General features: G+C 32.6%; 8 protein-coding genes across 10 annotated transcripts; 4 read left to right on the top strand and 4 right to left on the bottom strand.

Moving 5' to 3' along the window:
• Nucleotides 1-52,709: 52,709 nt before the first annotated feature.
• Nucleotides 52,710-57,158, bottom strand: LOC128182957 (piggyBac transposable element-derived protein 4-like). Its single transcript, XM_052851737.1, has 6 exons — nt 55,992-57,158; nt 55,401-55,515; nt 54,831-54,993; nt 54,057-54,211; nt 53,398-53,584; nt 52,710-53,308 (listed from the first exon to the last, which is right to left on the bottom strand). Exons 1-6 carry the CDS (start codon nt 56,194-56,196, stop codon nt 52,742-52,744), a joined length of 1,392 nt encoding a protein of 463 aa, XP_052707697.1. The 5' UTR covers nt 56,197-57,158; the 3' UTR covers nt 52,710-52,741.
• A 24,709-nt stretch (nt 57,159-81,867) lies between these two features.
• Nucleotides 81,868-82,878, bottom strand: LOC128185431 (ankyrin-1-like). Its single transcript, XM_052855025.1, has one exon. It carries the CDS (start codon nt 82,876-82,878, stop codon nt 81,868-81,870), a length of 1,011 nt encoding a protein of 336 aa, XP_052710985.1.
• A 139-nt stretch (nt 82,879-83,017) lies between these two features.
• LOC128185878 (uncharacterized) lies at nt 83,018-89,245 on the top strand. 2 transcript variants are annotated; one of them, XM_052855562.1, is made up of 6 exons: nt 83,018-83,036; nt 83,137-83,180; nt 84,704-84,904; nt 85,674-85,757; nt 86,900-87,013; nt 88,207-89,245. In XM_052855562.1, exons 2-6 carry the CDS (start codon nt 83,166-83,168, stop codon nt 88,399-88,401), a joined length of 609 nt encoding a protein of 202 aa, XP_052711522.1. In that variant the 5' UTR covers nt 83,018-83,036; nt 83,137-83,165; the 3' UTR covers nt 88,402-89,245. The 2 variants fall into 2 exon arrangements, with proteins under 2 accessions (XP_052711522.1, XP_052711523.1); XM_052855563.1 differs by lacking the exon at nt 83,018-83,036 and having other exon boundaries at nt 83,045-83,180.
• An 806-nt stretch (nt 89,246-90,051) lies between these two features.
• On the bottom strand, nt 90,052-102,722 carry LOC128184369 (PRKC apoptosis WT1 regulator protein-like). Its single transcript, XM_052853812.1, has 6 exons — nt 102,178-102,722; nt 97,442-97,552; nt 97,111-97,154; nt 96,286-96,829; nt 95,854-95,958; nt 90,052-94,159 (listed from the first exon to the last, which is right to left on the bottom strand). Exons 1-6 carry the CDS (start codon nt 102,499-102,501, stop codon nt 94,067-94,069), a joined length of 1,221 nt encoding a protein of 406 aa, XP_052709772.1. The 5' UTR covers nt 102,502-102,722; the 3' UTR covers nt 90,052-94,066.
• A 2,496-nt stretch (nt 102,723-105,218) lies between these two features.
• On the top strand, nt 105,219-109,582 carry LOC128184906 (placenta-specific gene 8 protein-like). Of its 2 annotated transcripts, none has more exons than XM_052854546.1 (4): nt 105,219-105,373; nt 107,936-108,084; nt 108,754-108,893; nt 109,318-109,582. In XM_052854546.1, exons 2-4 carry the CDS (start codon nt 107,955-107,957, stop codon nt 109,411-109,413), a joined length of 366 nt encoding a protein of 121 aa, XP_052710506.1. In that variant the 5' UTR covers nt 105,219-105,373; nt 107,936-107,954; the 3' UTR covers nt 109,414-109,582. The 2 variants fall into 2 exon arrangements, with proteins under 2 accessions (XP_052710506.1, XP_052710505.1); XM_052854545.1 differs by having other exon boundaries at nt 105,220-105,378.
• Nucleotides 109,583-118,626: 9,044 nt separating this feature from the next.
• On the top strand, nt 118,627-129,708 carry LOC128184905 (protein claret segregational-like). The gene is made up of 16 exons (XM_052854544.1): nt 118,627-118,789; nt 119,295-119,499; nt 121,899-122,015; nt 122,183-122,312; nt 122,634-122,779; nt 123,270-123,305; nt 123,428-123,499; nt 123,624-123,775; nt 123,994-124,095; nt 124,252-124,332; nt 124,556-124,735; nt 125,020-125,181; nt 125,360-125,507; nt 127,730-127,866; nt 127,997-128,143; nt 128,238-129,708. Exons 1-16 carry the CDS (start codon nt 118,715-118,717, stop codon nt 128,280-128,282), a joined length of 1,935 nt encoding a protein of 644 aa, XP_052710504.1. The 5' UTR covers nt 118,627-118,714; the 3' UTR covers nt 128,283-129,708.
• A 1,718-nt stretch (nt 129,709-131,426) lies between these two features.
• On the top strand, nt 131,427-136,342 carry LOC128185595 (platelet endothelial aggregation receptor 1-like). Its single transcript, XM_052855183.1, has 4 exons — nt 131,427-131,514; nt 131,642-131,700; nt 134,697-134,837; nt 135,890-136,342. The coding sequence occupies exons 2-4, from the start codon at nt 131,649-131,651 to the stop codon at nt 136,174-136,176; spliced, it is 480 nt and encodes a 159-aa protein (XP_052711143.1). The 5' UTR covers nt 131,427-131,514; nt 131,642-131,648; the 3' UTR covers nt 136,177-136,342.
• A 2,855-nt stretch (nt 136,343-139,197) lies between these two features.
• On the bottom strand, nt 139,198-140,884 carry LOC128182714 (scavenger receptor class F member 1-like). Its single transcript, XM_052851444.1, has 4 exons — nt 140,742-140,884; nt 140,586-140,647; nt 139,932-140,063; nt 139,198-139,725 (listed from the first exon to the last, which is right to left on the bottom strand). Exons 1-4 carry the CDS (start codon nt 140,837-140,839, stop codon nt 139,466-139,468), a joined length of 552 nt encoding a protein of 183 aa, XP_052707404.1. The 5' UTR covers nt 140,840-140,884; the 3' UTR covers nt 139,198-139,465.
• Nucleotides 140,885-144,179: the final 3,295 nt, after the last annotated feature.

The following is a 144,179-nucleotide window of genomic DNA, read 5'->3' as shown; positions in this document are numbered from 1 at the left end:
TTCGAAGTTGTGAAAGAAAAGTGAGACAGTAACAGAGGAAATCAAACAATTACAACGTTATTGGTCAAACAATGTTTAGAAATCAACGTACATGTATTTTGTATAATCATTTGTTGTTCGGTATCATATAAAACGTTTATTGCATTAATGTTCAGAGAATATGAAGATTTATTCCCCCAGAAAAACAAATTTTCCCTCGGGAAATTTGATTTTTCTTAGAGAAATAAATCTTCATATTTCCCTCACCATCATGCAATAAATGTATATTATTTCATTGTGGTCTGAAACATAGATGCTAATACAGGGTATATATACTAGTTGCAAATCATTGCATATTGAAGCTGATAAGTCGAGCAAGGATAGTAAGACGTTGCAAGATAACATGAGACATGTTGAGCAACAGTCTCATGGTCGCACAATGCGCGCATAAGCAACTGCGATTCATCTTACGACCTTTTAAAATCGTGCATCACTCTTGCGAGTACACAAAACGTTGCAAAACGTTCGTACTAATGTTCGTGCGTTGCACTGCGATGATTTGAATCGCATTCAGTCGCGTCTGAGTAGTGTACATGTCCACTATTATGATGTCCACTACTACTTGATGCGAGCACTAAAACGCATGCAGCGAATGCGAGAGCTCGTGCGAATCTAATATATTCCGATCGCAAAGTGCTGTAAAGTGCTCATGCACTAATTGTGAAAGGGGTTTCAGATTTAGCATATTGTTAAAGTACATAAATACTATTATCAAAGTATACAAAATAGTTATAAAGTAACAATTCTACGTAAACATTGTAAAAATTGTGAAACAGTAATTGATTTCATTGTAAAAGTATAAGGAGGGCAATTGTGTTCAAAAATCCAGCAGGCATGTTCACGAAGATATCTTAGGACTATGTTGTGTCCTAAGTACATCTTAGGATACGTCTTAGTCTTAAGTCTGTTTCTCGAAGCTCTGCTAAATTTAGGAACCGCCATAACTTTGTCCTAACTTTAAGACATCACCTACCTTGTCCTAAGACCATCCTAAAGCTATAAAATCACGTTTTTAGGGATATTAGGATGTTGTGAAGCCTTTTCTTAAGACTGGTAGAATAGGGCAATATTTTCCACAGTTCCAGCATTTTCGACAAACATCAGATTCCTAATCCGGGAGGGGGGGGGGCATAGTTAATTATTCTATCATGTATGTTCATTTTAACAAAATGATGTGGAGGGGGACCCCAAACTCTCACCAATTCCCCGTTGCTAAATGCCTGCCTTGGAGCTGACAAATTAAGATTTTTTTTTCGCAAATACTATCTCTGTTGGACGAATAAAAGTTATTCATTTATTTTTTATGTACATTGTACACTAAATGAGTTACATTTATTGTTTTGATAATAATTTTTGATAACAATTATTTAAATGTTCTTTGCTATAAAAAGTAAATTTACATCGGGTTTCATATACCATGCGTGATCATTCCTAATTTTTATCACTTTATTCTGAAAAAAATAATCTTTAAAAAATTTGTAATGTTGAATGAACTGTATCTATATATTTTCGAGATATATTACAACTTATTTCTTATTTAACATGTTCGTGTATTCTATATATTGCAGATTAAAGGGAACTGGTTGTGTTTGTACGAGTACAACTACATGTGTTTTCTCATGTAACGTTTCAAATTCTATGAAAATCGCGTGTTTATGTATTACATATACTTGAATGACAAGATTCTCAAATGTTAATTATGAAATGACAATACACACGTGTTGTTTACATAAGTATCTGCCTGTAAGCCAATTATGTCCTGATAAATATTTTCTTTTTTTAAAAAGAACAGTTATTTGAATTTTTTGGGCTTGTAATATTTTTTATTTCAATTCTTTTTTTGGGGGAGGTGGTGTTCATTTAAAGAAAAACAAACTAAATTGTTATTGGTAACTGATATATATTTAGGTAAATGTAAAATTATTAAAATGCATATTACATTAAAATTACTGGTTTTAGGCCTTTTGTGTTATTTACCGAGACGTACAATTTTCTCTGGCAAAATGTTTAATGATTCATCCCTACACAAGTCTCTCAAATTCGATCAGAATGAATAATTGTGAAAAATAAGAATGGTTGTAGAAGGTTAGGATATCCTAACTTAAGATGTTCCTAAGTAACCGTCGAGCTACATCTTAAGACGTGTCCTAAGTTGATCTTACGATGTTCCTAACTTTTTTCCTAAGTCATATCTTAGGAACACACTTAGGTCATATCTTAGGAAAGTTTCGTGAACATGCCTGCTGACCTCTAAACTTGTAAATCCGAATATACAATCGTGTTGGTGTGTGAGACTGAGCCTAAAATTCTGTTTGTTATATGTATGTAGCCCGCCACTATAATGCATACTTTCCACATGTAGTCTCTGCATGTGCATTTCCTTTTTATGAAATAGCACGGCTGACATGTTACAAATCGACAAATGTAAAGTCTACAAGTTTTTCGAATTTTGACATGACCATATATGGAAAGAGTGACGTCACCGATAGAAAAGGCTAGTTGCAGGTAAAGTCATGCTGTAATCGCTGGAATGGAGACGGAATAATTAATATATTATCTCTGAACAACAACGTCAACATTTCTTAGGAAGTATTATTTTTTGGAAACAAATTATGAGCTTGGTTTACATTTTATCAAGAGAATGTATAAAAGATGCGAATGAAGAATTCGATCGGCTTCCGATATCTTAGAACTGGGAAAAATTACACATAATGACTTTGTTTGAATATACATGTATATTGATACATGTATACATGCATTTTTATTTGAGCGCATGCAAAAAATTGTTAAAGTATAGAACTCGGCTGAATAAAGAAAATATTTCTAAAAGCATCCTTATCGCTACCACAAAGCACAAAGTTGGGACAAGAACCAACCCCCCCCCCGCGAAAAATTACGCAATGTTGGCAAGCTTGTCAATTAAAGAACTGAGTTGCAAATTATCAATAAGAAAAACAAACTATTTTAAGATACAGGTTTTGAGATTTTGATTAGTATTAGACATAAGAAGGGACACCCCCTTTTTGAACAAAAATTAAAAATTCCAAAGATAAGGTTAACTATCGTGAATTTAAAATGTGTAGGAATTATTTTCAAAAATGTTTCATTTTGTATTGTCGGCAATAATAAAAAAAAAAAAGCTTATCATGCAGGTGATAATTGACATTTTTTTTAAATTTCAAGCAATTATTACGGGATTATGGGGTCCTGAATGTCGGTTAAATACAGACTCACTTAGTGAAGTTGGTTAATCAACATTTTCTGGGGAGCTATTATAATACAGCTTTAGGGCCACTTGTAAACATGGAATGTTTATCATAAAGCAGCTACTTAATTTTGTAAAATTATCGTCAATACAGAATATATTTCAAAATATTTTATAATTAAAACTCTACCAGTTCATATACAATTAAATTCATCTGACCCACCCCGTTCCTAAATTTCAGAAATCCAATTTCTGAAGAAAAAACATAATTACAAAACATAAAATACTAATATACCCTCTTATTTTGCACTTGCACAACAAAATCGTTTTGATATTTTAAAAATATATATATATACATCTGTAAATACATGAATAGTTACATGTATATATATTCTACCGCGAAAAATTACCAAATCTTTGCAAGTCGTTTAATTCTACCTAATTCAGAAAAATAACAAGAATTTATTAAAATGATCTCAGTTGCATTCACATCATGAAAATTTAAAGAATAAACCAAAAAAAAATGTTGAATTGACACAAGAAGACAAACAAAATATGAACAATTTTAAAACATATTTGGTCATTTGTTGTAATTTTTCTGGAAGCTTTCGGGTTTAATCTGCTCTTGATTTTGCAAGAGAGTCTTGTTCTAGATAACGACCGTTTTATGAATTAATTCAATTTTAAAAGAAAGGTGGAATAAAATTCATAAGACGATACTGATCAAACTGAAATGTGTGGACATTAATTGTTGACAAGTCATATCGTAATTTTACCTAACGAATCTTGCCATGTCAACATCATCGATCACAGGTGTAAAGTATTTTGACCATACATTAACTTTCACGGCCAAATTATGAGTGTCTTTTATGGGAAAAGACATACATGACATACAAGTCTTAAGAAATTTAAATCACGTGACCCGCAATTTAAACATGTGAAACGGGAAGTCAAAAAATGAGCAAAATCAATTGGATACTCCTTTGCTTCGATAATTTATATATAGATTCAGTGAGGTTCACTTAATGAATATAACAAATAACTATAACTTTATATTAAAATCAAAATATAAAAAAAATGTACTTAACAATGCTGATTTGGGCATTTTTGTGTGTGTGAAAACTACAGTAGCAAGTCTCTTGATTTTCTTTTACCATCTGATTATTTTAGGGGCCTTTCAAAAACACAGATAAATGTATCATAGGAATATGTAGGAAATTTTTGTTTTCCGCACTTCAAAGCAGATTTAAAAAAGACATTACAATATCGATTTCCTTATATTTTATTAGGTGATTAGTAACAATACCAAAAATACCAAATTCTACCGTCCGACTTTCGGGGGGGAGGGGGGGGGTTCTCACAACATATAAAAATCTACCATATTTTCCAATACATTTGGAGTATTACAAATGCAGATTAGTACAATGGATTAATTCATAAATAATAATAACTGACCCGAAGGATAGCATTATTCTGTATGTCAAATTTCAAAGACATACATTTTTTTTTTTACTTTTTCCTTAATGTTATTTATGAAACTACTACAACAAAGCTACATTTTATCATAAAATGGCAAAAGACGCGTAAAATACCCTTAGAACACCCGGGCAATCGTTTAAAAACTGAAGATTGGCTTATTTTATCTTGATATTTTTATCTGTATTTTGTTTATTATATTCAATTCAATAAATTGTTAAGAGACAAATTCATAAAAGATGTAAAAGCAATGTGTTTTACTAAAATGCGCAAAAACATGCACAATGAAAATTAAAGTCGGTCTCCTTATTTCACTCGTGGTGGCTTTTAATATAGGATTGGGCTGAAAGATACGAAAGCCGAGAAGGATCATTCGAGATTCGAGATTCGAAATACGAGATTCGAAATACGAGATTCGAGATTCGAATTTCGAGATTCAATATCTAAATTAACCAATCAAATCAAGGATCTGAAAATATGTATCCTAGCGACATCAAACTGTTCTAAATAAAAATCATACGTACATGATCTTATATACAAATAAATGCTATGTTCACTTCTCCCTACCTAACTAAATAATTATTTGTATTTACTTTTACACAGAATATCTAAGTAGACTTGTCATAATGCAGTGTGCTTCGCGGATCTAAGTGATTTTGTTTGCCCTGGTGCATTTCCACCTGATGCGTTTGAACCCTAAGGTATTTCACCACCAGTAATAGTTTAAAACCCGGGTTTATTCACCCCTTTTGTGTAAAAATGCCGTTATGGTAGAGAACTTCATAAGCGTAGCTAATTTTTTCTGTAGGGGGTCCTAGGCCAATTTTAAAAAAATTTACTATGTAAATTTAATAAGCTCCAATTTTCCCGAGGAGGGGGTCCAGATCCCCTGACCCCCTCCTTTCTAGATCCCCGCATGAAGATTAGTACATGTATCTAAGTAATCTAAATATAAATAATCTGTCCTGTTTCACTAATAAATATAAGCATTACTTATCGTTTTTATGTATGCATACAGTGATACACTAGTACTATGGTTATAAACAAATCATTGAGATATTATCACATCATACGGAATTATTGATAAATACAATTTTTTTTTCCTTTTCCTCAGTAAACAACTTATTATGAGTCTTACTTTTGGAATTGTTTTCAATATAGAAGGATACCTACTCTCTACAATTAAAGGTAGGGATGATAGGGTGCCAATTTGTTCACATTGCCGATTTCTTGTGCAGAGAACAGTAAAACCCTTTATTTGATTGTGCATGAATATTTCAAAATTAATTGTTGTACATATATTTTGTTATAATTCATTCATTGATATATCAACAAGAAAGAATAAAAGCATATGTTTCACAGCCAAGTTAAGTTTCTCTGTAGTTTTCTACCCCCCTACCCCCCACCGCACCAAAATTGACAATAATTACATATAAGTCATACAAATGTTTACTTTTTTTGTAAGTTAATCTCTAAAGATGTAAATAAGCACTGCAAACAAAGATGTGTGTATTTAATATACTACTACATTACACTTAGCCAGATAAAATGTAATCAGGGTGAAGCTACAAGGGGTGAGTGGTGCAAATTTACCAATTTGTCGCCATACACACAGACCACCAAATAAAGAAACTGTGAGTGGTGTGTGGAATGTATTACGGGGCGCTCTCTCCCGTACTGGACTAATACTGGGCCAACCGTGAGCTTATTCTCTTGTTGTTGGACCCAGCCTCATGAAACCTCTAACAAGCCAACACGCGTTTTAGTTTTCAGACTTTTATATAGACTTTACATGAAATATACTTTTACATGAGTTTGGTATGCATCAGCACCGAAGGTCTGATTCCAACTGACTATAATTAACAATTCCGAATAACATATAATGAGCAATGGAATAACACAATGAAGGATTAACATAATAAGTACAGATGTAAGTAAATCAATTATCATACAGCTATTGAGTAACTCTGGACATTTTAGCAGCATGTACATAAAAGGATTAATAAGATGAAAGAAGCTTAAGTGTCAATAAACATACACAGAAGTCAATTAAAAGATTAGCTGTCCATTACTGATTGTGCCTCAGGTGGGATTAATGCTGCGCGGAATTTATAACGTTTATAAAACAGTTGTCGAAATAGATTTAAAGTTTTTGTAGCAATTAACACAAAGTCCGAAAAAGTTAATTTACACAATAATTAAATATAGTCCGAAAGATTGAATTTCACACCGTGACAAATGCATAAAAGATGGCGGCAAATTATCTCAAATAATCAGTGCAAAAACCCACAAATAGGCTGTTATTTGTTACATATCCTGCAAAAACATTGATAAAAAATGTTATCGTCCCATAACATAGCCGATTAAGTTAATGTGTACATATGGTCAACGTACATGTAATTCTAATATACAAGAAGGCGGACTTATCAGGCGGGGATCCAGAAAATTAAATTTCAAAAATGATCGGTTGAATTACATTAAATGCTTTGAAAATTGTTTTAAACTATCGCACGGGTCAAAATGCGTGATAGAAGCTATGTACAGTGTAATTGGAAACTTTCATTTTATATCAATATGTAGTATAACATGTACCTATTATAACAAATGAGAGTATAGCACAACTGCCACAAGCAATACATGTCCTTTACCGGCACCACCTCCCTCCCCATAAAAAAATGAAACAATTGTCGTTTTATTTGCTAAAATGTGTGTGGTTCAAGATTTTTCTAAAGGACATACCCGATTAGAATTGAAAAAAAGAGTCGTACGTTTAAAACTAATATTGTCAAAACTTTTAGATTCATTTGGTTATATTTTGGTCCATTTGGGTAAATATATGCACCAGCGCAGCTCTAATTTATATATAATCAGGCCATAAATTCAAAATATTTTCAAAAATTAATAGCTTTAAATCCAGTGGATGAAAGAAAAGGAAAGCAAGTCGAACTCGATGAGTGCTAATACCTGTGTTGAATGAATGGTACAGTAGGATATGCGCAAATGAGTCCCGTCTACTCTTTCCTACCCTATAATTATTGGAATATTAAATCCGATTATAAGAGTCAAATTAAAAATCAAGTACGGATATGTACCTGTTTATCAAAAGTAAAACTTCTCATAATTTATCTACAGTGCATCGTTATGGAGCTACACAGAAAGTTTTATATTAATTTGCCGAGCCAAATAAAAAAAACCTGGAAAACGAAGAGAAAACAAAGTGGGGACAGAATAACTGACAAATTAATTAGGACTATATAGCCGCCCCCCCCCCCCCCCCTCTTGAAATGTATATACTGAAAACAGATTATTGGCGTACAACATCCGCACACAATTTAAAGAAGATTTCATGGTGTTTGTTTTATCATTTTCGCTAGCTAATGTAAGACAAATACCCCAAGCCCCCTCACGGAAAAGGAAATGCTAGGTGATGAGAGAGAGAGAGAGAGAGAGAGAGAGTCGATGTAAATCACAGGTGCGCTATCACCGTTAAAATTAAAGCTTGCTAGTTGGTCTGCCCTACCCTAGCTACCTCCTCTCTTTTCTCGTTTTAGAGACTTAATTATTGTCTATATATGCTTGTAAAAAATCAAATCAATTTCAAATTCTAAATCAAACTGAATTTGACACTACAAAACTCTCTCTGTGTCTGTCTGTCTGTCTGTCTCTCTCTCTGTCTGTCTCTCTCTCTCTCCTCTCTCTCTCTCTCTCTCTCTCTCTCTCTCTCTCTCTCTGGATTTTTGTCTTTGAGGTTGTAAATCATTATATCTTCTATGGTTTAAAACTTTATTATAACCTATATTTTGACATGTCGATTATTTTTTTTGAGTTTCGTTACATAGCTAAAACATTTAGATTAAACAGATCTTTCTTCGCGAGCCGATTTTTACATAGTTGGGGCGAATACACTTCGGGTTAAAATTGTTCGGGGGGAAATACATACAAGGCAAACAAAACCACTTAGATTCGCAAAGCCAACAGTGTTATCACTAATTTAATTGTTTATACTGTGTGGGGTTAATTCATCAATGTTACTTTAACCATTTTATAACCACTATATAAGAGCTATTAAGACATTTATTTGTAGGAAAGAGCATGTACGAATGATCTTTATTTAGAACAGTTTGATGTTGCTAGGATACAGGTTTCAGATCCCTGATTTGATTGGTTAATTTAGATATTGAATCTCGAATTTCGAATCTCGAATCTCGTATTTCGAATCTCGTATTTCGAATCTCGAATCTCGAATGATCCTTCTCGGCTTTCGTAGAAAGAAGATGATATTTGTATATAAACATTGTAACTCATGAATGCATGTATTAAAAAGGGGGTATTTGAAAATGTAATCTATAACATTTTAATTATGCCAATTTACTTGGGTCGTGTCACATAGCATATTACTATGCACTCAAAATGATAAATAAAAGAATATGATAGTACGTCATTCTAATGATAAATAGGATGATTTAAAATTTAAAGACAAACAAATTAATCACCTTTCGTAATGGAAAGAAAAATTAAGAAGAATATGCACAAAATGACAAGCAAAATAAATCAAAAGAATAAGCACCAACAAGAACGTGTTAAACCAATAAGACTAATCGTGGATTTTGATTCCACAATTCTCAATTTTTACTTAGTTTATAAAAAAAAGAATTATTTTAAAATCATGAAAAAAACATGCTAAAACGTTACATCAGATGTAAAGGATACAATCCATTTAAGTGCCTTAATTTCATCGTTGGCTTCTTTGTCCAAGAACAATTTAAAAAAATGTTCTATTTTTATCAACTAAAATTTACTCACTATATCAAACATTTGATTCCCAAAATCTGTTTAGACATATTTTTAATTATTAGTTGAAAACTTTATTGAGTCTCAATACATTTCGATAAATTGCAGTGTCTTTAAAATGCTTATGACTTTTTCCCGAAAAGCTATTTCAGCGACTAGCTGCATTTAAAACATATAAATTGCTACGCTGCATGTATGTAATCACTAGGATTCTTTGAGCAAGTTTATTTTTGAATTTAAACCAAATTTAAACATCCCTTTGCTTAAGAAACACCTTTTTGTTCGTTTTTTTTTTTCACAATAACAACTTTGAGACACGTTGTATTTATTGTAGAGTGACAAGTAGAGAGATGGAAAAAGTCACTTATTTTTTTTTTAGTTTAACGAACCTGCATACATCACAGCTGATGATGACCCTCTTCATTCAGTTTTGTTCCGTCGTAGAGTTTTCTCAAGTCAAATTTTTCTTTTTATAAAATGTGGTAAAATTAAAGATTTTAGCATTTTGAATATTTTCTTTGAATTGTTGCCAAAAATTTCAGGTATATTAGTAAACATATACGGTATTTTTATACCGTCTTCGGAATAATCAGTTTTATTCTCTAAAGAAACTATCCATCTGAAACATTTTTGTCCGATTTTAAACAAATCCAGTTAAAAGATTTGTGTAAGAAATGAGCGAACGCCATGCTTTAAATTGTTTGCCGACCATCATTTTTCTTAAAGCTAATCAATATAGATTTAATGTTTAAGAATTTTTTTTCACCTTAAAGTCTTTTGACAACTTACGTGAAGTTCATTTTTTTCTTCCATATGTACAACAACAAAAACCCACTAATTGCATGCATTTAATTAATGCATCATACACAAAGTCAGTTATATTTATGACTTAATATTGCATAATAACCAGATGTACAATTGAATTGTATACCTGTTTGGCCATAGACATACCAGTGAGTGCATCTGATGAGACGAAATTAGGAAAATACATTTCATATCCTTTCTTCTAAAAAAGATCCAACACTCTTGTAATTATACTTTAATATTTTTTTCAAAGATGTTGATTTATAAAGGGCCAAAATTAACACATAGTTTTAAAGTAATTTAACGTAATTGTTCTTATTGTTTAATGTTCTAATGTGTATTGACTACAGTATTCTTCCAATTTGTAAGTCTTGTTTTTTTAAATTCAAACATACACACCCCTCCGAATGTGTTCGGAATGTTTTCTTTATAGTTGCTAAGAATGTAATAAATCCAGAGGTGCTCGAATGAAAGTTCACGAGACTTTACCGAGATTTGTTTAGTTCCTGTGAAATTTCCAGCGGAAGTGTAGGTGTTTGGATAATATTCTCAAAATACATTAGTACTGGTCGATTTTCATATCATATCCTACTTTGATTTATGTTAAAACATCAACATCTTTTAAGATGTATGTCTTATTTCACCATCTAGCGGTTTTTTAAATTGAACGATGATACTCGAAACAGAGTTATCGTTCGTGTTCAACCACGTGTAGAGTGCTTGACAATATAAACATTGGGTTGCTTAATAAAATCATAGCCATGTTTGATGCTTGTGGTGTGCAATACCATGTTTTTTACAAAAATAATGGGTGAATGTTTTGCATAAAAACTTAGTATATCGAGCCATTTTCATGGAACATTCTGCATAAAAAAGTACAGTCTGTTTCACTATTATAGTGTTATTACTAGGTCAGGCGCGGATCGAAAATTAATTCTTGGGGGGATGTCTACTACGCATGTTAATTGTCGCAACAGCAGAAAAAAAAACTATTTTTGTATTGTCACATTTATTTCTATGACCCATTTTACCCACCAATTAATGAAGATAAAGTTTAAATTCAATAAACCTCTGGAATTTATATTTGACTACGAGTACCTAGATTTTCTATAATAGACTATAAACACGAGGCACGATTTTTACTGCGAAACTGAAAGGGTCAAATAAAACCACGTGATTTAATATTTAAATGACAATAATTCGCAGGGGTGATACAGAATGAAATTTCAACCCTCAAAACTATTATTATTTAAAGAAACGCGCTTTTTCGAACAAACAGTCCAACAGACATTTTAATCATGAAATTTTGTATTATTTCAATTCATTCGTGTTAAAAACACACTTTTACATAAAAAGTTGATTTATTAAAAAGAATTCCCTAACTTTTCAAAACTATCTTTATGTGTAGATGTTTGGTCAGATTTCGGTGATTAATCTTTTACCTTTAATTGTTCAAAATGTTTCCCATAGAAATTTCTACAACCGAACTAAAACTATTGCTTGATTTTGTATCTGTCCTAAAAAGTACAAATCAGCCGTGAGGTAGAGTGGTACATGAAAATCAAAATGGTTATGGTATTGTCAAAATACTATTATTATAAAGCTTCATATAATGGTCCGTTTATGAATATGTTTAACAAAATAAAGATTGACTCAAAATGCCCATGTACATATCCAAATAATACAATGCGACGCAAAGATAAAATCTGAATAAATAAAACCATTTAAGCTTACCTTTCTTTGTTTCATTTATAGAGTATTACCATTCCATGATACAAATCTAAAGCCAACATGGTGTACATCTTCTTGTCACCGTAAGCTGTTCAATGTCAAAATGTTAAAATCTCATTGCTTTATATTGCACTTGTCACGTGCTCTAATAGTCCTATCGTTAGAGGACTGCTGGCGAAGTCAAAATGCGCATGTACAGGGTACAACTACACAAGTATTTGAGTAATATATAGTGCACAGGCCATTATGATGATTCATGGGTTTTCCAGGAATATTGTCGTCAATGAATAAAAAAATGCAATTATAAATCACAATATTTATGCCTATTTGTTGATTTTGCATATCACTAAATGACTTGTTGATTATGAGAAACAATGATAAGAATATTTTTATCTCTAAAAGGATGAAATCGAAATGGTTTCAATTATTCTAAATTGTTCTACTTCAAAAGTAAACAAAGACTTCCCTAACACAAACTGTAACGTGCAGTACAGACAGCCTTCAATTATATGACTTTGTGATCACGACTACGCATTAAAGTTTGAGTTATAATCAAACGTTAATCGTTAAAAAAAATCATCCCACCATTTTTAAATGCCAAGCTTTTTACACAGTTTTAACTCTAACCCACCGGAAAAAAGATCTCCCAAAAAAACTTTGTAACATTTAATTTCATGTCCTTAGAAGAATTGGAATTCACGTCTTGTTATTACATGTACAATAACATGCAAATTACAAAATAAAATGGCTCAATTAGCAAATCGATTTAACTTATGTAACTCGGTGCCACCCCCCCCCCCCCCCCCTCACCAAACAGATAAAGTATCTTAAAAGTTTGGTTAGTGTTATTTTTGCATCGAAATTGTTTAAATGACCTATTCAAGTTGCTAGTAGATTTTCTTTCGTCACAATCGGATTCGACGTAAGTAGTTTTGTAAATCAAATATTGTAGCGTGTATCAAAAAAATCAATGACGCGATTGATGAGTTGGAAAAAACACAGAAATGCAAAATACTTGAAAGTTGCTGTAAATCATAGAAATGCGCAACCAGTGAGAACTAATGCACCTGATCATTTATCGGTAAATGCGCTGGATCAAACACCACAGGCAGTTAGAACGGGAAGAGCAGTGTGAAGTAAATGCTGATGCAGAGAGCGGATTACCTCAGTGGATAGACCGCATTTTCATTGATAATTAAAAGAGAGACCATGATAATAGGAGCACGGACAAATGTTATATTAAGCCTGCAACGTTTGATGGGAGTCATTCGTTGTTAGGTTATAGATCCCATTTCGATGCATGCAAGGTTCTCGATACCTAAAATTATAAGGTAAAGGATTTGCACTTGCTAGCTCCGTCGTAAAGAGCGGCGCAAGGAATATTAGGAAACGGGTCAGCAGAAACTGGACAAAAGTACGACTTGATAATTAAGGTGCTTGAGAAGATGTTTGCGCCACCTTATCAAACAAAGTTAATAGTATTGATTATTTCTTTTATAGAAAATTGATTAAATCTTGATAGCTCAGGTAGAGCTGTCGAATCAAAAGAACTAAACAACGTTACAGCATTTAACTGTGAAAACGTGCATGCTGCTGTGTCATTGGATTGGCAATTTGCATACGGCCAACATTTCTTTGTTTGCAATGCAAAGGCATTTTAACCACCCGGACGAATTTTAAAACTATATTTTAAATAAAACTTCCTTCTGTAGATTGGCATATTGCCAGGATACACGCGCGGGTTTACATTGCAAGAACATTATACAATTGACAACAAATGGCACATGCAGCAAATTATCGCGTCGTCAAACGATTTAAAACAGATTAGTGACATAACATTTAAACAGTACTTAGAGAGACTCTTAACAGTGTCAATATTTGGGACTGTTCAAGGTTATGCATAATATTAACATTTTGATTATTTGGGACACCAAAGCGGGAAACTTCCTATAAGTAACATGTGTACCTTCTTTTATTCTTTTTTTGCGTGGATGAACAAAGAAAACTATTTCAAGCATTTTACCAAAAAAAAAATGTAACTTTGCTTTCGGAAAAGTTACAGTTTAATCTATTTGGTTTGATTATTTCGCAAATGGTTCGGGTTGTTTCGCCTTATTTATAAAAAAAAAAGGAAATTTTAAAAGATAGAACTTGTGATTCTGCAATAAAAAAAAAACACATTATGTAGACAAGAATAGAAAGACGTTAGGCTGAATGAATCTGATCTTGGGTTTTTTGCTCTTTAGGATGACTCAGTTTAAACAATTGATGGAGTTTTTTTTGTTAAATAGAATATGTTTCATTAAAACCATAAACTATAAAAACCTGTAAAACTGGGCTATATGTTTCACAAAATGTTCATAAGACTTTATGCCTGAGTATACTTTTTTTAATTCCGAATTTTAAACAATAAACTTGTTGTGCAGAAGTTTTTTTTTCTTAATGCTTATTTTTTTTCCCAATTTTTAAATAGTTTGTTACTTTTGTGTTACAAAAAAGTGTTCTGGTCTGAAGTAATAATTTATTTTACACCGACTGAAAATCTTTTTCGGTGGTGTTTTTTTTTTTGTTAATCTGTCTGCAACACTGTGTTGGATAATTATGTCAGTGCCAATGTAACAATTTTGCACCCGTCTAAGCTGCATGTATCGCAAAATTAAAAATGTCATGTAACCATTATCAGCAACATTGTTGTTAAGGTATTTCACCTGTCAGGTGAGAAAATTACCTTTAAAAATATAAATTTTAAAATAATATTAATTTTATAAAATTATAATAATTTCCTATTGGAAAAACAATTTTCCTATATGATGTTTAAAATTTCCTACCGGAAGAAAAAAATTTACTATGGGAATTTAAATTCTAATAGAATTTGAACAAAACTCCCATAGGATTTAGGGATTTTAAAATCCGGAAGGGAATTTCAATTTCCTATCAGAAAATGTACCTGTTTAAATAAAATTCTTTAACAAGAAATACTTTTCACCTACAGGACATATAACTCCTATAGGAGTTTGAGAAAATCATATAGCCTAGGGTTTTCAACAATATATATATATATATATATATATATATATATATATATATATATATATATATATATATATATATATATATATATATATATATATATAGATGCAAGCATTCATTTAGCTAGGGATACAATATCTTTTTTTTTAATCAAACTGTTATGTATAAAGTCATATCTTCTCATATAATTAGATTACAGTGCATACACATCATATATCCACCTCATATAGGATAGAGATATATATAGACACATTCACATACCGTAGATAAACATGCACATGGATACACTGACAAACAGACATATTACCATATATATATATATGTATATATATATATATATATATATATATATATATATATATATATATATATATATAACCGAGCAGTAAGGAATTCCAAAACACAGCCGTTTTGTTTAACAGATTTATTAAACGTATTAAAGCATTGACCTATAAACAAAGAAAAATACATTTGACAAAATACAATTTTACATGTACATTCAATATGTTTTAGTTTCGATAATTCGTTGATAAAAATGCAACCGTTACTTCAGTATTCATTTATATGGTAAAACATGTTTTGTAGCAATTTAATATTAGAACTTACTAACAAGTTTCAGAAATTACAATGGCAAGATTAAATGCAAAAATACGATAAAGTATAAACCTTGCAATTAAAATAATATGCCCTAATCACTATCATGGTAGTAAAGAAATATATAACTAAATATAATATCAACCTACCACAAGATGCAGTTGATATACACTGGATTGTCCGACGTCGTTAAAATGAAATACTGCCCAATTGAACTTAGGTTGAACGGTTACTTATACTAATAGAGAATCAAATTTATTGGATAATAATATGAACCAATGAAATTAAAGAATCATACGCGCGCAATAAAACTTTAGATGAATAATATTTAAGAATGTACTGCACAAAACGAAAATAGAAAATCCAAAAACGAATAAATACATATGAAATAGATAGTAATAATCTGTTCTACCACATACCCCCCGGCAAAATGTTAATTCGTCCTCGAATTAATATAATAAATACATATAAAATATATGGATATACCATTACAAATAATTTTGCATTACAAATATTTTCAGTCGAATATATATTCACATTTCACATATTGACTGGTTTTAATTCCAAACGATTCACAGTTTTCACAGAATCACTATTCACTGGCTTCACACTGTACACGGATTTATACGGTTTGTCTACGATAACATGAACCTCAGCTTTTCATTTGTCCTGAATTTTGTCTCTACCTTTCAATCCTCTGTTTCGAATAAAGACTTTGTCACCAATCTGTAGTTCTTTTTCCGATCTTCCTGCATCATGTCTCTGCTTCCTTGCTATTTCGTTTCTGTTGAGTTCTTCTCTGGCTCTGTTGTAAGCAAACGAAAGCTTTTCCGAATGTAGATCCACCCATCTGTCGATGTTGATTTCATCTGACGGTTTGGTACTTAAGCCTAGGAGAAAATCTATCGGAAGGTTTGGTTGTCGTCCATACATCAGGTAGTAGGGGGAATGACCAGTCGATGCGTTTGGTGTAATATTATAAGAAAACACTAACTCTTTAATGTACTCGGGCCACTTACGTTTTCTGGCTGGTGGTAAAGATCGAAGCAAGTCGTGTAACGTTCTGTTGAAGCGCTCGCATTGCCCGTTGCCCTGAGGATGATACGCTGTAGTTCTGGACTTCTTGATGTTGTAAAGGGAACAAAGGTGTTGGATTATTTCAGCTTCAAAGCACTTTCCTTGATCCGAGTGGATACGTTTACATACACCAAATGTACAAAAGAGTTGTCCTACTAGCACTTTCGCTACAGTTTGTGCGGTTTGGTCTCTGGTAGGAACTGCAATAGTCCATTTGCTAAACACATCCGTCAACACAAGTACATTTTCGAATCCTTGGGATTTCTCAAGAACCGTAAAGTCTATTGCGATATATTCCATTCTGATGCACTTAAATGTCCCATACTAGTGTGAACAGTTGGTGGCGGTGTTTTTGAAATTGCACATCTCTCACATTTTGGACAATAGGTCTTAATATCCTTGTACATGTTAGGCCAGTAACATCTTTGTCGGATTATGTTGAACGTTCTCTCGATTCCCTGATGTCCATTCTCATCATGTAAACTTTGTAGAACTATTTCTTTGAGACACTCCGAAAGTACAATCTGATCTAGGTCACCAAGCTTTGGGTCACTAATTCGTCTATGAATAACACTATCACGTAACTCCAAATGTTTAAGTTGTCGTAAAAGAATCTGCACTTTCTTACTCTGCTTTCGAATAAAACTAGGTTTAGGAACAGTTTTAGATACAACGAATTCCTTACATTTTCCAATAACCGAATCTTTGGTTTGTAAATCCTGGAGATCATCATTTGAATAACTAGGAAACGTGTCACAATAAGAAACATCTGTTGATTCGATATATATAACAGAACACTGAGCGGCCTTAATTTCCAGTGGAATGTTAGTTCCATCGATACACTGATTTAGAACATCACTGTCAGTTGCAAGTTTGGATAAAACATCAGCGTTGGTATTCTGTTTACCAGGACGATATCTAATCTCAAAATCAAAGTCCGCTAACTGAGATGCCCACTTCTGTTCGTACGCTCCCAGTTTCGCTGATGACAAATACTTCAACGGGTTGTTGTCTGTGAACACGACAAACTTATCTCCAAGAAGGTAGTCACGGAATTTTTCAGTCAAACTCCACTTAAGAGCATGAAGTTCCAGTTTCATACTGCTCATGGTCTTTGACGACTTTTCATTCGGTCTCAACGATCGGCTAGCGCAAGCGATGACGACAGTTCGTTCATTTTCACTTGGGATAATACAGCTCCAAGGCCTTGAGAACTAGCGTCCGTTTCTAATATAAAAGGAGACGTAAAATCAGCGTATCCTAATAACGGTGCTGATGACAATAAAGATTTCAGCTTCTGAAATGAATCTTGACATTCTGATGTCCATTTATCACCGAAAGTTGTCTTTGGATGCTTAGCATTCTTCTTGGCAATTTCTAGTAGAGGTTCCGCAATTTGTGAAAAATGTCTAATAAATCGACGGTAGTATCCCGCAAAACCAAGGAATGACTTCACTTCTTTCACATTTTCTGGTATCTTCCAATTAACAATACACTTAATTTTGTCCTCATCTGTACTTATCCCGTTTTCACTAACGACATGGCCAAGATATTTAACAGACGGCTTAAAAAATCGGCACTTTTTCATCTTCAATTTCAGTCCATGTTGACGAAGAATGGAAAACACTTTGTCGAGACGCTGAACATTTTCACTTAATGTTTTGGAAAAAACGATGATATCGTCAAGAAAAACAAGTAAAGTGTTGAAAACTTCTTCACGGAAACAATGTTGCATCAAACGTTGAAATGTGGCTGGAGCGTTTGTAAGACCGAATGGCATGCGGGTATATTCATAAAGTCCTAGGGGTGTAAGTGAAAGCAGTTTTCTGTATATCCTCTTCTGAAATTTCAATCTGATTGTAGCCGGAAGTGAGATCTAAAGTAGAAAATATGGAAGATCCATGCAACACGTCGAATGTTTCTTTAACTCTCGGTAGTGGAAACTTATCTTTGATAGTTTTCTCGTTGAGTTTACGGTAGTCAACACATAGCCGCAAAGAGTTGTTTTTCTTTCGAACAAGCACGATCGGAGATGCGAAGGGACTTGTACTCTCGCGAATTCTGTTGTCAAGCAGCTTCCAAATATGTTGTTTAACCTCTTCAAACTGAGATGGAGGGATTCGACGATACTGTTGAGAAACTGGTGCATTATCAGTAAGACGAATACGATGTTGAACTGTATCTGTGCATCCGATATCGTTGTCGTTTTTGGAAAAGACATCACTGTATTTCTGGAAAAGAGAGGTTATCAATGCTTTATCTTTTTCACTACAATCAAGCTGGTAAACATCCTCTGGTAACGTAAAATCATCATCACTGGAAGAAATCTCGTACACTTCACATTTCTGAACAAATACTTCTTCGACACTGCCGACACGATTAAATCCAATGCTTGAATTTTTATTCTCCACATCACATTTCGACACAGTTCCAATCATCGTGCGCAGTTTTAGATATATATCTTCATCACCGATGTTTGCAACTCTGGCCCACAATTTTCCTTTGCTAACGGTAACGCAGGTAGGTACAGTCCGGAAATTACGGTGTAGGTGCCCGCCGTTGGTCAAGGGATCAACAATCACGTCACCATCAATATGCGGTCCGGTACACTCAACAACAATAGCGGTATTGGCTGGAATGCGTACAGAGAAAGTCCCTTTCACTCGAGCGAATCCATGAATAGATCTAATATCGAACACACTGTTGTCTGCAAGCACTTCATTTAAATCTCCATCGACAGGAATCTCACATGTAGATAACATATCTCGACATTCGCTAATTATGTTCATGCCAATTACACCGGGTACAGCTTCCTTACGTTTCCGGGTAGAATCATCAGTCGAGTCTCCCGAAAATTTGACAATTTCTATTGTTCGTGTCGTTAGCCATTTTTAGTGCTTTATATATATATATATATATATATATATATATATATATATATATATATATATATATATATATATATATATATATATTAGATAGATAGATAGATAGATAGATAGATAGATAGATAGATATATATATATATATATATATATATATATATATATATATATATATATGTGTGTGTGTGTGTGTGTGTGTGTGTGTGTGTGTGTGTGTGTGTGTGCGTTTGCATAATCCCGATACTCACTACATGTACTAGGTTACACACGTGCGACTTACTACATTTTCAAAACTCACTACTTGCACCCGTGTAGTGAGTTTGAAAACGCCGTAAATCGGGATTTTTCGACGTGCTTTACCCAGAAAATATAAAACATAGCTTAGTGTGACTTTCCGGTTTACACATGATTTTTGTTACACACTTACCGTGTCAAAATGGGGTAGTTACACACTTTCCCCTGGATCTTATTCGCGCATGCGCGAATTCAACTTCCTCTCAAAACAAGGTCGGGTTGAAGGAAATGAAAATGTAAGTGTTTTTTGTTAAAAATGATGTGTTTTATTATTCTGTTGTCACTTTTGATAGGTTTTCAAACGTATTATTACTTGTGTTTATTATGAATATCTGTTAAAGCAATATATCCCTTTGGTATGTAAAGACAAAATGTTTTTGCTCAATCTGATCTTGAAATCTGTTGGTTGAGATGTAGATTCTTTTAGATTTTTACAAGGCTAAGCTTCGAGTAATCATACAGTGAGCGTTTTTATTAACGTTTGTGTTTTAATTAAACACTCATTTTGTTATAGTTTTGGTAGATCATTAAAATTTTAATAAAATCGCGAACAGTTAGAATTTCCTCTAAACTTTTCAACAAATTGCATGCAGCTCAATTAAAAAATACGTCTCCTTTAGAGTTTCTTGAACAATTTAAAGGATTTAATTGTACAATTTTTGTGTTGTATTCTTTAAATACTAGTATTTAAAGAAGAAATTAAACGAAATTAACATTAACTTTGATCAATACAAATCTAGACCATATGAATTAATCAAAAGCAAAAGAATACGGGCATACACAATATTTCTAAAGTAGGGCTTTAACTGCAAATTCTTTTAATTATACTCTCTTAATGCTTTACAAAGAACACCCCATCATTAAAAAATAAACACTTATTTGCTTATTTTCAAATTTACACCCTGCACAGTATGCGCTTTCATTTCATTTAAAATTGAGTATATATTTTTCGCGGTTTTCATTGTAGAGTAACTTTGTAATATTCAAAAAGAAATCAGCAAATTGTTTATCATATTGTTTATATAGTATGTACCTTTTCTTTATATTTCCCTAATTCTTTTATCAAAAGCTTAAATCCTTATTAGAAAATCCATAATTTTCAACTTATCAATAAAGCATTAGTATAGTAAATCACTTAGTATAAACCCCATACATGTTTTTGATTAATATTTAAACCCTCGTTTATTTATTCATTGCACAAAAAACAAAGAAAATATCAAAATTCATTCCGGGGGAAAATCCTAAAATTATGAAGTTTGACTCTCCTGAGTACACCCATAACTTTCATTTAATGTTATAAAATCAGTGTAGTTAAACACTTATGAAACTCCTAAATCTGTTAGGATCAATGTTTGCATCCTAATTCCTCCTTAATGACAGTATTACAATGATATAACAATCATTAGTTATAGGAAATCTTCATTAATAAAAAAATTACACCCCCACATGGAAACCCATAATTTTCATTTTAACGTTAAAAAGTCAGTATAGTAAATCACTCAAATAAATCTTAAATCTTTTTTGATTAATATTTGCACTCTAATTTATTCTTTCTTACATTATTGCAAAGAAAATGTCACCATTATTTAAAGAAAAAATCCTATAATTATGAAGTTTAACCCCCATGAGGAAACCCATAATTTGCATTTCAAAGTTACAAAATCAGTATAGTTAAACACTTATGAAACTCCTAAATCTTTTAGGATCAATGTTTGCATCCTAATTCCTTCTTAATGACAGTATTACAATGATATAACAATCATTAGTTATAGGAAATCTTCATTAATAAAAAATTTACACCCCCACGTGGAAACCCATAATTTTCATTTTAACGTTAAAAAGTCAGTATAGTAACTCACTGAAATAAACCTTTAATCTTTTTTGATTAATATTTTCACTCTAATTTATTCTTTCTTACATTACTGCAAAGGAAATGTCACCATTTATTTAAGAAAAAATCCTTTAATTATGATGTTTGACCATCATGAGGAAACCCATAATTTTCATTTCAAAGTTACAAAATCAGTTTAGTTAAACAGTTATGAAACTCCTAAATCTTCTAGAATCAATGTTTGCATCCTTATTCATCCTTAATGACAGTATTACAATGATATAACAATCATTAGTTATAGGAAATCTTCATTAATAGAATATTTACACCCCCACAAGGAAACCCATAATTTTCATTTTAAAGTTAAAATGTCAGTTTATTACTCACTTAAATAAACCTTTAATCTTTTTTGAATAATATTTACACTCTAATTTTATTCTTTCTTACATTATTGCAAAGGAAATGTCACCATTTATTAAAAAAAAAATCCTTTAATTATTAAGTTAGACCCCATGAGGAAACCCATAATTTTCATTTCAAAGTTACAAAATCAGTATACCGGTAGTTAATCACTTATGAAACTCCGAAATCTTTTAGGATCAATGTTTGCATCCTAATTCCTCCTTAATGACAGTATCACAATGATATAACAATCATTAGTTATAGGAAATCTTCATTAATAAAAAATTTACACCCCCACAAGTTAACCCATAATTTTCATTTTAACGTTAAAAAGTCAGTATAGTAACTCACTCAAATAAACCTTTAATCCTTTTTTTTATTAACATTTTCACTCTAATTTATTCTTTCTTACATTATTGCAAACGAAATGTCACCATTTATTAAAGAAAAAATCCTATGATTATGAAGTTTGACCCCCATGAGGAAACCCATAATTTTTATTTCAAAGTTACAAAATCAGTATTGTTAATCAGTTATGAAACTCCTAAATCTTTTAGGATCAATGTTTGCATCCTCATTCCTCCTTAATCACAGTATTACAATAATATAACAGTCATTAGTTATAGGAAATCTTCATTAATAAAAAATTTACACCCCCACAAGGAAACCCATAATTTTCATTTTAACGTTAAAATGTCAGTATAATAACTCACTGAAATAAATCTAAAATCTCTTTTGATTAATATTTGCACTCTAATTTATTCTTTCTTACATTATTGCAAAGGAAATGTCACCATTTATTAAAAAAAAAGAATCCTTTAATTATGAAGTTAGACCCCATGAGGAAACCCATAATTTTCATTTCATAGTTACAAAATCAGTATAGTTAATCACTTATGAAACTCCTAAATCTTTTAGGATCAATGTTTGCATCCTTATTCCTCCTTAATGACAGTATTACAATGATATAACAATCATTAGTTATAGGAAATCTTCATTAATGAAAAATTTACACCCCCACAAGTTAACCCATAATTTTCATTTTTACGTTAAAAGTCAGTATAGTAACTCACTCAAATAAACCTTTAATCTTTTTTGATTAATATTTTCACTCTAATTTATTCTTTCTTACATTACTGCAAAGGAAATGTCACCATTTATTTAAGAAAAAATCCTATAATTATGATGTTTGACCATCATGAGGAAACCCATAATTTTCATTTCAAAGTTACAAAATCAGTTTAGTTAAACAGTTATGAAACTCCTAAATCTTCTAGGATCAATGTTTGCATCCTTATTCCTCCTTAATGACAGTATTACAATGATATAACAATCATTAGTTATAGGAAATCTTCATTAATAAAATATTTACACCCCCACAAGGAAACCCATAATTTTCATTTTAACGTTAAAAAGTCAGTATAGTAACTCACTCAAATAAATCTAAAATCTTTTTTGATTAATATTTGCACTCTAATTTATTCTTTCTTACATTATTGTAAAGAAAATGTCACCATTATTTAAAAAAAATCCTATAATTATGATGTTTGACACCCATGAGGAAACCCATAATTTTCATTTCAAAGTTACAAAATCAGTATAGTTAAACACTTATGAAACTCCTAAAACTTTTAGGATCAATGTTTGCATCCTTATTCCTCCTTAACGACAGTATTACAATGATATAACAATCATTAGTTATAGGAAATCTTCATTAATAAAAAATTTACACCCCCACGTGGAAACCCATAATTTTCATTTTAACATTAAAAAGTCAGTATAGTAACTCACTGAAATAAACCTTTAATCTTTTTTGATTAATATTTGCACTCTAATTTATTCTTTCTTACATTATTGCAAACGAAATGTCACCATTTATTAAAGAAAAAATCTTTAATTATGAAGTTTGACCCCCATGAGGAAACCCATAATTTTTATTTCAAAGTTACAAAATCAGTATTGTTAATCAGTTATGAAACTCCTAAATCTTTTAGGATCAATGTTTGCATCCTTATTCATCCTTAATCACAGTATTACAATAATATAACAGTCATTAGTTATAGAAAATCTTCATTAATAAAAAATTTACACCCCCACAAGGAAACCCCTAATTTTCATTTTAACGTTAAAATGTCAGTATAATAACTCACTGAAATAAATCTAAAATCTCTTTTGATTAATATTTGCACTCTAATTTATTCTTTCTTACATTATTGCAAAGGAAATGTCACCATTTATTAAAAAAAAAGAATCCTTTAATTATGAAGTTAGACCCCATGAGGAAACCCATAATTTTCATTTCAAAGTTACAAAATCAGTATAGTTAATCACTTATGAAACTCCTAAATCTTTTAGGATCAATGTTTGCATCCTTATTCCTCCTTAATGACAGTATTACAATGATATAACAATCATTAGTTATGGGAAATCTTCATTAATAAAAAATTTACACCCCCACAAGTTAACCCATAATTTTCATTTTTACGTTAAAAGTCAGTATAGTAACTCACTCAAATAAACCTTTAATCTTTTTTGATTAATATTTTCACTCTAATTTATTCTTTCTTACATTACTGCAAAGGAAATGTCACCATTTATTTAAGAAAAAATCCTATAATTATGATGTTTGACCATCATGAGGAAACCCATAATTTTCATTTCAAAGTTACAAAATCAGTTTAGTTAAACAGTTATGAAACTCCTAAATCTTCTAGGATCAATCTTTGCATCCTTATTCCTCCTTAATGACAGTATTACAATGATATAACAATCATTAGTTATAGGAAATCTTCATTAATAAAATATTTACACCCCCACAAGGAAACCCATAATTTTCATTTTAACGTTAAAAAGTCAGTATAGTAACTCACTCAAATAAATCTAAAATCTTTTTTGATTAATATTTGCACTCTAATTTATTCTTTCTTACATTATTGTAAAGAAAATGTCACCATTATTTAAAAAAAATCCTATAATTATGATGTTTGACACCCATGAGGAAACCCATAATTTTCATTTCAAAGTTACAAAATCAGTATAGTTAAACACTTATGAAACTCCTAAAACTTTTAGGATCAATGTTTGCATCCTTATTCCTCCTTAACGACAGTATTACAATGATATAACAATCATTAGTTATAGGAAATCTTCATTAATAAAAAATTTACACCCCCATGTGGAAACCCATAATTTTCATTTTAACGTTAAAAAGTCAGTATAGTAACTCACTGAAATAAACCTTTAATCTTTTTTGATTAATATTTGCACTCTAATTTATTCTTTCTTACATTATTGCAAACGAAATGTCACCATTTATTAAAGAAAAAGAATCCTTTAATTATGAAGTTTGACCCCCATGAGGAAACCCATAATTTTTATTTCAAAGTTACAAAATCAGTATTGTTAATCAGTTATGAAACTCCTAAATCTTTTAGGATCAATGTTTGCATCCTTATTCATCCTTAATCACAGTATTACAATGATATAACAGTCATTAGTTATAGAAAATCTTCATTAATAAAAAATTTACACCCCCACAAGGAAACCCATAATTTTCATTTTAAAGTTAAAATGTCAGTTTATTACTCACTTAAATAAACCTTTAATCTTTTTTGAATAATATTTACACTCTAATTTTATTCTTTCTTACATTATTGCAAAGGAAATGTCACCATTTATTAAAAAAAAAATCCTTTAATTATTAAGTTAGACCCCATGAGGAAACCCATAATTTTCATTTCAAAGTTACAAAATCAGTATACCGGTAGTTAATCACTTATGAAACTCCGAAATCTTTTAGGATCAATGTTTGCATCCTAATTCCTCCTTAATGACAGTATCACAATGATATAACAATCATTAGTTATAGGAAATCTTCATTAATAAAAAATTTACACCCCCACAAGTTAACCCATAATTTTCATTTTAACGTTAAAAAGTCAGTATAGTAACTCACTCAAATAAACCTTTAATCCTTTTTTTTATTAACATTTTCACTCTAATTTATTCTTTCTTACATTATTGCAAACGAAATGTCACCATTTATTAAAGAAAAAATCCTATGATTATGAAGTTTGACCCCCATGAGGAAACCCATAATTTTTATTTCAAAGTTACAAAATCAGTATTGTTAATCAGTTATGAAACTCCTAAATCTTTTAGGATCAATGTTTGCATCCTCATTCCTCCTTAATCACAGTATTACAATGATATAACAATCATTAGTTATAGGAAATCTTCATTAATAAAAAATTTACACCCCAATGAGGAAACCCATAATTTTCATTTTTTACGTTTAAAAGTCAGTATAATAACACACTCAAATAAATCTTTAATCTTTTTTTAATAATATTTTCACTCTAATTTATTCTTTCTTACATTATTGAATATTATCACATTGCTTGTTTATAACGAATTCTTGACTATGCATGTGGGTTCGATTCCCACCCTAGGCATAATGGAACAGAAAGCTGGTGCAAAGTGGGCAGATAGCCTAGTGGCCCCGCATAGTCAGAAGGATAGAATTTTTTTTCCCTAAAACATTCAAAGTGCTTCTTGGAAAAATAAAATATCAATCACTGTTTTATTTAGATTAAGTCGTACGTATTTAATGATATATACATGTACGTTAAATTGGAAATAATAGATTAATATTATTATAATATATCTATGATAATTTTTAATATAGAAAACATGCATACGCAAAGAAATGTTCAAAATTCTGTCCCGCCTTGCTAATCTGGAATTTACTTACTATCATGCATATATAGTTCTCAACAATTTTGACAATAAATGCATATTGAGTATAACTTAAAAAATTGATGTACATAAGATTGGCCCAAAACAGGACTGAGGTGTATCAAGAGTATGCTCATGTATAGGAATATTTGCTGACGTGATTAAAGCTCTCAGTACACTAATTACACTTTTGCTATTTTAAGAAGTAGGACAAGTTGGTAGTTTATTAAGTTTATATCAGCTGCGTGTAGCATTTAACACACACAACAAAGGCAGTTAAAGTAAATACTTTTTCTTTATAATATGTATCAACAGTGTTGTGACTTGATGTCGGTATCAACAATGTAGTGACTTTGCTGTGTGCATCAACAATGTAGTGACTTTGCTGTGTGCATCAACAATGTAGTGACTATAGTGTGTGTCAACAACGTAGTGACTTTTTTGTGTGTATCAACAATGTAGTGACTATGATGTGTGTACATAAGCAATGTAGTGACATTGTTGTGTGTATCAGTAATGTAGTGACTATGCTGTGTGTATCAACAATGTAGTGACATTGCTGTGTGTACATAAACAATGTAGTGACATTGCTGTGTGTATCAGCAATGTAGTGACTATGTTGTGTGTGTCAACAATGTAGTATCAAAAGTGTATTGACTTGTTGTGGTGTGTGTCTAATAATGATACATATCTTTCTTTGTCTTGTTGCCTGCATGTCTGTTTTAACTCTCTCTCTCTCTCTCTCTCTCTCTCTCTCTCTCTCTCTCTCTCTCTCTCTCTCTCTCTCTCTTCCTTTGTTTAATGATGTTGTTTGTATACTGAAAAATAGCAAACATATACAACATTCCAATTTTGTTCAAGCAAAATTATAGTATTTTGATGAGCAGGACGTGATGAATCTCCAGGTCTGATCTGAATATATTAATTTTAATTGACAGGTGTAAATAACGTTGATTTATTTATCTATGTAAAGAAAAAAAATATTTGAAATGTAATAAAATGAAATTATGCGTCTCTCTCTCTCTCTCTCTCTCTCTCTCTCTCTCTCTCTCTCTCTCTCTCTCTCTCTCTGTGTGTGTTCAGTAATGGATGATTATTGTTTTAAAGGACAAGAGTGTACAATGCCCGACAAATCCCCCGCACCAAGAATGTTGAAATGGGATATATACAGTCATATAAAAAGAAATTTACATTTGAAAATGAACATAAGTACATGTATGGTATAAAACATCATTCTCTGACAAATTAACAAATATATATTTATACTTTGTACTTATCTTATTTGTTTTATTAGTTTACTTTCTGAACATGAATATCATGGTCTCACATCTGTGCTAGCGCTATTATTATGCGACATTGTGTGTACAGAACATGAACATTACGCATTTTTTTATCGTTATCTAGAGTGTATTAAATATTTTTTCAATAAATCTAATATTAAAAGAATGTCTTGTGTGAAACAACATAATTTTTTTTTAAAAAGTCGGCTAAGATTCGAACACCCTTATTCTACAAAAACTTATCCTTTAAAAGCACTTTTAGGATGGAGTCAAAATCCGTTCATACAGTATATGATCAATATTTTTGCATAAAACACCGTGCGGATTAATTTGGAAACCCATATTTGTCATGTTTACAGAATGAAAACATTTTTTTGACTCACACCATAACATTCATACTATAAACAATGCTTATAAGCCAAAAAATTATATTTTTACTGAAATTGAAAATCGTTCGTCTTTATTGCTCCACATGGGGGGGGGGGGGGGGGTTGTTGTTCTTATACAGCGCCTTTTACGCCCCTGTCCTTTCTTTTTTTGCATCCACAATCGGCAACATTATTAAATGTAGTGACTTTCAGGTAAATTGAGTTGATTTACACACTGTAGTGAATTTCCAGTGTGTAATCACAGTGAGTCATCTGACCTAATGTAGTGATTATAAGGTGTAAAATCATGAACTTATAGAGTTAGATTTTCCTTGTTTCAAGTAGCAGAATAGTACTGTGGTTTCATCAATATTCGCTGAGTACCAATTTTCGTGGATTTCGTTGTTAAGTTGATCCACGAAACTTAATGTTCATTGAAGTTCAATTTCAACTAACATTTTGTATAGATAGGATCATTGGCCACGAAATTACGTATCCTTGAAACTGTGGTTTTCAGAAAATCCACGAAATTTGATACCCACGAAAATTAATGAAACCACAGTAAATAGAATCCCTATTTTACACAAAAATGTAAATATATATTGAATAGCATAACTAGAACATGGTGTAGCGAATTTCAGGTGTAAAGTCTGGTGTAGTGAGTTTCGACATTATACAAGTATGTGTGTGTGTGTGTGTGTGTGTGTGTGTGTGTGTGTATTTATTTATTTATTTACATACACACACAAAAACAATGTCGATTATTTTCTTTTATCATTTCTTAAACCTTGGAAGTTTGACTATTTTCTTGTTAAGGGGAGGGGAGGGGGTTGGGGGTTGGAATTTGGGTTAAGAAAGAGAGGGGAACATTATTTATCAAAAAGTCATATATGCAACTGGATAAGACACGCCCATTTCTTTTGAAACGAGGTAAACAGTGTTCGGCACAATGCTTTCGGAACCGCCCCTCTCCTAAACAACACAAACAGGGATTTCACACACGTACATTGTACACAGTGACATACGTTCCCTCTCTCTCTCTCTCTTTCTCTTTCTCTCTCTCTTTCTTTCTTTATCTCTCTCTCTCTCTCTCTCTCTCTCTCTCTCTCTCTCTCTCTCTCTCTCTCTCTCTCTCTCTCTCTCTCTCTCTCTCTTCAGTTGTGACAAATTTCTTGTGTTTTATTTATTAGATAGTAAAATATAAAATTGGTTAAAGAAATATTATTACAATATTTTTAATATTTGAAGTTTACACCATTTAATACTATAAAGATGATTCAATAAACAACATAAAAGACATAATTTCATGTATACGGATATTTTAATATGCATAAATGGTATGTTTACGAAGAAGTAACAAGTACACAGTAATAACACGTACGTACGTTTATCAGTCAATAATTGTACAATCTATCAGTCTTTGGTTAAGCATTTAAATAACCTGTATTTGGGTAAAATCCCCTTATATCAATGGGCGAAATTTCTTTTAATGCATATATGATGGCGAGTTTAAAATTAACTTGTAGGTATGGAATAAATCTTTTTTGTGATAGCAGTTTCTTAAGTTTCAAAAAGCAGTTTTCTACAGGATTAAAATCCGGTGAGTACACTGGTAAAAATCCATACTGTACACCTTGTTGCGAAAAATATTGTCTAAGTATTCTTTCTGCAATATTTTTGTGAATGGGACAATTGTCCATTACTATGAATCACCCGGAAGCAAGACTTGTCTTCCATATTCATCCTGAGTTTGATTTGCTTCATGCCAAAAATTTAGAAACGTATTGGTATTTGAAGTACCACCAACAAAATTGTAATATAGTACACTGTCTAAACCAATAAGTAAATTTAAAGTCAAATTTCTATCAGCGACGTATTTGCCGACTTCTATACATGGTTTGCCTTTGTATGAATGCCCATACGTTCGTTTAGTATACGAAAGCTTAAACCCACTTGCGTCCATGAACTTAATTTGATGTGTTCATTTAGTTTGACAAAAGTCTATGTAAGCTTGACTGTAAAGCATATTTACATGGGTAAATCTCTCGCTATATGGACGTTTAATCCGTTTGTAGGTGAAGTTAAGATCTCTCGATATGGAGCGATTGACGGTTGACACAGACACATCTCCAGACACAGGAGAATATTTCTTTAATTTATCTTGTAGTTCTTTGCCAGACATAGAAGGCGTTTCTCGTTTTAACAATTCAATTAACTCTTTGTCGGGTTCGGTAATTTTTGGTCTTCCTTTTTTATGTCGCATTTGTGGAGTATATGTACCTTCTTAGAGGTATCCTTTCCATATTTTGCAGACAGTTTTAACACGCACTTTGACTTTTTTTGCAACACGGGAAAAAACTCCCCGTGACACTTTTCCGGTCACACAGTTGCTGCCATTCTCAATTAGTTCCTGAATTATCAAGGATCTTAAATCAACGCTCAAACCAATACCATGTTGATAAACCCTTCCAAGTATGTTCTTTTTTAAAGACATGTCAATGTAGTATCACTCAAATGTCTACCAATGTGAATGTAAACATGATTTTTCGTTTTACTATGCTTGAATGAGCGTGCGACAGTTTTGTTGATCATCATATTACTCGCTGATTGGCTGTTCTGATTCAATGAAATAAAAAGTTTTTTGCATATATTAAACACAGAACTAAAAATAGCGCTAAAACCGGTGTAGTACTGACCAATCGCAATGTTGCTGCGTGTTCGATCGATCACGTGCTGCTATTTGTTATGAATCGTCGCAGTACCAGAGGTATTGTTTGGATCAAAGTAGTTAAATTTTCATTAAAATTGAATTACCAATCAAAGAATAGAAGTAAGCTGTAATGCAGTTATTAAAACGATAATAATTATTCATTGAATTGTGCCCCCCCCCCCTTAAAAAAAAATAAAAAATATACAAAACGATAAGGTGTCAACCCCCCTCTGATAAATCCACTCCAAAATGAATGCGCTGATTGGTCAGTTTTGATTCTATTGTTGCAATGACAATAATCGTTCTTGAAACCGGGTCGTACATACAAAAATTTCGTGATTTGTGTTCTGGAAACATGGATGATAAAACAGAGTTGCAAATTCAAATAGAATATGCCCCAGGAAAAGTTAAGAAATTCAACATACCAGATGTTTCTTGTTCCTATGAAGATTTTATGTGTGATATTCAGTGCAGGATTCCTGCACTACGCAATCGTAATCTTGAGATAGAATATTTAGATGATGAGGATGTATGGGTAGTTCTGTTCAGTGATGCATGTGTGGTTGAGGCATTTAGATGTGCAAAACCGATACTCGGATCAAAAATGAGGCGTGTGAAGACCAGAGTTGTTGAGGATACAGGTGTACCGCAAGACCGTCCACAGGAGACAGAAAATGACCAAATAAATCCTAACCAAATATGCAATTCACCAAAATCTACACCACCACCAAATCTTAACACGAAAAAATTCCCAATTTATAGGTCTCCATTACAATTAATGATAGACGAATTGGAAGACTCAATTAATGTGAAAAAAGTAAAACTTGTAAGTGCGAAGGATTATCTAAAAAACCTTGAACTTTAGCAATCCTGGCATAAAACAAGACAAAACAAAGGGCCGGTGCAGCCAGTGTCACCTAAGGCTTGGCCACACCAAACAGCACTGCGACTATGGTCCCTGTGAAGGTCCACAGATGTGTGGAGACCTTGACAAACATGATAACGAGAAAAAAGAATTTACTGAGGCAACACAAAATGTTAAAGCAATAAACCGAGAACTTGAAAAACTCAAACAAAATTTATCAACAAAAAACCAAATTTTAGAAGAAAGCTGTTCGTCATTTTTTAGTAAAGTCCTGCCTCACTTAGTAAACACTAACGTTGATAAATATTATCTTGTAGGAATATACGGTCTCCGATCCTTGCGAATGGGTGCTATACATCCTGACCTTGCCATTCTCGAGACTCATTTCGGTGGACGAGTACCCCTAAACCTAGAAAAGGCTAGCAAAGAATTTCAGAATATTTTGAAAGAAAAAAAAATTGGTATTAAAATGGACCTAAAAAAGGATCCGGTGCGTTTACACATGGAGAAAAAAGGTGTCAAAGGACTATATATGATAAGGGCCTAAAATGGCCCCCTAAAATGAACATCATCATTTTACTGTAAATCTTTGTTTTCATGTACAGATATGTATGTGATGTTTACACGTTATGTTCATTTTGATTCAAGTGCCCACAATTTAGAAATATGGTATCATTAAGACAGTCTTTTCCCGCCATTTTTGCATTTTTAGCATAAAACAGCTTGTTTTCAAGCAGTTTTTCTTTCAAAAAACATAGAGCGCACGCTTGAACAAACAACATATTTTTATCAGAGATGTAACTAGCCAAGACTAATAACTGACAAAAAAAATTCCTTGTTCAAGCATGCGCTATATATTTCCCATTTGTTTAAAGGTTAGAAAAATGTCAATTTTTGACTGATTTTGATTGAATTATAGAAATAGCGTCACCTTTGACGTCATATACTGCAAGTGAGTGCAAATAAATCAAATGAATAGGTAAAAAATATATTTTATATCAACTCCTCTAAAAAATAACATAACAGTTTAATATTCTTGAAACACTTTAAAAATGGCGAATTATGGGGGCAAAATTCAACTCATATCATATATAGTTCTTTCCTAATTTAAATGTTTGTAATTCGATGCCAGAAAATCTTATTGTGCCCTTGGATCCCAGAAATGTGGAAACAACATGTATCCCAAAGTTTCCACCTTATATGTTTGCCTTGCCCTGCGCATGTCCTCAGTTCCCCCATGCTGCGAGCACAGCGACAAATTCAGAGGAAGATGAAGAAGAACGTAACCTACCCCTTAAAAAGAGAAAACTCTAAAGCGAAAAATTGAAACGTTATATATTTGTTGTTAATAAAACTTATATTATATGCAATAAATGAAACAGAAAGTTCTAAACACAAATAAATTTGTTACCAGAAATATTCTTGACTCTATATTTTGAACAAAATCACTATTTCTGAACATACAGTTAAGGAATAAGGAATTTTTTTTTTTTTTTATTATGAGGTGATAATTTTTGTCGGGGCGTGATCAAAGCGCATTAAGACAATAAAGCCCGAAGGGCTTTCTGATAGATTAAATGACGCCCGACCGAAATTATCAACTCATAATATTCAAAGAATGATTCCTTATAATTTATATTTATATAATTTTAAGCCACCGTACGATTAATTTTTTAAATATAAATAATTTAATTCTGGTTGTAACACGCTTTTTGATTGGTTAAGAAATTTATTTTATATCGTATACAGATGTTACATGTACCTACGTCATAGTAAGACTTACGTCAAAAACGTATCAATCCGCCTGACGTAACGTTTGCATTTTGTAAAATTGGATGTCATTTTATAGATCAAATGACTGTTTTTATCAACAATTGATAGCAGAAAAATTAAATTATAAGGAATTAATTCAATATTTATTAGTTTTATACGAAATAAAATGGCTTGGAACGGGTTACGCTCTTTTTATAAACTGCAAAGCGGTTTGTAAATCATAAACTGACCCAAACCATTTTATATTGTATAAAACTAAGAAATATTAAATTCATTCAATAAATAAGCAAACCCTGCGAGCGCCTCAATTTGGCGTAATTTAAAGTTACAGGTTACATAATACAAAATCGATACACAGTGTTATCACAGGAAAATTAAAGACACTAGCAAAAGTAAATATTTTGTAAGAAAGAAAGTGTGTGTGTGTATGTGTGTGTACAATGTAGGTGCGCGAAATTCCTGCTTGTGTTGTTTAGAAGAGGGGCGGTTCCGAAAGCATTGCGACGAATACTGTTTTCCTCGTGTCAAAAGAAATGGGCGTGTCTTATGTAGCAATTGACGTTCGATACAAAGTTTAGAACATTCCATTCGAACGACCAATTTTACCACTTCAATGCACTTCATTGTAAATTGTTTTACTGTAAGAATCTGTTTTGTAGTCTATACATATTTCTGTTTTTTAATTTACCAAAAAGTATATATTTTTTTTTTATCAAATATCATTAAAAAATTAAACTTGCTTCTTAACCATTCTTCAAAGTAGTGCCATATTTCTTTGACATGAAAACATGCAGCACATAAATGGTCTATAGTTTCTATATCTTGATTACAGAAAGAGCAAGCTGGCGAATCAATTATATTGTGTTTAAAAAGGTACTCATTCGTTGGCAAAATTCTATGTAAAAATTGGATTTGCACTATTGGAATTTGGATTCTTTTGAGGATTCAGATGAGAGTTCAACAATATTATTCCATTCTTTTTCTGTAAAATTTAATTCTGATTGTAACACCAAATTTGATTGGCTAGCTAGTTCTTATATATCGTCAGCAGCAGATATAGCAGTATAGAGGTGGAGGTTTAGGTGATGACGTAACTATTGGGGTCTCCTAGAGGATATTTTCAGAACAGTAAAATTATAGAGGTCGTGTTCTCATTGGAGGATTAAATATAGAGGTAATGACGTAGTTACACGTGAGGCCTTAGAGAGGGGGATTTTTAAAGAGGTCGTGCTCTTGTTGGAGGATTGAATATATAGGTGATGACATAGCTATTTATAGAAAAGGTTCTGTACAGAGCTATATCGTCATCGTTATATTGAGAGAAGTATCATTATAGAGTTCGCATATTAAACATATTCATTATAGAGTTGATTACTATCCAAGATAAAGAGCATGCGCGAAAAAAAGAGATTCTCAGTTTAAACAATTATTTCATTATAGATTGTCAAGGAGTACACTACAACTGGAAAATTATAGCCTGGAGTGCAGAAAAAAAGATGAGAAAACCCCCAAAACGTGGACATTGAATGAGAGTTGTTGGTTTGACAATAATAAAGCTGCTATAAAAGATTTTAGAGAAGCGACCCGAAACGGTTACGATTTTGCTGACAGCTGGGGAACTGACGAAATTTTTTTAAAGCGTAGAGTTATGCCCCAGTGAGCGCCTGCTATGAAACACGATGAATGCAATACAGACAAAGTTATCAATGAAAAAAGTTCAGTTTGACGATAATGTTCACAATCTGTTAGTTCCATACGAAGATAGGACAGGTTAATGGAGAAGAATTCAACAGACAGATATGCTACTGTTACCGATATTGAATAAGATAATAAAATTATCAAAATGCAACTGAACTTCGACGATAATCTGTTTGGTTTTTTAATGAGTGAAACATTTTAACGATTAAACCTAAGTTTTTGTATGCAAGTCAATGCTATTGTTCCTACATTGTACCAAGGATACTCAAGAGGGTGGAACCACCACCACGGCCTCTGCCACCATCAACCCTATGGAGACTACCCACTCCACAACCACCGCCGCCACACCAAGCACACCCGGAAGGGTAAAGCCACCGCTACAAATCCCATCAAGTACACCCGGGAGGGTGGCACCATCACCACCGCCACCACCAGTCCCACCAAGGACACCCGTGGAAGGTTAAATCACTGGAACCAATCCCACCAAGGACACCCGGGAGGGCAAACCCACCGCTACCAATCCCATCAATGACACCCGGGAGGGTTGCATCACCACCGCCACCATCAGTCCCATCAAGGACACCCAGGAGGGTGGCACCACCAACACCGCTACCAGACCCGTGTCTGAATCCTCTATTACGTTCGAGAGGTTGGGGAAAACACTTATACCTGATGTTGAAAAGGTTTGAGATCTACTAAAAGAGGTTGAGTTCGTTGAGGAAAGTCATCAAAATCAAATGGGCTTTTTGCAATGTTTTCGATGTTAAATCTGAACAGTTGGATGGGCTATTAGAATGTGATAGAAAAAGATAAGAGAAGATAACAATTGTGTTCACGAAAACACTTCATGTGCTCAATGATTTACTTTTTTAACTATGCTAAGTTTAAACATTGTTAGTGAATGCGTGTCAATGTTATCACAGGATGAATGACCATCTTTAAGTCCTCCTTAAAGATAGCTTAAAGGTGTTTAAAGGTAGCTTAAAGACGATCTTTAAGCCACCTTTAAGCTATATGTGTTGCTTAAAGGTGGCTTAAAGAAAGCGTAAAGATGGCTTAAAGGCAGCTTAAAGACTATCTTTAAGCCACCTTTAAGCCACCTTTAAGGACAACTTATAGGTCCTTAATGTCCAAACTTCTTTAAGCCACCTTTAAGCCACCTTTAAGCTACCTTTAAGCCACCTTTAAGCCATTAAAAAATTTTAATTCAATATTGTTCTTACTTTCCAACAAAATGTATTAACTTTATGAAAGAAAAGGTATTAAAACGGTTTTTGTTCTAGAAAGAAAAATGAAAACACAAAAAAAACCCGGCCACGGCGAGAATTGAACCTGGGACCCTTAGTTTACTAGCATCACCACACTTCCTCTGCGCCACGGCAACTTTCATATATATCCTATATCCTATATATCAGTGGATATTGAATCACTGTATTGAATGTGTTTACTTGAAAAGATTTTGACAAACCATTTTGTTTGTAACAATCAATTATATCTAATTTATAAATTACATGCATGCATGTATTTAGAATGAAATACGGAACTTGGTCTTCAGTGAACAAAAATATATTATACCTAAATGGAAACTGTTAGGTTCACTATAGTAGGCTTTCTTAGTTAATAAATTTAAACCGAGTAGATAAACGTTCATCTAATTTATAGCTATAAAAATGTAAGAAAGAAAATGAAATCATTTCTTTTATTAGATGCATTGATACTATTAGGGTATTTGTTCAATTTCCCGCAATTTCCCGGTTTTCATGATCGCGGCGCCGTTCCAATATGTTTAAATATTTACATGTAATTGTATGTACATGATTTTTAATCTATCAATTCTATAACAGTTAAACAAAATTACCAATTACCGGTGACGTATTTACTGCATGTGGCAATTGCAAATGACTTGTACATACAATTGTATGATGTGCCAGGCCGGGTATATTTGACATATTTACCCTTATACATATATTTAAATAATCAACCCCTATTTATGATCACCGGTACATTAATTAATTAGCCTCAAGATTTTACTCTTACATACATGTATCGTTAATTTGTAGACGTAACATTTTTGAAACCAAGAGCTAGGAAATAATACTTTGAAAATGAATTACAAATATAAATTAACTTTTATTCACTAGACTTATCGTATACTCGTACATACTAAGATTCAACGCCTTTAGAAACCCTGACGTGCACCTGGGCACACGACACACCTGCTGTGTATATCTTGTATATTCTGTGTTAGTTCCAGGGGTTTTCTTAAGTTGGACAAACAATAGACTTTAAATAGATATACACAAACGAACAAAACTATGTCTATAGACAAACAAAGCAGTAATATCCTGCCCGATATAACAAAGGCAGTTGAGAGTCTTTTCATCTTAAACATGTATCTAGCAGATCTAGAGTTAGAAATAATGAAAATTGAAAAAAAAATACAAACCTTAAACCGATTATCAAATTAAATCATGCATTTTTGGTTCATTATCTTTATTTTGTTTAATAACCGGATGGAGAGAGAGAGAGAGAGAGAGAGAGAGAGAGAGAGAGAGAGAGAGAGAGAGAGAGAGAGAGAGAGAGAGAGAGATAAAGAGAGATAAAGAAAGAAAGAGAAAGAGAGAGAAAGAGAGAGAGAGAGGGAACGTATGTCACTGTGTACAATGTACGTGTGTGAAATCCCTGTTTGTGTTGTTTAGGAGAGGGGCGGTTCCGAAAGCATTGTGCCGAACACTGTTTACCTCGTTTCAAAAGAAATGGGCGTGTCTTATCCAGTTGCATATATGACTTTTTGATAAATAATGTTCCCCTCTCTTTCTTAAGAGAGATTTTTTCACCGATTAATTTATAATAGGAAACAAACATACTTTGCACATATTAAGATACAGAGACTGCGCTCATCCCTACAATAATTTTGAAACCCCCCAAAAATTATAGAGAATTTTATAACGGCAATCTGTGTCCATCGGAGCGGTGCTGATGATAGCGATCTGTGTTTAATGGAGCGACGATTAAAACCGCCTGGAACACCCCCCCCCCCCCCTTCCCTGGAAATTAAATTATCGCTCGGATGACCCCCTCCCATCCCTATAAAAGAGCTTTTGCATTTAATATATGTTTTTATTGTTCAGCTTGATCAATATTGACTTATAGGCCACTTAAAGACAGTGTAAAGGCAGTGTAAAGAGAGCGTAAATGCCACTTAAAGATGCTTAAAGGTGGCTTAAAGGTGGCTTAGAGAAGTTTGGACATTAAGGACCTATAAGCACTTGCTTAAAGGTGACTTAAAGGCGGCTTAAAGATTGCATAGCCTTTAAGCCCCTTTAAGTCACCTTTAAGCCACCTTTAAGGACTTGCTTAAAGACGGTTTTTCGCCCTGTGTATGTAAAAAAAAAAGAAGAATTTGTCTTGATGCACAAAGCCATTTTTAATTCACATTTTTACTGTATATTGTAGATTTATTTTTAAGAAAATTATTGTTGTTGACTTTTTAAAAAATTCCATAGGTTATATAAAAGAAGAATGTATTACAAAGTCCTTACAAATTGTATCAAATTGTCAAAAAAGAAGGGAAGCATAACATAAGATTAAAAGGAATTAAAGATTTTTTGTCGAATTTAGAACCGTATTCACTTCAAAGAGAGTTCAGAGAAAGTTTCCCAGCTTTCACATCCTGACCGATTCTCTAGACACCATATGGGATGGTGATTTTCAAGACGTGCGAAACATGTCGAAGGAAAATGAAGGCGTTCAGTATGGGTACGCAGAAATGAAATATTGATGTCTCACTTCATCTATACAAGTGTGCACAAATTTCTAATATTGGTTAATACAAATTGATATGAAATAACAGAGAGAGAGAGAGAGAGAGAGAGAGAGAGAGAGAGAGAGAGAGAGAGAGAGTTTAAAGGTTGATAGACAAGTAGACATATTTACAAACAAAAAGAGTGCATGGTATCAATGAAGCTATGAAGCTAAATGTACCCTCATCGCAAAATGGAGTTCAAAACTTAAAAGGCTGAAACATGAATGTTTATTTTCTAAGGACGGGGGGGGGGGGGAGGGGGGGGGGGTTAGTAAAAAAAGCAATTGGGCCTTAACTCTACAACTAATCATAATATTATAAGGTCAACAAATGTATAAAATACAATAAAAATAGAACAAATTTGAAAATTTACAATGCTTATTAAATTTTGAGAAAATCTGCATTTGGAAGAGTGTGAAAGCTGCGTATGCATAAAGTCAATACAGTTTATTGATTCGGTATTATTTATGACAACAAATTTGGATTTATTGCGGCAAAGTTATTTTCCTTTAATCGTATATAAAATACATGTACATACTCATATAGAACACAATGCAAAAAACTAGACTCATGAGATGTTTTCTTAGAAGAATGAGTCTTATATTGTTCATATGATTAACTTAAATTAGATCTGATCTAATTGATTCTCAATAATTGGTTTATGCATGCACCTTTTGTCAACAATATGATAAACAGTAATCTTAGATTTATTGCTAAAAAACAGGCTGTCAATTGTTACAAAGAGAAAAACATATTTCAAATGATTAATCACATTTTTTAATACAAACTAGCCGAATAAATTCCGGGTTTAAACGAATATATTGTCACCGTGTGATAAAAAATACTTATTCCGAGTGATGTAATGTTTCTTGATTCAGTGCTAATTAGTTCTAATTAGACCTTCACCGCCGCACATTAAGATGTCATCTGTTATTGAACTAATAATAAATCTTGAGTAATCCTTTAAATTAAATAATATATGTGTCAAGAGTAACTCTACCGGTCTTATTGGTGGAGAATTCCTGAGGGATACCAGGGGCTGCTACATATACTTTGTAGTAGTTGGACCCCAGAACCTTCTCACAGCAACGAACAATCCCCAAACCATAGATTTCATTTCCCTGAGCCCTGCGCGGATGCATCTAGTCCGGCTGCGCTTCCCTCTACAACCGTGTGGACGCTGCAGATTAAGGCATGGGTGGAATATATGCAGCGCCATTTCATCTCAATGTTTTAAGTGCGGTAGAAAAGGACATTATGCGGGGATGTGCAGAACTACGAACTCCTGAGCTGCCATCAACGCCGCCTCTTATATCACAACTCGCACAATTAGAGCACAAACAGAAGACGTCGGGAAAAGAAAATCGGACAGAAAACGAACTAGGGATAGAGAACGCATTAACACAAATCAACACAGATCAAAGTGAAAGAAATACTTTACGCGAAATGCCATTTGGAACCGTAAATGTAAATGAAATTCATTGTTAAATGATCGAAACAGAAATCGAAAAATATAGGGAACAGGCGGCATCTAGGAAAGCAGAAGCGAACTATTTTAGAAACAAATGGAAACGTGATCGAAAAACCCTTGAACGTCAAGTATTAGAAAAAGATAATACGATTAAGAGAGACAAAGAGAAGAAGAGAATGCCCAATTAGACGATCTGGTGGAAATGAGGATTAGACAAGCAGAGCTCCAAGTCGCGTTGCAGGCATTACATGACACAGTTGAAACAATGCATTCGAAAGATGACCAAATTGCTTTCATCGAGAGACCCACATAGTGTGAGCAAAATCACAAAGATTTTCGAGCCACAGACTATTTCCTCAAATCTAACTTAAAATATTTATTGCGTGTGAAATAAATCTTGCAAATCATCATTTAACGAGGGATCCAAAAGCAGTTACCCTATTTGTAGGAAAATTCATGTACTGATTTACTTAAACCGGTTTGGTGTCCCTAGAATACATTTGCTTAAAACTTACATGTACATGTAAACTATGGATGTTGTGATTGCTCAAGCTAGACATCGAATCTTGAAATTGGAATCTCAGGACTCGCATTTTGAATTTCGTTATCTCTTATCTCCAATAAGTAATCTTGATTATTGTTAATTATGAGACACATAAAACAATCCAAACCAGTTCTTATGAGGATATCCTTTTTGAATTAAAACTGATAAATAATTATTTATATTGTCGTTGCTTAAGTTATTAAACATTTTTACTGGTTATTAGGAACCATATATTTCTCTTTATGTTTTTTTTTCAAGTGCAGAGACAAACACAAACTCAAACAGCAAGTCACAAAGTAGTTTTTCTCTATCATTCAAAACATAAAATACATCGTATAAAAGTAATTAATCTATAAATCATGAACAAAAGGCTGATAACGCATACTTGATTAACTTTCTTTCCTTGTATATGATTCAAATTTAACATTGTCAATATGACTTCAATTTATGAAAGATAGAAACACTTATGCATTCACGGCGTTTCCCTATTTAGTTACTATCAGCGTAAAATTATTCTTGCATTTATTTGACTTGATCAACTTTTTCTAAGGAACGGGAAAATGTATATCTGCTGAGCCCTTGTGGATTTATATTATTTTAATCATGCACGTAGCATCTTTTTTCTTGAAAGTGGTTAGGGTGGATTCATCTAAAATATCTCAATATGCAAAAAATAAAATAAAACTAGACTCTTGTTGCAAAAGCAACAAAAAGGTCTTCCGTTTTGATATACATGAATCAATTTAACCGAAGACATTGCTTCACTTACATAGAGTAAATAGTTGATATGATAATTATTGTAAAAGATATATTCAGACGTTACTTCCATGTAAAACAACGAGATTGAAAAAGAAATAAGTTTTTGAAGTACTCTCTGTGACGACCGGAAGTAATGCTGAACTAAACAAAACAGGTTAAAAATTTGTACAATCATAAGTCAATCTTTCCTCAAAGTTTGGTTGTTAACGTTTCTGCCAAGTCTGAAATCTCCTTGAAACAAAAGATTTTGTCTGGAGACGGGAAACGGACAAACGGAAGTGATTAATAAAAAAGCTGGTATTTTTCGTACATTTGCTTAGCGTACATTACTGTTTATCAGGCTAGATGAAACACCCAAGAAATTCAGTTAAACTGGTTAAAAATATGATTTATTTGAATCCGGTGAAAACCGGAAGTGGCAGTTGACAAAATAAAACCCGCTAAACATATCATCAATCAAATGTCTATCATTCATGAAAGCTTCGAGTCTCAATCACCTTAAGTGACAAAAATCTCGCGGGCATCACATTTGTAAAAAGGAAAGCTACATAGAGATATTGGAGATATCTCACCGGAAGTAACAGTTATTTGAAAATTTAACATTTTAAAGAGGATACATCTAAGATTGTATACTGATATATTCATTCCATGTAAAAGAAATAAATAAAGAAAAAACATATTATTTGTAGTGCTTCCGGTGACGACCGGAAGTTACGCCGAACAAAACAGAATAGTGTAAACACATGAACAAACATAGGTCTATCATCCCACAAAGTTTTATTCTTCAAGTCGTCACCGTTTTTGAGATCTCATCGAAATAAGGTTTTTTGTCTCGGGACAGGAAACGGACAAACGGAAGTGCTTAATTTAAATTTTATGAAATATTTTTTGTATACTTCCCTTTTGTACATTATTGTTCATCGAGCACACTACATATATCAAAGACAAAAAATTAAACTGATAAACAGCTCGATTTGTTTAAACTCTTCCTGTGTGGACCGGAAGTAACGGAAGACAAAATAAAACCAGTTAAACACATCCTCAATCAAATGTCTATCATCCATGAAAGTCTTGTGCTTTGATCTCTTATAGTCTCTGATATCTCGTTTGTACAAAATGTGTTTCAAAAAAGCTACCTGAGATATTTGAGATATCTCACCGGAAGTAGAATTTTGTTGTTGAGATAACATTGCATTGATAACGTGTGTATAGACTTATTCTTATATATCTATTCTATGGCTAAAGAATTTAATGCGTAAAAGTAGTTATTTTTGAAGTGCTTCCGGTGACGACCGGAAGTTACGCCGAACAAAACAGAATAGTGTAAACACATGTACAAACATAGGTCTATCATCCCACAAAGTTTTATTCTTCAAGTCGTCACCGTTTTTGAGATCTCATCGAAATAAGGTTTTTTGTCTCGGGACAGGAAACGGACAAACGGAAGTGCTTAATTTAAATTTTATGAAATATTTTTTGTATACTTGCCCTTTGTATTTTATTGTTCATGGAGCACACTACAAATATCAAAGACAAAAAGTAAAACTGATAAACGGATTGATTTGTTTAAACTCTTTCTGTGTGGACCGGAAGTGACGGAAGACCAAATGAAACAGGTTAAACACATCCTCAATCAAATGTCTATCATCCATGAAAGTCTTGTGCTTTGATCACTTATACTTTCTGAGATCTCGTTTGTACAAAATGTTTTTCAAAAAAGCTATCTGAGATATTCGAGATATCTCACCGGAAGTAGAATTTTATTGTTGATATAACATCACATAGATACCTTATGCATAAAATTTATACTTATATATTATTCTATTTAAAATGAAATAAATGCTGAAAAGTTGTTATTTTCTAGGTACTTCTGGTGACGACCGGAAGTTACGACAAACAAAACAAAATAGTTTAAACACATCTACAGCTATAGGTCTATCATCCCACAAAGTTGGAATGTTCAAGTCCTTACCGTTTTTGAGATCTCGAATGTACAAGCTTTTTCGACGCGGGACAGGAAACGGACAACCGGATATGAATTTTGACAAAATGAAAAAAACGCCTAGAGATATTATCATTTTCTATAAGTCCTCAAAATTTCAAGAAAATCTATCCAACCAACTCTGAGAAATCTTGTGGACAAAAAAAGGAAAAAAAAAATAATAATAATAATAAGAAACATTACAATCACTATAAGGTCTTCCGTTGGAAACGGAAGACCTTAATAAAAAGGGAAAACTCCTCCGGGGGCAAAGGGGGGGGGGGGGTGTTTACCTAAATAAAAACGATATGCATAATGGTATCATTAGGTCTTAGACTATTATACGATTCGGTACGCTTTTGCATACACAATAAACCACCGTATTCCATAAAGATGAAGGAATAATTTCTTATTATTGGTACCTTATATATGTTATATATTCTTCCGGGTTCGGGCTTGAATTTCTTAAGGAATAAGGAATTATTCTTTGAGAATTATGAGGTGATAATGTTGGCCAGGGCATGATCAAATCTGATAAATATTGATATGATAGATTTGATCAACCCAAACCGAAACTATCATCTCCTAATATTCAAAGAATGATTCCTTATCACATGTACTGTGGTTTCATTAATATTCAAGGGTATTAATTTTCGTGGATAAAGTGAAAATCACAGTTTCAAGGATACGTAAATTCGTGGCCAATGACCCTATCAACACAAAATGTAAATAGAAATTGCACTAATTTCAAGGATCAATTTAACATCGAAATCCACGAAAATTGGTATTCAACGAATATTGATGAAACCACAGTACCTATATCTATATGATGTTTATCAATTGTACGACTAAATATTTTAATATAAATACGCACCCCCTCCCCCGTTTGCGCCCCAATTATATGTCATTTGAGTTGTTTGCACTGTATACTAGTACAAAATTGATATTCAACGAATATTGATGAAACCACAGTACCTATATCTATATGATGTTTATCAATTGTACGACTAAATATTTTAATATAAATACGCACCCCCTCCCCCGTTTGCGCCCCAATTATATGTCATTTGAGTTGTTTGCACTGTATACTAGTACAAAATTGATATCAGTGTTACCACAGGCAAAGTCAATATCATTTAATATTTATCGTTTGATGAGATATCGGCTCTTCTGATTGGTTGAAAAATTTCTTTGATACCTGCATCAATAAAATTTTCGCCGGATCTACTTTTCTCAACTGCTCTGATCTAACACTATTTATAGAACGGGAATTTCCAAGATAAACACTGTCAACAAAATGTAAAGTTGTGTCTGTTTTATTGTCAGCAAACAAAATGCAAACTTCTGAATATAAAAACTTGAAAGTTTAACCTTCAAAAATAAACAAAACACTTTGTTTGATTCACGATATAGAAAATTAAGTGTCTTCTCACGATTTCGTCTGCTTGAGATCAATCAACATTTACAGCGAGGCTGGCTGTTCCTTTTAAGGATTTCAATATTATAACGAACATATAGGCATATAAACTTTCACGGTAACACTGCTGTTCAAATTTGGTAACGATAATTTTTAAATTCACACACGTAGATGATCGGTCATCAAAATAAGCGTCGTAAAGAAAGGCTATGAGTAGGCCTAATGCATCAACTCCTTCGGTGAATTCCAAGCGGCAGATATATACCATTTAAGTACATCACTGGCTATCTAGTTACCACAAAGTTTACAAAAGTCGCTTATACATACTATTCTTTGTCGACATATCAGCTATTTTCGTCCACGATCGCTTTTCCTTGGATGGTTATGTCCAGTTGCATATTCCAGCGATCTCACATGAAAACTAGTTTAATACGAGTTTTTCTGCACATTGAATGATATCAGAAGCTATCGCATGTATTTTCCTTTCGTTTTCAATTCCGCCGGTTCAGATTTTAACTCATTATTTGTGTTTAATTCATTAAATTCAGCCCAGTAGCTCTGCTTCAGCTGAAGGCGTATCCATTTTGAATATTGTTGCTGTTGTTGTTTTGTATTCATACGCGCCGCCTCATTTACATTATTAACATTTTTGATCAATAACACTTCACATTTTTTATTTGAAAATGTTTTATTAAATGATAAGAAATGAAGATAATAATTTTTCTATTGATCGACGTATCAAAGAAAAAATTGACCGGAAAACTTTTTCATCAATGCGCTACGCGCATTGATGAAGTTTTCCGGTCAATTTTTTCTTTGATACGTCGATCAATAGAAAAATTATTATCTTCATTTCTTAAATCAATATCACTGCAAAAAAGCTTATTTCTCTTTCAAATCTTATATGTTTACTTCAGATTGCTGAATATCATATTATGTTTTAGAAAAGAAAGGTGAGGAATAGGAGACATTCTTCCTGTAATCGATAAAATGATGTATTCGCAATTGACCTTTATTATTGGTTAACCCCCACACCAACCCCCGTTCTCAAAGACGGTAAATGAGATTCACTAGTGTTATCAAATTATTGTACAATCAAGAAATTCATATTCAGAATTTTCGATATATACATATATATTTCAAAGTGCATTAAGTGTCCCGATGATAAAAACATGTTATTGTACATGTGCCTTCATAACGCACTTTGAAAAAAAAATATTCAAAGTGCGTTAAATTTGGGACCAATGTGGCAACGCACTTTGAATATTTTTTTTTCAAAGTGCGTTATGATTTTTTTTTAAAATTGTGTTGCCACATTCCCACCTCTGATTTGGTTGATTCTTAATTGTTAGTTTATGCATGCACAATTTGGCTAAAAAATGATAAATAATAATACTTAGATTCACTTAAAAATTGTTCATGCAAGTATTCATTTAGCTAGGGATAAAATATCATTTTTTTTATTCAAACTGTCATGTATAAATTCATATCTTCCCATATAATTAAATTATAGTGCATACAAATCATACACTGACATATATATATATATATATATATATAGCTACAGCTCGCACTCTGTACAGAATGCAATTGATGATTTAGCTAAAGATGATCGTCTATCCCTTTTGAAATACAAACCCAAAAACTAAGACAACAAAGTCCCATTTGTCACTACTTACCACCCTGTCCTTAGGGGTCTAAATGTAGTTCTAAAGAAGAACCTGCCAATCCTTTACAGCAATGATAAAATGGTTGAGGTTTTAAAAAAAAACCCGATGGCAGCTTTCAAGCGCCCTAGAAACCTTAAGGACATGGTGGTAAGAACCAAACTAAAAAACCCTCTACCTAATGGTAGCTTTAAAACTTGTTCTGACACCAGCTGTCTGTTGTGCAAACACAGCTCTGATGCAGACGACTTCACTAGCCCCATCACTGGCCGTACTTACAAAATTTTCGCAAATACTTCTTGTCGTACTGACAATTGTATTTACCTCATCAATTGTAAATGTTGTCAGAAACAACACGTAGGGGAAACAGGAGACCTCCGCAGGCGCATCAATAATCATCGTTCCACCATCAAAACTATGAATATTAAAGAACCCGTCGGGGAACATTTTAATTTAGATGGTCACAAATGGGAGGACATGATTGTTTTGGTTATTGATCACAACCCAGACTGGACAGATGCGGAGAGAAAAAAAATAAAGAAAAATTTTGGATGCATAGATTGAAGTCATTCCGCCCTGGCGGCATAAACAAATTAATTGACTTCACCAAAATGAACATCAAGTAAGCGTAGCAATATCACCATCATCATCCTTTTGGGACCTTGCACAAACTTTCATTCATGTAATTTATTCAACATTTTAGCTCGTTCCTTGGTTTTGTTATTTTTAATTGTTTTTTATCCATTTTATTTTCTTTATTTAACTCCCATTAGTTTTTACACTCTTATGAATATTTATGCGGTCTTTTACAGAGCCTATCTTCCCTACAAACCTTCACTACGAATTTTCTTACTAGTACTTAATTAACAGCAACCCCCAATCAAATTAATTCGTTCGCGTTATCTTCTAGCACTTCTTCAAAGACCGTCCGCTGCGTCGGACGGGATTTTTCTTTCTCGGGCTTGAAATCTTTAATACAAAGATGTAGCTGCCACGTTTCGATCCGGTGTGGTTTTTTTTTAGTTTTCATATATTATTTAGTTTTTAGTTTAGTGCTAGTTTTGTAGATGTTTTTTCTCTTTCATATGTAGTTTTTATTTTGTTGTCCTGACGAAGGGACGGGTCGTCCCGAAAATTTGACAATATTTTACTTTATTGTTCGTGTCGTTGGTTATTTTTAGTGCTTTTTTATATCTCATCTTATAACTGTGTGTCTTTTGATCCGACAATATAGATAACGAGTGTTGTTGGTTTGTTAGTGCTTCTTATATATATTTATATATATATTTATATATATATATATATATATATATATATATATATATATATATATATATACACAAACAATGTCGAATATTTTCTTTTATGAACTCTTCAACCATGGAAGGTTGAGTATTTTTGGTTAAAGGGGTGGGGTTGGGGTGGGAGAGGGTTTAGAAAGAGAGGGGAACACTAGCTATCAGGAAGTCATACATATGCAACTGGATACATAATAATAGACAATTTTTTGCCATTAGTGCACAATTTCCAAGCAGCTCTTATAAATACATTTTATAACAAATCACAAATAGTTTGCCAATTCTTTTCAGCGAAAGACTATATATAGTATAGGCCTGAAAATGGCCCCCTAAAATGAATATCATCATTATTGTAACTCTTTGCTTTCTTTATATATATATATATATATATATATATATATATATATATATATATATATATATATATATATATATATATATATATATGATTGCGCCCATGAGAAAAGGGTCCTTATGACGTTTTGTATAAAACAGAAAAATAACGTCATAAAGAAATGACGTTACGTAAAAGAAAAAAAACTCGTATGATAGTACAAAACAGCGGCGCTGTAATTTTGTTACTTTGTTTATGAGCACGTGTCTTTATAGCAAAGCCCTATAATGCAGTATATTTTATTATAAACAAAATGAACATATTTATATTATTTTATATTTTACTCATAACTCACGATCGAATGTAGAATACGTGCTTGTTGATACGAACAAGAGAAAACTCTTGTTCATCGGCATAAAAAAAACCATGTACATTTGAAAGAAAATTTACATTCCGAAACAATTTACATTGCGGTACTGAATCTGATATTGAATGTTTTGAATATAAATTAATTTTGAAAATTACTGGTTAATGAGAAATCATTATATTCCCGACAGCGTTTTAGTTACCGATAAAAACTTGTTGATCCACCCGTTAGCATCTGTTTACTCGCGCGGCCGACTTTAACTTCATGCAGGTCAACCATTTTCATCAATATAAAGCCTCTTAATTTCTGACGATTCGGGTCCAAAAACAAGCTTAACAATCTAATTGACACCCATAGCCTTTTTATTGCACGATAAATACTTTAATCACTGTTTATGAAGGCATTTATATAGGCATTTTTATAGGATCCCGTCGGAAAACAAGAGTGTAGAAAATTCCATGAGGTTCCACACGGGGAAATTGATAGTAAAAAAAAAAGGTTTAATTTATTTTATCTGTTCAATATGCATTAGTGTTTTATTAATCTAAATTAAAGAGATTAGTGAATGAATTATTATCAAAAACATAGGTGTCTAATTTATAGGTTGATACTACATGTAGATCCAGTCGTTTATCAATTGATATAGCTTGATATTATTACAAATTGTAAGATTTGTAGTTACGTCATTTTGTTGATTTTTAAAATAGATATTAATAAATGAAATTTGATAAATTCATTATGAAAGAAAATTCTTAGTATGAATAATAACCTTTTACTTTCGCTTCATTATTTATTTATACTGTAACTTACAGTTATCCAAGTTAGAATATTTAGAAGAAATTATTCATGGCATGTCATTAGTTTTTGTTTTTAAGTCCGTCTATTATTTCAGACTATTTCCATTGCATCTATTTCATAAAGATTAGATATATACTCTGAGAATTGTTTTAACTGAATGTTATAAATAAAGAAAAATATAACTAAAAATGTGGTACATACAGATTTAAGCGCAAATTAAAGCAAATGCAATTTAACTTTCCGATTGTCATTTAATTGTTGCAAAAATGAATTTATACAATATAAGAACCACCTTATTTTTGCCCCCGATCTGTTTCTCATGTGGTCGGTCAGTAATATAATTAGGCACAATAGCTGTATTACTTAATAGATGCTTATAAAGTGCCGATCCGATCATTCAGAATAAACTATTTTTTTTTCAACTCTTCATTAGTTTTAGTGTTACAAAATTGTAATGAACAGATAAATATTAAATCGGCTACTTTCTCTGTGTAATCAAAATGTGTTCAAAACAGCGTACATGTTTATTATAATAAATAATGATAAGAATTTTTAAAAGCCAAATTCACTTCTGAAATAAAGTTTACAAAACATATTAGTGAACTAATATTTTAATTATGTATGCAGGCAAGCGATGTACATGTACTGGTTAAGATTATGTAAAGCTAGCATTGATTACAAGTTCGTGCAAAAGAAGAACTGAAGTACTGAAAGCCGGGCTCTTTTGGTGTGTCTTTATGCATATTGTGTAGTAAAGACTGAAAATCTCTCTCTCTCTCTCTCTCTCTCTCTCTCTCTCTCTCTCTCTCTCTCTCTCTCTCTCTCTCTCTCGTCCTTTTAATGTCGGCAAAGCATCAGAGAGCGACCAAATTTTGTAAGCGGCTATAAAAAAAAAATAAGTCTGTCTAGTAGAAGTTAATTAGTTCAACAGTTGCTGCCTTGAATTTTGCAACAAGCATTATATATTCAATCCCCGTTTCTTCATCGTGCAGCAAAGTAGTTCATGGAAATTCATGCGCATTGTATGTGTTTAACCCTTTAACGGCCGCCGTTTTGACAGTTTTTGCATGAATTTAGCAAACAATTTTAAAATGAAATTTATGACATTTTCTGAAAGAATTTACATAAGGTAACCCATATATATTATGAAAGGTCAGATACCAAGGGTTCATACTATGTTGTGTGTCACAACCTTATGGTAACCATGGCAACACAATATGGTCACGAACACAACATTTGATGTATTTTGAGTGTTTTTGACATGATTTAACATGCGTTAATGTTAAATACTTTATAAAAGAAACTTTATAAATTATCTATGCAATTATCCATGTTGTGTGCTAAAAAAAATTTAGTTATAGTTTTTTTTAACCTTTGAATCTACCCATTTAGCATCTAAATGCTTTCCTTTTTTACCGTTGGCGCCGTTAAAAATGATAACAGAAATATGTATTCTAAATGGTTATTAATAGTAAAATATATCTAACTGACCATCTGATATCTTGCAAGTCTATTGATAATTATAAAACTTCGATTATAAGTTGATTCCTCTGCTCTCTCCAAATATCATTAATTTTAAAAGGTCAAAGGTTAATTTCTATGTATTATTACATTATTACATATAGTTCTGTCCATATCAAATAACGAACAATATTTCAAGAACACACTGTTTGCCAGCCATCAAACTTTACACAAAGGGTGGTAATAGCAAGAAGATGGCAACATTTTATTGAAAACCAGTTTACATGTCAAAAAACATCAAAGGTAACCTCTGAAGTATCTTAGCTTGGACAAGAATAGACAATGGTTTCATGTGGAGAGTAAGCTCATACAGTCAAAGTAAGCGTATCTAACAAAGCAGGAATTAACATTGGGAAACCTATAAAAACTGTTAGTTCATTGTATACACTAGTCTAATCAATTCTATATTAGGTGTGATCACTTTATATGCAAAAAAATTACTTCTTAACTACATGTAAATGGAATCAATTACACACACATTAAATACCAGCACTAATTCAAATTTATGTCAATGTATGAGCCTAAACGCATATAGTGATATACCAGTGTAATTCTTTAGAAGACAGACAAATAATTATCAAGTAATAAAGGAAACCTTTGATATACATTCATGATTATAATGCTGTATTTCATGGACAATTTGCAGACATTGATACATTCAACTAAAACAAATTTGATGAGAAAAAAATGTGATATGGTATAATAATAGTAAACAAAAAATTAACAAATACATTGATGTGTTTGAAATTCACAGCGACTCCAAATCTAAAGTATTCAAATGTTTATATACATGTGTACATGTAATATTTAGTAAAATGTAACCCTAACATGAATGTACTGAATCTTGAAATGTTTATGATAATTTGTTTTTATAAAATCCATTCAAAGACAGCAATTACCCTCAAAATACATTCTTGTTTATTTGCCAATCAACTACCGTATATCCCATATAATACAGGTATCACTAAATTATGTTCTAACATTTTCAGATTAGAAGTTATAATCAAAAATCTCTCGCTCTCTTTTTCTCTCTTTCTTTCTCTCTCTTAATTTCTAATAAGTAAATTGCTTCTAAAGGAGAAATATAACAAATACAAAATACAGTTACTTATGTGACATACAATAAAGATACAAATGACAATAACAATGAATACTGTAATATGCAAACTTTGATCATCATATGCATTCATTACAAAACTGGAAGCTGATTTTGCACATGATATGCTTGGAAACAAGCACCCTGACAAAGATGTACCATACACTTGTCACATCCATAAACAACATCCTTCCTCTTGCCCTCTTTTGCACACCATTTACACCGTCCACGAGGTCGTTCTAACTTCATGCTGTGATGCTCACTCAAACCTGCTGCTGTGATCAGATGTTTTCCTAAATGCCTAGGCTGCTTCCTGTTAGAAAAATCTTCAATAAGACTCGTGGCAACATGAACATGAAGATCACCTAACGAATAATGTTTCCTTGGTTTCACCACACCAGGGGTCATCTTCCAAAGGAGAAATGTATTGACCAGGGCCACTTCCAGGATGAAATTCATAAAGTATTTCCAGTACTTTCTTGACTGTCGACCAATGGGACACTTGGAGCGATACTGCATGGCACGATCAACACCATAGTAGTTCTCCTGGTAGGCAGCAACAGCTGGTGGCCGCTGTATTAATATGACCTCACCCCCAGGTACTCGACGATGTGTTGGACCATCTCCAAGTGGATCTGATGTGGTTGAAACAATATGAACCTGTAAAGTAAATGATGATTTACCAAATGGATGACATGCTTTTTTCAACAATATACACTCCCATCAACAATCTTAAATTAGTCACTTACTGGTTTGGCATCTTTCCATGCTGTTGCAACCAAATTGTCATGTTGCAGTTGCTCGGTATCACCACGACCACTAAAAGTTGGGTTCTTCAGCTCATGAGGGAATCCTTTGCGATTGGTATTGATGGTACCACAAGCATAAATACCATTAACTTCAAGATTTTGAAGCAATGGGATTGATGTAAAGTACCTATAAATAGAAAATGTCACATAACAATATTGTCAGAAGTTGTATCAGTATGCATTTCATTATTCTGAGGTTTACTTTTTTTTCATATACCGGTATACATGTAACTGATGGACATAGCATCACTTTTGAAAGTGGGGAGTAGGGCAGACAAAGGAAAGACTTTCCTTTGTCTGCCCTACTCCCCACTTTCAAAAGTAAATGAAATTTTGGAAAATTACAACTTCTCAAAAAGGAGGGGGGTGCGTATTGTACCCACTGCTAATTTCCTTTCAATTTCCATATGCTCCCTGAAAAGTAGAAAAGTGGGGGGACCAACTTCATATACATTTTTTATATGTAAATTTAAGAGAAATGTTTGCTGCAAGGAACCCTCCCCCCCCCCCCCCCCCCCCCCCCCCCCCCCCCCCCCCCGAGCAAGTAAGTAAAGTAAGTATATACATAGAGATAAAAGCATTAAAGACTAGTTTGTTACCTGTCAAAGAAAAGGTGGTGACCTTTCCATTTAAGTGGTTTGGATAAATGTTTAACCACCCGTTCTCTAAGAGACTGTCCTTGCATCTCGTCATGCTTGCCCAAATAGATTTTATAATCGTTGGTATATCCGTTTGGTTCACACCTCATCCAGACCTACAAGACATTTCATTGTTGTTTATGACCATGAAATGTGCACCTAACCTTTCCCATTACATCATCAGCCAGTCAGTACATGTATTTGTCTACAATGATAATTAAAAAAAAACCCAGAGCAGAGCAAATTAACCCAGAGATATTTCATAAAAAGCATTTTCTTAGCAGGACTGATTTAGGACAGATGGAGGCAGTAGTCCTTGGGCTACATTAACCCCCCCCCCCCCCCCCAACCCCTTCCCTATGGACAAACTTTATATTCTAGAGAATAAGAAAGTAAATTAAATAAAGTCTCCCTAGGCTATTAGGTAGAACAATTTTTGTATTTTTAATGTGATGGCCGGGGGTTAAAATATTTTGTCTATATGTCCTATTGCCTGTTTACTTTTCCAGTCATAAATATAACCAAGGTCATTTATGATAAGCAAGGTACACTGTACATGTATTTCAAATGGAATTTAGTCCTTTTTGTTTGATATTGAACTGCATGTTCTTGTCTTTTATTTTGTATATGCTTTTCTTTAATGCTTTGTTTTCTTGCATTTAGATAAATTATTTCAACTATAATAAAATAGATCTTTGGAAATAGCAAAAAAAAGAAATCATTGAGAAAAAATACCTTCATCCCTCTTTTGATAGGTTTGCATGGTGTATACTGCTTTGCGAAGTAATGACCTTTGTAGCGTATCATCCCCTCATCTATGCTCTGACACTGTCCAGGCATCATATACCTCTGGAAATTTCTCCGAGTCATCTCTATCAATGGGCGTATCTTGTGAAGCCTGTAAGACATTTAATGCCAAATATGTTTTGTTGAACAAAATCATATTTTTGTAAAACAAATTTTGAATTATAGATAGCAGCTCTCATGGATTTTAAAATCTCGCTTCTATTTTTCAGACAGTTTTGAACTATAGGAAATTATAACAAAAAATTGCTGATAGCAATTTTATATTCTCGCGATTTGATACAAAACACCTGAATCGCGGAATTAAGTACTCGCGTAATATAAGGAATTTACAGTAACTGGCGTTACTCAATTTGTATTTACACAAAACTGCATTTACGAAACTTTATTTTTCAAAAACTAATGTTTCAACACTAAAATGATGACATTTTTACATTTTTGACACTGGTGATGATGCACTTTTATGATAACTGCATTCTACAATATGTTACTTTTATTTACCAGTCATACTCAGGAGATCCCACAGGGCCTTGAGTTGTATTGTCATTCAAGTGTAGATACTCTGTCAATCTCCGGAAACGGCTCCTACTCATAGTGTCTTTGAATCCTTGGTTTCCTATAACATAGATATATACAGATTTAGATCATAATAAATGATCTCAAACAAAAGAGTATTATAATAACTATAACCATGCAATAATGAATAGCATAGAAAATAAAATGATTCAATTAGAATAACCGACTTAGTTGATACATTTTAGATATAACCTACATGTAGCTGGTTTTTCTTTTTATTTGGAGGAGGGTGTTTCTTACATAATATAAATAGGCCTAATAAAATTAATTATAACACCAAAACATGTATTCATACTGTTAATATTGATAAAATCCATATTCTTTTCTTATAATAGTATCTTGTGTTATTGTGTTACAAAAAAAGTCACATGAGAAGTAATTTGTTCAACACGCACCTGCTACTCTGCAGTTTAGAACATATGCATACTATGCATGCGTGTTTACTGACACTAGTAATTAGCCTACTCGAATTCATCATGAATTTTGCTACATTAGTTCTAATGATTTATACTGTACCTAAGAACTTGTTTTGTGACCAGTACATATCTACACTTGGAAGCTGGTTGGTGCCCATAAGGATGTGCAGGCCAAAATACGCCTTGATTTCCTGAGGAGAAGTGTCAATCCAATCCGCGTCACGGTGACCTCTTTTCTCGAATTCCTGAGCAGCGTACCTGTTGGTTTCATTGGACACTCTCTCAAAGAAAACCTCTGATACCATCAAAAAGAAGTAGCTCAAAATGTTGTCATTCGGCGTCAAATCGTGACTTGGACCGGTTTCCTCTGAGAACGGTGCGACCGACACGGGATGCAATTCGCTGGACCAAAAACCGGGACCCTCTGAATCGCTGATCTGACTAGAGAAAGTTTCTTAGGACGACTGGGAGTTCGGATCATCATCCTCATCCGTATCAGATGAAAAAGAATCTAAAGAATCATCAATGTTAATGTCTGAACCCGCAGAACTGCTGTACAAATCGTCGTCGGATGAATCACTGTCACTTTCGCCGTCACGGGAAGCCATGTTAATTTTCCGCGCTGTTTACATTGTTGATATACAACCAACATGTGACGTGAATTTTTATTTTTAGAAACTGGAACCTTGTTGAACCTGTCGGGAATCTGTATTATTTTTTTTTTCAGTTATTTGTAGCCTAGTCTTTCTTTTTTATAACGCCTTGTCCAAGCTAATAGAACGTCAAAATGGCTTGCTTCTTTCTATATCCAATTCCTTTAATTTTCTTTTGAACACGCTTTTTAGATCATCTATTTTCCACGATCAGAACAACCGATTTTCATTCGCGGATATCTTTTTTATTTTTAATCATACAATATCATGTCCGATACGAAAATTGCAGTAAAAATCTTAATCGTTTTATATATGGTAATTTCAACTAGAAAATTTGCTCAGAAAATTAAGATTGGTTAATTGTAAATCAGCCCAAATTCTTATATTTCATGACGTTTGACTGCTTTTCTGCACGTACGTGCATATTTCAATCATATTTTTTGATATTTAGATGACCTTACACAAAAAAAATTTCTGTTAGAAAAAAATTCCCTTTTTTCTCTTGTTTTCAAATATATCAATTTTTTCATTGTACTCCATGTCTTTACATCATATCAGCAGTTTTCTCTCAGCGCGCATAAAAATGCGTCAAAAGGCGCACTTGGCCGTTAAGGGGTTAAAATGCATAGTAATGTTTTAAAAACACGTTATTAATAAGAAAACTAAACAGATAGACAATTCATTCGAAATTTAAAAAAAAGAAACAAAATGACAACGCTTTTGACAAAATGTGGCTCTTTGTGTAACTATTTGGTATAGCGGAAGCTTTACCTTGTTTGGTTTTTTGTTATTTGTGCTATTCATAGTAACATTGGCGATTGGCCTGCCTATAGCCAGGACTCTGCCTTCAGCAGAGCCCGGCTAAAAATCTACAATATCAGCAACGTTACATATTGACTTACACATAAAAAGTAAACAAAATTAACAACATTAGGAGTTTTAATTATAGCAATAAGTGTGGCATAGAAGAAACATACGTTTCGATCCTGGACAAATTTAATTCAAAATAAATTATATCTCATTCATATTTTGACTTAATAACTAATATTTTTTTTAAACTTCAATTTTAATTCAAACACATTTTTGAATTTATTGAAATGATCATTTTTCTGTATCGCACATTATCATGTTTCCTTTCATGATGTAGTCCCTATTTAGTTTTGTAGGTGTCTACGTTAATTTTCAAACCCTCGAGATCCATGCCAAGCTTGTGAAAATTATCATTATTATAAGAATATATACTATTTCAGAACTTGGTGAACTCATTGTATCTTTTATTGACACATGTAGGAGCAAAATAATCGGCTCGATGGTCTCTTTAAGAACGAAACATCCCGCATTCATAAACCGGAACGAAGGGGGGGGGTGGCAATTGTAGCAAACTCACTACTACTTAGCTTAAAAATGCGACTTTTCATTGAAACGATTTGATTGCAGAATTTACGTTTTTAATTAAGACACTATCATATGTATAATAATGTACAAAGGAACAAGATCAGTAAATATGTAAGAAAGTAATTTAAATTATTTCGGATTAAAAAAATATTAAAGCAACATAGAATTAAGCAAGCCATGACGATTTAAAAACGAATCAAAGTAAAATTCGAAAATAAAAGTAAAATAGACATTGATATGAAATCACTAAAGTGACAATCATGTGTTAATGTACAGAAGAATAAAGAAGTTTAAGCGAAATGAGAAATAGAAAGATCGACTGTTGGCGAAGTTTTTTTTTCATATAGCATGCACAGGAATCAAATGCGCATAACTGGCACCATACATTTTAAAATGTCATGTTCATTGTACTTAATTATTGATAATGAATAATGAATAATTTTAAAAACATTCTTCGAATTGCACATGTATTTTATAAAATCAGTTGATATGATTTATTCAGAAAATATGAAAGTGCGTAAAAAAAGACTTTGTAGTTTTCGTGACAGTTACATTTTCAATGTGCACGGAGCCGCCCTGGATTATATAAAACATTATGTTTTGATATATATATATATATATATATATATATATATATATATATATATATATATATATATATATATATATATATATATATATATATATATATGCATTATTATTAAAAGTTATTAATAAGTTATCTAATAAGAATTTAATAATGATATCTTCAAAAGCAAAGATTATAACAAATGAAACAATGGGGCTATATACGTAACATAAAAATGAAGTTGATTTAAGAAATGAAGATAATAATTTTTCTATTGATCGACGTATCAAAGAAAAAATTGACCGGAAAACTTCATCAATGCGCGTAGCGCATTGATGAAAAAGTTTTCCGGTCAATTTTTTCTTTGATACGTCGATCAATAGAAAAATTATTATCTTCATTTCTTATCATTTAATAAAACATTTTCAAATAAAAAAATGTGAAGTGTTATTGATCAAAAAGGTAAATAATGTAAATGAAGCGGCGCGTATGAATACAAAACAACAACAGCAACAATATTCAAAACGGATGCGCCTTCAGCTGATGCAGAGCTATTGAGCTGAATTAAAGGATTAAACACAAATAGTGAGTTAAAATCTGAACCAGCTGAATTGAAAACGAAAGGAAAATACATGCGATAGCTTGTGATATTATTCACTGTGCAGAAAAACTCGTAATAAAAGCGAGATCGCTGGAATATGCAACTGGACATAACCATCCAAGGAAAGGCGATCGTGGATGAAAATAGATTATATGTCGACAGAGAATAGTATGTATAAGCGACTTTTGTAAACGTTGTGGTAACTAGATGGCCAGTGATGTACTTAAATGGTATATCTGTCGCTTGGAATGCGCCGAAGGAGTTGATGCATTACTCATAGCTTTTCTTTACGACGCTTATTCTGATGACCGATGATGTACGTGTGTAAATTTAAAAATCTTCGTTACCAAATTTGAACAGCAGTGTTACCGTGAAAGTTTATAGGCCTATATGTTCGTTATAATATTCCTGGAAAAGGAACAGCCAGCCTCGCTGTAAATGTTGATTGATCTCAAGCAGACGAAATCGTGAGAAGACGCTTAATTTTCTATTTCGTGAATCAAATAATGTGTTTTGTTTAATTTGAAGGTTAAACTTTCAAGTTTTTATATTCACAAGGTTGCATTTTGTTTGCTGACAATAAAACAGACACAACTTTACATTTTGTTGACAGTGTTTATCTTGGAAATTCCCGTTCTATAAATAGTGTTAGATCAGAACAGTTGAGAAAAGTAGATCCGGCCAAAAATTTTATTGATGCAGGTATCAAAGAAATTTTTCGACCAATCAGAAGCGCCGATATCTCATCAAACGAATAAATATTAAATGATAAAATCATAACGTAACGTCCCAAGGTGAACAACGTCATAGGTAATAAAAAATCCTTAACTTTAAAAGCCAAATAAAGAATGATATTAATAGTTATTGGATCTTCATACATGCGCGGATCTAGAGGGGGGGTCGGGGGGGGGGGGGGTATTAAATTTACATAGTAAAATTATCGCGAAAATATGCCTCGGACCCCCCCTGGCAAACACAATTATCCTTCGGACCCCCCCCCTGGAAAAATTTTCTGGATCCGCGCATGTTCATATATATATATATATATATATATATATATATATATATATATATATATCTATCTATCTATCTATCTATCTATCTATCTATCTATCTATCTATCTATCTATATCTGTGTGTGTGTGTGTGTGTGTGTGTGTGTGTGTGTGTGATGTTTTTATTTAATGTTCATTTTGATTCAAGTTCCCACAATTTAGATAAATGGCATTGTAAAGACAGCCTTTTCCCGCCATTTTTGCTTTTTAAGCATAAAATAGCTTGTTTTCAAGCAGTTTTTCTTTGAGAAAACATACTGTATCTAGCGCAAGCTTGAACAAACATAATATTTTAATTAGAGATGTATCTAGCCAAGACTAATAAGTGATTTGTTTTCCTTGTTCAAGCATGCGCTCTATATTTACCATTCGTAGAAAGATGAAAAAAATGTCAAATTTTGAGTGATTTTGATTAAATTATAGAAATAACGTCACTTCTGACGTCAGGTGAGAGCAAATAAATCATATAAATATGTGAAAAATATATCTTATATCAACTCTTCTAAAAAATAAAATAGCATTTTTTTTGTATCCGAGATTTTGTATTGTTAACTCATATCATTTATAGTGCTTTACAATTCTTAAGCAACAATAGTTTCTCAATATGTATTCTATCAGTGACAGTTCGTTTAAACATATGCATCGGGAGTTTTGGGACATTCTTATATTTACTGGCAAAAAAAAAATTGTTTTACTATAAGAATCAATAAGTTTTGTAGTCTATACATATTTCTATTTTTGCATTTACCAAAAAGTATAGTTTTTTTTATCAAATGTCATTAAAAAATTAAACTTGCTTCTTAACCATTCTTCAAAGTAGTGCCATATTTCTTTGATATAAAAACAGTCAGCAAATAAATGTTCTATAGTCTCTATATCTTGATTACAGAAAGAGCAAGCTGGTGAATCAATTATATTGAGTTTAAAAAGGTACTCATTCGTTGGCAAAATTCTACGTAAAATTTGGAATTGCAACCATTGAAATTTGGATTCTTTTGAGGATTTAAATGAGAGTTAAACAATATTTTTCCATTCTATTTCTGTATAATTTAATTCTGATTGTAACATCAAACTTGATTGGCTAGACAAGTTCTTATATATCGTATAACATAATTTCCCTACGTCACAATACGACGCGCGTGCAAAACGTATTAATCCGCTTGACGAATTTTGTTTAAAAAAATGTTACTGTGAAATCATTGATATTCGTGGGGGGCAAATTTTTTGGATTGCTGAAATTTTATTCGTTCGTGGGGACGTAATTTCGTGTATTTTCTTATACCTACAAAATAATACATTACTTCATAACTATAATTTATTAATAAGTGGAGTACATAATGTATATCAATTCGTTATTGAGAGGTACCCACGATTCCTCGAAAATTGAGCCCTCACGAAATTTAATGATACCACAGTATTTTATTTAACAATGGGCATTTTTTTTATTGTAGTCGTAGAAAATTAAATTGTAAGAAATAAATTTAATTTCTATGTATGTGATACGATTGTAAGATAAATTGGGACAGTTTACGCTTTTTTATAAACTTCTTTGCGCTTTATAAAACGTAAACTGCCCAAAGTTATGTTATATCGTATAACATACCCAGAAATTAAATTCATTCCTTATATAATCAAATCCAGTTTCTGTCCACTTCTATACCGAACGAATTTAGTTCATTTTTGTTATCGATAAGTACATAATACATATTCTTACATCCTTTGCTTTGTTTGTAAAAAATATTTAGGGAATTTGGAATAAATGGTCCATATTCTACCCTATTATTATTTTAGGCATTCAATATTTCAAAAGCTGCTCCTTTCAAACCCATATATTCCAGAAAATTGGTCTAAACATTTGAATTTCTACGAGTTTCAAGGCTTAAAAAATTGCCTTCTTCTGTTATAAAAATCCTTGATAAATTTGATAGCACAATTGAAATAATTCTGTATAAAATTGATTAATTATTAATTTCAATATTAGGATTAAACCATATATGTTTATTAAGTACTTTTATGTCATTTTGGCTATAGGACTTAACAATTCTAACCCAATCTAATAAAACCTCTTTTAAAACCTATTACTTCCCTTATTGCTTAGATTGGTGTTCATATTTTTAATCCTAATTCTGATTCAAAAAGTTTCACTCATTTTGTATTAGGGTCGATTAGTCTTCATATCCATGTAGATTTCAATGCACAAACAAATTCCGTATACATGTAGTCTATCATTTTTAATTAACCCCCTTAATCTGTTATCTTAAATTATAATGTTTTTCTTTACCTTATGGACCTTGCCTCAACATAAAAAATGTAAATTTCTTTTTAAAACTGTTGAAGGTATTCTACACTAGGTTTGGTAAAGTTAGGAATAATTGGTTAAATTTTGATATTATCACTGATTATTATTAGGAAGGGGACAGCATGTGGGACTGTTAATGAAAGAAGAGTAAGTGATAAGTCTTCAGTATTCATCTGAGGGTACCACTAGTAGTACTGTCAGACTTGGCTTTGCCAGGTTTAAAAGTCTAGAAGCTGGTATATATATTCTGGAGCGAAATGCTTAAAATGCCTCATTGCAGCCTTTAGTAAGAGAGGCGACTCCCACTAGTAATAGATACTTTGAAAGCCATGAAGCTGCTGAAGGGGGTGAGGAGGCAATGAGAGAGGATTCTGTAGGGTTTGCAGACTCCACAGACAGCAGTAATATTTTTGACAGTGGTTTTTTCTCAGGAGAATCTGGAAAAGAGGAATCGGTGGAGAAAAGTGAAAATACTGTTATTGAAACTGAAACTAATTCCACAGCTGAATCTCAGAGAGCAGAAAAATCCAGTGAAATTTTACTGGAGTCAGAGAGTGAGAACCAGCCATTGAGTAGTTCACAAGCAGACGGTCAAACACAGAGAGCAGGGAGAAGAAAGGCGAGTGCAGCAGTCAAGGAGAAAATCAGACAGATTGGGAGGATGAGGATCTTAGAGCGACTCTGTAGGGAGAGAGGCTCAGGATTGCAGCCGGACAGATTCAAGGGGACGTCTGAGAAAGGAGAAAAGGAAATACCTGTTGTAAGGGGTGCCAGTCACTCGTCTAATCATGCTACAGATAAATGATAGAACACTAGGACATTCAATTTATCAAATTTGATATTTGTCCAAAGCATTAAATAGACTTTTTGTAATTCAGGATCCATCAGTTATGTTCGTCTGTATGCAAATTGAAAGTTGTTTAGAAGATCATGAATTTTTTCATAGAAATTTTACAGGATATTATATTATAAGAATATTTGAGTATGAAATAAATATACAGTGCCTGGCATAACCACATGATACTTTTAGGTGAGTATGAAGAAGATGTTGAAATAGAGAACAGAACAAGGACATCTGATCATCAGGGGAACGAGGCAGCCAGCTCTGATGAGGAGGGGGAGGGTCAAAGGTCAGGCTTCTGTGCTGAAACCATGACAGTTTGTTATGTTAATTCTTCACTCCCTCACAATTGAAACTAAATACCAGTAAATGATAAAAAGATAAACTGTATTAGTATATCTACTACTTTGTACAGGCCTAGGGTTTGGTAAAAATACATGTAGTTACATGTACCATGATAAGGAATAATGAATTCCCTGTCCTCAAAGAATAATCAAAACTCTTATGTATGTATTACACGTAGAAACATAACTAACCTCTAACTGTGCAAATTTGTACACATTTTCTGATTCTCCAAACTTATCAACATATATGTTTAAGATAAAAGCATTTTACATATATTAATTGACTGCTTGCTAAATGTATACATCTTTGTACAGCAGGGAAACCCTGGAGAATGAAACCCACGCTTTTTAATTGTTGCAGTGCATACACATTTTTAGATTCTCCTAACTTATTATTGAAGCATTTCGTATGATAAACATATATATGTAATGACTGCTAGTCATATAGGTAAATGATGAATGTACTTGTAGCAGGGAGACTCTGGAGAGACACATCACAGCTATCCGACTCCAGGAGCTGTACAAGAAACGTCAAGAGGAGCGGGAGAATGAAGAAATAGAAACGAGGATTATACACCAACCGCTCCACAAGATCAAGTTCAAAGGTCACCGAAATGCCAGAACCATGGTGAGGTTGCATATATGCTCCATACAGAAATTTTCTAAATAATTGAACTCGTTTTACCATGATATTTCTGCACTGATGCATCAATATTTTGGAAAAGTCCAATTCAAAATATATCACGAACATTCTATGGATGTGGTTTAAATGCTACATATACACAGTGAGTTACCATATTTTGTGGAAATTTCATTTATTATGCCCCTCTTCAGAGAAGGGAGGGCATATTGCTTTGCTGCTGCTGTTTGTCGGTCGGTCAGTCCACCAACAGTTTCTGTTCAATTTCTTCGCAAGGGATGCACATACTAGTATTGAAATGAAATTTAGTATACAGGATTATCATAATTATATCTAGTAGGTTAAGTTCGATTTTAGGTGCCCCTTGGACGTAGAAAAATTCCAATGTTGTAGTTTGTAGTTTCCGTTCATTTTCTTCGCAAAGGATGCACATATTAAAATCAAATTTGGTATACAGGATTATCATAATAATATCTAGGTCAAGTTTGATTTTGGGTGTGATTGTGCAAATTTTGTGCCCCTTGGATGTAGAAAAATTCCAATTATTTGCAGTTTCCATTCATTTTCTTTGCAAAGGATGCACATATTGAAATGAAATTTGGTTCCAGGTATACAGGATTATCATAATAATATCTTAGTCAAGTTTGATATTGGATACGATTGAGCAATTTTCGACAGAGCTATGCCCCTTAGACGTAGAAAAATTCCAATTATTTGCAGTTTCTGTTCATTTTCTTTATAGAGGATGCACATATTGAAATGAAATTTGGTATACAGGTTTATCATAATAATATTTAGGTCAAGTTTGATATTGGATACGATTGAGCAATTTTCGACAGGGTTATGCCCCTTGGACGTAGACAAATTCCAATTTATGTTACGTTCAAACATTTTTTGACAGAGTTATGTGCCTTGGACTTAGAAAATTTCAGTTATTTGTAGTTTCCATTCATTTTCCTTGCAGATGTTTCCAAGAGTAGGGGCATAAGTGTTTTATAAACATCTCTTGTTGGTCTTGTTTTTTGATATTGTACTATTAACACATATCAGTAGTCCTCCAGCGCTACATTGATAATTTACATAATTTTCTTTAAATGTAGTAATCAGTTCAGATGTAATATTTTTTGACAGATAAAGGAAGCTAACTTTTGGGGAGACCAGTTTGTGATGAGTGGGTCTGACTGTGGCCATATTTTTATCTGGGATCGATACACAGCCAAGCTAGCCATGCTGTTAGAGGCTGACCGCCATGTTGTCAACTGTCTGCAGCCTCATCCTATAGATCCAAGTAAGACTTGTGTATCATTGAATGTAATCATTGAATGTATTTTTAAGAGTTATCATGTTAGTTTAAAAAAAATGTATTACATATATGCATTAATTTAAAATTGCAAATAAGAAGGGAATCATTTCAAGGATTATTAGAAAAGAATTTTATAGCATCATCAAAAACAACAATTGATGGGAATTTTTTTTTTTTAGTTTTGGCCTCCAGTGGTATTGACTATGATATCAGACTATGGATGCCTCTAGAAGAGAATCCCCACTTTGAAGAAGAAATAGCCACTGAGGTAAGTTTAAACCTTAATGTAATTATCATAAGACATTTCAAAATTAAAGTATACACAGTTTTAAAACTTTTGCTTGATCCCCATACAATTAATGTTTTGAAATAAACAGTTATTTAATAATTCAGTCACATTAACTACATTTATTAAGGTTTTCCGTTTTCAACGGAAAACCCTTCTGTTATTCTACTGTTTCTTATTAAGGTCTTCCGTTTCCAACGGAAGACCTTATTGTTATTGCTTTATTTCTTTTTCCCTATTCTTCTATATTATTTTTTTTCTTACAAATTTTGTGCACGCGAGACCTCGAAAACTTCTCAATTGATTTTCATTAAACTTTGCGATCTAATAGATGATGATATGAACCGTATTGCAACTCTTTTTTTATTGATGGCGTCACTTCTGGTTTTGAGATATAGTCGTTTTATCGATTTTCAGAGGGGTATCTTGTCGGCAGTACTCCTCTTAAACTATAGCAGATATAAACTTGAAATTTTCAGTGATAATAGACGGAAGACTGAAATTGTGCATGAAGGTTTAAAATCATTTCGATCGCCAAAAGCGTTGAAGCCCGCCTGGACCCGAAAATTGAGATTAAAAAAAACGTCATTATTTTTTCTCGTTTTCTTTGTTTATCTCTTTTCTGAAAAATATTTTGTTATGACATGTAAGGTAAAAAATGTTTATATTTACAAGACCTTTCAACTGATATCACGAAAAAGGGGCTGGCCCCTCAAACTAGGGGACCAAAGGGCTCTAAAGTCTTTCATCTATAGCCCTTTACTGAAGGATATTTTGTGAACAGTTATATAAGAAAATATGTTTATTTTACAGTTATATATCCAAGCAATTTAATGATTTTATCATGTGTTACGTAATAAGGGGTTTTAGGGGCCAAAATTCCAAAATTTTGATCACATATATCTCAGAAAGGAAAAATATTTTGAAATGCATTAGAGAAGAAAAGATGCTCAGAATGATGTGTTAAATAATATGCAATTTTCAAAATTTCGTTAAACGGCCCCTATAAGGAGTTAAGGGATCAGCCCCTAAAATGTTCTTTCCTATATATCTCAAGAACGGTTACGAATTTCTAAACAGTTGTTGAACAAAATGTGTTGAGATTTAAATGACCTTTTATTTGAGATCAAGAAAAATGGGGCTGGCCCCTAAAATTAGGGCACCAAACTGCTCTTAAATCTTTCATCTGTAGCTCTTCACTGTGGGAAATTTAATGAAAGGCTATAGAAGCAAATATGTTTAGCTTACAGTTATGTATCCAAGTAATGTAATGATTTATTCACGTGTTCAGTAATAAGGATTTTTATGGGTTCAAGAGTCCAAAACTATGACCACCTAAATCTCAAAAAAGGAAAATATTTTGAAATGCAGTATAGAAGAAAAGATGCTCAAAATGATGAACTTTACAAAATGCAACCTTCAACTTTTGGTTCACACTACTGAATTCAAAATCCACTGATATTCCCAAAAATTGACTGACATTGTCTGACATCTACTGAATAACCACTGTACCCTACTGTAAATCCACTGTACGCCCACTGTACAGCGCTACTGTACCACACTGTATCCCACTGTACCCCACTGTACAGAGCCACTGTACTCCACTGTACTCCACTGGACAGCACAGTACCTACCCACTGACCAGCACTGTACCTCACTGTACACCACTGTACGGGGCACTGACCAGCACTGTACCCCACTGTACACCACTGTACAGGGTACTGACAAACACTGTACACCACTGTAACCCACTGTACCTAGTATGTTTTTATAAGTTATTATGTTTAAACAATGAATTGAATATTTACTTTATATGAGACCAAAATCTGGATTTCTTTTGATTTATCCTATTGCTTACAAGAGAGAAAATGGGCTTCTATTTCTTTAAGTTCATATAAAATTACATGCGCGGTCAGAATTCTTTCCAGGGAAAGGGCAGGGATACTTGTTTTTTGGGGCCAGCTTAGACATATTTTGGATAGTTGTACTAGTCTATGTAAGTTTAAAAAAAATTAAATTATCCTCTGACCCCCCCCCCCCCCAATCCTCCGATCCACGCATGTATTTATCTAAAAACTTGGAATCCAATTATCATACAAAATATAGCAACTTATTCAATAAAAATGGGAAAATATTTTTATATATTTCAAAATCAATGTTTTAGTAACTAAATATCTAGTTGATTTTTTTTTTACAATGAATTTCATTTAATCAATATTGTCAAATAAATATTAGTACATATGTTACATTAAAGTTATTTAAAATTAAGAGAATTTAAAACTATGAATTACAATTTATAGATAGCTTTAAATTATCTGTATTTTAAAACTTTAATGTAACATATATGTGGAGGAGGGACAACTTTTTTAACGATAAAAAAAATTCCACCATATTGCTCAACATACTGACTTTTTTTTCAAAAGAGAGAAGATAACTGGTCTGGACTTTAAAATGTCTTTGAAGTTTTACTTCACATGAAGATCAGCGAGTCAGTATCTGTGTATAGTATACATACTTTCTGTAGATCAAAAGGTGTGAATGTCCCAATATTCAACCTTGTAAATTGTCAGTCTGACACCTTGTTCAAGATATTATGTAATTCCCTTATAAGGTTATTTGTGGTCTTTAGATTATTAAATCCATTTGAAATATATATATTTTTAAAACATATAAATAAACAAAATACTCTTTATATCAATCATTTTAGATGCGTTTTTTTAATTATTTAAATCAAGTCGGATATTAAACATGTTAAACATTTTTAAATCCTCACCCCCCCCCCCCCCCCCCCCCCACCAGTCGCTGATATCAAAATAAGTATTGTGTTAAATTAAAAATGAAATACCGGTATGGTGATAACGAACAGTGGTCAAATAATATTTCACCCTATTACGGTACTTTTAATTATATACTTTTGAAATTGAACTGCTGTTCATTATCAACACATGTAATACATCTACATGTATCTTCTCTTGCACACAGTAAAATAAAAAAAACGGGCAGCTAAGAATGTTGCCATGATATACATGTACATGTAGTAACAGTTTTAATAAGAAAAAATATACCCCCTCCTTCCCTCCCTCCCTCCCTCCCTCTTCCCCCCCCTCCCTCTCTCTCTCTCTCTCTCTCTCTCTCTCTCTCTCTCTCTCTCTCTCTCTCTCTCATGTAACTATTCTCCTCAAAAGTCAGGAAGGCATACACAAGCCCCCCTCCCCCCGCGCGCGCAATATTTTTGCTGCATCACAATTTAATTTTAGCATCTCTTCAATTATAAGCGACACCTTAATTAATAGGCAAACATGTTTATTTTCTCTAAGTGAATTGTGTAAGGGTCGGATAAATGAGAAAAATAGTTTTATTATTCAGTAGTTGAAAATACGCAATTTATATTTGAATCATGTTGAATGTATATGACCTAATAAATTTCACGACGATGAATGAGCATGCAGCCCAAAACAAGCATACCAAATTTTCTTTTTTAAAACAAACTTTTAAAGCTGTATTTACTGATTATACACTCAATTGGAACTTGTTGCACGAAAACGTCACTCCATGGAAAACGAACTCCATTAGTTGTCATCGTATATTGGCTGCCCTTACATTCAAGTGAATATTTTTACTGATCGTATGGTTTTCTTATACAATTATATTTGTTAAAATTAACGTCTTAAACAATGTCAAGTGCTAAACACAATGAACTGAGTTAAATCTTTAAAGCAGAATTAGTTTACTGAATTTTTTTTAAATTGTGCTTTACACACGTGCTCGGACATTTCCGTATAAAATCGCTTCGTATGGTCATTAAAACAAAAAGATATTCAAACTATGACGAATTCTGACTAATTATTTATATCTTGTGTAATATTTGCTTCCTGTGTATATTGATTAGCAGTGTTCACGATTGCAGGTAGACTTCTAGCCCCGGAGGCTTTCACACCTCTAGAAATTAAGCCCCGCCCTCACCTGAGATTTACCACCCGGTAAAAAAGTTCGGCCTTTAAAACGATCTTTTGTTTTTTTCTTCTGTTTTTAGCTCACCTGAGCCAAAGGCTCAAGTGAGCTTTTCTGATCACAATTTGTCCGTTGTCTGTCGTCGTTGTCGTTGTCGTCGGCGTTGGCGTTGTAAACTTTTCACATTTTCATCTTCTTCTCCAGAACCACTGGGCAGATTTCAACCAAATTTGGCACAAAGCACCACTAGGTGAAGGGGATTCAAGTTTGTTCAAATGAAGGGCCACGCCCTCTTTAAAGGGGAGATAATTGAGAATTATTGAAAATTTGTTGGTATTTTTCAAAAATCTTCTTCTCAAAAACTATTCGGCCTGAAAAGCTCAAACTTGTGTTGCGGCATCCTCAGGTAGTGTAGATTCAAGTTTCTTCAAATTATGATCCCCAGGGGTAGGGAGGGGCCACAATGGGGGGATCAAGTTTTACATAGAAATATATAGACAAAATCCTTAAAAATCTTCTTCTAAAAAACTATCAGGCCAGAAAAGCTCAAATTAAAATGGGAGCCTCCTCAGATAGTGTAGATTCAAGTTTGTTCAAATCATGGTCCCCGGGGGTAGGGTGGGGCCTCAATGGGGGGATCAAGTTTTACATAGGAATATATAGAGAAAATCTTTAAAAATCTTCTTCTAAAACATTATTAGGCCAGAGAAGCTCAAATCAAAGTGGAAGCTTCCTCAGGTAGTGTAGATTCAAGTTTGTTCAAATCATGGTCCCCAGTGGTAGGGTGGGGCCACAATGGGGGGGTCAAGTTTTACATAGGAATATATAGAGAAAATCTTTAAAAATCTTCTTCTAAAAAATTATTAGGCCAGAAAAGCTCAAATAAAAGTGGAAGCTTCCTCAGGTAGTGTAGATTCAAGTTTGTTCAAATCATGGTCTCCGGGGCTAGGGTGGGGCCATAATTAGGGGATCAAGTTTTACATAGAAATATATAGACAAAATCTTTAAAAATCTTCTTCTAAAAAACTATCAGGCCAGAAAAGCTCAAATTAAAATGGAAGCATCCTCAGGTAGTGTAGATTCAAGTTTGTTCAAATTATGGTCCCCGGGGGTAGGGTGGGGCCACAATAGGGGGGTCATGTTTTACATAGGAATATACAGAATTTTTTTTTAAAAATCTTCTTCTCAAAAACTATAAGGTCAGAAAAGCTTAAATTTGAGTGGAAGCATCCTCAGATAGTGTAGATTCAAGTTTGTTCAAATCATGGTCCCCAGGGGTAGGGTGGGGCCACAATTAGGGGATCAAGTTTTACATAGAAATATATAGACAAAATCTTTAAAAATCTTCTTCTAAAAAACTTTCAGGCCAGAAAAGCTCAAATTAAAATGGAAGCATCCTCAGGTAGTGTAGATTCAAGTTTGTTCAAATTATGGTCCCCGGGGGTAGGGTGGGGCCACAAGAGGGGGGTCATGTTTTACATAGGAATATATCGAAATTTTTTTTAAAAATCTTCTTCTCAAAAACTATAAGGCCAGAAAAGCTTAAATTTGAGTGGAAGCATCCTCAGATAGTGTAGATTCAAGTTTGTTCAAATCATGGTCCCCAGGGGTAGGGTGGGGCCACAATTAGGGGATAAATTTTTATATAGGAATATATAGAGAAAATCTTTAAAAAAATTTCTTTTCAAAACTTTATGGCCAAGAAAGCTCAAATTGTAACCATCCTCAGATAATGTAGATTCAAGTTTGTTCAAATCATGGTCCCTGGGGGTAGGGCGGGGCCACAATGGGGGATAAATTTTTATATATAGAGAAAATCTTTAAAAATCTTCTTCTCAAAACTATAAGGCCAGGAAAGCCCAAATTTAAGTGGAAGCATCCCAAGATCGTAAAGATTCAAGTTTGTTTAAATAATAGTCATGGGGTATGGTGAGGCCACAATGGGGGATGAATTTTTACATAGGAATATATAGAGAAAATCTTTAATATCTTCTTTTTAAAGACTATTTGGCCAGAAAAGCCTAAACTTGTGTAGAGGCATCCTCGGATAGTGTAAATTCAAGTTTGCAAAATCACAGTCCCTATAGTGATAGGGCTGGGCCGTGACGGCAGTTTGAATTTTTACATAGGAATATATAGAGAAAAATCTTTAAAAATATTCTGGGAAAGTTTTCGGTCCAAAACTCAGTACTTAGTGTGAAAGCACAGGTTATGCAGATTTAAGTTTGATGAAACCATGATTCCCTAGAGAAAAGGGGGGCCACGAAATGGAGGGGGGGGGGTAAATTGGAATAGAGAAAAATCTTCTTACAGGTACAACAACAAAAGGGGCTTGGTATTTACCCAAAAAAAGAGGTGGATAAAAATTGACAGATTTTCTATTTTTTTTTTTAGCAAGATCTACTGTACTGTACCAGGAAAGCCCAAATTTAAGTGGAAGCATCCCAAGATCGTAAAGATTCAAGTTTGTTTAAATAATAGTCATGGGGTATGGTGAGGCCACAATGGGGGATGAATTTTTACATAGGAATATATAGAGAAAATCTTTAATATCTTCTTTTTAAAGACTATTTGGCCAGAAAAGCCTAAACTTGTGTAGAGGCATCCTCGGATAGTGTAAATTCAAGTTTGCAAAATCACAGTCCCTATAGTGATAGGGCTGGGCCGTGACGGCAGTTTGAATTTTTACATAGGAATATATAGAGAAAAATCTTTAAAAATATTCTGGGAAAGTTTTCGGTCCAAAACTCAGTACTTAGTGTGAAAGCACAGGTTATGCAGATTTAAGTTTGATGAAACCATGATTCCCTAGAGAAAAGGGGGGCCACGAAATGGAGGGGGGGGGGGTAAATTGGAATAGAGAAAAATCTTCTTACAGGTACAACAACAAAAGGGGCTTGGTATTTACCCAAAAAAAGAGGTGGATAAAAATTGACAGATTTTCTATTTTTTTTTTAGCAAGATCTACTGTACTTAGTTGTCAAGATATTTTGATTCTGTAATGCTAATTTGATCAGAATTAAGGCAATTGTTGCTCAGGTGAGCGATGTGGCCCCTGGGCCTCTTGTTTTTTTCTTCATTTATTGAAACCAGTATATTGTATCATAGCAAACATTTCAAATCTTCTATAAAATATCTCTCTCTCTCTCTCTCTCTCTCTCCTTGCTAACGTACGAATATTTTCGTATTTAAATAAAGTACTACGGTAACATATAGTAATGTTGACAGCGGCTAAATCTACATATTTGCATTAAAACAATTAAAGTATGTATTTATCTTTAGTTTCGGGATAATGTCCATGGATTCAAATGATTTGAAGTTCGTTATTCAATGATTGTCTTAAAAATTCTTAATGATTGAAAGTCAACGCTAAAAAGTAATATTTTATTTGTGACCTCAAATAACCAGAGTTTTGAAATAGGGAAAAGAAAGATATTTGCTGGGTGCTTTTTTAATTTTTTTTTAAATTTAAATGTGATATTTTACATGTAACATTTTTAATTTTTGGTCTTAAAATGATGTGTAGGCACGTGCCTTAAGTGCCTAACGGCAGCTACGCCACTGTAAACCGCTTGATGTTGAATCATGTAGATTGAAGAGTTTTCCGTTACGTTATGCTGTTCAGTGTTTGTTTCTACTTTTACTTTTGTTTCAATGTTAAGCTACGCGCGCGCTGATTGGTCGATCAATAGCTATAGCCGCCAATTTTCACATTCGATGCTGCCATGTTGTCTGTCATCACCGAGATGGTAAAATGAATGAAAATAAGGGAATAAGGCTGTGCACAAGGTAAAAGAAACATTGTCAATGGAGTGTTTACTTTTGGAAAATCCACAACTGAACAGAGGACGAATATAAGTGAACGAATCGAGTCTCAACTGCATGATCATGAGCACGTTTATAAAAAAGTAAGTGAAGTAATGAAAACATATTCGTTGAATGGCAGTTTAAACAGTTATTGGAATATAAAACGAAAGACTGTGATTTATTATAATGAGTTTAACAGTATAAGGCCGTCCCTATGACAATGCGGGGTGTCGAATCAAGCAAAACGCTCGTTATTGACATCGTAATTTAAATTTGAAATTTATTTAAACAACGCCAAATCCTTTAGGAAATTATCATTACATAGTGTATAAGTACATTTTATATGATTTACATTTTTATTACTTAAATAAAAGAATTCATGTTCTACTCGCATAGTCAGGGTTAGAGTAGGCCTAGTGCTAATTTGTAGCTTTATATAGATTAATAGATTGAGTAAGTATAGGATAGGCTAACTTGTTTTTCTTAGAAACTGCTTTAAATCTGAAAATAATTGTGCTTATATGAAATGCATTTATCTTCCCAATAGGTGTCTGCCCTGGTGACTGGGTTACACAGACCTAAAGAAAACCATGCATGAACAACTAACTCACTGATTTTATGATCAAATGATGCAACCAAAAAAGAGTGAAGACAGAATTTGTGTAAGACTTACGTAGAAAAGCATATAAACAACAGTGCTGAAGTCTGACCATTCCATTGTGGGCATTATTGTGATATTCGGCTATTTGTGTGATATTGTTTATGTGTGAAATTAAATCGGAGAGCAGGTACGTACAGGAGACTGTCATAAAAAAGACATCAAGAATACCTTAAAGAATCCGTGATTAATTGTAACATGACCAGTGACCGTGCAGGGCTTAATTGTAAACTACCGGTAAAAAGTATCGACCTAATTTCCGAAAAATACGGTATATGGTTTGAACTTCGCTTATTGTGAACTTTTGTACAAGTCCATCTGTGCATGCATGTTGTGATCAAACTGCATTCAAGTTTATCGATCTGCAGCAACAAATCATCACCTATCGGTTGGGTACTATTTGTCAAATTTCATTATGGTTTGTTCATCATTTTTGTGTTTATTTTTGAAATTTATAAAATGTGTAAAATTTAAAGTTAATTACTTGTGTCCTTTATCTCTAATTTTGCTGCAACTGTTTAAGTTGAACAACATCTTTGTTAATCACCAGTAGAAGTTATTTGTTAATTGATTGAAAAGCATAGTATATGTATTAGTAACTCATTATTAAATGATTATTAGTGTTTATTAATTGTATTTCTTATGTTGTAATATCTTAAAGTTGCTATGTTTATCTGTAAGCTTGCGGCAAATTTACCGCAAACAGTTTGCCGGAAGCTAATTTGCATACGAATTCTGAACTTGCTGCAAATTTGCCGCAAACAGTTTGCCAGAAGCTAATTTGCATACGAATTCTGAACTTGCCGCAACTTTGCCGCAAACAGTTTCCCAGAAGCTAATTTGCATACGAATTCTGAACAAACAGTTTGCCAGAAGCTAATTTGCATACGAATTCTGAACTTGCCGCAACTTTGCCGCAAACAGTTTGCCAGAAGCTAATTTGCATACGAATTCTGAAATTGCCGCAACTTTGCCGCAAACAGTTTGCCAGAGCTAATTTGCATACGAATTCTGAACTTGCCGCAAATTTGCAGCAACTGTTTGTCGCAAATTTGCAGCAAACTCTCTGCAAATTTGCGGCAACTGTTTGCCAGAGGCCTTATATTTTGGTAAGGGTATAGAAGTCTTCATTCATTGCCAAAAACTAGTTGAACTAGTTTTCATTTGTCAATTTGATGAAAGTCGCCAAGGATAAAAGTGCCAAATTAAGAAAGATATACTCTGTCCCAAGATATCCTGCATTCACATTTAGCTTAATTGCTTGATATTTATAAATATATCAGGGTTCAAACGATGTTCATTCAAAAGTATGAAAAATTTCCAATATTTCTCAGTCAAAACGCCTGACAGCTTATCAGGTTTCAATACAATGCTAAAAAATGTGATGTCTACAGAGATTTTGTATTGCAGCAAGCCCGGATGATAATGTTGAAAAATTGTGCGAGGTATTCCGAGTGTATTCCAAATGGAGAAAAGATGATGTAGACATTCACAATTATAAATCTCCATAAGGAATCCGTTTTCATTCCTGTGAATTTTTCCGAGTGAACTAAGATGATAATGTGTTAATGAAATTATCTGGGAAATTATATTCCTTTCAACTATTTCAATTGCACTTCTTTCACAGGTATGTGTATTTTTATTAAAAATCGTCCAAATGTGCTGCATAAACATCTTGGGACAGACTATATTATAAGGATAACTCGCCAAATGATTTAAGAATGAATTAAATTTAGGGAGAGGCGAACTCAGGGATTGTTACCACCTGAATTTATTATATATCAAATTATATTCTGAGAATAAAGATAAATAAATAATAATTAAGAAACAATCCAACAACATACTTAGGAGACACCTCTCTCTCATTCTTTTGAGAAAGTAAATTAATTGCCCTTCTTGTTTGTTTGGGAGGGGGCTACAGATGTAGCTGTCAGTGAGTCAGCTGGCTAAACATGTAACTGCCCCCTTCCCCTCCACACACACACTGTGACACACAAACATACACACTTTCTGTGGCAGTGTATATTAAATATAAAATTCATAATGAAGGTAGTGGACAATTTTGATGATATAACATATCCAACGTTTATTCATCTTCGCTAGCCAAGTGTCCAAAACGAATCGGACACTTGGCTAACGAAGATGAGAAAAACGAATCGGACACTTGGCTAGCGAAGATTACTTATTTAGACTTTGAAAAGTTCGATTTAGCGAAGGCAACAAAATATTCAGCCGATAAGACAAGCTAGACTATGTAAGTAGTACTACATAAAAATTAATACAATACCTTAAAATTATTCAGGGTTATTCTTGTGCACTCTAAAAAAATCTACATTGGCAACCCTTCCGTATTCATCATTTCATGGTCCCCGTTGGCAATGACGTACGTATCTCCCTAGGATATGCTCAGCATGCGCATGCTCTATTTTCTTTCCATGCATTCAAAGCAAAAGTAGAAATAAAACTTTTTTTATTTTCTGTAAATGATTGGATCGATACGGCATTTGTTTTTTTTATAAAGGTTATATATATATAGATTTATATAAACACATGCATGGACAGCGCGCACGAGTCAACCATGTGTGTGTTACATTGCAAAACTGATTGAATACACGGGTCCTATCATAATGTATCGTGTTACTTGAAATCTGTGCAAGTATTACCCCTGTCAAGAAAGGAAGTTTAAAACTGGTTTACCTTGTATAATATCATAATTATAATGTATAGAACATGAAAATAGAACATTGTACCATAGCTTGGCGAGTTTTCTATTGTTATAAGTTTGGGTTATTTTTTAAACAATAAAATGCTTTCTTTGGCGATTCATTATACGGGATATGAAGGTAGTGACATTGCAGAAAAAATACATAACCCGCTATGTAAATTTTTTACTGCAATGGTCACTACCTTCATAACTGAAATGAATCATCAAAGAAAGCACATTATTGTTTATATTTATTTAACATCTTTCTTTAAGCTAATCGATTAATTGGTTAGGAAAAGTAAATAATTAAAATTCACTTAATTACTGTTGGTGTACGTAAGTAAGTTAGCTTATTTTAAAAAGAAACAGCCAAATCGTCTCCTGTGAGACTTTGAGTCTGACTGTGATCGTCGTGATTATTTCGTGCAGTCCGTGATTTTTCCAGTCGATAAACAGGACGTGTCAATATCTGTCCTGTCATTTTCTTGTCAGTTTCAGCCGCTGTATATTTCGACCAATCGATAATATAGGGCGTGTAGATTTCAGTCTGGCTGTTTCTATAGAGCTATGAATTAACTATAAGTTTCCGTAAGAAATAGAGGGAATAATACTTGGGAGATGTAAATATATGTACATAACCAACAATATTATATGGGCTAACTACTACGTAGAAAGCGATCGATTCGGTCACACAATTTTAAGTTAAGAGTATTCTCTTTTGAGACTATGCCTGTCAACTTCTCAAAAGAGAATAAGTTAAGAGGAAAACTATAGATGTACATGTTTATAATGTTTACATATGTATATGTAAAATAAGCCTTAGGGCTTAATTTCACCACAGAAAGTGGTTGTAAAATTTTTATTCAGTAGATATATTGTTTTCGAACGGAAATCTTTATAAATTGAAAGAAAATTCAAACATATTGCACAAGATGATGATGTTATGAATTATGTGTGTAACACTATGTTAGGCCTACATGTATACCGGGCACTATGGCACACAAAAATGAGCTGAACATATCCAGAGTTGATAGACTATATATATATATATATATATATATATATATATAGACACACACACACACACACACACACACACACACACACACACACAAGTCATATCCAGTGTCTTAGAGTCGATAGACTATACATGTATATACACTTAGTCATGTAGGTTGTAAACTGCATGTATAGCTAAAAGTAAAGTAAACTATAAACAACGCAATAATCTATGTTTTAGAAGTGTAAACTATAATTTAAACTGAAAAAAATCACTTGCGATTGCAAAATATTTTAAAAGTTTATCAGATAAATGTAGTTTCACAGTTTTTGATATCAAAAGTGAATTATAGATTACAAGTGTGAATCTAGTATTGATATTTTTAAGCGAAATCTATTGACAGATACTAGTAGGCAGATGTTAAACTTACATAAGCATTCGTAAACTGCATGTAGTTTAAAATAGTTAAATATGGTTTTACATGTGAAAACTAGTTATAAACGAATCGTTACAATGTAACTATAGTTTACGGTTCGTTGACTATAGTTGAAAGTCGAAAAATATAGTTTTATCCACTGCATGTGAAACTATGTTTAGCTCATTTTTGTGAATTTGGCGAGCCGTAGGTAACCGTGTATCGTATTAAGCATTTTAAGTATTTTATTTTAATTCATAGCATTTGCCAACTTGCTAATCTTTGTTTGAGTGTTAGCATTATATAATATAATACTATAGCATTATTGCACATTGATTTAAACAATCGTACTGGTACTGTACCAGTTATCGGCTAAACTGAGAGTTCGGGTTTATAGCATGCAACAATCCAAGATTTTTTAATTCAGTCGTCTTTTTCGAATAAAGAAAAGTAAGTTTGCTTGAAAACTTTCTTGAACATGTTTTATACATGAGCTTAAACGATCATTGTTTACCGCTGATTTTACATCTTTGCACTTTCAGCAGTGGGGGAGGTGACGTAATAAGTTAAACATAGAATATTACCTCTTTGTGATACGTTATTATTTCCCTTCTTTGATTTGACATATAAAATCAATACATTTAACATGTATAAACAAAAGGAATTCACGAATTTCCGAGGAATTCGTGGCGCAATTGAACACCTCATTGCACAATTATGTATTGAATAGTATACGATTTGGTGTATTACCGTATGATAATAAACGAATTGTTTTATGAGTTTTGTTTATAATGTATCATGACCCCGAATACTTTAGTCTGACCTCACAAGGGGCATAATTCAAACTACATTTAGCAGAGTATAAAATCAACATGAACACAGATTTTTACTATGTTATTATCACGAAACCGATAACTGGTACAGTAATTCGTAAAAACTCGGCAAATTTGGGGCGTGCTTAAAAGCACAAAAAAAGTTGTTAGAGTTCTAAATAATGATATAATCTAACAGATTGATAAATAAGGAGTTCACTTTTTAAAGTATGTCAAGTTTTATCCAAAAATATCAAGAAATAAGGAAATACGAAAAGAAAACGTTAAATTTTAGCCGATAGCTGGTACAGTGCCAGTATGGTTTGAAAAATCACAAGAAATCAAATTGCAAATTTAAATCACACGCACCTAACACATCCGTTCATCTATGTTCTTCCACATTATACTATCATGAATGTTAAAATAATTTTGATCTGAGATCGATCCGATTGACGTTGCACGGGGTTTCGTTGAAGGGTGTCATAACTAAGTTGACAGTTGGAGGACACCGCGGTCCTGCCGCCTCCCGGCCTCTTAATAATTGTTATAATTTTGTGAAGCTTTATCGATTAGACCGCGGAACATTAACTGGCAAGATTGGAAATATACAGCTTACGTCAGTTTCACTTGTTACAGTCAAAACATTTGAAATGGGCGGGAACAAATTGACACGGACGTCTGAGAAAACATTGGATCGAAATTGTAGTTATAGGAAATGTATTTTCAATCCACCTCAGCATTTCTAACTTGCTAGATAATTTAAATCGATCGAAAAACATTTTAATTAGTTTCAGAAAAGCGTTGAAAAACATTTTATTTCATCAGTAAGTAAATAATCAGCAAATGTGAAAAGATACCACTTCGGAGATCATATTATACGCAGGACAAAGCATTGTCCGATGACTTTTTATATGAAACATTTATAGATTCTATCATTGTATATAATTTTAATCTTATAAATTGGAACTTTGATTGTTCTCTGTGAATAAACCCCCAGTTTCAACTATGGTCCCACTTGATTTCAGACTTGTGACGACTGATTCTCTGAAGTCATCGGACAATGCCTTTACCTTGCGTATTATACAGTTATATTTACTGATTATATACTTATTTTGTGAAATAATTTTTTTTTCAATCACTTTGCTGATACTAAATATAATGTTTTTCGATCGCTTCATGTATATAGCAAGTTAAAAATGCCGAGGTGGATTGAAAATACTTTTCCTATTACTACATGTGTAGTTTCAATCCAATGTTTTCTCAGACGTCCGTGTCAATTTGTTCCCGCCCATTTCAAATGTTTTGACTGCAACAAGTGAAATTGACGTACGCTGTATATTTCCAATCTTGCCAGTTAATATTCCGCGGTCTTATACAGTGTATCTTAATATCAAACAACTTATGAGGATTTCGTGGGTCACAATACTGGTGAATTCCGATACTTTTTATTCGTTCCTCGTATAAACAGCTGATAAATCAAATATTAAAAATATAAGTGACTAAAAACACCTTGTAAGATTTTTTTAGGGTTTTTAAAGAGTAATACGGTCCTTTTGATTTGCTAATAGGTCTTTACTCCCCTCCCCCTGTATCGCGCACAGGCACTATAGATTACTCCATAATTAATTAAATAACAACGCATATTATTACTTTATGTACATGTAGCTAGTATACTTACAGATAAAGCGTAAAAATCAATGCAGAAAGAGTGCATGTGATATCGCAATGCATGGTATGGTATAAAGTTATCCACTTGGTGTAAGGGCAACATATGATTAAACATACGGTATATATGACTGATACCAAGTGAATGATTGTATACTATACCAATACGATATATCACATTCAACAATATGCGGCAAAAACACATTCATTCTTTAATTAAATTACTTTTAAAGTTATCTATTTGAATCTCATAAGCATTTACTAGCATGCAGTGAAAATCATGAAATTCTTTGTAGATTGATTGATGTGATGGAACAAAATTGATCTTCCTCACAAAACTTACAAATATATCTTTTGCTATTAAATGTTTTATTTATGCCATTTTGAACCTGTATGGTCTCCGTTCGATCTGAAACTATCAACAATTATTGGTTTTACATTGTTTTTCACGAAGAAGTAATGTAAGGAACATTCAATAATCATTCTAAATAAAATGACCAGTTACAACCATTTTTTTGATGATTAACTTGCAAAATAGAAAAAAAAATTGATTTCAGTTTGTTTATTTTAGGTGGTTTGTTATATATTGCATTATAATTGTGTTACAAACGAATAGCAAAGAAGGTATGTATCTAAAAAAAAAAAAACCCAGACAATGTATTAATTACTAATTCGTGCTTAAAAACATAACTCAATTATGTTTTAAATACATTTGAATCATTATTTTATTCATCTCCAAGATCCTCATTTTGACTGTAGGGGATGGCCATAGGGAATTCAACCTACCCCACCCCCTTCCCCTTTATTTACTGATCTGCTACTCAATACACCTCTCCAAGATTGAAACCTTCCAGCCCCCTAGCTACATACGGTATCACAATCTGTTAACATTTTTTTTATTTCTTTGATAAAGAAACAGTTCCAAAAACATCGATGTACAATATGAATCTCACGTATATTTAAATTCCATCACCTGTGACTAATTTAGTTCGAGAGATAGTTCCTGTTTAAGCATAGAGGGGAGAGGCAAACTACTTAAGACTGAGATAATGTTAAAATCAGCCTGTTTCTTCATGAGACACTTTTTAATTCTGAATCTTATATATTTACAAGTTAGAATTTTCAGCGACGAAGGTGTCGATGATATCTGTTTTAAAGCATCATAAATTTGAGGGTGGTCCAAAAATATCTGCAAATGTTCATGTTGTTTCCATTCATTCAACTCCGTATCAAGAACACTAGCGCCTGCACTTAGAAGTAAGTCAAAAATACGTAGGTCTTGCAGAGTTGGAGGGTTGTGCAAAAATTTAGAAAGTGGTGTCACGCCATATATGCTCCCCGTGTTAACTTTTGCACCATAGAGAAGAAGCTGATGTACGGACTCATAGGAGTTGGCTTTGCATGCCATTATAAGCGGGGTGTTTCCGAACACGTGCAACGCGTTAGGGTTAGCCCCCTTTCTAAGTAAGTGGGTGACGATTTTACCATTTCCATGAAGGGCAGCAACATGTAAAGGACGCAGATAAGTCATGTCATGTAGTTCAATATTTACTGACGGAGATTCTAAAATCGTATCCACCATTTCACAGTTTCCTGAATCAGCTGCGTGCCATAATGATGAACACTGCCGCATGTCCTGTAAATTCACATCAAAACCTGCCTTTATGAGTATTCTTGCTATTTCTACATCTCCGCGTACTAGGCAAGAGTACATGCATGTATTCTGTAAAGAGAAGGAGCCAATAAGTTCCGTTGTGGCTCCTGGCCAGTTACGTGATCTTTTAACATCTGCGCCATGGTCTACAAGAAATTGCACGACCTCTTTTCGTCTTGCCGACACCGCAACATCAAGCAAAGTGTACCCTCCAATTTCATTATTTATGCTATTCTCCCTAAATGTGAAGTCAACATTAAGCCCGTGGTTTAATTCCTTTTCAATGGCTTTCGTGTCGCCTTTCTGGATCAACTCATTGAGAGACTTTTCGTCCATTTTGACATTTTAGCATCATAATTCCCAAGGACAATTCTAACTTCCAGTACAAAAGAGTTCTATTGGAATAAATAAATAAAATCGGGTTCATATTGTTATCATGTAAACGAGAAAAATGCGAATCTTTGTCGTTTTTCGGAGTGAAATTAATGCATAAAGTCAGTTATGTTAAGAAATGCTAATTTATTTTTTATTTAAATTCTTTATTATTGCGGAAGATCGGGCTCGGTGTTAATTTAATAGAGTTTATATCAACAGATAAAATGATTTGAAAGAAGAAATTCAAAATGTACTCAAGCAAGGTAAACAAATGGTAAATAAGTAACAGTTGATAATTAGCTACTTTTTGATAAAACTAGTTTAGATTTTAATTTAAATTTCCGGGATCCCAATCACACAATGTAATAAAGTAATTTTTTTGCAGTTCAAATATTTAACTGTTGAAAATTTCGAAAATCTTTGATCATAAATCAATGTAGTGGAAAGAACTTTTCGAACCGTATAGAACAGAGTCAGACACTCTTCCGACACTTACATCCCGATACTCTATGTAATAGTAATACTAATATGTTTTACGGTGCTACCGTTCTGGCGAGCGCAGCAAGAATTACACATACTGTACCTTGCATCATTGTCAACTTATAGTTTTATTTAGGTATCAACGAACGTCAAAGAATTTTTGAGAGAGTATTGCTCTACAATAAGTATGCCAAATGTACTAATTTTAATGGTTATGATATATACAGCGCAACCCCCTACCAAGAGAGAGAGAGAGAGAGAGAGAGAGAGAGAGAGAGAGAGAGAGAGAGAGAGAGAGCCCGGTACCTGTTTGTAGGTGTGTTATTTCCGACTTTTATTTAATGGTATGACTATATGCAATATCTACATAATTTTTTTACCTGTTTATTTTTTCATTTTGTTCCTTTTTATTTAGTTCAAAATGTCCTATTGTTTATTTCCTCCCTACTCATATACTTACCTGCCTACTGCACGGTACATGCATGCACAATTACTTTAAAAATGGATCGACATGACAGTAAAGTATGGCCCTTGCTAGTTTATATATATATATATAAAATCTCTATATTAAAAAAAGATTAAAAACAAATCATATGTCAATGAGGCAGGTATCGCAGACTATTCTGAAATAGCCAGTACACTCATTACAGATGTTTGATCCACCTCTAGATTTTTCGCGGGAAATATAGCGCGAGTGCACTGTGACGTCCATCCATGACTATGTTCGTCTTTGTTTACGTTTCTCGACTCAATACGAAGACCTTATGGAAGCATGTAACAAATCTTTTGAGTCTCGCCAAAGCATATGCCATGCGGTACTCAAAACGTGTCTTCAAACTTTAAGTCACCGTAAATTACGAGTTAAAAGTCGGCCATTTTTGGCATAGCACCACGGGTGTAAACATTAGAGAGCATTATGGGACGTAGACAAAAAATTTTGTTTGATGAACTGTAGGTTTAGCTCGTTCTTTTTCCCGCGCACACTGGTTCTTAGAGCTCGCTTCGCTAGCCGGCGCTGCGCGCCGGCGAGCTGCGCTCGCTATTACTGCATTAGATTTAGTGTGGGATATATCGCCCTACTGATCATCCTCTCTACATGCTCTAATAGATGCCAATTTGCATGTAAATTGTTACAGAGATGATAATGTCATTAAGCTAATAAATAAAAATATCAGTGATTACGACCATTCCCATTGCTCTGGATCATTTAGTCTAGCTACAAAGCCCATAACGCTGAGCCAGTAGATGCAGGTGCTGGTTCATTGCACTCTCTATTTTGTTGTACATTGTCTATTTCTTTTTTCAGGAATCTCATAACCATACTGGTAGGGATAGACATTTGTGGGGATTTAACACTTTAGATGAGATTCAAAGATTGGGGCAGCAAACATATCTGCGTGCACTAAGAAATCATGCAGCATGGACAGCTTCTCAAGGACAACCAACAGTCGATCCAAGGCATTCGAATAAATCTCAACAAAGAACTTCAGCATGTCCTATCTGTGGAGTAATTTTGATTTTTTTTTTCTTCTCATTTTAGTTTAATATAATATTTAGAGTCCTACTTAATCTAGACTGTTGGTACATGTATATAAGGTTAGTACATTAGTAACATTATCAAATAAATGTATAGTTATTTGCAATTGTACATATTTGTTTCTTATCTGATCATTAGTCGAGTTTTGAAAGGTTTGATATAAACATTGAAAAAAAAAATAGAGCCTGTGTTATATTTCTCTCTTGATAGTAATAATGCTATGCCAAGGAATTAGCTGCAGGTCTGTAGTGTAGCTCCTGGTCAGAAAAAAAAATGGATGGACGACCTAGGAGCTACAGTTTCTTGTGTATCAAAGAGTTGCAGTTTTTGTTGCACAAATCCACACAAGAGAGAAAGAGGAAAATTTGAATGTCCAAAGATTTAAATAAAAATATTGTCAGTGCACATGATAATTAAAGTACAAAAATTAGATATTGACATTACATTGTAATTACCGGTACCTTAAGAGATATTCAAATAAAACATCATCTTATATACAGGTATATGTACTCTTTATACGCTGAAGTTATGCATCTTATGGCATTTTAAACAGTAGATACAGAATGTGTACGTAGATACATAATTCATATACAGTCATATATGGTGGTAAAATGTACTAATAAAAGGCATTAAGAAATAGAAGTATAACAGAAAATCAACAGAGAGATCAACCTTTACGATACCAGAGTTCAATTGAATTATATACATTTTAATATCTGATTATCAACTTTATTTTCAGAATTCAGTTGAGCCGAACCATCAACTTGATTCTGCTTTTTCTGATGTAATGAAAATGATGTGCCAAGTTTCACAAACTTGTCAGGTTAGTACTTGTGTTGAAATCAATTAAATCTATATCTGTTAAGGAAGTTATCCATCGACATCAGACTTCAGCAGAACAGGCGCTCGCAAGCACTTGCCAAAGTTTGTGTTGTAGGTGTGGGGGACCGGATTTTGGCAAGTGCTCGCTAACGGTGCTGAACACGCCTCAGGTATGTGTGTACAGAGACGACCGGTAAATGATACTGTAGACGTACTTTTTTCCGTGTGGTATTAATTTACGCTATGATCGCGGGCACAAATTTTCCGCGGAATTTTTTCCCAGTGTACTTAAAGTGCATTTTGGAATGAAATTTTGAAATTGCATTACATGAATAAGGATAATCGGAAGTTACTTCGTTATATTAAACTTGCATATAAGTGTACCCAATGTATATCATTTTTATCTATGCAAGCTGTCAAACAAATTTGTATTGAAAATTCACATAATAAATAATTTAATCTCCTAAAGATTTGAATTTTCCGTAAATTTACTTGCATGAAATTTAAACTTTTACCAGCTTGAGATAACGGCACGTGTCAGACGACAAATAGCCCCAAGCGGTTCTGTCTTTCAATGACCCAATTAACTACACGCTAAGACCCGTGTTTTTACTGCAATTTTTATATCCCTTTGTGCTCTGACTTATAATTGATAAAACTGATCAACTCATAATTTAAACGACATGTAAACCCCTAAATTGACAGTTAATAAAGATGACGAGACGATTTTAGCCAGCGTCGGAACATCTTGACGGCTAACTAATGACTACCAACCAGTGCACAACCGATAATTACTGTTCTCTGTGAACAGTTCTTAGTACAATTTAAGTCCAAAGTTGGACAAATTCTAGGTAATGAAAATCGTTCAGAACTAAATTTAATAATAATTATTGAAATGATTTTTTTTTCATTCAAAGAATCCGCGTAAATTTTTACCCGCGGATTAAATTGATATTGTGATTCCGCGGAATTATGACCCCGTGGAAAAAAATACGTCTACAGTAATTTTAAATTATTTTACATCAATTTTTAATTCCTGATAATAAACTTACGATGAGTTTTAGAAAGCTCATCACTCATATTATATTTCCATGATACTGATTCTAGTATCCGTATGAATTATTGTACATATTTATGTTGTAGAAATATTACTGCACTTCAGAAGGAGAGCCTTTAAATATTCATGATAAAAAGCACTGCCTGAGATATCACTCAGTCAAACACATCAGAACGTCAGAAGCAGCAGGAAGGAGGGAGGTAAAGTAACTGAGGACATGCAGTAAAAGTTGATCTTATTTTGAAATTGTATTATATGTGAACTAGTGCACACTTTCAAATGAAAAGACTTTTTTTGAATGTATATTCAGGAACATTTGACCTTCCAACATGTTCTGTGCTGGGAAGTTGTTAGATTAATTAATTAATAGAAAACACTCTAAAATATATTTATATAAATACATCCAGATGGAGGTTTTCTTGTCTTTATGTCTTATTAATAAAAAAAAATTTTTTTATAAGTATTATATCAACTGACAATGCAAAGTTTTTGTTTGTCAATGATAAATTCTTAGGAGCTAATAAGAACATCAAAGACAAGTGTGGCTGAATTCATTTGTCCCAAGGGAGCCATTATCTGAGCCGTGGTTCAGATGGAGCATGTGTTTAGGGGAAATTGATAATCTGTAAAATGGGTGATGGTTTTGGGGCTATTTTAAAACTGTTTCATGTAAACCAAAAGTTCTATCATTATAAGGAAATAAATAATATCATTATTGATAAAGAAGTTAAACTATTTTTAGAGGTTGTTTAAATTTATTTGTCAAGTAAATTGATGAAGTGACCCTATTAGGCATTAATTTAAATGAAATTCAAAATTACTGATATGATTGTAGTGTTTTGGCAATTTTAAAATTGTTTGTAATATTAAATTTTCTTTTTTACATATTTTTACATAGTATGGCAATTATGGTAATGTTTTGGGAGTTTATTAAATTTAACAAGCTCATCAAAGAAAATCATAGTCCTATGGGATCAATTTTCTGATATGGAGTTCCATTGTGCCATAGGAGAAAGTGAGGAAAATTTGAAACAACTAATTGCATCTGTCAAGACTCTTATTAGAAAGATATTGAAAGTTTTATCAACAGAAGAGCATTGCTTGGCTACTGGTGTTTCCATTTACTGCAAAGGGAGGGGTTATTGTCATTTTGTTGGTTTTTCTTTAAATCAATTAAATCAAAAAAATATATATATCATCAGATACATACATTTGTAAATGTATTACTGTTATAGATATGTATTTACAGTGAAATTCTGACAATTTTGTATGTGTTCCAAACCTTTATTATTCAATTATTTGTCCCATTTGAAATTAGCCTTGCAGGGGTATTAGTCCCATTAGGACAGTTCTAGTTTTATTTTGGTCTTTAAATACTTTATTTTCTTTCCAGACAAATCTGAGAGATACCACCAGGGCGTTCTCAGTACATGGTGGACCATCACCATCAGCCAAGTCTACAAAAGAGGGCATCAAGTGTAAACAACACACCACATTTGATATGGCCGCTTCCCTATCTAACACTAGGAAAGCTAAACATGTGAGATTTTCCCCTGGAGAAACAGTAGAAGTCCAATTTTGTGCTTAGATTGCTGAATCTGATTGATATCTAGAAACATTAATTTCTTTTAATTAATCATTATGTACTTTTAAATCAAGAAAACTATGCAAAAATGATTCCATAACTTTTAGGTGCAATTGATTTTTGAACTTTAATTTTACTTTTAGTGCTTCCATGAAAACGACTTTTTAACCATTTTTTGTATTGAAGTTTTTCAATTGCATTTATACCAAATATTATTTTCAAAATTTTCTTTTACTTTATGATATACAAGACAGATGTAAAATGTTTTAATTTTTTTTTATTTCTTCAGAAATGCCCTCTATTACAGATATTTTTTATTGTTATTTAGAGAAAAAACTGCATATCAAATGGGTTCATCTTGCTACACGTTTGGAGTATTTCAAAACTTTATACCTATCTCAGCATAATCCTGTTACATTTTTTTGTGTGGTTTTTAGGAGTTATTGCATTATTGCCTTTTTACACCACTGGATGTTCACTCTATTTTTCCACTCAGTGTTCAGCTGTTTAATCACTGGTTCATATGTTCTGCTCAGATTGTTTACCACTGTGTGTTCACATTGTTTACCACTGTGTGTTCACATTGTTTACCTTTGCGTGTTCACATTGTTTACCACTGGATATGTTCATGTTTAGCAGTGTGGTGAAATGCAGTGCCAAAATATGCATTTTATTTTTCTAATTGAGGCAAAATACAATCATGTGCATGTACCTCACTGACGAGTGTGATATTAAAATGTACATGTATGCAAGTTGACTCCAGGATAATTGGATGTGATATTGAAAAAGCTTTTTATATATTGTTATGAAATTGAAGCCTTTACTAGTCAATAAATTTTGGATTTTATATTCACTACTGTTTTCTTGTAAATCTTTCTTGAATCTGGTACGTGTACATTTATGCATAAAGGGTTTTTTTATGATTTAAAAGCATTATTGTACAGATTTATGTTTGTCAACTCTCGTTAATTCGGTTTCTTCTGTGTTACAATGCCTCTGTTTGTGACTTTGATATGTAAATATATATACCTTAAAAGTAAACACTTGTTCACCCCATCCCCAACATAACCAATATTGTTATACTTTCATGTTAAATACTGAAATCTGATTGGTTAAGACGCAGTTAATAATATTTACTATTACCCTCAGCGTTAGCAACGCACTTGGCAATGGGTAACATTAAAAAATGTTACATGCGCGAAAATTATGCGCGTACGGTTCGCTGTAGAATTCATGTTATTCCTATATAAAAGCAGTAAAATTTTCTTAAAAATTTTAAAAAAGACATTCAGTATAACAAAATAAATAGTGCCTGTTTGGGAGGATAACAGTTGAAATTGACACCCCTCGAAAACCATTGTCAACCTCCGCTTCGCGTCGGTTGACAATGGTTTTCTCGGGGTGTCAATTTCAACTGTTACCCTCCCAAACAGGCACTATTTATATAATGAAAACTAAACTAGAAATGTTCTGAAGACTTAGTACTTATAGGTCACAACTCCTCCCCACTTCTACTGCATCACCCTGACAAGAAAATGCTAACACAGAGATGTTTAGTAATGCCAAATCATTTTACCCATTTGCCAAGGCCTGAATCTAAAAACTTAGCTATTATTGACAATTTAAAATATTCGTACAACTAAAAAGCCAGTCCTGATTATATAAACATCTTTTATTTTCCTAAGTCACAACATGTGAAGCACAATGATATTGTAAAAGCAAACAGTTGGTCCGAATTAAAGTACAAATGTCGTACAGCTGTAAATTAAAAGAATGCCGACTGGAAAATATGAAACAAAATCCAACAATTTATAAAAAAAAACACCATAATACTTCAATTTCTGAAAAATTTTGTATTTGTGTCGTATAATTTATAGTTCAAGCAATTAAGCAGTAGATTTCGAAAATATTTCAAAAATATACAAATGATTCAAAATAAATAATATACAACCATCTCAAAAGACATATGAATGAAATTCCAATGAGATAACTTATGTATAAAGTATACACACAATTTTTTAAATATATCAGTGTAAGTTGGAATGTATTCTAATCACAAAATTAATGTATAGGTATGAAGGTTACCCAAATGCCAATTTTTTACATGTATGTACATGTATATAAATTGTAAAAATGGTACATACAAATGGTGAAAATGTGTTTATCATATTGAATCAATCTCCTTTCCTTAAAAAAAAAATCAAGTACCATGCATTTCTCATGGATTTTTTAAAAATATGTCCATTATTTATAACTTGAATTTGTTTCCTTTAAATACTAAAAGTCTGAGAATAGTTACATGGTTGACTAAATTGTAAGAAAACAATATATATATAATATATACATGTGTGTATCAGTACATTTTTTCAAACTTAAAGAATACCGAATTTAACATAAATGCATTGTATACATACACGTGTATAATAAAATGTGAGATCAACTTGTTACATGTAACACTGCGTGTAAAATGTTTGAAACATTAAAAGAAAAGGTGTCTTTTTCAGTTCAGAAGTATATGTGCATATCTCATACATGTGGTACATTTGCAAAAGAGTGTAAAGATACATGTATTACTGCAATTACTCGAAGAGTTAGCACACAGAAGAAATGTATTAGCTGTATAAGTATAGTAATTTAAAGAAAATGAAATCGCCTTATAGCAGCTTGAGCTTTTAAAGAATTAACAAATGCCTAATATGTTTCATAAAAGAACACATACACAATGACAAAGATAAGCTAACAAGATGAATGATTCACAACTTTTGGTTTTACATCTAAAAATCATCAAAACAACCGTTACCATATTCTTTTCATTCAATTCTGGAGATTTTAATTCCCCTTTACATAATATCACAAGTTTTACACCAGTATCTCTTTCATGATATGCAGATGACTCTAAAAAGATGTCAAAACATATAAATAAAATGTAATGCACAAAACATGAGCAAAAGCACTAAATATTTAAATAAATAAAACTAACTCATACTTGTTTACAGAACACAAAAAAAGCTCTCAATATTCAGACAAAGTGTCCGCAAACAAAAAATTCTAATAAATTTAAATCACAATGTATGAATGTCTCAGTAATAAGTACACAATGTACTGCATCAATTATACATCCTTACTCTATTTCTTTTTTTTTTTTTTTGGTTTCATGCAGTCTCTGAGCCACTTTATTTTTAAAGTAAATCCACTCTCCTGTGACGTCATACATTTTACATAAACCATGAATTCATTAAAATTCTTGCAAGTAGATTTGTAATTTCTATGTTATCATAGGTGCACATCAAAAACTCAAATCATTGTTTACTTGGAGATATTTAATAAGCGTTTTTCATTCTTATATTCGAGATAATTCAATAATGACAAAGGGAAATAACTCTTTTCTACTTTTCTCAAAGTGATATATCTAAATGCTATAATTTTTCTAACGTAAACGATTTTTTCTTTTTTTTTAAATTAATTTTAGTTTTCTGGCATAGTAAGCAATAAAATTTAAATAGACAAACAAGTATCCATCCACTTATATTTAATTCTTAAACAAAAAAAGTGTGATTTTCAGATGATAATTTCAGCCTTTGGTTTTTATTACCTTACATCTTAAATAGTATGGATACATATACATTTTATTTATTTTTTGATGAAATTCAAGTCAAATAAGTTAAAAAAAAGTTAAGTTTTTAACTTTGAACCCATGATTTTATAGGTACAGAGTTACCTTAAAGCAAATCAGCATTTTAAATTCTGGAAATTCCTTTCATAAATTTGCTAATGAATATTTAATTATTCATTGCATGCACTGGGAAAAAATTCCCTTTCATACTGAGCACAAATATTTTGACAACAAATTAATAATAAAGTATACTAAATGGTCAAATGAAAAAACTCTTAAAATTATTGAATAAAAATGTTTCAGTTGGTATTAAACTGAATCTCTCCTATTACAGTATACTGCAGTATATTTCTCCCATTCTGTTGCTGTAGTATAGTGCTAGCAATTTGTAAATTGATGTTTCAACAATTTAATACATGCATGGATTTTTGTCATTGCACTAATGGAAGGTGGTAAGAGAAAGCAATGGATACATAATTATATACATGTGTATGCATTGAATATCAATGAATGAAAGGTTTAAATGCTAAATTGCTGTACCTGTAAAGCCTACTTTATGGCTATAACTTGTCCATAAATACATATATATAAAGAACAAAAAGTAAGCTTAATACTCAAAATGGAGTTCATATAAATGATGATTTAATTTGCTGTAGAAAAATTTTACCTTGCACTTTTTCTTGCAAAAAGGTTATAAAAACATGAATCTTTAAAAATGTTTCAAAAATATGCAAGACTTGGCATGTTAACCATTTTTTCAAACACAGAATAATATTTAAAAGCTTTGATTTGGGTGTTGCAACTTGAATGCAGTGTATGTTGCACTTATGAAATAAATTGAAATCACAACTTAATTGAGCTGGACTATTACTTTGGTATTACAGCTACATAAACATGCATGTAGACATCCAATTACTCTGACAAACAGTAAAGTCTCCTTGAAGTAAACATTCAACATGAAGACACTTTGTCCATTTCTTTTGCATACTAAAAACTATTCAAACCAAGAAAAAAGAAGAGAAACGTAAGTGTTGACATATAACACTAAACATTGAATGAACACTTATTTGTATAACATGACATAAAACCAAAACAGAAATGCACCAATATGTTCATTGCAGTTGTAACAAAAACACTTGTAAAGGTTCAATCCTGTATAAACATATAACATGTAATTTTAGCTGGATGCTTGGCTTCCAAAACCTTCAAATACATGTAATTTCTTCGCCACACCAATGTTAACATACAAGTTTGGAATCTATTAACAAAAAGTGTAGCACTACTCTTTTCAGATAAATATTTATCACATTTGTGAAGGAATTCTCAAACTAAACTAAAACTGCTCGTTAACAGGGCATGCAAACACAAGCTAACTAACCTAAATTGCTACTGAAAACAAATTCTATAAAATTTGAAAAAAATGTACAAACTGTTGCTGTATGTACAATGTACATTTACTATGTCAAGAACCTTTATAAGGCTCAATAACAATATTAACTAAAATAAAATTGAAAAAAAAAACAAATGAAAAATTCTTTCACCTGCATCTGTTAATTAAATTATCACATATTAGACGTCAATTAAAAACGATTAACAATCAACTTGTACAGGAAAGAATTTGTAATGGTCAACAATAATATTAGCAATATTCTTCTCGGATTCTTTTTTCAATGTATACCGGTAAATCATATTTCTCTCTGAGAATATAAAACTCAGTACAACCTAATGCTTAACAATTTGACATTATGTACAGAATGATGTATTTATTTTAAACTGAAATAAAAGAAACAGACATACATTTATACTCTTACTGCAATCTAATGGTGCTGAGATGAAGTTCACACTGTTTAAAATATCATTGATCAATACAGATATAAAATTCTTCATTGTAAATTAACATGTACAATAACTTAGCCAGGGCCTTGTAGACCCATGAAGCACTCTCATGTACATGTAGTTATTTCTATGTTTTATTCATGATAAAGGAGCCGAGTGCAGTTTCTAAGCGTGAGTGCAGTGACAGTGTGTTTGATTGGCTCTCCATCTTCTGGAGTGTCACACTTGAGTGCTCAGCTGAGACACGGCCCGAATCAGTGCATTGTTTTCTAGTTGTAGTTTCTGAGCTTCATCATCCATGTCTTCCAGATCCTGAAAAAATCAACAAAAACAAATGAATGTAGAATTCCAGCATAAACTCCATCCAATAGATTACTGTAAAGTTCATAAGTACTGTAAAGTAAAGTTCATAATTACTGATACATACTGCTACTATTGAGCTCTACTATACAGTATATTATATTTTTAAAACATATTTTTATCAGTTTATGCTAACAATTAAATACATGTACTGATTTTATGCTATTTTATTATCAATGAGTTATCAATTATCATATGTTACAGTATTATAATCTTTTCATCATATAATCAATGTGCTATCAAACAAACTATTTAATGTTGATTGTATTTTTTTTATCAACCACCATGGATTCTACAAAGCTTATACACGAACATTCCAATGATATAGCTATTACATGTACATGTCATTCACTGACACTGCTAAAAGTTTAGTTCCCGAACCAACATAATCAAAACAAGTGAACTTCTGGAAAGTTTTTCAATGTTTAGCATGTTTAGTGGATATATGTGTTATATTATTCTATAATGCTCAAAAAATAAATAATTAAAAATAAATAAAATGCCATTAAAAAGAGAGTACATCATTTTTAAAATAAGCCTCAAATTGCATAAATAAAATTCATTTTTTTTTTTCAGATGCTAAAATAAGCATATACAAATGTATATATACATCATTGTACATGTAGCGATTTAACATTAAAGAATCAAAAATGTCATATCGATAAAAATTGGAACATTAAACAATGTACACAACACTTAAGCTACAGGTATTACAACATGTAAGACAAACAGGATACAAAAAAATTTCAATCAAAATAATTTTTTAAAAAATAACATGAAAAATAAGATTTGAATTTGACTCAAAAGAAATGCAAATTAAGTAAAAACTACTGGTAAATATTGCATCAAAATCATTCATGATCTACAATAGAACATGTATATACCTTTAAGGGTCATTTTTCCTACAAGAAAAACTACAGTGTTTGACACAAGCCTTATATCCCTGATGCATAAGATGTTAGGTGTATGATCACGCAGTCTGATAAGCCCCCCCCCCCCCTCCCTAGACTTGGCAGGGTCGGACAGGTATTGATAGGAGGTCATCTTCACAAGACCTTTACCTCTGACCAATCAGGGAAGGGCTTTCACTGCTTTAGAAAATCTAATGGAACTCTTTTAAAGGAGATAAATTAATTCAAGCTTGTTTTCCATGTTACCTCCAGTATTGAAGAGTTACACCTCTCATAAAACAGATAAAGCATATCTGTGGTCGTCTGAAGATGACCCCCTTTTGATACCTGTCAGGCCCTGGACCTGACCAGTGTAATTAGAAGGTTGATGTTTTTAATCAGAATGATTTCATGTTAAATGTGTATATATATGACAAACTCAATCTCAAATCACATTCCTCTAAATGGGCATTAGAATTAGAAAACTGGTTGTGTTTTTTAAGCATATAATTACGTATCAAATGTACAGTAAAACAGGGCTATAGCAAACACGATTATAATGAATTGACGCTAACAGCGAAGTGATTTCCATTTCCCATGACTCTATTACATATTTTAAACTTGACAAATATAACGAATTACGCTTATAACGAAGCAAAATCGCCTGTCCCTGGCACTTCGTTATAAGTGTATTTTACTGTAATTGGTACATACTTGTGTGCTCCATCATTATTTTGACCTTCCTATATCCCTTACCTTGTTGAGCAGGTAGACCTCTCTCTCTAGCTCTGCTATCCTTCTGTCCTTCTCCTCCATCATCTGCTTCATCCTCCTGTTCTCCTCTTGTTCTTTCTCCAGCATCTACAATGACAATGTATAAATTGTATATATTTATATACATGCATGTACAAGAATCCAATGAATTTCAATAGCATGCCCTTATTCCTTTACTGTCAACATAATGGATGGTTATCTACATATATATCTTATGATATTCAAGGTTTTGAGAGGAATACAATCATCAACAAAGTAACCATAAATAACTCAAACTGCTTTTAACATCTTCATTATCATAACTTGTCATTTGTGTATCATACATGTACATGTACATACATATGCATGATACAAGTGATATGCTCAACAAAACTGGAATAATCGATTATAAACAAACTAAGTCCAAACTCTCACCTTTCTAAGATTGATTTTTTCAGTGTCTTCCCTCAATGTTGGAGCAGCGACACTTCGGAACTGGCTCTGAAATGGACTGTCCTTTCGAAATCTATCTCCAAAATTCCTGTAACTAGAGGAGCCAAATCCTGGGCTGGAATTTGTATCCACTTCGGTGGCTTTTTTGTCATATCTGGAGATAATGGAAGATATTCCGGGACCAGCACTGGCTGGTTCCCTCTCCTGATTCAACACCTCTGGACTGCGCCATTTGTAACGATTCAGTATGGAGGATGGAGAGGAAGAATTAGAGGAATACGACGGTGAAGTCTTTGTCTCGTTTTCACTGGTGTAGGGGGAGAAATTTTTGAAAGACTTGGGTATTTCTGGGGGGTTTGTTGACCTTCCGTATGTCGGACCATGTCCCAGTTTTGGACTAGCATTTTGATTGGACGACTCCCTCGTGGTGTTCGACTTTCCAATGAGGGTAAGATTGGTTTCTGATTGGCTGACGGTGCTATCGTAATCCTGGTTATCCTCTAAATCAGCCTCTAGGTCTGATGGGCTGGAAATACAGAACAAGAAGAGTCAGCTAGCATAATAGTATACTATACATGTATAAGAAATGGTCCCCAAATAAGTGCATGCTTTCTAGGGGATTCCATCTTGTCTTGCTAAAGGATTCCATCAAGCTATACTTATGGGAATTCTATACATCTGCATTAGCTAGAATAATTAGTACTTCAGTTCTATACCTCACCTCATTGAACTGAATGATTTAAAAATTAATTATATCAGATTCTATAAATACACACACTGGTCAGATATGGAAACTGTAGGCCTTACCTTTTATTGGATCTTCTAGAAGAGAATGGTCTTGGCACTCTACTCTGTTAAAAAAAAGTAATGCATGTATATATCTGACACCATGATCATGTATCTATCAAAATTCAACTGCAAGAAATACATGTATCTTACATTTAAATGAGCTAGCTAGTACATCATTTCTAACAAACAAATTATGTTGACCTGTACAACAAACATAATTTTTCTTGGGGGGTTGGGGAATGGAGATTGACTTTGCACATGGATACAATTATTTTATTATTTGGCACACTTTGCATGTATAACAAGAAAGTACAACTCAAATGTCTCATGCATTTTGACTTGAACAGACCTCTGCGGGTGTCTGGGGGTTATCGGCGTCAATGACCTCGTTGTAGGATGTGTTCTTTTTAGCCTCCAGTAACTCCTCGTCATCTTCATCGTCTAGAGAATCCCCTGTGCTCTGTAACAGTTAATTTACATCAGTTTGTTTACAATCATTTGTAATCAATAAAATGGACCAACAACATGAGTATTTTAAAGTTGTCCTTGAAGTGTACAGCAGATGTATTAGAAATTCAATTGTCAGTAGGAATTTGTCATTAAAGTTCAGTCATTGATGAGAGTCATTGATGAATCCTCCTAGACAGGACAATTGCAGCTTAACCCCCCCCCCCCCCCCCCCCATGGTAAGCAGGTATTAATGTACCCATTGCTGCTGGTTAAATTGAGACAATGCAGATAAAGTGCCCTGTCTGAGAACACAAGACTCAACATTATGCGACAATATTGTGGCTAAAACCAGCTATCTCTGGGCATACAACCATTAAGCTGAGTCATGTGCTTCACATATGTAGGTATCAAGATTTTTCTTTCTTTCTCTATGTAATATGATAAAATATGTCATTTATGATTAAGCTTGGAAGATTTTTTGCAGATATATTCATGGACTTTTAAACATTCTATCATATATTATTTCATAAAATCTCTCTCTCTCTCTTTATATATATAACTTCCTAAACTACTAAAATCTAGAATTTGAAGTATTTCAAGATTGCAAACTTTGTATGCAGACTTTCAAGGTTTCAAGATGCATGTTTCAAGTACTTGTTTCACTAAATGTAAACACCATTTTAATCCAAAGTAAACATCTCTCAATCACAACCTTATACAACTTCCTCCTACATATTGAGAAATTTGGTGAAAAGTCTAATCAATTTCACCCTTTAAATTTGAATAGAGACTTAAATCAAGCCCATCTTTAAATTTTTGAAATACCGTCAGGTAATAGACAGAAATAAACAGATATCTATTCATTTGCTTTTGTGCACAGAGTTTTTGATTTGCGTTAATTATAAATCGTAGAGTTAAACTGGAATTTTTTTGTTTGTAGTTTAACATGAACACATTACAAATAAAACTTTTAAAGGCTACTTACAGAGCATACAATTTCTTGAACTTCATTGATACTTGATGTCAACAATTATATCATTCTCAACTAACAGTACTCCAAATCCATTGAATACTGGTACACATAGTAAACTGTTGGAATTATAATTTGAATGTCAAATCTTCTGGGAGGTAGACCACTTTAGCTGCTGCAAATGATTTGCATGATCACAAGACAAAATAACTTTATGTCCCGGCCCTGTGAAATTTTTACCCATAATTTGTACTTCTCATACCAGTCAAAAATTTGAGGTCATCCATACAAAATACTCAGATGTCACTTACTTAATTGTCATGCTACTGATCTTAAAAGTTAACATTAGATATCATTTGTAATGGATACATGCATAGACTGTACATTATAAAAATCCCTCTCCATGCCATGAAGGTGATTAAGGTAGGTGCTTATCCCCAGATAGTGTGGTGCTAAGCAGATTTGAGTCATTGAATCTCCCTGGTCAGGACACCATTCCACCACAGGTTAACCCGACAGCATAAGCCAGCTAGTACCCAATGCAGCTGGGTGGACTGAGACAATTAATGTACATTATATACAAATGTGCCTTGTCTAAAGGCCAACAACTTTTTTACATCAAGTGACTACAGTGGGGCTTGAATGAGCGACTTTTGGGTTACTGGCCTAGTGGCCTAATGCCTATATCAGACTACTGCATGAGTGAGACACTCAGTCATGATGAGCTCCACAAATTGTTGGTAGCAATATTGAATTCACTTTCAGACACATACATGTTGGAAGTATATATACATATACATGTACCGCATGCACAATCAAAAGAAAACATAATATGGGTGTGGATGCAACATATTGGGTTATTTTTGCTTTTATAATGTTTATAGATTTTTAGAAATGCTAACTGTTGACTTGTCTGGATTGAATCAATCATAGATACATGTAGACTGTTCTATTGTTAAAGTGTGTATTTCAATGGACCTTGTGTTAATATCAAATAAAATTGACTAGGAAAATTAAAATGTGATGCTTTAAAATTTTGAAACATAACTATCAATCACAAGTCACGTGGTATGGGTGCATGGCGGCTGCACAATTCTACCGGAGAATCAAGTTTAGGGTAAAAGCTAGTGATTAGTGTCGTCTATGGGTATGTTTGATGGGTAGAATATGCCTCATTCGTCTCATGGTAATAGGACTAAACGAAAGAGGAAAAACAGCAACCCGACAAAAAACGCCAGATACAAAGCATACGAAAGTCCAAACAAAGACCCACCCAAGATGGCTACCGGAGGCGGAGAACTAGTGAACGAAGTTAATAATAGAGAGGGTAGTGAGCGTAGCGTGATCAATGATGGTGAGTCTCGACATCTATTAACATTAAACGATGAGGTGATAGAAACAGAATCTTTTTTAAGGCCACCTCCGGCCCATTCGAACACCCTTAATCGGCCAGACTGGGTCAACGAAATATTCACAAGACTTCTACATATTGAGCAAAATATTGAAAAATTTAATCAATCTTTTTTAAGGCCACCTCCGGCCCATTCGAACACCCTTAATCGGCCAGACTGGGTCAACGAAATATTCACAAGACTTCTACATATTGAGCAAAATATTGAAAAATTTAATCAAATTAGCGCTTCAGTAGCAGCACTAACACAGAGGGTGAATTCTGTAGAGGGGGACCTAGACAATCTGAAGAAAACTTCGGGGAACATTGGTAACAGTATCAGGGCCTTAAGAAAAACAACTGAAGAGGTCAAAGGGCAAATCCATGACATACAAGGAGTCCAATCCTATATGGACGACACAATAACTGACCTACAATGTAGAGGCATGAGGGATAACCTACTTTTCTTTGGTTTAGCAGAAAACAGGGAGAACTGCTCTAACTTAATAGATGATTTCTGCGAGGCAGAACTGGGAATAAAAGAAGTAGGACAACATATTGAACGGGCCCACAGATTAGGTAAAAGAAATATTCAAAGTGAAAACCCCCGTCCAATTGTGGTGAAGTTCAGTACATACAGAATGAGAGAAAAAGTGCGTGAACAGACTAGGCGTTTAGCAGGAACACACTTTAAAATACAAGAACAGTTCCCCAAAAACTGTACAGGAAAATAGGAAATAATTAATTCCTATTATGAAAGAGGCCCGACAAAATAGGAAAATGGCCACACTCGTGAAAGACAAACTATACATTGATGGAGTTGAATATATCCCAGGCACAGCAGAAACAGAGGACACAAGAATGAAAAATTTCTCTGGTTTCTTCGCCTGTTAGTAAAATTTTATTTTATATACATTATCAATGTACTTTACATGTTCATGTACCATACCATTATTTCAATATTGCTATTATTTATATGTAATAACCTATGCCATAAGATGTATGTCTTGTGCAAATAAAGAATATTAGAAAATTAGTATAGCTGCATCTATTTCAATTGCAATTCTTTCACATGCAGGTATATGTATTTTTATCAAAAATCGTCCAAATGTGCTGCATACATGTATATATCTTGGGAGAGGCTATAGTCTGACTCGTAAACTTACTGAATGTACATGGGACAACATTATAAAATTATTGAACTTCTCTTGTTTTCTTTACAATTTTTATTTTTTTCATTCCACCATGAACAGGTACACAAATAAAAATCACCTTGAAACGAAAACCTGCAGCTGTCTTAAAATACATGAATTACTTGCCTCAGCAATTAATTAGCAGAACTGAGGATATTTCTGTCACAGTACATTTAGAATGATGGAGCAATTTTTAAAAAAAAATATTTATGAGTAGCTAGGACAAGATTAATTCCAGAAAAAGTGTATACTGTACATTCCTTATTTCAAGCGTATACCTGATACTTTATATCGCAATTCAACCGTTTTGCAGCAAATTGCTAGAATATAAAATCGCAAACGCCAAATTTTTATCAGAGTTTCATCTAGTTAATATCTGGCCTAAAAAAATAAAAGTGAGGTATTAAACTCCACGAGATGTGCTTCTTTTAATTTTATGTGGACATTAATTCCTCACGTTTAATTATATATAGGAATCTATGGTACATCAGTGCGTTGGCCATGATCATGATGATAAGTAAATGTAAGCGTTAACTGAGACTATCATTTGATATTTATTCTAAGATGTCCAGAACAATATGCTCAGTTGACTTTGTTCAAACTTCTCTATGTCTTTAAACTCAAGAGAAAATCAACTAAGGTTCTATATACCCAGGGACGTATATACGTCCCTGATATACCCCCTTTGAAGGACATTCAATTTCAAGTCTAAAGTCTTCATTGATCATGTTCATGCTTAATCTCACTTTAACGGCACAAAATGTTATCAAGGAAAGGAAAAGTCTTTGAGTGGACTTACTGGACAGGGGATGAAATCAAAACACAGGAATCATGTACATGCACAGTGATATCCTGAACTTCAGTCCACTTCATTTAAAGTCAAACTACATAATTATTACATGTAGGTGCTAATTGTAGTTGTAAACAACAAAAGACTAAGCTCTCTTAATGGTCTTGACTAAAATATCATTTATGGGTCATATGCTATCAAAGCTAGATCATAGCTGACCATGAGTTAAACTGCACTGTACTGTGTTAACATGTGACAGATGACATAGTGTGGTTATTTCCAATACATGTACCTCTGTGGATTGTAGATTGACAACACCAGTGCTTCGTCTTTTTTCTCTCAGTTTACGTTTATCTTTAGGGAGTTTTCCTTTATGCAAGTGGTTTGGTCTTCTTTTATCTCGGGCTCGAGATGCAGCAGTTGTGGATCGGGAGGGGGACTCGTGTTCAGGAATTACATCACAGTCACTATCCCCATCCCCGTTCCGTGGGGTTTCCCGATCTTCGATGGGTTTTGGCATCATGGCTCGGGCACGCCTTACTCTGCTTTGACGTGAACTTATCGCTTCATAATCTTCAATATCCAAACTTTCTTGACTGACAGAACTTGACGCCATCTTTTAAAAATACTCCACAAAAAAATCGCGATCGCGGTGAATAAGTCCTTCGGTGTTTATTATGAGCCGGTCATTATGTCGTTGTCTTCCCTCTGTTGCCGCCTATTTAAGACAATTCACACAAAACACAGTCTATTGTATAAAGTTCTAATCCGACATAATTATCCCATATATATATAAAAACACCGGCAGTATCAATACAAATTAAGCCTCGTTCTGAGATTGCACCTTTCGAAAATCAATATTACGTCATCCCTGCAGTTATTTTTACTTTCACTTTCTCAGAGAGAGAGAGAGAGAGAGAGAGTAACGAGTTTTAAACTTCAACTTTTTTGCAGTGAAAAACTTGAACAATTTTTTACCTTAATGTGTATTTCTGGTCATCTGTTTTCGGTCCATTTAAAGTGGACCGAAAACCCTTGGCTAGCGAAGATGATTTCTGGTGCATGATTTATAGAGGGGGTCCAACCCCGGCACCATCCCCCTGGTAAAATCAAAATTCATAGCAAAAAAGGCATCGGAACCTCCCCCTCCCTCCTGGCAAAGAACATTTTTCCTCGAACCCCCCCCCCCCCCGCATTTTCTTAAATATACATGTATACAAGTTTCAGAAGTTAGCCGAACATAATGAAGTTGCGGTTTTTGAATAAATCTTAAATTCTAAAATAAATAAACAAACAATTAAAAATAATATTTAAAAAAAAAAAAAATCGTGCATATGAGGACACATTGAACATAAATTTCACGTACTTGTATGAAATTGGAGGAGTCGGTCAATAATATCGCTCTATAATATTCAGAATGAAAATAAATATATACATGTGCATGTACCTATGGTACGCCAAATTCAAAAAAATGAGATAATCATAGCTTCACACTCGATAAACTAGGTTTAACGGTTGTAAACTATAGTTTACGGACAGAAAACTATATAGTTAACGTCGTTAATCTATATTTCACATCTGTTAACCAATTTAAGGTTAACGCGATCATCTATGTTGTAAAACTATCAGGCAGGTAGCATCGGGGGGGGGGGGGGGGCAGGGGGGCCTGCCCCCCCCCCCCCCCCCCACTTTTTCTCGCAGCAAGAAATTTTTTAAAATTTACATATAAAAAAATGAATTATAATGGAGTTGCCCCCCCCCCACTTTTTTGGAAGTAAGTAAAAAATTGATATGAAAATAAGGAAATGAGGAGTCAAATTGAAGAGTTACCTGTCCCCCCCCCCACCCCCCGAATTAGGAATTTCATGATTTGGAGGGAAAATAATTTTGGTAGGAAAGAATTTTTTTGAAGTATAGTTTAGTCTCCCCCCCCCCCCCTCCCACGGATTAGGATTTTGAAGATTTTTGGAAACTTTAAATTTCCTGGGTGTTTTATTTTTATTTTTGCTTGTCAAGATATTTTGGATGGGTCTGCCCCCCCCCCCCCCCACTTTCAAAAACGATGCTACGTGCCTGACTATTGCTATAATTAACACTGAAAACAACCATTTGCGATTGCAAAACGTAGTTTATCAGATAAATACCGGTATAGATTAACGAATAATTGTGAAACTGTGATTAACAACTCTAAACTATATGTATAGTTGACGAATGTTAACTATATGTTACAGACATGAATCTATATTTATCAGCAAAATTTATCGTTTACATTATTTGCAGACACATAATCTTAGAGTATCATTCGTTTACAACCGTTAAATACAGTTTGTTGTTCGTAAACTATAGTTACCAGTCGATAAACCCAATTTATCAATTTAATGTGAAACCATGTTTAGCTCATTTTTGTCTGTGATATGTGATGGAATTTTGAGTTCTCACGTGTACACATTGTGGATAACTTGAAAGTTACTTCGGGCAGTAAAATAATTTGCCAGCATAGGGTAGAACATCTAGATCTGTCTACACTTAATTTTTGAGACTGAAATAAAATACTACGATGAAAAAAAAATGTTAAAAAAAAATGTGAAAAATAAGAAAATAAAATACTGAATACAAAATGATGTATATTTTTTTTTTTGCCGTGAATAGAAAACACGCACTTTTAAAATTAATGTGTTATAAACTTATTACTATCAAGGGTGCAGAGTAGTAACTTAATTAATTGCAATCGTTTTAAAATCTATTCTCTTTAGAGAAGTGGACAGGCATAGCCAACATCCACGTAGGATATGCCCGTCCACTTCTTTAAAGATAATACAGTTATAATCGAACATTACATGTATATTTGACTCTCTAAACAAATTTTCGCTTTAAGTTTACGCGCTGAGTCAAATTGAAAATTCTTTTTGAAGAAAAGAGAGGGAGTGCTTAAATATCACCAACAGGAAACAGTGTCTTGATAATCTCGCGATGTCTATGTATACTCTATTTAACTACTTGACCTTCAAAGCTATGTGTAAATGGGGACGGAGGGGGTTATAGAGTTACTATATAGACTTAATGTAAAACGTCTGATAAAAGCTCTTGTTGCTCTTAGCTACAACAGATATGAAGTGTTGTCGTTTAATTTCTCCTGATTAATAAACACTGTATATTCATATCACAACAGTAAAAGCCCCCATTAATAAAACCACACAGTTAATTTTATTCAGCAAATTCAGCTAATTAATGAACTCTTATGATTTTTTTATCAGTGTTTGTTGCGGAAGTGTCAATTCAAATCAACTCCGTGTACATTTCACAATACAGGATTGAAACATGAAACGTAATATGCATCACATTTATATTTTGGAAAAACCTTTCTTTTTTCACGTGACCATGCATATACACTCCCTCCTGTAACTGCGTAAGCAGTGCGGATAAAAAAACCACTTGTTTTGCAGTTAGTCCTTTTGTTTAATTTCCAGACCTCCTGATTGTTGAAAGAGGTAAGGTATGTACATACGTTTATTAATTTTCAGGCATGCATCCAAATCAAAACATATAAATGGTAGATAACATTTTAAATCAATTATAATTAATTCTTGTCATGGCTGTGTTTTATACGATCAAGTGAAGTTTTTTTTTCATTTGTTATAACTTTGTTTATGTTTATGCATAAATACATATTCTACTTGTACGAAATGGTGCTGTTTTAACACGCGATCGATTATGATTGTACATGTACCATCATGGGTAGATATCAAGTTAAAGTTATACCAGGATGAAAAATCGTGGAAACTGGAGACATATTTCGTACAAAATCAGCTAGCAATTCAAAGGTCCTCGCCTATTGTATACTTGTGCATTAATTTTGTTCCTTTTTATAACATCTTTTAATATTTTTGAAATATTTTTCTTCGCCGAAGTTATATATATTTGAGGCAACTTTCCCCCTAAAGGATTGAGAGAGAATCACCACGCCCCTAAAGCATATATCTTATTTCCATGTAACAGTGATCATTTTTATGAAAATAATTTGAACATTCGTATTGATTAAAGTACATCTCTACAAAATTGTTGCGTAGACGTTATTGTCCAAACCTTATTTCTAAACACCGTCAACATGCAATGACTTAAGTTTTTAACCTCTCCGACCCGCCATTGCGGTATTTGTATGTAAAGTTTATTTATAGTCGAACGCTATTGGGTCACATAATTATGCACATACTGTTCTTAATATACATAACGACGTAAGCATTGATGCATGCAGTAGTACGCTCATGCATTTAAAATGTAAATGGTCCTCTTCTTCTATATAAATATAATTGGTTACTATACAAACAGGTATGTTAAGGAAAAACAGATAAGGAACAAATAAAAGAAATTGAAAAGATAATTATTAGCTGGATACTTTTCATGATAAATGCAGTTTACGTCCTTTAATATTTACAATCTAAAGTCTATTCGTCTGTGATACTGATCCATTTTGTACTATACAGTCCAATAAATTCAAATGACATATTTTTGGGGCGCAAGCGGGTTTGGCATAATTAAAAGAAATGAGAATCACATATATATGTCAATATTCTAATATCCAATCATACAATTAGCGAAAATCATATAAATATGAGTAATATTAAAATGAAAGAATCATTCTTAAGATATTATATTATATCGGGCTTTATTGGACTTGACAATGCAAGCCCCGACTAAAACTATCACTTCATAATATTCAAAGAATGATTTCACATTTCTTAAACGCCTCATATTCAGACCATTTACACACAGACGCATGTACTACACCAACTCAACCCATGCGTTACGTCAGAGAACAGAAGTTAAATATATCGGCCAGTATTTTTTTAAAATGGTCTCCTATTGATAAATCATTTACGCTTTGCAATTTTATTTTTTGGCGTAACAAGTTATGCATTTTCAACAAAAACAAGAAAAAAACCTCCCCACCATATAGTAGGTTGGTTAATAACTGTTTGGTCATGCATGCCTAAAACGTTGTAGCACGTACTCCTTATTCGAGATGTGATAATGAATGCATAATTTCCATAATTAAAAGCAAACCTTCCCCAGAACTAACTATAATTTAAATTTGCATGTAAACTTCTAAACTATGCAAGAGGTATAAGGGTCGAGGTATATATTGAGGTGTAAAGCTTATACCCCCGCACTTCCTTGAAAGATCGATAAAAATATATATATTTTTTCCTTTTGAAACGACCTTAACCTTCTTGTGTGGTACGGATGTAGCTTGACACGATTATTTAGTGGCGGTTGCAGGGGTAGGGGTGCTTATTTATTTTTAAACAAGTGCTTGCATTTGTTTGACACATCATCGAAAATCACAATCAAAATACAAGGGGGGGGGGGGCAGGTTTGGTTATTCCGTGAGTTTTTATTTTCGTGTGAATACGACTACACATACAATTATTAAAATTTACATAATTAATTAATATGAATCACTGATCTTTATAGAGTTTTATTTTTCAATGAATTGTGTAATATTGCCACTATTCATTTTAGCATTGAATGCTTATTTTTCGATACAAATGTCTTTCCCTTACCCCTGTAACCCCTTAAAATTAGAAAAGGGCTACAACAAGTAAATACATATAAGATACAGTTCGTTAATCACTGGTGTACTTGCACTTGGCCACTCTGACATTAATAAGGCCTATATAACGTTAACCCTTCTCTCGCCTACTTGATATGAACTAGTTATGAAAACACTTACTTTTAATAGGTTTCCCAAACCAACCCTTTAACTACATGTACTTCAAAGCCTACTGTTACATTTTTCATGCCCATTAACATCTTCAATATTTCAAAGCTCACTGGGAGGTTCCGAATAACGCTTTTGACTATGTCCTGGCCGATACTTCAACATTTCTCACACACCCAATTAAGGAGGCTGGATTTTCAACAAAATACACATCAGATCTGCCATAAACTTTTAAATATGATAAATATTTTTGGTCATAAACTCTTATTAAGAAGAGAAAAAAAATCAACATATTTTAGCTTTAAAGTTTGAAAATCTTCATCTATAAAAGGAGGTAGATACACTTCGACATGGCCACCACTGTGATCGTTCAGCAGCCGACAGCAGGGGGTACTGGGAACCCCCTGATGGTCTCAACGATTGAGGGCCACAGAAACTGGACTACTGGACTATTTGACTGCTTCACCGACATCAAGTCATGTAAGTGACTTATATTCCTGAATTTCCCGTACACGTGAGTTAAATTTGATATACAATGGTTTTTTTTACCAATCGGATCAATGTACTTTAACATTTAAGATATTTGTCATAAAATATAATTACGGAAACAATTAAAGAATCTGAGTATCATAGCTTTATAATCTAAGGATATTTCCATGTATATTCTTTATACAGAGCTCCTCATATTAAGGAGATTAATATAGTGTTAAAATGGTCACGACCTCGGGACCCCTCAAGAATTATCATTAATTATTTTGTGATTAGCTGAACGTGTAAATTTTTAACTAAGAGTTTAGATATAAAATTATCAAAAATATTGCAATTTTACGTATCATATCAGGCACGTAGCATCGGTTTTGAAAGTGTGTGTGGGGGGGGGGGGGGCAGATTCAAGGGTGTGAGAAGTGGGGGGGGGGGGCTGGCGTAGTATATAACTTCAATTTCACTCCTCATTTCCATATCAATTTTTTACATACTCCCAAAAAAGTGGGGGGGGGGGGGGCAACTCCATGATAATTCAATTTTTTATATGTAAATTTGTTGCTGCGAGAAAAAGTGGGGGGGGGGGGCAGGCCCCCCTGCCCCCCCCCCCCCCCTCTGATGCTACGTGCCTGCCATATAGTTTTATAAATGTTCTAACACATGCAGGTATCCTGGGATATTTCTGCCTGCCCTGCACTGTCTGTAACGTGGCCACCAGGACAGGGGAGTGCTGCTGTATGCCCTTCTTTGTTCCCGGGGGCACGGTGGTAATGAGGACCAGAATCAGGACTCTCGGAGGCATCCAGGTATACTATTTATAGAACTGTCGTCAATTCCAAAATCACTCATTAGCATACCGACCATTTAATTGCATTTCTTTTACCATTTTTGATGGTTATGTTTAAAGTTTGGAATTATTGAAAAAGATATTGACAACTTACACTTTGTAACGAAAAATAGTCGTAGATAATACAAAGGTTTAAAATCTGTATTATTAAGTTTTTCATTTTCTTAAGTTTTGGTGAAGTCATTTTGTGTAAACGTGTATACGTACAGGTATAATAGTACACATCTTTACAATGTCAAGGCTTTGGTGACTATACGGAACTCCACACTCTTGTGACGTTGTGAAGATGAATAGTACAGTGCATTCACAATATATTGATGCATTGTTTCATATTTCGTCTGAAAAAGAGTAACTTAAAAAAATCAAATTTGCTCTCATTACAGGGCTCAGCCTGCAACGACTTCTGTGCGTTAGCATGCTGTGGTCCATGTGCAGTTTGCCAGATGCAAAGAGAACTGGATAACATGGGGGTCCCCTGAACCTGGTGTCTGCAGATAATGGTAGAAGGGACCAAACAACCTGCCAACGATGATGCTTTCTCTATATGCTTTCATGTAGCTACAAAGTATAAACTCTTGCATGCAATATTATTGAACCCTGTTGAAATGTATGGACAAAGACATTCAATAAAATTTATATGCAACCACATATGTATCTTGTTAATTTAGATTTACGCTTAAAGTACAAAATAAAACAAAATTTGAGTGACGAGCTATTTGAAGAAATAATTATTTTGCAAAACCGGGACCATAGTAAATGTTCAAATGGATAATTCAAATGAGTGCTTACCCGCTATGTTGATACAGTGAACTACGTATAGAAGCTTTTAATCGGCGTTAACTCCAGAAAGTTTCAATGAAATGTTTTGACGGACAGACAGATCGTAGAAGGCGTGTAACTTAAATGATAGAGAGAGAGAGAGAGAGAGAGAGTAGAGAGAGAGATAATGGAGTAAATTATAGATGACGCAGCTCTAGTGAGCAAATTATCTATCAATAGGTACTGTGGTTTCATCAATATTCGCTGAGTACCAATTTTCGTGGATTTCGTTGTTAAGTTGATCCACGAAACTTAATGTTCATTGAAGTTCAATTTCAACTAACATTTTGTATAGATAGGATCATTGGCCACGAAATTACGTATCCTTGAAACTGTGGTTTTCAGAAAATCCACGAAATTTGATACCCACGAAAATTAATGAAACCACAGTATAACGTGACAAATCAAGGTCTAGTATATACTATAAAGTTATGTATATTAAGTTAAGTTTTTTTTTTTTAAATTTCTTCTAACGGGAACGATGTCTATATATACATAAAGACAGTGGCAGATCGGGGGGGGGGGGGGGATAAAGTTTGTCCTTCTGGTAGATGAAATGTGAAACTTGCGAGTCTAAACTATCAACTTTTTGAAATTCATGGGATTCCTCTAAATTAGACTAATTTCATGGGAGTAATAGTACGAAGAAAACCTGTTGGATCAATGGTGTAACGTACATAGGAAGCACATTCTAGTTACATTGTACGTCTCCATGGGTTCAAATGTGACCAGTCACCCACCTTTAACTTTGGGATTTCTGTAGGTAAAAATCTACAAACATTTCAAATCATAATTCATAATTGTATTACTTTTAAGTACAGTAAATAAATGTAAAACGAAAAAATTTGGCGCATGCGTATCTTAGCGCAAACGCAAGTACGAATACATTGGCGCAAATAAATTTTAGCGCATGCAACTTTTATTTAAAATTTATTTATCATAAATAAATAATAAAAAAAAATGTTCTTGATTGATCAACATCCAAATTATATATTTTGTTCATCCAAGCACGTGAACACAAAGGTTTTGATTTTAACTCACGTACACAGGTAATCTGTCGATGTAGACAATAAACTTAATTTTGTCCAAAAAGTCGGTAGACTTTATTAATTCTCGGCAGCTGGTAAACAAGTTTGAGTTATCGGACTTTAAATTTAACATAGCGATAGTGATTAAATGCGAGGAAAATCGAATGACAATAGCTTCGATCACCACGAACAAATAACAGTACACATTATTTGTTGTAACTGTGCATTTAAAAAAACACACAGAGTGGTATAGTTTTATTGTTAGAATGCTTTTTTAAAAATGTATTTTCATGGTTTGTCAGCGTGGATGGTCGCCACGTACGCTTGATCACATTTTCACCTCGAGGCGCTACAATGAAGTGGCACGGGGAGAAGGTTATAATGTAGCAGCAGTAGTTTATTGGCGTATACATTACATACATTGCCATAGCATACAATTTAACAGTACTTTACAATAATTGTGGGTACAGGTGGAGGGCAGGTTATATAAATATATATAAAAGGTATAAAGTGGATGAAAAAATATCAAAAAGATCAACAAAGCAGTAGTTATATATAAACTTGATTTACGCTTATTCACGTCTGATGGTAAAGTTGTCCCTCTTATTAAAAGATTCGTACACATATTTACCCAGTTTTTTTAACATAAATATAGAATCAGAATTGAGTAAATCAATAAATTTTGCCATACTTGGTCGTACATAGAAGTATTTCTCAATATATAATTTCCTTAACTCCGTGTAAAAATCACACACCAAAACAAAATGGTATTCATCTTCAACATCGTTTGATTTACAATATATACATTTCCTTTCATTTATAGGACATTTTTTATCATATCTACCAGATTCGATTCGTAGACGATGTGAAGATAATCTAAGTCTACTTAAGGCTTTCCTATGTTTATCATATAATATGTGATTTAGATACTCTGCCTGGTGTACAGGCAAGTTTAGATATTTATATAGACGTAAAGGGTGAGCATTTTCAATTTCTACCCTTAAATTTTGGTAAAAACAATCTGACAATCTTTGCTCAAAATATACATAAAACATTTTTTCATTTACCGACTCAGGGTAATACCACACATCACCGAAACCATTTGACAATAGGGTGTTCTTGACAAAAATAATCCAGCTTGATAACATGTTTTTCAGATCATAATCATAAATTGATTTCATAAGATAATTTTGGGAGCGTAAAACTTTAAACTAATACTTAATTATGCGTAATGTTCTAGTTAATAACAATGGTTTTCTTCCTAGTTCACAATATACTGCAGGGGTACATGTAGAAGTTTTCACCCCGAGCAGTCTTTTACAGAATTTTAAATGAACACGTTCAAGGTCTTTCGCATTTGTATATCCCCACACTTCTGCTCCGTAGTTCATTTTCGAGGAACAGGCCACGTCAAATAGTTCCATCATTGTCTTGCAATCAAGAGACAATTTTTGAGTTTTGTACATAAACGTATTATATAATTGTAGTGTTTTTTCCGCAGTTATTTTCACATGTTTAATGACAGGTGCCATAATAAGCAATAAAATGAATAAAAATTAATTAATACTTTTTTCAGAACTTAATCGATTACCCGGTTACACTATTTAATTGTGTGACTGTGTACATACACACAGAATCGACCGTCTGATATTACGTAAAATCACACTAAAACGGACTGTAAAACATAAAAAAAATAAATACATATGGAAAATTGTTGGCGCACTATTAATTTAAGCGCTTAAGGGCTGTTGCGTCAAAGGCGCTAAAATTTGTAGTGCGTCATATCTTCTCGTTTTACAGACAGTATATAATCACGAGAAGAAATATCACAACAAATTTAAATTTAACATGAAAACCTCAGTTTTACCCTAAAAAATCTCTAGAATCCAGAAGCTTCAGGGAGGCTTCGCCCCCTGGTTTCCCATAGATATGAATAGTTTGATTGTTTGTTCTATTCAAATTATATGACATATACCATGTATACATTGATTCAAGTAAGCCCTGCATGGTGTATAGGAAACTTAACTCTTTGATATACAAGTTTAATTTAAATTTGTTTTGGATATAAATTTTTTTCTCTACTAAAATAGATATATAAATTGATTCTTTTATTTAGAGCCAATAAGAGGTGTTTACCAAAACCATTAATTAATAAGACCATGAAATAAATTTGAAAATGGTTACACAGACAAATGTGGCAGATTTCATGCCTTATAAAAAGAGAGTCCTCATTGTTGTGAAAAACTGCCTCCTTGAAACAATATTATTTAATCTTAGCTATTACATGTACTCGTAGAGTCAGACAATTCCTCAAAACTACCATAAGATTCCAGATTTTTGTTTTGTGGAGGCATATTTCTTAAAAAATTGAACTTTTGGAATAATCATTGATACCTTTGAAATCCAAGAACGCCGTGTTTTTAACACAATATAAAAATCATATCTAGGATATTCTAGTGGTTACTATTTAAGAATAAATAAAATATTAAACTACGTTAGAATAGAGTGTAACAAACTCCGACTTTTTTGGTTGGGTTCGAATCCTCAGAGGCGGATCCAGCAATTTGGAAAAAGGGGGGGGGGGGGTTCCATTTGATTAAAATCAGTATGTGCAAAATTCATCATTTGTCAATAAACAAGGACTTTTTGAGCGTTTTCCGTGCCTATATATACAACTGTATTTAATAAACATTTATCTCATCACTGAGAAAGTGCGTCTATGCTTGATAGAAAAGAAACACCAAGAAACAAAAAATAACTAATTACGACAAACTATTATAAAAACGGATATTTTAGTAATTTGTTTGTCTTTGAGGCTTTTAAATTCTGAACAATTTCTCGATTTTAATTTCTATGGATTGCCTTCTTGAATAAAGGTCTAAATGATAGGATATGACAAAAGAATGGGAATAATTTATCTGCTGAAAAGATGGTTCGTGTGTAAACAATGGTAAAAGCAAATGTCGTCCTAGTGAACTTGATGTGACCTCTTTAATGGGTGCGCTACATCATCCGGACTAGTACAGATGCGATCATAATTGGAAAAGTTTTGAAAAGTTGTGCATTTTCATAAGGCTTGGGGTAAAATGCTGACGATGGACCCTCCACTTTGGAGGGTCCATTGTGGAGGGGGTGGAGCTTGGTGTGTCAATCTTAATTTAGAGTCTGTTTGATCTGTCATTCCAATTTCATCATGCACCTAATAGCTAAAACATATGGGTTGTTTATTAGAAATAGAAAAAAAGGAGACGGAGGTCCTAACATTTAATGAATTTAGCAACTTCAAATGAACTTTATCAGGATACATAAATTACTCTATGTTTGTGTAACAATTTTTCTGAGTCCAGTGAGACTGTGAACAGGAAGTTAACTCACCTCAACGTTGGGAGAGATTTATCTTTTTTCCCCGAGTAACATTAATTGTAAAAAAAATGCAATGGATGTGGACAATTACTTACAGAAAAATTTAGAAAACCACCCAATGATCCTGTTCTCAAACAGTATGATTATCGGAAAAATCTAAGTCCGAATTCCAAGTCACCAAGAGTGTCAGCTTCGTTGCAAAATATGTATTAACAATGCGGATTGTTGTCGGTGACAATGTCCGGTGTTTGAAATGTCTCGCCATGTCATAGTGCATTTAGAAATTTCAGCACAATTATCTTCAGGACATAGGGACATTTAAAGGAAATGTAATATAAAATAAATTAATTATTTTTACAAGACTTACACTTTTGTAGAAAATTTGACATTATCATATTGAATATTTTCATAAGCTGTTATAAATTTTAAAAATTTTGTACATTTCAGCAATAATGCAACTGTAATATTTTTACTATATATACATCTTGTGTAGAACTAATAACAATATGTACTTTTAAAAAAACCCAGCACCTAAATGAAAGTGCCATCATTCGTCATCGTCAATTAGGGGAGAGAAGTTTTATGTGCTTGTGTTTAAAAACAATGTGCCCCATTTTGTTTCTGATAACATAATTGGAATGACAGATCAAACGGACTCCGAATTAAGACTGACTCACCAAGCTCCACCCCCTCCACTATGGACCCTCCAAAGTGGAGGGTCCATCGTCAGCATTTTACCCCAAGCCTTTTCATAATGGTTAACATATAAACCCTTTACACGGAATTTTTGTAACAGAATTTCCGATTCTTGGAAACAAAACAAAAAAGGCTTTTTTTTTGTGTTTCATGTGGGTATGAAGGTAGCTAACATTCCAGAAAAATAGCATTACCCGCATAAGTGGGTAATGTGATTTTCTTTGTTTTTTCCCTATGAAACGAAGTAAAACTCATCTATTATAATTATTTAAGTAAATTAACTAAAAAATACACTTTAAAGTAAAACGAATGCGTGTACTCATACTTGAACGTCGTTTTACTCAATGGCTTGTCAGTTCAAAACTGTATGAACTATAATCGATTTTTTTTAAAGAAACAAAGTAGAAAATACATTGTAGATGTTATTATAAATTTGTGAACTGCTTAATTTTATGTATTTATTCTTAAATTTTCCACATGTTTACTCGGTGTAGTAAACACCGGATGCTAAAGGGGAGTACAATGTACTTTATTTCGATAAAAAAATCGATAGGGTTTTTTCATATAAGAACAAAATCATGGGACGTAGTACAAAATTCTTTAAATAAGCAATTTTAAAAGCATTTATTTGAGACAATTACAGTATTTCTATTACAAATGGGAAAAAGTGCCTATAAATAGGCATTAAACGTTTTCCAAAAAATTCATAAGTCCCAGAGAAAGGGGGGTTCCGACCCCCGAAACCCCCCCCCCCCCTGGATCCGCCAATGATCCTGGAACAGCTGGTTTTTTAAATACAAATTTCTATTAATCGCTCAAAAAGTTAATGCATATATTTAATTCAAGAATGTCAGAATAAAGTTTCCTAGGCGCTTGCACATTTAATATTCTCTATGCGTGTTTAGTTTGTCCCCCGAACATTTCTTACTGTGTAAAGTTCCCGTTATAAGCTTATAATTATAAACATTTTCTTAAATCTGAACAATGAATTTTTTGAAAAACAATGTACGTAACAATATGGAACGTTTTCCTTCGCTTTTTATGAAATAACGGGATATGCCGTTTTTAAAGATACATGTATAGATTGTTAAAAGGAAAAAAAATGAATTGGTGATGAAGAAATAGGTAAATGAAATTATGTACATTGTACTACGGATAAATTTGTTCCACCTTTTTATCCAGACTATGCGTCTATCTAGGTACTGTAGAAACATGCGGTTATTATAATAACTCTGACTGTTTTGAAGATTATTAGATTATTATAAGATATGATATTTTAAACACACTGGACGGAAGAAATCAAACTGATATTAATATCTATACCACTATTAATATTAGAATAATAGACTCGAATTTTGGGCTTTAATACCGAGAAATCGGAAAACTTCTGCATGTCTTTTGTATTGTATATTTTAAACATTATTGGTACTTAAAGATTAATGATTTGCTTTTAATTTTTCTTACTCAACCCTCGCTAATTTAAAATCAACGAAAATTCCTTTAAAAAATCCGCAAAGCATCTGGATTTTTGGGGATTTTACAATCTTGCGCATGCTTATTACATTCACGCTAAATTACGAAAGACTAGATCTAATTTATGTCTGCACAATATCACATTTGCATGGATAAACTCAGAAACGATAATACAAATACGTGTAAATTTTCATTGAAAATTTGCTATATATTCGTTCATCAAAGAAAATATAGGAGATAACTCTAACTTATTGCATTTAATATGAAAAATCCCGACAGTTACGAATATGAACATGGTGTATAAATTTGAAGTGAGTAAAAACCATTGGTAAAAAAGTGTTGAATTTTTCATTTACATTAATTAAATTTTTAGATGAAAGGTATGTACAGCCACAAAATCGTGTGTTATGAATGATTTGACTGTTAATTTCAACGCAACTTCATTAATTTTCTCCAAAATCGTTTCGGAGCGATTCTGCAAATTTTTTGCTACATTACGGGTATATGGGAGGCATTTTAACTGTGGTGAAGGCCTGTCCCGAGTCACAGTTAGATTATTCTAACTTAGCAGAGTGTAGTGAAACTAATAGCAGTATTGTAGGCTTAAAGCTTGGTTATGTAAATGTCAACAAAACGGTGTGTCGATGAATCTATTTCGTAAATGTCCTATATCTTATGCAATGTCAACCCGTGCACGCACGGGTCACCCAAGTCTAGTGTTAACATTAAAATACAGAAAATAGGACCATTTTCCTAACTGTATTTATGAAAATCAAAGGGTGGTTGCCGTGTTCGATGTAAAAGCGCGTAAAATGTTAATGTATTTTACATGCATCGAGAACATTATCTGCTATGTAAATAGAGTGACTGTCCTCTACGTAATGTGCCTACATCTAGATATTACTCTATTTTTAAAGTTTTCTTTCCACTTTAGGTAATAAATGTAACCGAGCAGTCAAGGAAAATGAAGATGGTGTACTGTGTATCTGATGACTTTATTTTTATTTTGAATATAGAGGCATTGACCTACAAAGTCATACATTATATGAGAAAACTGACAAAATGAAAGAAATACATTAGCTATAAGTTACCACAAATACATTATACGTTTCATAAAAACATCAATTACAGTGCGTACTGTAAAGAAAGCTAACCTTTGAACTTTACAGACACATTCCAAGTATTGTAACTTCAATTACAAAAATACACTTTAGTATTGACAATGCAATTAAAATAAAACCAGAGACTAAGCATTTACACTGATAAGTAAAACATAAGTTAATATGAAATTTACATACCATACGATGCCACAGATATCAACCGGATGGTATTTTCTTGAAACGGTATACTGCTCTAACTTAATTAGAATTATAGGTAACTTATTTATACACCTAGCTTCATAATAATTGGTTAATATTATGAACCAATGAAATTACAGATAGGGAGAACACAATTTACTTGCGCAGTAAAACTTTGACTGATATAATTTTAAGATTCTATTGAACAAAACGAAAAATAGAAAATACAAAACGACTAAATACACATAGACATATTACTCTACTATCACATAAACCTGCTCTTTTTTTATAGACATATTACCCTACTATCACATAAACCTGCTCTTTTTTTTCCGACACCCTCATTTAGGAAAGTATGATTTTCTTCGTGCTTGTAAAAATATTCTTCAAGACTATAGTGAGAAACGTTCTTGGGAAATTATCCTAAATAATAAAAAAGACTGTTTTCCCCCCAAATACTTGATTCACATTTAGCAATTTAAAAAGCATCGTATTTAATCAGGTACGGGTATCGGTAGTTTCGGTTTCGTATTGATTAATGGCGAAGCTATTCAAGGTAATTTAAGTAAGTCACAACGGAGTGCCATAGTTTAAAAGAAATAATGCTTTGTAATGATTTACATTTATTACGAATGATAAAATTCTCATGAAAATGGTACATTAACAATTTGCTGAAGGTAGAGAAAAGGTAGACATAAGGAGGAACTTGTTGTTTTTATCTCTTTATTACTCATATGTTGAGGTATAAAACAAAAGTAGATTTTTCATAGACAGGATTTTTGTATATATATTCGTCAGTATCCATTTATCGTATTCTTATAAAATACCTTGTTAGAGAAGTTGTCTTAGTTTTTTTCAATTGCCTTCAAAAAATATAGACTAGCAAGGCAAAAAATGAAAGTAAAAAAGACGAATGACGTAATAGATTTTTTAAGCCGTAGTATATAGAACATTGTGTTTTTTACCATTGGATATTGCAATAACGGTAGATACTTCATGAGACTCTATTTTTGTTACATTCGAAGCTGCAGTTTAATAAAGACATGTACGTGAACATTGTCAGCAAAATGAGAAAGCAGTGAACTGGGTCGTAGATATAAAGGATGAGATTTTGGAGGCTCATTCGACAAGTTAAGAGTATGAAGAAACTTGTCGTTATTTTTAGCTTCCTATGGCAGGTGAGTTTAATATATTACACTGTTTGTCCATATTTATCTTTGGTGGTATACAATTAATATTAGAGTACTACAGATTATTTACATTGTACAGAATATTTACATTGTACTAATCGCATCAAATTTGCTATTATTATTTTTTCTGTGTGTGTGTGTGTGTGTGTGTGTGTGTGTGTGTGTGTGTGCTTTTTTTGTGTGTGAAAGTCTTTCTTTCTGATTACATTCAAAAGTATTATTTTTAATCTTTCAATCAAAACTCATTAAGATTCCCTTTTGAATCTACAAATAATTTAAGCTTTATTTGAAATCTATTTCTATAATAACAGCATTGAATTGATAAGCATAAATATATATTTTATAAACACTTCTATATGTAATTGAATCATAGGAAGATATTGTAAAAATTATTAATTTTTGTTAGCAATATGAGATAAAAAAATGTTACTGCACTATAACCACATGTTTTGGAATTTGAAATTTTGTACTGACATAAATATTTATACCATAGTTCTCCACTTGTATTGGAGGATGCTACGACATGAAACAAACCATTCAAACTGTTTCGGATTGTCCCCGCACGGAGGCTGAATGGAATGTTAGGGCAGTGATGAAGAACTGTGCTGCAATGTGTTCAGATTTTAGTTATCATTGTCTGATAACTAAAGAAATGAATGCAACGATAGAAGTATGCGCGGAGCCAAAATATATTCAAGGTAAAAACCTTTAGAATGCGTGACCTTAAGGAAGGAGTGTTCTCGTTATCAAACATACTTCTTATAAAAAGAATTCCATAAAATTTTGGCACAAACAGATCATATAACCAAATGATTTATCAGTTAAATCAAATTTTACCTCCTTGTTTTCGCATTAAGGTCAGGTCAAGGTCATTACCTATTTCCTCAACTTAAAGAATGATTAAAATAAATTAAAATAAATGTAGTATTAAAAATCTGCAGTTATGTAGACACCTGTTTAAAATATGAAGATTCTATTTTTCAATGAAATTATAGAATATCAGAATGTTTATCAGACTATACTTCTAAATTGGAATAAATATTTAAACTAAAATTGATATTGTTCAGCCTGCATTTACTATAATTTTCTTAAATTTTGAAGATATTTTAATTAATTTTTTTATGCTTCCAATATTAAAATTGCATTATACAGACTGTACATAATGATATAAATTGATAGAGAAGCTAATATATTGACCATTTTATTAAAGAGAAAAACTGATTTTTCACGCTCATCAATATATAGAATTATCGCTTTAAAAATCTTATAAAAATGTAATTTGATAGGCAAATCATGTTTTCTAAATATATTTTGAAACCCAAGTATCATATTATTAGTTAACGGTAATAAAAAAAATTCAGCATTAATGTTATTGTTTAAAAATGCTAAAACAGACTCATTAATCTACAGCTATTATGAATATCGAAACATCTGATATTTTCCTACGCCAATATTCTGCCAAAAACATAGCCCTTGTTAGATTCTAAACATTGATTACTATTTCTATGCCAAGTTGTATCCCCGAATACCCAAACTCCGTCACCATAAGCAGAAAACCTCCCGCGTTTCTCTGTAAATTATTTTTTGTGTTTTTATCATTTGCAACCACTAAATATAATCTGAAACAATATAATTTATAAAATTATTAACAAAAATATTTTTATTTTTATTCAAATAAGCTCTCTGAATACGATGTTTATCATGCATGCTTATAATATCTTATGAACCTAACTCCGTCACCCACATGCTCTATGATATGGCAGGAAATGAAGACACATTAACGATTTAGTTAAAACTCCATTTGTATCTAGTCCAAGTTCAAATAATTAAAAATGGTGCATACAATTTAAATTGTATTTAATTTCATCGAAATGAAATGATCGCCAGAATAAAAAATGGGTCCATGTAACAACAATCACAATGGCCTTTTCAGAATGTATGGATGCCGTTTGATTTATGTCCTTATATATTTAAAATATCTTATCTCATTAATTTATATATTATTTATTATATTATTAATTTATTACATTTTTAGAAATGTAGCATATTCTAAATAGCGATATACCGGAGATATCTATACCCTGTATAAGGCAAAAGTATCGGCATGAGCGATTTGACGTTATCATCAAGAGTAGTACATGGCTATTGCGGACTGAAAAAAAATGTATTAATTACCTTAATCAAAAATGTATCACATGTAAAATGTTTCATCTTGACCTCTCTAAAAATGGCTGACCACCGTAAATGGTCGAATGGGCCCGCATGTCAGAAATATCGATATTTTAGTGCACCTGTGAAAAAGTTTTAGCTGATTTCACACAACTAATGGTGCATAAAATGAACAAGGTTTAATTCTGTTATTTTTTGACACATTCTTAAATTTAACCGTTGCAAATTGTTGCAAATTGATTAAAAAAATTTGACATGTAAAAAATGACGTCATAATCGTACTTGATTTCAAACGGCGAGGAGTTTCCAGAAAGTGACGGAGTTAGGGTAGTGACGGAGATAGAGGGCTATGCGATATAATTAATATAGTAAAAAAAAGAAAAAATATACTATTTTAATTTCCTTTCATCTTGATTTAATGAACAATGAAATTTACGTTTGAAAAGTCAAAAACCAGAAAATATTCCTTCCTTAAATGTAACTATCATTTTGCTTAACAACTTTTCAAATTGAAAAACAAAATGTGTATTTAGGGCACAGAAATATTTCACAATAATAATTTAGTTAGTATCAAAACAATATCATAGCTGCTATTTTCTTTGCATACATGTACCTCTTACCATTGATTTAAAATTAATTTCTTTTAAATTTTCATTTACATGCGCATTAAAACCGGATAAGATACTGTTTGTCACTGTTTACTATTTTCGCACTGTCAACTGTAAAATGGATACAAATGGAACTTTTTACCTAAAAACACTAAAAATAATATTTTTCAGCATCAGCAACTGTATTCAGCCGAAAATAAATTGAATAAATTTGAGACATTATGTAATTAAAACACATCACCTCAAGATATACAAAAATCAAAGAGCGTAATGCAGTATGCCACATAATATTGACTATGCTCTGTTTACACCTGTTACAGGATACTGTACATACTTTGATACCGCCGACGAGAGAATCAAAGGCCTTTATGCTGCTGACTGTTCCAAGTACCAAAACCCATGTCCAACAAGATACCATTCCACAGAAGCATTTCTATGTGTGTCGACTTTTTTCATATTTGTATTGAATATATATATAAGAAAACGAATACATATATTAGTGATTAAATCCTTGAATGAAAAAAAGCATTGATATATAAAAACATAGAAAAGACTTATAAGACATTTGTATGATTTAAAAAAAATGAATATTCCTTTTTCTCAGATCAAGATTGTTATGATATGGTGAGAGCATACGTCGCTGTTCATCCATCATCTACAAGCTCTACACCAGTCAATACCAACACATTAACAAATTCGACAGGAAACAGTTTAAATAACACTTCTGAAGACATGTAAGTGGTAAACCATCTTGGCTGCATTCTTGCAGCATGTAGCTTAGTTTTCTCTTGTTCAATTTACTCTCAATTAAGGTAAAGCCCCTTTTGAGTTGTGAAACAGAAAAATAAAATAAAATATTAGAATTACAAAATTTGAAATATGAATACGATTAAATGCTAGTATTGAATAACACGTCGAATATTTTAAATGATTATCTACCTTGCACTGTGTATTATGATTCTTTTTACTACCATAAAACAAGTTATTGAAATGTGATAATTGCAAAACGTGTTTAACGTCACATAATTCCCATATTTATTATATTTTATACTCAGGTCCATAACAATAATTGTTATAGCGATTGTGGTAGTACTGGTAGTCATTACAGTGATTGGGGTGATAATATTCATCAGACTAGGAAAATGTTCACTTCTGAAGAGGGACGCTGAAGCAGGAAACTTTCTTGATATAAAAATCACAGGTTGCTTTTTATGTCTTTCTTTCTTTCTTTGGCCTGTCTTTGTAGTAATAACAAATTAAAGAATAATAAAGTTTAGAAAAACTTTTACCTAAAATATTTTAGATTCCTTATTAAACGCGAAGAATTAATATCCGCGTTAATCGCGAGAATCAGCTATCGCCAACTTTAAAATCTCTTGTTTTTTTTAGACTGTTTTGAACTTTATGAAATTAAAACAAAAATTGTTGTTCGTGATTTTATATCTCGCGGTTTGATGCAAAACAGAGAACTTGCGGAGTTAAGTACTTGCGTATAATAAAGAATTTACAGTAATTATACGCAACTGACAATTGATTATAGCATTTAAATAGAAAGTGAAATCATTCACGCTTTTTTGACCTGGATGCATTGCTTGCTTATTGGACACATAAATCTTAAATAGACGTTTAATGCATGGTGTATATTTAAAAACAAAATCGAGGGAATCAATTTTTATTTGTATTTTGATTAGAAGGAGGAGATTTGAAGGAAAGGGAAATTCTATTAGGTAGGTATCAAACAATAAATAATAAAAGAATAAGATTATTGAATAACTGTAAACTTTAAAGTATTCGATAAGGTTACTTGATGTATACATGTAGTTACATTGAATTTATTTTTGCATCTCAGACGGCAACGCATCGAAAGTCGAAGATGAGGCGCCTGACTTCACTGAAGAAATAAGAAGACTTAAAGAAGAATGTTAGAATATAAATAATGCATCTATATTTTATTTCTAGATGAAATAGAGTTTGACTTTTTATTTGACAAAACAAATCTTTATATTGGTTGGAATGTGTTTAGTGTTCTGACATCTCTATTCTAGATGAAGCAAAAATAGCAGAATTTAATAGGGAAATTGAAATTTTGAAATGTCAAACTGAGAAGGATATGGACGATAAAGAAAAGTTAAAGCGACAAGTTTTGGAGAAAAACAAAGAATGCAAAACTCTTAACAATAGGTTACAAGAAGCAAAGGTAAAAAGTTTAATTTATCCAAAGCGCCTTTTTCACAAAAGTTACAAGAAGCAAAGGTTAATATTTAAATTTATTCAGACAGAAACACTTTCGATGATTTATGCAGACTTACCATATAAAAAGTACAAATGTACTTAGTCATTAAAAGCTGAGAATTCTTAAAACTAAACTTTTTGATATATTTTAATAAAATGATGACGAAAAATTGTTTTGTTAAGGGAAACATTCGAGTACTTTGCCGCATTAGGAAAAGTGAAAGCACCAATTGTCTATCAGCCACAAAAACGACTGTTATAATTGACAGAAATACAGACCCACCGGTACTTTTATTATCAATGCTATTTTTAATGTTATTTTAACAATACGATTTTCATAATAAATTTTAACAATAGTTACTCATTAAAAATTCCTTCGTTTTGTTGAATTATAATAATACGTCATACATAACATATGATAACGTCTGTACACTGTTGTAGAAAAAATTCCCATTTGAAAGAGTCTTCGATGCAAACAGTACCCAGGAAGTAGTTTATGAAGAAATCAGCGAATTAATAAGAGTAAGTTCTACTTGATGCATGTATGTCAAATTATACATAATCACAAAAACCTTCATTTTTATATTAACGTGTTAAACAATTCGCATGTCATATTTTGATTGTCTGCATATTTAAGATAAATCTCAGGCAAACAGAGAGACAAAAAGTTGATCAAATTTTAGTGTCTTGGTGAGGCAAACATACTTGATTAGAAACGTTTAGTTGTTTCAAATATATTTTGTAGAGTTTCCTGGACGGATACAATTTATGCATCTTTGCCTATGGTCAAACAGGGTCTGGTAAAACATACACTATGGAGGGACCTCAAGGAAAGAATGCGGAAATGAAACATCAAGGGATTATACCCAGGGCAATGAAGCAAGTGTTTAGAAGTGTTGAAGACTTTGAAGTGTGTGGATGGACTGTACGTAAATGATTAGATGGACTCTTTGTTTCTTCAGTAAATATTAAATGCTAAATTGATATTCTTTTTTCAATCAATTATTTGATTCAATCATAAACTATGTTCTTTAATTTGATAACGACGTGTAGACGGAATAACATTGAGGTAGTTTGCCTCTGGCACTCAAATATTTTAAACTAAAATTCGATTGATATAAAGATAAATAACATTACAGTCTCTTAACACAGGAAATGTATGATACATTTGCTGTATCTATTAATTTTATGTGTGTTTATACATTACAGTATCAGTTTCGTGCATCATATTTTGAACTCTACAATGAAGCGATACAAGACTTGGCAAAGGGTTCGAATGATGAAGGAAAGAATTTGACTAAGGGCGCAACTGAAAATAATAGAACATCGAAACCAATTATTACTGAAAAGGAAGTGAAAACCACGGAAGAGGTGAGGGAAAAGATTGTTGAAGTTAGAAGACTTTCTGACCTGAACAATATTTTTTATGTAATGATTACATGTGGCAATGTTAATTTAATCAAACTATTTTTTACGTCATGATTAATATTGTTATTATGAAAATCATAGAGTTTTGCAAACGAAATCTTATTATAATATCATGATTCAGGTAATGAAGTTCTACGAAGAATCGTCGAAAAATAGAACATCTGCTAAAACTGCGCGCAATGAGAGATCATCCAGAAGTCATGCAATTTTTCGGCTCAAAATGAATGGAAAAGTTGAAAATATCGAAGGAAGTCAAGACACATGTTCTGGTATAAATAATGATATCCATTTGGTTAACAATGTATAAAGCCGTAACTACGGACATTTATATTAACATATATTTTCTAAGACAGAAAACCAACATCACCCCCTCCAAGAACTAAGTGGAAAAACAGACGAATTTATTTTAAAAAATTATGTAGTACTGTTAAAGGCCATACGCATTAACATTTTTCGTCTTGGAAGTTCATTTAACAACGTTAAGTCAGTTCAACTACAATTTTTAATTTTTTTTAGGAATTTAGAAAATATATTGCATTAAACAATACCGGAATTATTAAAAATGATTTCATTAGCCCTGTAATTATAATGCACATGAATTTACATTGCAAAAGACACACTGCAGTTACTCACATAACCGATAAGGGCTACGAGCCTCTTGTGTGAAAATTAATAACTGTTATGTTGCGAATATATATCAGGTTTCCATAATAAGAAGAGTCTCCTTTATTTGCACAGCAAATTTAAACACATAAAAATGATTTTTGAGATATGCTTTTCTATTTTATCCTATGAATGTAAAATAGTGATATACATTTTTAGCTCACCGAGACGAAGTCAGGGGGAGCTTATGCTATACCATCGGCGTCGGCGTCGGTGTCGGTGTCGGCGTCGGCGTCGGCGTCCGGACCTGGTTAAAGTTTTTGTTGCAGGTGCCCTTTGATAGCAATATCTAAGTTACTGCAGGTCCGTACTTCACCAAACTTGCATGGATGGTGTGTCTTATGATACTGATGCACCAGACAGGTTTGAGTGCTGAATCTGAGCTATAGGTTTCAAATGCTGGAGGAGGGTAAGGTTTTTAGAGCTGGTTAAAGTTTTTGTTGCAGGTGCCCTTTGATAGCAATATCTAAGTTACTGCTGGTCCGTACTTCATCAAACTTGCATGGATGGTGTGTTTTATGACACTGATGCACCAGGCAGGCTTTGGTGCTGAATCTGAGCTATAGGTTACAGATGCTGAAGGAGGTTAAGGTTTTTAGAGCTGGTTAAAGTTTTTGTTGCAGGTGCCCTCTGATGATGATATCTTAGTTACTACTGGTCCTAACTTCACCAAACTTCTATGGAAGGTGCGTCTTATGATACTGATGCACCAGACAGGCTTGAATGCTGAATCTGAGCCATAGGTTTCGGATGCTGGAGGAGGTTAAGGTTTTTAGAGCTGGTTGAAGTTTTTGAAACAGGTGCCCTCTGATGATTATATCTTAGTTATTGCTTGTCCTAACTTCACCAGACTTCCATGGATGGTGCGTCTTATGATACTGATGCACCTGACAGGCCTGAATGCTGAGTCTGAGCCAAAGGTTTCAGATGCTGGATATGGTTAAGTTTTTTGGAATAGGTCACACGTTTAATAAATGATAGTACTGTATTATACATACATATTGTATCATATGATACAATAATATATCATATAAACCAATATCATATTATACAATATCGTATGCTACGATAATATATATTGTTAAACTTTCATGTTAAATACTGAAATCTGATTGGTTAAGACGCAGTTAATAATATTTACTATTACCCTCAGCGTTAGCAACGCACTTGGTAACGGGTAACATTAAAAAATGATATAAATGATACTGTATTATACAATATAATATCATATGTTTCAATGTTATGATATATTATGTAATATGATATTGTATCATATAATACAATATTGTATTATATATAATAATGTTGTATTATGTGGTCAAATACAATAAGGTTCAACACAATACAATGTCATTTTTACATATCATCTTTGTTTATTACAGTTTTTTATTGTATTATATGATATATATTGTAAGTATGTATGAACATATAATTATCATACAATTTTTTAACAGATGATATATGATTTTGTGTCAAAACAGAATCCATGAATATCCAAGATCATAAAGTATGATTTTCATATAATATGATAAAGGTGGTCTCAAAGGGGTGATGCCTCGTCTCGGTGAGCTTTGTAATCTGTGATTACCTATGTTTTTAAATGTAAGCATTGATATTTCTTTATCAAGTTTAGAATTTAATAATTGCACTACCGACATAACATAACTATAAAAGCATTATTTGTTATGAAGGTCACCATAGTCGATAATTTTGTTCAATCTTTTTCTATTTAGAGTACTCTTCTGTCATCTGTAATCAACTGAAATATTATTTACTGAATATACGCATTCATGGAATTTATAGTATTAAAATGGACATTCCTTTGTAGGGACAATGACTCTGGTAGATTTGGCCGGAAGTGAACGATTGGACGATTCTGCGAACATTAGTACAAATACAGAAACAAAAAAGATAAACTTGAGTTTGCTGGAACTGACGAAAGTTCTTCGCTCTCTTCGGAGAAAGGCAATTATATTTAAAAACAAATGGACTCTACTACTGCATTAAATAAGATGGCTTACACCCCAAATTCATATTACTAATAAAGCCAATCTTAACCTTCAAATATTTTTTAAAAATAGTTTTAATTTTCCAGGAAAAACCAGTATATCGAAATTCAAAACTGACACACTTGCTGCAAGATTCTTTAGGAGGAAACAGTAAAACACTTATGATTGTGAATGTTTCTCCGTCAGAAGATTGTCTAAAGGAAACGGAGAGGACTTTGGAGTTTGGAAGAGAGGTTCATTAAAATTATCAATTTTATCTGTTTTTATTAAATTGGCTGCAATATTCCACCTATTCGTATATTACATTTTCATTATCTTTTTTTACAGGTCAGCAAAGTAGTGCTTGAAAACGTTGCACGAAAAAATAAATAATGCCATGTTACTTAAGAAGATTTTACAATGCTATTTTATTGTGTCCTCTGCTAATTTTTAAAATTATTTGTTGTATATTGCTTTGTTAATTGATACAATGTGTACGATATCAGGACTAAACAAGAGATAATTCTGTTTAATTCAACTATATGCAAGTTCGTAAGTATTTCTAGTTTACCTATTATGTAATCGGTTTGTCAATATTTTATACATTGTATTCAGTTAAGTGAAAGTGAATACTATTGAAATATGTAATTGTCATTTACTTAGTATTCTAAATTTTTTTTGTCAACTTTTAGATAATACTCTCTCTCTTATTCTTCTTTAAAAGATGATAAAACGCTTTTTTTTCCAACTAAAAAATCATACAGATTAACATATTGTTTAATGCAATTACGATATTGTCTTATTGAGTGAAAAAAACAGTTCTAATGATCGATACGTTTACCTTTTCGTTGTAAAAGTGATGTACATTTATAATCACTATATATGCATTGCTGATTAAAACAATTTCATTCTAGGAAATCGAAATAAGTTTTTAAAATGAATAACTTTATTATACGCCCTCCCAAAAGGAGAAGGGGTATACTATTTTACCATTGTCTGTCTGTCTGTCCGTCCTTCTGTTTGTCCGTCTGTCTGTCTGCCCATAACAAAAATTTGTTGAATTGTTCTCAGCAACTATTTATCGCAAATGCTTGAAATTTTAACACATTATTTTTAAGGCATATTTTATCGTGGGATATATTTTTGTACCAATCGAACGTCAACTTCCTGTTTAATGACGACTTTATTTATTTTTAGCCAATAGCTCAAACAAATTTTCCTCACAGATTTCTCAGCAACTATATATTGCAGATGCTTGAAATTTTAACACACTATTTATTTAGGCATGCCATATTGTGGGATATATTTTTGTACCAATCGGACGTCAACTTCCTGTTAAATGTCGACTTTGCTTATTTTGCATATTCACGTCAGAGCGGGGTTATTACTAGTGAGTATTAGCTCACAGAAATCTTGTTTAAATCTAGATTTTCCTAACAATGGCAATTTCATGTTAATAACTTTTTTAAATATTTTGATTAGTATACGTACATTCGTGTATTTTTGTACTGGATCAAATCAGTTTCAAGACTTCTTCGTCTAATATTTTGGTCTATTTGTGTTCTATGTGGCAATGCTTTGAAAGTAGATTAACTCGAGATAGATTTCGTTTTTTGTTTGACTTATGTCTTGTTCTTGGATCTCCTTTTGTATAGTACATGTAAAACATTCATTTTATCATCATCATCATCATCCTTATCATCATCATCATTGTCTGATTGTGTCTTTCTTATAAACTGATTTTTCTTTACTCTTATTTCATATATAAGGAAAACATCTTTATAAGGTTGTTTTGCAAGAATATTAAAATCACAACAAACACCCATCTAAGTTTATTTTGTTTTTCCTTTAAAATATAAAAAAAAATCTTTTGTTTTTTGATCAAATGCAATAAAATGCAATCAATACAGAGGTTATTATACACATGATGATTACAAAAAGGTCATTTCATAATTACTGAAAGCAAATGCATATAACAATAATTTTGTTATTGACAGTCATTATTTTCCATTAGTTGATTAGTATTGATGGCTATAAAATGGTCACATACCCATATGTGACCAAATTCTTATTTTCTTCATAATTGTCCGTTCAAAGTATACATTGCATAGCTGCTCATGTGTCATGCACAAATATGTTCATAATATATTAAATAAACACTCAACAAAACTTCTAGGTGATCACCCTGATAAATATAATAGTTTGAAAATCACGAAATCAAATAATGTAAAAATTTCAAAATTTTATAATTGATATGACCCTCCATCAATAGTACAGATAAAATAATACATAATCAACGATTGATATCAATTAACCGTGACGAACCATTGAATTTGTTTTTATCTACTTGAGATTATTATGATTGGCAATTTCATGAAATTAGTAGTAGTCTTAAGTGATAGATTAAAATATACTTAACATGATCAAAGTGATCATTGAGAAAACGGCCAGAGCAGTTGAAATGTTTTTGTCTTCCTTGTTTCTACGAAAGATGGTACTCACTTCACATTTGCTCTTTATTTTTTCCTCGATATTGTTTTTAACAAAATTAAGCAATCCGAAGAAAATGTTATTTTGAAATAATTGCTCTCATCCATAAGTGTAACGTCATTTCAAACGTTAATTAAAAAACTGCCCAAATGATCTCAGCAAAAATCAATCAACCGGAAGTGTTTGTGATATTTAGCTTATATTCAAGTTCTCAGGATGCAACAAGAGGACAAGGACAATGCATTGTTCTTAACTATTTGAAAGTTTAGTGGAAATCAGTCACCCCGACGAAAAGGCAAATAAATGTGCTTATTTTGTATAGTAAATCAATTATAATTGGTGAACACTTACAACTTTGGTTCAGTGTATATCAAAGTAAAACAATACTTGAGAAAGCATACGCTCTATGTTTCCTTGTTTTTTACATAATTCCTCTCTTAATTTTTAAACTATTTAGTCTTATGTTTAGAACCCTCGTTAGAACTTTCATATTTTGGACGAAGACCTAATAATTATACGGGCATATAGTATTTTTTAAACTTTTAACCTTCTAAAATAAATCGAGAGTATGCTGGTAATATTACTGACTCTCTTATGTTACAAATTGACTATGCTTATCAATTTTATATAAACTTGGAAATATGGTTTATTATTTTTTAAAAATCTCTATGAACAAAAACTTGAATACACATGTAGGATGAAATGTATTTATGATTAAATAATAAGTGTGATTATGTTGAGAAACATCAAAAAAGGCTTTTAACAAAATGTTTCCCAAGTCAAACATAAATTGTTTGATTATTAGGGAAGTAATAAAAGATGAAAATATAACTATTTGGCTATTCATACATCAATTAAATTGATTTAGATAGTGAAGTTCAACCGCTTGAGATGAATACGTTTAAGGAAATATTGATAAAACCCGTTCCATTTCCTTCCTAGAACCACTTTGCCGCATATCTTTTGCATGTACAAATATAAAAGTACTTTTAATAGCATTGCACTTTTTGGCAATTGTCAATTCAATTCAATTTCAATCACCCCTTGCATAACAAGAAATGATAAATATGACTTCAAATTATGAACCTGTGCTTATTTCAACTGTTCTGTTTGCAGATAGGATTTTATGCTAAATGTAACGTATTTTATTTTCTAAGGTTCTATATCGTCTATAAGCAGTATATCTATTCTTTCAAAGATTTTCATGTCCTTATTTTAATAACATTCTTGCAACAGTCTTCTGATATTTAAAAAAAATGTAGCTCAACGATGCAGTGTCCAAATGATAAATACTTCCATCCTATGATGAATATCTGCACAGGTTTGTTTGTAATTATTTTGTACATCTCCTATGTATATTTATCGATTTATTGGTGTATAACTTGTTTGCAAATTTTTGCTGTAAGCCCGTTGGACCGTGTGTGTGTCTGTGTGTGTGTGTGTGTGTGTGTGTGTGTGTGTGTGTGTGTAAAAGAGAATGACATTCATTCCAATGAAATGACAAATATCACATGTAACAGCAATAATTAAAAAAAATAAGAGCTCATATACTTGTTATTAAATGTCACACTTTTTAAACAATTTTATATTGCTTCAATAAAAATGTGTGAAAAGTATTTGTTCTAATAAATAACCGAATAGAATGCAAACTCTTTTGATAATGTTACCATACAATAATCTGGACTTGTTTGAATAGTCAATTAATGTCAGAAAATTGCAGGTATACTAGTATATAATAAAAAGAGGATCCCATCTGTTATTCAATACGTTACGTATTTCATTGAATCTAATCTTGATGTTGAATTAATTTTAAAAAATACGGAGTCTGAGTTAATTCACTTCATGACATGTATATAATCGTTTATAGTTGCATATTTTCTAGATGAATGACACACTATCATAATGACAGTTATATAAACTGGTGGATGATATCACAATGTTAATAGTTCCAAGATTTCACAAACCCGCAGAATATACTTCTTTGATTTTAAATGTTATATAGTTCTCTCACGAAGTACAAAAATGTTCACATATTCTCGGTGGGACTGCTGAAAAACCATGTATTGAATAGGAAACTCGGTATTCCTAATAATAAATTCTTAATTTTCAATGCTGTTACAATGTATAACTATTTTTGGGAGTTGATTTTAATCAGCTCTCCTATGCAGTTACTCTGGCAAACCGAAAGTGAAACAGTGTTTGGACCTAAGCACAAATCATCACCGCTGACAAGACTTAGTTCTTGAAGATAATAGAAAAATTCGATGTAATGTATGCTGAAGCATTGTTATTCAAGGAAACTTATCTATAAACACTTTGAAAATAGTCAGATTTTATATAATACGAACAATTTAGATATTATTGTAGTCTCATGTGTTCCTACGCCAGAGTTTAATAAAGTCTCGTACAACCAGACGCTCGGCTGTCTCCGTAAATCTCCGACAAGCAGAGAAGCTCTCTTGCTTGTCGGAGATTAACGGAGACAGCCGAGCGTCTGGTTGAACGAGACTAGAGTTCGATATCAATAGTGCTTGGATCCATACGATTTTTAGAATTGTTTCGATTACGCAGTACAGTTAAGGCGGTCAATAAAAATATGGGCAAATTTTTGTGATGAAAACACATATAATTTAGTCAAACTGGCATGTCCTTTTTAAAATCAAAAACAGTCACTCAAATGCAATATATTTCTAAAATATATATATAACAGTACAATATTTTATGTTCATTGTGGTCACGTGATATGGCAGTCGCATGGTACAAGCAGATGTATTTGTGGTTTTGAGGTCATTTAAAAAATTCAATATTGCAAGGGCATAATCATGTCAAAATTCACAACTGAATTATGAAATAACTTGATGTTATATAGTAGATTTTGAAAAACGGTGCGAACTTTTTAAGATAAGAATATTTGTTAGTAGAAACCGTAATTTATAATGTATATGTTGAATAAGTTTGAAGGTCACAGGGTTAATTTCATTAAAAAATAATTAATTTGTAAGATTTTACAAGGATCGTAAAAGTTTTTAAGTTACATAGCATATTTCAAATTCACATGTAAAAGTTTGTCGGGATCAGGTAAGTGTATGCCCTTGCAATTAAGTGATTTATTTAGGTACTCAGATTTTAGATATACGATATTTTATACAAAACCGAGGTGGCTTCTTTATACGATGCATACTTTTAACAAAATGAAAATAAGACTATATAGGTAGCATTCTACTAATAATAATTTTAAACAAAATATTCATTTATACTTTTCCGTTAATGTATGACATTTATTTTTCTTCGCTATAAAACTGCACGATAGCCTTCAATGATTTAACTTAATGCGTCATTTTGAAGCATATGACGTCATATTTTGTAGAACAGCGAGAACGACATCTCGCTTATTTTTCAGTGTGTACGATATAACGGACATCAACATTGTAAGTAATAGCATTTGTTGTTTTTAATTAAAAGATTAGTATAAGTTAATTTTACTAATAAATAGATTAATAAGTACTTTCGAGGTTTGTAATATACTGTGATGTCATAATGCACATTTCCCGTACTTTTTGTCTGAACGGAGTTTATTGACAGCCTTAACTGTGCTGCGTACTAAATAATATAAAGTTTGAAATATATCTTTAAATATTACACAGCTTGATTCATATGGGGTTTCTAGAAATCCTTGTCGGAAAAGTCTAAAAATTCATATAATAAAAAGTGCGTAATTCAAATACAGACTAGAAACTTCAGTACTTTGATTTGTTTATTGTTTTTACGTTGTAATTCACGAAAAAGAATTTCAAACCTCCTATATGAAAAGTGTAAAACTTATATTTATCAATTGCCCAATAAAAAATCAGAGTAGACACATGCACTGAAATTTGCATTTTTTTTAAAGGCAAGTACGCACGATTGTATATGATTGTATACAGCAAAGTCTGACATTAGTTACCTCAATCAGATTTCTTGCATATATTGCACGTTAATACAAAGTCAATTGAGTGGATTCTGAGCTCACAATTTTACTTTTGATATCAAACTTTTGGTGAGTTTAGGGATATTACTTTGAATTCGTCTTTGACATTATTGTGATTATTGAAATAAATATTGTAACTTTCAGGATAGGAAAATAATGTAACTGCCGTGACGTGTCTATAATATAACTATAAGTGTAAACTTCATTTAACAATATGGACAGCAAATGCTTTATAAGGAATTTACATGCTGAAATTGCTTTCCGTATCATCAACAATGATATAATGTAGACTGATCACAACACACAACTTTTGATGGGCATTTGATAAAATCCATTTTAGTATCTTGTAGATTGTACGCCTGGTTATTATGGACCCAACTGCTCGAAGCCATGTCGTTATCCTGGATATGGGTCATGGTGTCAGAAGGAATGTTTCTGTAATATGACAATCTGCAGTCACGTCAGTGGATGTTCTGAATATGACTTAGATGGTACAAATTTGAAATGCAATGAAAAAGATTGATACATTAAAGAAAATAGACCTACATTCTTCCCAACTCTAAACAATGTGTCAATTCTATAAGTATCATCTAGTGTATGTTATTCAAGTCCCTGAGTTTAATAAAGGGGCATGGTCACGATTTTGGTCAAAAATTATTTTTCCGATTTTTATATTTACAATGCTTCAAAAAGGCATTTTTAATAGGCAACCGAAATTTAGGTGTCATTAGTTGAGTTACAAGCGAGTTACAGAGCTTGGAATGCTTGGCTATGGAAACAAAGCGTTTGTTTACATTTTGAACGTCGAAGTAAAAATTTCAATTTTAAACCTAAAACGAATGTGTTAAACGTTAGGAACTCTTTATTTATCCTTAGAATAAATAAAAAGATAGACAAATAAGCTGGGAAAAGAATTTTTATTGGAACATTGAACTTATGTAAAAAAAAACAGAGCACGAGCCTTGTTTACATGGAAAAGAATTGTGGTCCCTGTATCTGGCTTATAACTTTACGAATGACTCTCAAATTTTATTTGATCATTAGAAATGCATTTCAAAAAGCATTCAAATAATAAGAACATTAAAATAGAATGTGTCCAAAATCGTGACCATGCCCCTTTAAATTGTGTAAAAAGATTAAGTTTACTCAAGTCTGTCCCAAGATATGTTTGCCGAGTATTTTCTTTAATTATTCGATATTAATAAATACCCTTTGATTCAGACAATGATTATTCAATGTTATGAACAAATCCAAAGATTTCGACTTTGAAACGCCCCTCTAGCTTGTCAGGTTTCAATACACGGCTTAAAAAAGACTACTTGATTTTCCATTGCTAAAGAGATGAAGGTACCCGAATGATAGCATTGAAAAATTGTGCGAGGTATTCCGAGTGACTTCCGAATGAAGAAAAGATGTCAACATTCCCCATTGGAAATCTTTTTGTTCCTGTGAATTTTTACGAGGAAGAAATGATAATGTGGTAGTAATTTTTAAGAAACTACTTTGTGATGGGTAAATCGTAGATTTTCTTTATTTTCTCTAGGACATGAGAGTACAACAAGTAACAATGACATTCCGATGATCATAGGTCTCTCTCTGGGGTTTGGCATCGTATTGATGATTGTTGCTTTTTTTGTTATCACTGTGGCAAACAGAAAGTTCTACATGGGGCAAATAAGAGAAAATGCCCATTATGTTGGATCAGTTGTGACAGAACATAGCAGCACAACAAACAATTTGGATAGAAGTCCTGGACCATACACTCGTTATTGCGGTGCAAGTGAGATAACAGACAGCAGTATTTACATGTTAGCAAGTTCACTTCGATAACAAGACTCTGATCAAAAGTAAAATAATTTGATTCAGAAACTTCTTCGAATTTTTAACACGGTGAACAATTATGTTTACGTTAAATGTTGATGTTTTAACATTTTTATTTGAATTAATGTATAGTGACAATTAAACAAATGTACTTTTCCTTAATAATACACTTAACATTGTACAGTGAATAAAACATTTATTTCATGTTTGATTTATTACTGATAACTCTGGCATGTATAAAAGAAGTGGTGTGTTTGGGATATCAACTCTTTGGTTATAATTTGTCTCGCACAACGCTGCTTTAACACGTACATGTAGAGAAAAATGTTAATGGCATCAGCACTGTTTTAATATTAAACATATTTATATGCACAGACAGAGATTTATTATGGATAAAAAATAACCAGTTATATGAAATTAAAAACAATCTACTCATAAATAATTAATTATAATTTTTAATAGGCAACCAAAATCTGAGTTCCATTTGTTGAGTTATAAGCAAGTTACAGAGCTTGCAATTGTTTGCCATGTAACCAAAGCTTTTGTTTACATTTTGAATATAGGAGTGAACATTCCAATTTTAAACTTTAAATGAATGTGTTAAACGTTAGGAACTGTTTATTTATGCTTAAAACAAATAAGAAGATAGAAAAGCTTGAAAAAGATTTTTACTGGTATATTAAACCTATGTAAACAAAAACAGGGCACGAGCCTTGTTTATATGACAAAGATTTGTGAGCCCTGAGTCTTGATTATAATTTTACGACTGACTGTCAAATTTAATATGATCATTAGAAATGCTTTACTAAAGCATTGTAAATAATGAAAACAGAAAAAATTGAATTTGACCAAAATCGTGACCTTGCCCCTTTAAAGCTAAAGGGCGGAATGTATGCAATAAACGGAATGCCAAAGGAAACAAGTCTACTGCATCAAAATCAGACAGAAGATGTTGCAGAGGTAAAGTGCTAATAGAAGCTTATAGCATATAGCTACTTAGTAATTGTGGATATGCGTGAGAGTTATGAACGGTAAATAACCATGCAATGTAATGCTCGGCCTCATACCTCCGATATAGATATCTTATTAAGGGTTGTAGTTCAATATCATGATCTTATTTCTTTTTGGATTTAGGTGAACATTAAACTGTTTTAGTCAGCATTATTATGTTTTTCTTTTAAAGATTCATATTACATTCCGAATATATAGATGGAAATGCATCTTTTTGTAGAACCATAAAATGAACATCTTTCAAAAGTAATTTTGAAAATTGGTTATATTTGATAATCACATAATAGCAATTTGCTGGTTTATAGCGTTAGCAACAACAAAAAATTAAGTATTTTTAAATTTAGTAGACTATGAATACCAAGAATTGCTTCCTATTGCAATAATAGAAAACAAACACACGGAAAACATAAATAAATACAATGCCTGTTTTGACTTCCGTCATGTAATAGTTACACAACCACAAACAACAAAATGATTTCACAAATCCAATTTCATTTTCATTTTTTCAAGCACCAGAATTGAAAGGAAAGGGGAAATGATTACTAACACCTTAACACCTCAAACCAAAGACCATTAAACTGAAATACCAAAATTTCTTGGCAGTTTTTCTGATTTTCAGCTCTGTAGATTTGAAAGGTAGGGCACATAAATCTGTTTTTAGCGTGACGTTAAGGAACGTAAAACCCTAAAAAGAAGTAATAAAATGAATTTGATTTAGGTTTTCGTTTCTACAATAAAGTGAAACGCCAAAATTGTGTTATCACTGATTGTTCTACGTTTACCTCGTTTATATGGCAAGTAATTCAAATATTGAACTTTACTAGGTACGTACACCTTTAATTTCTATTTCACTGTTTATTTCCTTATTTTCAATTTAATTTTTTACATGGTACCATATAGATGGGGGGGGGGGACTCCATGTTGATTAAGATTAATCGTTGCTGCGCAAAAAACTGCCCCCCATGATAAGTTCCTGTTTACAGATTTTTTAATGAATTAAAATTTATCTACAATGGATTAAGTATAAATCTTTGCAGTGTACCTCATATTGTCTTAAACATAAGCTTAATTTTATAGACTGTCGGATTGGTTATTTTGGAAACAACTGTTCGATGCAGTGCAGATATTCAAATTATGGAACACATTGCCAACAAGATTGTTCTCACTGTGAAAAAGAAGAATGTGATATAAAAATCGGCTGCGTTACAACTGATATAAATCCCAAAGGTAGTCTAAAATATTTTAGAAAAAATGACAATGTTAATGAATATTTACAGTGTGGTCAAAGTTAGACTAAAACGTTTAAACGAGTGAATGATAAATTTGACACTTTTCTTTAAAACAACACGTTTTATCATTAATTTTTATCTAGATACTGCTAATCCTGAGGAAATCTCTGCAGGCTCAATTCATGTCATTTATGTCACTATAGGGATGATGTCTTCGGGATTGTTCGTGATGTTTGTTTCTTTTTCCTGTGTCTTTCTGAGAAGAGTACTTTTCTTCAGACTTGAGAGAAGATGATCTTGTCATGCAGCTATAGACAGGGTTTGTTTAATCGAGATTAATATCTGTGAAGAACATTTACTAATATTTAAAGAATTGTATTATATAGTAGTGTATATTTGTCTTGTCATTAATCGTCATACAGATTTTTACGTCTACTGTAAATCTATGACGTTTAGTTAAATCTGCACTCCTTTAACATTTTTTAAGATGTCGAATTATAGAAATTATGTACTATGATTGTGATAATTTTAAAATGAAAGTGAGGAAAAATGACAATTTTGATTTGTGTTCATAGCTTGAATGGTTATTTTTTGTAATGATTAACGTATTATTGATGATTTTGTACATCTTTTAACATAATTTCTTTCTAGTTTGTGGACTATAACTTTGTCCTTTCAATGAATAAAAATGAATAGAATGAAAACAATAATCGATTAGCAATGCACCTAATGAATCGTTAAGATAATATCAATGTTCAATTATATTTAATCTTGTTCAAAGTAAAATTCAAATGTTTGATAATCAGTCGCATATTTTAGAATTCTTACAAATCATATGTTGAGAAACAAATCACCCAATTTAATCTTATTTTTATTGCCAATGGCAGGACAGTCAAAATACAATATACGATGTACGATTAAATCATGCAATTAAATAAACATTAAAACATCATATTCCTATAAGCAATTGAAACTAAAGCTTCTCGAAATATTAATGTTGGTACATTAGTTTGTCATTCACCTCCATATAGCCCTTTTGTAACAGTAATTACATTATTTCAAACAGAGTCATCATTTCTCTCTTGTTCTTCTAATGAGTTTTGTAGAACAGTATCGGTAGGTGAACGGACGTCAACATTTATGGAATCATACCTTCTTTGTGTGGACTGACGGTTTAATTTTTGTCTGATTTCATAGTAACCCCTATAGGATGGGATCAATTTTATGACCTTGAAGATGACAAGAACCAAAAGAAGACATACGATACATCCCAGTAAGAAATTCGATGTTGGAAATTCCACTGTCATTTTACCACTACCTGTTAAAGATAAACGTAATCAATAGTATAGAGAACATAGAAATTCATAAACTTTATGTGCTCATTATTATTTTAATTTGAGAAACGTATACGACCAGGATTCTTATAGAGATTTGAGTTATTAACCGTACATTGGAATTTCGACATACATTTTATGAAATTTCTTTTGCTTTGATTAAACAGGCCTGTTAATGCAATTTACCCACCAATATCTACGCATCCTATGATGACATGACACTGGTATTCAGCACAGTAACATTTTTGTTGACAATCAGTGCCATAGCTTGGATAACGACACGTTTTTGTACAGTTGACGCCATAGAAACCGGCCATGCAACCTACAAATACCAATACAGAATATCAACAAAACACGACTATTGAATACACATTTAACCACCTTTCACTAACAAAATTTTTTTCTTATTATTATCTGGTAACTCTGGTAATGTTTAAGTTGAACTTTCTCTGAACTTCTTTGTACGTCAAATTTAAATTGATTAAATTCCTTCTATACAATTATGTATCAAATTTAAATATTTGCCAAATATGTATTCAGCAAACTTTTTTGCTGTCTGTCATTTGTCAGATTTTATTCAAATTCGTTTTTGCACCCATTTTGGCTTAAATGTAGATAGTTTTTTCGTAAACCAAATTCATGTCAGAAATATCTTTTTACAAATTTAATTTATTTTAATTGAGAGAAAAGCTTTGTAGTCCTGAACAGTTGTGAAAATGAAATGTTTTCTTACAGACAGTCGACACATGTACACAGAAACCTTACTGTCCTGAATTTAAATTTTAAAATAAGTTTAAATATGATATGCATAGCGCGAACAAAACAGCACAAATTAATTACTTACGGACGCATTTTCCCATTTCCTCGTTCCAGATGTAATCAGTGCAACAAGGCTGAAACGTTGATCTATGTATATTCATTAAGTGGTAATTATTTGATATATATAATATTACTGTACTCGAATGAATAGACCTTAAAAAATAAAGACAAAGAAACTCACCCAACACATTTACCATCCGCAAATATATTACAATGGAACATGATCAGAAAAACTTTAATCACAAATAGAAAAACTGATATTGTCCTCTCTTTTGCCATCGTGTATGTTGTTTGATTCCGAAATAACCAACCCTTCCCATTTCCGGTTTACCGCAGAACTCTAACATGACCAAGTATAGAACACTAATGTAAAGGTATAGAAAAAAATACACGTAGATAGACACACGTTGTTGAAATTTTGCATCCATGGGAATTTTGATCGCATGAAGCATGATTTATATACAAGTTATGAGAACACATACTTTAAAAATTTGAAGAAGATTTTGAATAAGTTTAAACAAAAAACAAAAAACAAAAAAACAAAACAATCAATTATCTTACAAAAGAGCACATAGAATGTTTATGACTCTATTTTTAAGCGCTAAATATAAAAACGTCAAAGTGCAAAGAAATAATTAATTTATTTACTACTAGAAATATTTCGTTGACGACAATATAAATGACGGGGTAATGTGATAAGATAGGCAAATCTTACTTGAAAATATTTGATTCATGCCCTTTCTAAACAAAAAACTCTAGAATTCAGCGCGTTTTCTTTTCAAATGTGCATTATTAACTATTGTTTTTAAAACATCCTAAAAATGTCTGTAATTTGCTTTCTGTGTATGCTTGTATGCAGTTTACTATACCAAATGATATGAGAACGAATAAAGAATTAAAGAACACGTGAAGCGAACGTGAACTCCTTAGATACATTTTTATTGTTACACAAAATCAATAGAGGAAGCCCTACTCTTTCTGTTAAACCTTTCCAGACTTTTATTTTTAAGGTATTGGATACGTTAAATAAACCATGAAAATACTCATGATATGTTTTCGAAATGTTAAACTTGTGTAATAGTCGTCTATAGAATACTGTTCTGTTTATTTTTGCTTAAATTGGTCCAGATGAAAGATAAATGTTTAAACGTATGTCATTATGCTGCGTGTGCATGAATTTTATCTTTAAATGTGTAAAAAGTTTATATATTTTTTTTAAATCTTTGAACACATATTACTTTAAATCATTTAATAAATGAGCTCTTAATGTCTAAGGTAGCGAACTTTAAGGATTACTAACGTCAAAATAGAATTATACATGTATAAACATTGCCACATGCAAACCACCATTAACCACATATTGATTACTTCTTGTTTCATTTATGCTGATGATTGAATTTGCTTTGTTGCTGCTAAAGTTATGATTCTGGTATCAAAGTGCATTTAGCGGCGAAAAATTCCACATTCTATATATGTAATTTAAATAACGTCACATGTGTTTGCCGTGTATATGATAGGATATCATCATAACCTTACAGACTTAACGCAGAGAGAATTTAGAGATAACATTGGAAACCAATTGATTTAAATGGCTATTTTGAGGTGTAAAATTAATTGTTTGAATGGTAGTAAAACCACTGTTGTTTTATTTGTTTTATTTTTATTGACAAGGCATAATAAGGCAAATGAACAACATACATTTTTGTGTATGATCTTTGTAATTGGTTTGAATCATCAAACCAATTAGAGTATCATACATGTAGGTATGCCCTGTTATAGAAGAGCAATTTTAGCAATCTATAAAATTTAAAAAGATGTTTCAGAAATGATTTCATATCAAACATTTAAAGCTCAAACAAAATATTAAAAAATAGATTATTGAATATATTGGAAATCAAAAGGCTAAAACTGTAATCTCTCCAAAATGAATATAATCAACTGTCATAAAGTCGTTGCTCAACATAAATGACCTTACATCATTCTTTAACAATAACGGTGGAACAGATATATGCTACAAATCTATATTATTATATTACATTATAAAAAAAATATAAGATAATATATAATGACACCATTTCGACATATTTACCAAAAAACATTTTTGTTTCCCAATGAAGTTACATGGGGCATGAGCTGCAATTTTCTTGTTTGAATTATTCATTGTGGAAATGTTGTCATAGTATTGCTCAAATGACAATATTGAATCGAAGTTGTGGACAAAGTTGTGGATAATCCTTTTTGAGGCAAAATATCATCATTGCTGTCCTATACAAAGATTGAACTGTTATATATTTCTTAGTGGTGGAATCTTTTTTCTGATAATATTTTCTGATTTACTTTTATATTATTCATATATACCATAACGGTTAATGTGGAATGCAGAATTGTCATAAAAGCAGAAAACTTTTAAAATACAGTTCATACTGCATTAAAAGAAACAAATGATGCAGTGAATACTGTAAACGTATCATATTTGGCGTGTGCGATATTTGGCGGAAATTAGTTTTTGAACAAGTTGGCGTGGATTTGAATTAGCGTATTCCTGAATGTGATTATTCCTGTACATATATGCATGACATTTAACGATGTACTTGATTTTGCGGTAGCCACATTCTGCCGAAAGCGCTAAAAATGATACACAACTAAATGTAGTACGTTTACAGTATGCTCTATTTAAGTCGAAAGTAATTCGCTTTAAGACAAACAAAAAAAGATAAATTTCATCAATAAATACCTTGAAGGGATCTTACTTATATCATATAATTTGCTTCAGTTGGTATATCTAAAGGATACAGACTGTGTAAAACAAGACACTCAAAAAAATTCCCTTTATTATTTTATATTAAATTAATCACAAACTCATTACACATGATCCCTACCGTTCAATTCAGGATAATAGTTTGTCACGACATTAAAAGTAAAATGTAAATTTTTGAAGCAACCTTTTGTTAAAGAAAGCCGTTTTTCCCTTTATTACAGAAATGAAAATTAGGTAGTGATATGGCATATCTAAATGATATTCTGGCCTGTGAATTCAAGAGGATGATTGTGTCTAATAAATGCCTATAAATTAGGGATGGTGAATATAACAGTTGGTCCATAAAAGAGATGTACTGACCAACGTGTTAGGAACTTCAAGGTATTACAAAGATAGTTAACAATTAATCTGCACCGATCACTGCGGCAGTCGTTTACACATCAAAGATTTTCAAACTTTACAAGTCAAATCAAAAGGTGGAAAGTGTTGCATTAATCTTACGGATTAATTAAAACTTTAAAAAAATTTATTCAACATCTTTTCATAGGAATTATGAAAAACCCCACAAAGCTTATATCCATAAATAAACAGCACTATTGAGATGTACTATAAAATGTCAATCAATTTAAACGACCAATTCCCCAAATAAAAAACAACAACAACAAAACAACAACAACAAACAATGCATTTCATACAAAAATATTTCTGTTGAGCTATTGAATTATTATATACATCAAATTTTGATATTTAATGAAACAGTATAGTACGTGCTACTCTGTGTTACATGTAATGCGTTTCTGGTCACATAATACAAGTTGGTTATTATCCTTAAAGATGGTCATAAACAAACAACAATATTAT

This window comes from Crassostrea angulata, chromosome 5, assembly GCF_025612915.1.
Source record: "Crassostrea angulata isolate pt1a10 chromosome 5, ASM2561291v2, whole genome shotgun sequence".
In the NCBI taxonomy this organism is placed as follows: domain Eukaryota; kingdom Metazoa; phylum Mollusca; class Bivalvia; order Ostreida; family Ostreidae; genus Magallana; species Magallana angulata.
Note: the sequence above shows the minus strand (reverse complement) of the source record. Positions and strands in the feature narration are given on the sequence as shown.

What these genes read in the sequence shown, in the direction of transcription:
- LOC128182714 (XM_052851444.1), bottom strand. Translation starts at nt 140,839, where the DNA reads ATGGCAAAAGAGAGGACAATATCAGTTTTTCTATTTGTGATTAAAGTT. An exon ending in GCGGATGGTAAATGTGTTGG is followed by an intron (nt 140,648 to 140,741) that starts GTGAGTTTCTTT and finishes GAATATACATAG; the next exon opens with ATCAACGTTTCAGCCTTGTT. An exon ending in GGAAATGGGAAAATGCGTCC is followed by an intron (nt 140,064 to 140,585) that starts GTAAGTAATTAA and finishes TGGTATTTGTAG; the next exon opens with GTTGCATGGCCGGTTTCTAT.
- LOC128185431 (XM_052855025.1), bottom strand. Translation starts at nt 82,878, where the DNA reads ATGGACGAAAAGTCTCTCAATGAGTTGATCCAGAAAGGCGACACGAAA.
- LOC128182957 (XM_052851737.1), bottom strand. Translation starts at nt 56,196, where the DNA reads ATGGTATCAGAGGTTTTCTTTGAGAGAGTGTCCAATGAAACCAACAGG. An exon ending in CTATCAAAAGAGGGATGAAG is followed by an intron (nt 54,212 to 54,830) that starts GTATTTTTTCTC and finishes AATGTCTTGTAG; the next exon opens with GTCTGGATGAGGTGTGAACC. An exon ending in CATGGAAAGATGCCAAACCA is followed by an intron (nt 53,309 to 53,397) that starts GTAAGTGACTAA and finishes TTTACTTTACAG; the next exon opens with GTTCATATTGTTTCAACCAC.
- LOC128185595 (XM_052855183.1), top strand. Translation starts at nt 131,649, where the DNA reads ATGCAGTGTCCAAATGATAAATACTTCCATCCTATGATGAATATCTGC. An exon ending in TATGATGAATATCTGCACAG is followed by an intron (nt 131,701 to 134,696) that starts GTTTGTTTGTAA and finishes AGTATCTTGTAG; the next exon opens with ATTGTACGCCTGGTTATTAT. An exon ending in TTCTGAATATGACTTAGATG is followed by an intron (nt 134,838 to 135,889) that starts GTACAAATTTGA and finishes TATTTTCTCTAG; the next exon opens with GACATGAGAGTACAACAAGT.
- LOC128185878 (XM_052855562.1), top strand. An exon ending in CAGCATGTCCTATCTGTGGA is followed by an intron (nt 84,905 to 85,673) that starts GTAATTTTGATT and finishes CTTTATTTTCAG; the next exon opens with AATTCAGTTGAGCCGAACCA. An exon ending in AAGCAGCAGGAAGGAGGGAG is followed by an intron (nt 87,014 to 88,206) that starts GTAAAGTAACTG and finishes TTTTCTTTCCAG; the next exon opens with ACAAATCTGAGAGATACCAC.
- LOC128184906 (XM_052854546.1), top strand. Translation starts at nt 107,955, where the DNA reads ATGGCCACCACTGTGATCGTTCAGCAGCCGACAGCAGGGGGTACTGGG. An exon ending in CTTCACCGACATCAAGTCAT is followed by an intron (nt 108,085 to 108,753) that starts GTAAGTGACTTA and finishes TAACACATGCAG; the next exon opens with GTATCCTGGGATATTTCTGC. An exon ending in GGACTCTCGGAGGCATCCAG is followed by an intron (nt 108,894 to 109,317) that starts GTATACTATTTA and finishes CTCTCATTACAG; the next exon opens with GGCTCAGCCTGCAACGACTT.
- LOC128184369 (XM_052853812.1), bottom strand. Translation starts at nt 102,501, where the DNA reads ATGGCGTCAAGTTCTGTCAGTCAAGAAAGTTTGGATATTGAAGATTAT. An exon ending in TCAATCTACAATCCACAGAG is followed by an intron (nt 97,553 to 102,177) that starts GTACATGTATTG and finishes TAACTGTTACAG; the next exon opens with AGCACAGGGGATTCTCTAGA. An exon ending in AGGTCTACCTGCTCAACAAG is followed by an intron (nt 94,160 to 95,853) that starts GTAAGGGATATA and finishes TGATTTTTTCAG; the next exon opens with GATCTGGAAGACATGGATGA.
- LOC128184905 (XM_052854544.1), top strand. Translation starts at nt 118,715, where the DNA reads ATGAGATTTTGGAGGCTCATTCGACAAGTTAAGAGTATGAAGAAACTT. An exon ending in AAGTGAAAACCACGGAAGAG is followed by an intron (nt 125,182 to 125,359) that starts GTGAGGGAAAAG and finishes ATCATGATTCAG; the next exon opens with GTAATGAAGTTCTACGAAGA. An exon ending in AAGTCAAGACACATGTTCTG is followed by an intron (nt 125,508 to 127,729) that starts GTATAAATAATG and finishes ATTCCTTTGTAG; the next exon opens with GGACAATGACTCTGGTAGAT.